Raw genomic sequence first — 144,179 nt, 5'->3', positions numbered from 1 at the left:
GGCTGACCTCTGCATTTCTCAGATGGGAAATAAGGGCTCATTTCACTGCTCAAGGTTTGGGAAGCAGCTCACAGGGCAATGGCTGAGCCACTCACAGAATCACAGGAACATTAAGGTTGGGAAACACCTCCAAGATGATCAAGTCCAACCTTCCATCGAATTCCACAGTGCCCCATAATCCAAATCACAAAGTGCCACATCCACTTGTTTTTTCAACACTTCCAGAGATGGTGACTGCCCCACTTCCCTGGAGAGCCTGTTCCAAAGGTTAACCACCCTTTCAGTGAAGGGACAGTATAATATTCACCTCTCTGATGGCAAACCAGAAGCTTCACCTCCTGCTCCTATGCACATCTTTCATCACCTGGGTCACAAGCTTCTCAAACCAACATTTTGACTCTACTTCCAAAATGCAATTAACTCGGCCCATTCCTGGGGCACATTCATCCATATGATCAAGGGATAACTCTCAGCTGTTCTTGGAATTGACACAGACTGACACCAGGATCTCCAGCTGTTGAGCAAAACCTGTCTGGGAGCAAGGCAAGACAATTCCCCCACCGCTTCCTCATGCTGCCGTACTGTCCTGGGCTGTAAGATATGTGTGTATTCTATTTCCCATCTGTCAGAGGTGGGGCATTCTCTGCTGTTCATTGGGCAGTTTTTCTTTATCCCTCCCACAGCCAATCCTCCCTCCAGGAGATCTCTTCTGTTCATGGCCACTGAGTGTCCCTGCATGGCTGAGAAAATTCCATCATCCCATGGGGAGATGCTGCGCCCAGGGGAGGAGCCAAGCATTCCTACCTGGATACAATCTGACTCCTGCAACAACACCACAGCAGCCTTTGCCCACTGCATTCCCAGAGGAGCAGCTTTCTTCCCCACTGCATTCCCAGAGGAGCAGCTTTCTTCCCCACTGCATTCCCAGAGGAGCAGCTTTCTTCCCCACTGCATTCCCAGAGGAAGCCCAGGCCCATCTCCAGCAGCCCTGGAGCTCCAGAGGAAAACTCCAGCCTTGTGCAGGATCCCTGCTCCAGCAGAAGCACAGCTGGCACTGCAGGAGGGCTGAGCCCCCATGGAATGGGACTGCTGCCACCACCCTGACCCACAGGCTGCCAGGCATGTTCTGACTCTGGCAGTGCTTTTTTTGTTTGTTTGTTTGTTTGTTTGTTTATACTATTGCATATTTATTTTTAATTTTCCTGTTAAAGAACTGTTATTCCTACTCCCATATCTTTGCCTGAGAGCCTTTTAATTTCAAAATTATAATAATTTGGAGGGATTTGCATTGTCCATTTCAAGGGAGGCTCCTGCCTTCCTTAGCGGACACCTGTCTTTTCAAACCAAGGCATGTACATAAGATGCAATTCTAGGGACGACAAGGTTTCCTTTCAAAAAAAAGGACACTGTTCTAAGCCAGTCCCACTGCAACTACCAATTTCCAAAAATTAGATGACAATGAAGTCCTTTTTCTCAAGCAATCCTTTTCCAGCTATAGCAGCAGAGCCTTTGCTGCTGAGATGGGATTTTTTCCCCCTTTAATTGGCCTACCTAGGGGTTGAATAATCTGTCATCTTATACTTCCTGTGCTCAAATTCTGCTGGGGGGAGCAAGCAGCTATTTTACAATGCATTCTGTCTTGCTCCTGGACTTGCTGGGATGTATCTGAAGATCCTCAAGCACACTGGGGAACAGGCTCACCTTGCATGATGACAAAGAAAGAGCAATTATCTCCAACTGAAGCTGCAGGCAGGAGTGAAAAATAAATACAGAATATAGAAAACATGCCAAGGAACCCACAGAGCCCATGGAAAATTTTTTTTTTAAAAGGAGCAGATTGGTTATAGAGCATCATCTCCCTCCAGTGCTAAAGAGAAAGAGAGAGCACAGCTTGAGGTTTGTAATTCCTTTTGGGAAAAACAAACAAACAAACAAACCACCTTTTAATTGAGATACCATAGAATGGCACACTGTGGGTTCCTGCTCTGTGAATGCTGCAGGAGAAATGATGAACAAGTCACCTTCATGCCTGATCCCAGCAGAGCCTTCCCTTGCACACAGACAAGGTGTGGGAATGGGAAAGATGGATTCCATCCTATGGGATGGAAAGCTTCCTGTGGACTGTCTGAGCCAGGGCAGTCTGGGCTTTCCAGAGCTACCAATTCACCTGCTGGAAAGTGACTCTTTACCTCCGAGTAAGGACTTTTGTTATGGTATGGCTGGACACAGCTCCGGGGATGGAGGTTGTTGATTTTTCCATGCTTTTTTCCCATCAGGATCAGATACCAGCAAGTCTCCCAGTGCACAAATGCCCCGGAGTCCCCACAGAGCAGAAGCCTGGTGGGTTCATTTCTTGGCACAGTTGTGTTTCAGCTGGCAATTCTACTGGGAACATGTTCCACCCTGGGGGGAATTGGCTCTCCCACTGGCTCTTCAAACATTTGCCATAAGCAAAGGCCACAGCTCTGAAGAAGCTGAATGTGGTATTAATATTCCTTAAGGAGGGAATTAGAACAGTTCTTTTCCTTGGAAATTGTTTACAAAGCATAGCCAGGTGAGGATTGATCTCTACTCCCAGATAACAAGTAACAGGGTGAGATAGCCTCAAGTTGTGCTATGAGAGATTTAGGTTGGATATTAGGAAAAATTTCTTCCCTGAAAGGGTGATCTGGCATTGAAAGAGGCTGCCCAGGGCAGTGGTGGAGTCAGATGCTCAAAAGCTGTGTGGATGTGGTACTTGGGGACAGGGTTTAGTGGTGAACGTGGTGGTGTTGGGGTAATGGTTGGACTGGTTGATTTTTACGGTCTTCTCCAACCCTAACAATTCTGTGTTTCTGAGATTTTAGGGGCACGAATCCAGCACAGCTGGGACCTCAGGAGCACATTGTCACACAGAAAAATTGCAGTGATATCAGCACAGTCACTTGGTCAGAACATGGTGCTGATATCACCAAGGTCACGGGTTCCATCAGTATATGGGCCCTTCTATGAAGATTTGGACTTGAAGATCCTTTGGGTCCCTTCCAACTCCAAATAATCTGTGAAATCTGTGAAAAATTTGCAGTGAGACTTCTGTGTCCAGGTGCTGGACATCTCTGGTGAGCAAAGTTTAAATGGATGATATGGACAGACCCTGGACTCCCTGACAATGCAAACGTGTTTCATCCACCAATATCCAATACAGAATTAAACCTTCTGAAATGCAACATTTTCTTGCTGTCCCTTCCTTTTTTTTTTTTTTTTTTTTTTATCCCTCAGAAACCAGCAAGGCTGACTGCATTTTCAGGTGAGCCCAGGGCAATATCTCTCTGTCACTATTGGACACGAAATGAGTACACAGAAGTTTGGTAAGTTCAAAAGAGAAAAAGACCCAGTTTTATTCAAACGTCTGGTATTTATAGAATTCCAAAGGTGACCGTGGATTGGAGGATGGAATTAACACCTCTCCAACCACATTGGTCCAAAGATCAATCAATCATTTCTCTCTACCTACAGAGAAATATGTAAACTATTCTATTTCTACATGAAATTGTGTGGGAACTCTGACTCTCAAATATGTAAACATTATCAGAAGGCTAAAGAAGTTTTATGACAACTTTAAAACTTTCAAAAGAACTATGAAAGAAAACTTAACACTTTTAAAAATCAGGGCAACATCTCTCAGTGTCCAGACTTCAGCAAGTGTTTGGATAATGCTATCAGGACGAGATTGTTGTGGTGTCCTGTGCAGGGCCATGAGCTGGACTCAATGATCCTTGTGGGTCCCTTCCAACTCAGGATATCCTGTGCTTCCATGATTTTCTACATCTCTCAACACATCCAGGTTGAACAGAATGGATTCTGCCAAATGAACATGGAAAATTCCCATAATATCCCAGAGACTAACGAGGTGTTTCTGTACCTGCAGCCTCCAGGTGTGCTCTGAGGGCAGCACCCAAGAGCAGCAGGATAAGAACCAGGCTGACTTGGTTCCACGAGGTAGCAGAAGGAGATTGCTTGCCTTGAAGAAGTGTGAAATCACATTTCCTGAGCTGAGTTTCACACCCAGCAAAGTGCAGCACAGATGGCAAGGCCGGTGTCTCAAGGCAGATCTATAAATTATGACCTCTTGGCTCATTAGAACTGCCTGGTAACTCTGCTGCCCTCTTCATCTGTGCCAAGGGAAATAGATGTTAGGGATGTAAAACATGCAAAACATTTTCTCTTTCTGCAATTGCTGAGCAATAAATATTTCATCTGCTAGAGGGGGAAAAAAAAAGGTAGGAAGAAATCTGTGGAATTCCCCTGTTTTGGATGGTTAAGGCTCAGGCTTCTCGTGTTGCTCGTCAGATTTCTGGATACTCACTGTGATCACGTTCTCCTTGTGAGCTCAGACACAGAGAACAGAGGGGGATGAGTTTGTTTGTAGGTGTTCCTTATTTGACAGATGCAGAATGTCTTACATGCTACCTCTGGGCAAGCTTCCCAGATAGCATCAATTAGCCAGACTGGGTGCCACAAAAGAAAATTAAACCTCTTAATTCACTCCATGTTGGCAAAAAAATGGAAGTATGTACATCACTGTGTAATTATTCTGATTTAGTGTCTTTAGGTTCACTATAACCAAGCAGAAAAATGATCAGTTCTCAAAAAGACAGATTTTTTAATATGCTGAAGATGGCCTTTCACTGAAGAAATTTAATTATGGGCTAATCCTTTCCAGCAGCTTGAGGTGGAAAGAGATTCCCATTGGTAAGAAGTTATGGAAGTTCACCAGCATGAAAGGCTGGATGGAGGATGTGGGTCCCCTATAAATAGTGCAGGACGTAGGGCTGAACTTGCCATTTCCTGCAGTGGAAAGAACTTTTCTTTCTCAATGCACCACTGAAAACATTTCAGCCCACTAATTTAATTAGAAGGGAATTTACAGGCAGTTTTAGGTCTAAGATGAAATCCTGGCCCTGGTGAAGTCAATGGGAATTCTGCCACTAATTGCACAAGAATTTTACTCCATGGCTTTGTGCAGAAATGCAGGGAAAGGGAAAAGAGGGAGAGAAAATTAGTGAAGTCTGTGTCAGGCTTTATGGGAATTTAGCTTGGTAACTGAGCCTGAGTGAGCAGGGTGTGATGACAGCTCTTAAACAGGGAGAAATTTCTCCACTGAAAGGCTGGTCAGGCATTGGAACAGGCTGCCCAGGGGGGTGGTGGGGGTCATTATCCCTGGAAGTGTTCAAAAACATGGATGTGGCACTTGGGGACAGGGTTTAGGGGTGAACACAGTGGTGCTAGGTTGGACACAATGGTCTTGGAGGTTTTTTCCAGCCCTAATGATTCCACGCCTCTGTGATTCTAAAGTGTCCCTAAGCCCTCTGCCTGCTCCTCACCATCCCTCCCAGGAGAAAGGAATGTCAGAGACTGCCACAGCCTTTGTTAATATTTAAGTTGAGAGAAAAAAGCCTCCAAAGCTCTAGTGATCAAAGTCTCAGTGTGAGGTAATTTCAGAGGGGCACAGAAGGTCCCACCCTGCCAATGCTGTCTCTCAGGAGACAAAAAATGAGTCTGTCTCTGCAAATTCTGCTCCTGTCACGCAGCACAAACAAAGATTTTATTTTTACTTCCCTGCAGGAATGCTCTGATTTAAATAAATTATAGGTGTACACTAAAAGAAAGAACACCCCCTCCTGTCCTGCACCTACAGAAAATTTGCTTAAATAACAAATCTGAATAAAATTGGGAGATGCTGTCATGCCTGATAGATGATCATGGGACAGCCCAATTGCATTACCAGGAAGACAGTAAACATTCTTGCTCTCCTTTTTAAAATAAATTACGCCCTGTTAATACATGTTTTGCTTCCATAATAATGCCAACAATGAAATTACTGGTCCTGCATCAAAACACGTCAGAGCTAAATGTGCTCATTTTGTCTTGCAGCTGTTGGATGCTCCCAGCTCTTCAAAGACCATTTCTTGGGACTTCTTGAGAGCCTCTTCACAGTGACTCACCAACAATAATCTTGCTTCACTGGAGATGTCTGCTTGAAAGCAGAATTTTGGGGAAGCTGCTGAGCTGAGGGAAGTTTTCACAGCTTCCTCACAGACCTGCTGCTGTTTTTCACCCCAGGCTCTGAAGCAAAGATGCGCCACAAAGACCATGAGAGGATGGGGCCAGCAAAGCCTCTCTGTGCCCTCTGTGAGCTCAAGATAAGCAGATATCGTGGGAAATGAAGTAACTGATGAGTCATAAATTTTAAAGATGCCTTAACCAGTCAAATTCCCTGAGTTTTTTCTGTGTGTGGCCCAAAAACTCCAGGGTGAAGGGGAGCCTGCTGTGTGGAGCCCCTTACAGTGGGAAAACCCAATGGAAGTTGTTTGTGTACCTGCTCTATCTGGTGACCAAAGAGTTATGTGAGGCTACAAAGACCAAAAATCCATTTCACAACTGTTTTAAGGCAATTGAACAGCAATTCTGCAGGCCCAAGAGCTGAGCCTCTGGGATGTTTGAACACTGATGCTGATTATCAGGCAATGCTACAGAAGAATCAAGGCCAAAGAGTGGCCAGAAAAAAATTGTGCAACCACAGATAACAGGTCACTGCTCTTTAGGCTTTGTTCCTGTCAGTGGGGAAGCTCAAAACTACAATCCAGATGTAAAACACAGGATAATAAAAAGTATATGCATTTCTGTGGAGGAGACACTGGGTTTTAAAACTGGAGTTAGCAGCTTTATGGTTGCCCTGGTCTTTTTTTTTTTTTTTCCAGAGAGGACATGAAAACAAAAAGTGACTTCCATGACTGAAGTAATCTCAGGAAAACTGGGAAGGATTTGAAGACTTTTTAACAAATTTGCAGCCACTGCCAAGCCACGGTGTCACTGGGGTTCGTTATCTGCAATATTGGACCACAAATCTAATCACAAATCAAAGATGGCAAAGGCTTACAGAAGAGCAGTCCTATGCAACAAAAAATAATCAATCCTTGGATAAAAAAGCAATCTGGGTCATATTTCTATGATACAGCAAGAGCCTTGGATGCTAAGCAGTAGGAATAAATGAAATAAATAAATAAAAAATGAGAGCTCCAGTCATTTTCTTCTGTCCCACTTTGAATTTGCATTATGAGCAGAGGGAGTGGGGATGAGAGAGATGATGGGATAATTACACAGCTCCTTCCCAATTCTGTGAGCCTCTCCACTCAAGTGACAGTGGGACCACTTGTGGAATTCAACCAGAAGCCATTTGGGTCACAGAGCTGTGTTGTCTCCTGGCACCTCCCAGTTACTGTGGTTCCAGTGGTACATTAATTGTCATGGTCACCAGCAGGGCATTTCTTTCTGACACCTTCCATTGAATATCACTCCAACACTTCCCAATCAATAGGAAATATGATTACAAGATGGTTCTTCGCTCATGAAACATTTGATTTCTTCCCAAATACACAGCAAGGGCAGGTGACACACTTTTGGAGTCTGGGGGTTGGGATGACCCTAAGATTGTAAAAGTTTTTGTTTCTTAGCTCGTGTAGTCAAAGAAGGAGTTGGAATGCGTAGGATCAGCTTCTCAAGGTTGTTTATTTTTCCTTATTTATAACATTCTTTCTCTGACCTGCTAAGTTCTGTCTAGCAAGTCGGCCATGGCATTTTGTCTGCAGTCTCAGGCGGCGTTTACATTTCATATTACAAAACTACATGTACTATGTTTACAGTAATGTGCCAATATCCATCACTTAATGTTAGACAGTGTGTCTCTACATTAAACCAATAGAAAAGTGTCACCATCACAGCAAGACATGGAGGACAACAAGAAGGAAAAGAAGGCTAAGACACGCCCAAGTCCCTCCATCTTGTACCCTTTTAACCCCATTCTAAAAACCCCAAAATTCTACTTTTCCACCCTGCGTTAGTTCAAATATCACACTGCTCAAACCCTTGTGGCTTGTAATTCCTCATACAAAGTTGGCAGTTTTTTCCACGGGCTAAAATGGAAGCCACAGGTGTTTTTGACTTTGTGCCAAAGTCTCTGAGCCCCTGCCAGGGTCTTGAGACAGCCAGGGCAGCCAGAGGGATGTCCTGGGTTCCGACAACACACTGTGCACCATGCCAGTCCAGAGCAGAGGGAAGGAGAAAAGAGGTCATTGCAAGATGGGAGAGGCAATTTCAGGGTGGACAGAGGTGTTGTTTGGGGTTTTTAGCTGCCCCTATGGGTTAATACTTGAAAACCATCATGGTTGCATGTGTTGGCATTTTTGCATCCAATGGGATGATTTACTGGTCTAATTAATTAAGATGTAATCAATAAGATGAGCTTGGAAATTAAGACTAAGTCATATTTCAGATTCAATGGGTGATGCAGCCAGGGGCTCAGATTTGCCATGTGCAGGAGGTGAAGCAGTTTGGAGCTGCAGATACTGGCAGCGGGAAAATTCTGAATCTTTCTCCACAGAATGATTTGGGATCATGAAAAAATAAGTTTAATGGGAAGATAACGCGAAGTCAAGGGCTGTGGGTGGGGAAAAAACCCTGTTTTTTCTGTTATTTCAGTATATTCCAGCATAAAATGATGCCTCAGGTTTGAGCTTTTATATTTTTCAGATTCTGTGCTGCTTCAGTGTGTAGTTCTGAGCTTCATATTATGGGATGGTGAGCTCTCTTCACAGAGCAGGGAGACAAAACAATTCCTTCTCCAGCTGGGCACCAAGGACAAATGATCCAAATCTCAGGCCCAAGAGCACAAACAAGGTGGGCTGGAGAGAGAAAAACAAGCAGGATGGGAGTGCATGGGCTAAAGCTGGAATTGGACAATGAACTCCAATGGAGCAGAGCTGATCCCAGTGAGAGCCCCTGTGAGTGGTCGTGCATTTTGTGACCATTTTAAGTTATACTGCCCAAGGTAAATCTATTAAAGCCTCTTAATAAATCCCTACTTTATTCTTTAACTCTATCTAGTCTCTGTTCTAGGTCAGCCTTCACAAGGCATCAAAAATAACCCCAAAAATTAATTCCTAGGGGAAGCAGTGGCTGGATTGTAACATCCCCTCAGAGGGGACACAGATCTGTGCAGGTATCCCATTTCATGAAGAGCACACAGAGGTGGTGGCAGCTCATTTCCTTCCCCCTGGGCATTCCTGGCTGCATTTTATTGCTGTCTCTCCACCTGAAGCATTTGCAAATGCAAATGAGTGGCTCGGGAAGCTCCAGCCCTGGGGCAGGTGAACCCATTTCACCCTGACATGAGGAAGCAATGAGGATGGTTCTTTCGGAGCACAGGAACAGATTTCTTTCACCAGAAAGACCTCGCCCCTCTAGAGAGAGATGCCTTCATTAGCTGGCTATGCTCAGCTTGACACTCACATTTCTAACAGCCCAGAAAAAGCCAAAAGGACAAGGAGCTTCCAGCTACAGGGTCTCAGCTGGTGTTTGACACTCGAAGCATGTAAGTAATAATCAATCTGTGCTAATTTCCAGCAGCCAAAGAATTGGCCTTAACAAGGCATTTTTAGGTCTATTTGCTGTTTCTCATATGGACAGGACTCTTTGCCTGATGGCCAGGAGCTGCAATTAGGTCTTTTTTGCTTAGAAGTGGTGAGAATTTGGACTGGACATGATGAAATCTTTTTTACTGATTGTTTGAAGCCTCTGCAGAGCTTCAAAGACAGTTTGCAAAAATCCCACCAGGCATCAACAAAAGTTCAGGGCAGCATCTCCCACACAATTTCAAGAGTAGTTCACAGCCTTCCTAGAGTGCTGCAACTTTCTCCACAGGACTGGGGGGAGGTTTATCCCAACAGGAAGGACTTGATGATCTGGGAGGTCTTTGCCAACATAAATGAGCCTATGATTCTATCCTGTGAGTCTAGATACTTAAGCCTGAACTAGTAACAAGAATTTAATTAGTAATTTAAGCACGAAGCAGATCCCTTCTTCCTCCAGGGCAGCTCTTACACTGGCTCACCTCATGGTTCCATTCCCAAATCTGGTCACTGAGGAATGAAGAGCAATGAGCTGATCAGTTTTAAACCCACTAGGTAATAGAGGCTGGTTTTCCACAGCAGAGCCATGTCTGGGGAAATTTAATTTACTCCTGTGGAGCGATGGGTCTGAAGAAGGGCAAGTTTACTTTAGATATTGGGAGGAAATTCTCCCCTGTGAGGGTGGGAACCTGGCACAGGTGCCCAGAGAAGCTGTGGCTGCCCCTGGATCCTTGGAAGTGTCCAAGGCCAGATTGGACAGGGCTTGAAGCAACCTGGGATAGTGGAAGGTGTCCTGCCCATGGCAGGGGTTGGAACTGAATGATCTTTAAGGTCTTTTCCAACCCAAACCATTCTGGGATTCTATAATTCTACGTAAATCGATGTCAGAGTCCAGGGCATCCCTCTGGCTGCCCTGGCTGTCTCAAGACCCTGGCAGGGGGCTTGGAGACCTTGGCATGAAGTCAAAAACACCTGTGGATTCGATTTTAGCCTGTGGAAAAAGCTGCCAAGTTTGTATGAAGAATTACAAGCCACAAGGGTTTGAGTAGTGTGGTAGTTGAATTAACATAGGGTAGAAAAGTAGAAATTTGGGATTTTTAGAATGGGGTTAAAGGGGGTACAAGATGGAGGAATTTGGACATGTCCTGGCCATTTTCTCCTTCTTGTCCTCCATGTCTTGCTGTGATGGTGGCACTTCTCTATTGGTTTAAGGCAGAGATTCACAGTCTAACATGGGTGATAGGAATTGGTAATAAATTGTAAACGTAGTATATGTAACTTTTGATATAAAAGGTAAACACCACCCTGCAGGGCAGGGCAGGTGGCCATGGCTTCCTTTCTGGACAGACCTCAGCAGGTCAGAGAAAGAATGTTTTTAGATAAGAAGAAATAAACAACCTTGAAAGAGCAATTGGACACATTCCAGACCTCTTCTTTGGCGTCGGGCTAGGGGAGAAAAGACTCTTTATGATCTCAGGGTCATTCCAAGCAAGCAAACCCCGACAAATCACTTTGAAAATTAAGTCATGAATTCTACAAGTGAAAAGGGACAGCTCTGGTATCCCAGTATCCAGCACCTGACAATATCCAGCATCTGACAATATCCATTAGAGCTGAGCTGGGCTGCAGGGCCAGCCTGGGAGAACAGCATCAAGGAACAAAATTGATCTTTGTCCTGCCTTACAGCTTTGATAAATCACCTTAGCATTGACTCTTGCTTAACCAGACATGATTAAGAAGGTGTGAATGTCACCTTTGAGGAATGAGGGGATAACTGAGAGTGTTTAAATTGAAAGAGTCAGCCCAGAAATGAGTCGGAGTGCACATTTAAATGTGCTAATCACACCATCCTCAGTGCCTGGCTGTGACGTTTCTCTCTGAATTAGTTTTGTGTTTCAGATGGATCCTTTACTCAATTACAGCAGCACTCCTGATGAGTTTGTTGACATATTTGCTAATTTTCCCGTGGCAGTGTGTTTTGGAGGGTTCACATACATTATTAATGAACTGAAATTGCCTGGTATTCCATCAGTTGTCTTTTACCCGGGTGTTGATACCACACAGAATCACACTCCTTTCCTGAATGGAATTTCCCCTTTGTTTTGCCACTTACTTGTTTCCACTAAATGATCCTGGCATGTTAAAAAAAACATAAATAATTAAAATGTTAAATATAGATAAATAAACCCCCAACCTCCTCTCTAATTTTCACTCTCCAGAGTAGAATTGCCATGGGAAAGATCTTTCTAAGAGTTTTGATCATGATCTATGTACAAGTTAGGCTGATTTCAAGCAGAAATGGTTGATTAAAGTGTATTGGATTGCAGGAGGCAAGAGTTTCACTCCTTCCCCTGCCACTGTCTCCCTGGAAAACCCTGGTCAAGTTGCTTAAAAGATATTTATCTGCCCTAAGTTTAGACTGTGGCTTAAATGATTTTCCCAGGCAATGGAAAGAGGCAGCTTTCTCCAAGCAGAGGTTCAGTTGATGCTAAAACTGGAGGGAGAAGAATTAATCACCCACTGCAAGAGTCTCTCTGCCTCTAATTAACACTCACAACAAATAAAAGAAACAAGACAAACGAGCTGGGTGAGGTAGAACAGGTGGCAGAGCTGCCACCTCACTTGCTCTTCAGTTCCAGAGAATTACAGATGAGTCACACAGTTATGAGTGAAAACCAGATTTGGTCAAGTTTTAACCATGAAATATCCTCATTCTGGGGTTTGATTAGATCCTACTGATAATTTAAAAAAGACAGGCCCAAAAAACAAACTTGGAAAAAACTTTCCAGTGTAAACTGGAGATATTTAAAATACGCTCCCAAAAATCTTTGTTCCCAGCCAGATCCAGTTACAGGCTCTGAAAATAAATCTCACTGTTAGGGGATGCAGAAAGGAAAATTCGGCTGCACGAGCTCTGCAAGAGCAAATAAAGAGAAAAGATGAGATGGGAGGGAAAAGACCTTTGCAGAAAGGTTTTAACAGGAAGATGTGGGAATGTGCAGCTCCCAGTTTAGCACCTATTGTAATCTCAGGCACTGTGGGTGGATCCTGCCCAAATTCAGGAGCCTCTGCTGCTGCTCCTAAATCCTAAATCACCTCTCTGGTAGCCACCCACAGGTCCCTGTGTGGGGTATGTGCCACCAGGCGACTGAGTGCAGCCCTGGAGAGCCCTGGAGCTCATGGAATTCATCTCCTTGAGTTAAATTGGGATTATTTAAGGACTGCCTGAGCATTCTGGGATACCCAGATCTCAACAAACTTCTAGCAAGTTGCAAGAGTCTGTGGGAACATGGGGAGTATTTTAAGCAGGAGAAGGAATTCTCAGTGCCAAAGGCAGAGGGAAGCATCTGGGCCCCAGAGCAGATTGTGAATTTTCACTCCGAGCTGAATCGAGGCTGAGAGTTGTGCAAATCTCACAACATTTTGGTCCAAAGTGATGGAAACAGGCATTGCAAAGCTATCTCTTAATTGGCACACTGATAAACTGTTAAATCTTTCCCTGAGCTCAAACACATCCAAGTGCAGTCCAGGTGGAATAGACCAAATTAGGTCAGAGCCTCGAATCCCCTGCTTCTCTCTGGCACATTTAAGACACCGATCAGACTAAGCCCAGATAAGCCTATCAGCACTAACAGAACTTGGCTAGACATCAGCATTTATCATACTCTCCACAGAGTGACTAATAAAATCAGATTATTCCATTATGGCATTCAAATACATTAATATTCACCAGGTAAATAGAGATCTTGCATGTAGGGCTTGTTGCAACATACTAATTTTCATTCAAGTTAAAAAGCATGAATGCTAAACATTAGGATTTTTCCTAAGGAAAACATTTTTAAATTCCTTTCAGGCTGCACTGGTGCCAGCTATTTCACTCTGACAAAACCCAATGTTATTGTTTGGATTTTGCTATTAGCCAGCAGGAAATGTCAGTGTCAAAGAAAAGCTGTTAATTTATTTTTGGAGTGCTTCATCCAAGAGATACATTTCTGCTGGCTACCAGAGTCCACTGAATCAACATGTTTAACTTGACTGATATTGTCTCAGGCTTAAACCACAAAAATTATGAGTAACAAGGCACCTTCAGCAAAGTGAGCACACTCATCATCACCTCTCAACATCAGCCCATTAACTGTGGGCTTGCAAACAGTTGGGGTGCATTTAAATCGGGGATTTAAACTGCAGTAGGCATTTTTTTTTTTGCTGTCACTTTGCCTTGTGTCGACATTTGGTGCTGGCAGCAAACATTTCCACCTGAGATAGGTGAAATTCAGTTTGTTTGTTTTTTTTTTTTTTATAAGTGGAGCCAAATCCAAATGTGCATACCATGGCACTGGGATGGGCAGCCCACCTGCAGTGTGGGTTCATACCTCCTTTAGGACAAACCAGGGGTTCTCCCTTATAAAAACCTTATTAGAGAGAGGGTTGAACATCTCTGGAAAGGCCACAAAAGAAGACAGAGATCTCCTGTGTCAGGGCCAGATTCCCTTGGAGAAACAACCAGTACCACACAAAATAGACACAATGGCTCTTAAGAGAGCGATGGTCATCATGAGAAACTGGGTTCCATCACCACCTTCCTCTTGTCCAGCTGGATGAAGCTTTTTGGATCCATGGACACAGCAAGATGTGGAGATTGCCTTGACCTCCTCTGGTTTGGTTTGAGAAAGCCCTGAAGCACCTGGGAGCACTGCCAGCACAGGAGTGGCTGTGACAAGGCCTCTGTGACAAACACAACAGGATCCCCAAAGAACTCAGAATTTAGTAGTTTGTATCAGCATCCAGGGGCAGTTCCTAATTCCAAGAGAATTTCTTTCCCTTCTTTCCAACTCTAAACACATTTGTGGTCCCGTTGGAACCCTGGCTGCTGAGAATTTTGGACTTTCTGTGCTGCCAGGCACTGACCCCCAGGAGAACACTGCATTTGACCTGAGGCTGTGGAGAAGCTTCCAAAATGGAATGACAGAACTGGGATTGTGGGTGTGGAGTTTGGATAGAAGTGTGTGATATCACAGGGTGGGAAACTCAGAGTTTAAGGGTTTAGAAAATAGTAATGTATATAGAGCAAGATGGAGGTTTTGGGATGGAGGCTGGTCCTTCTTCTTCACCTCCTTCTCCATGGGTTTGGGTGGTTTTGTGTAATTGGATAAAAAAATCCCCATTGCAGGCACGGGTGGTTGGTTATTGGGTTAAAAGTAAAAATAATTGAGGTGTCATTTCTTAATTGGACAGTTGATCCTTAAAAGGCCTTGCAGAGAGAGAGATGGAGCTCCATTTTTAGTTTGTTGGAGTGAAGTGCTGTAGAACTCAGGGTCTGTGAGACTGTGACAGAGATAAGAACTGATAAATATCTGAGTCCCAACAAGAAATTCCATCTTACACATTTAATCCTGACCCTGGCAGAGAAAAGAAACAAAGGAATTGTCATGTTCCTAGCCAGGTGACATTCTAGACAGGGAGAAGGGGAGTCAACTTTACTCATATTTGCAAATATATCCCAACTCTAATATTAACAGCAGCAGTTTCAGTTTTTAGACCTCCTTCCAGTTCTATCCAAGCTCTGTCATTATGTATTTTTTCAGTGATTTCCTCATTGCAAGCACTTTGAGATGGAACTTACCCACATTTGTGGAGTTTTTACCAGAATCACAACAAGCCATTTTGTTCAAGCTCTTTGATCTTGTGTTGGGTTTCACATCTATAAAATCTGACTGTAACAAATTGACTGGAAGATGCATGTGCAAAGCACAGAATTTCAGAGAGGTCAGAAAGTGAGAAAGGACCCATATGGCATCTTTTTATGCCTCTACAGAGCACAGATTTCAGGCATAATGGGGGTTGGACTAAATTAATCTCTTGGTCAAGTCAGTGGAATAATAATAAGAAAAACAGCAAACAGGATCAAGTCACTTTGGGTGTTAATTCCTGAAGGCCACAGTGGGAGGATCAGAATGTTTGGATGCTCTAACCCCTCAAGACAACACCTTTAATTTTAAGTGCAAAACCCTTCCTTCTCTTGCATCCAACAAAATTCACTTACTGTCAGCTCCCTGAAAACAACCTGCCTTTTCCTCCCAAGTGTGTCCTGCAGGAAAATAGCATTTGTACTCATAGATTTATCATCATGAACCACAGCTGAAGTTCTTTGGCATTTTGTTTTCTTGTCAGGACACACCAGCATCATAAACCTCTTGTGAAAATGAAGAGTTAATTCGTTAACCCCATTAAAAAGGGGTATTTCTTGTGGATGTACCACTGCTCCAGCTCCAGTTGTGTTTTCTTATTCCTTCCTGTCCCAAAGGTGTGTTACCCTGAGATTCCTTAATATCTGTCACATAATTACTACTGCTGGAATAACAAGAAACCAACTCAACATTGCAAAAGGAAGAGAATCTGGGAGAGAAGCAGCTTTTAAAGCACAAGCAAAACACTGTCCAGCATCAAGGGACAAACCTTGATTAGGACAGGTGACCATAAACCAGCACTGAGGGGTGTTATAGGGCACTGCTCAGCTCCCTTCCACAGCCAGTGCTTTCCCTCAGATTTTTGGCACAGAGCAGGTAAGAAAGGGCAGAGCATCAATCTCTGTGTGCAGTGAGAGCTCAGGGAATTTAGCAGCGGCAGTACTGAGAGGAGCAAAAATCAATCCAAGAATCAAAGCAGTTCAGCAGTTCAGCTCCCTGTCGCTGCTCAGATCTTTAAGTTTTCACTTGGATAAGCACAGAGCTGTCTCCTCCTCATCCTCCCTTTTCCCCATGAGTGGAAGGTGATGCCATGCAAATGGACACTTGTATGAGAGCTGGACCAGAGGCACCAGTGAGTTCAGACTTGAATTTAGGAGGTGTTGACCTGCTAAAAGGGATGTGTTGAACTGCTAAAAGGCATCCCTCACCCTCAAGTGGTCCTTATGCAATCCTCTGAAATCCCCTAATGAGGTTTGCTTCAGGATTAAAAGGTATTAGGCATGTAGATTAGAGAGAGGTGTTTGATCCATTTCCTCTTTATCTCCACTTCACTCCTAAAGATTTTTCAGTGCCACTCAGGTTGTCCTAACTCATGTTCGAGCTCGGGTTGTACTGACTGTAATGGAATTGATCTCACTGCAACCTGCAGCCCTGTTCAGCTCATCTTTAGATCTGATCAGCTGAACTGCCAGACCATGGCAGGGGGGTTGGAACTGGATGATCTTTAAGGTACTTTCTGACCCAAAACATTCCATGGTCCTCTGATTCTCTGACACCCTTCCCAGAGTTATTATGGACTGTGGGGCTTGTGCTTGTGCCGTGATGGGAAAAGGCTCTGCTGCAGCCCTGAGGCTGCTGAGATCCCCCTGAAGGGCCAGGGACAGAACAAAGCCCCCAGAGGCTGCTGGGTTTGCTGGTGTGAAGCCAAGCCCAGCACTGTTCTGCCTGCCAATCTCCAACACTGCCTGGAGACAAGGAGAGAGGGCTGTGAGCGAGAGGACAAGGCTGCTGTCTTTGTCTCTGGGAGCTGAGCTTCCACCTGGGATCGAGAACAGCCACGGCCTGGCAAAGAGCTGTTTAAAAACACAGCACAAAACCAATTAAAAAGAAGAGTCCCAGCTGATCAGTCCTTGAAGCACCTCAGCACTGAGTGCTCTGACAGCTTCAAGAACTCTGAATTGCAGCATCCACTGGCAATGGCAGGTGAAGCAGCAGGGTACACAGATGAGATGCTGGATGGGGCTGCTTTTGCACCAGCAGTGACCCCCTGTAATATCTTGATGCCTTTGCTTTGGCAAACAAAGCTCAAGGTTTGATGGAGCCCTGATCAAGGCCAGGTTTCACTGGAGATGCCCTGAGATTTTTCCTGGGCTTTTTGACTAAATGGAATGTGAGGCTTTGTCACGGCTGTGGATTTGTTGATGCTCAGTACAACCAGAAATGCTGGATCTGTCAACAGCAGGTGAGAATTAAACCAAATCCTTCCTGAAAATGTCAGACTTCCCACATTACACGTTGGCCTGCCACAAACACTCCAGCTGACAACAACCCAGTGGATTTAACACACCAGACTCAGAATTAACTCCCAAACCTAACACAGATTTTTGTGTGAGACCCTGGGAGGCTTCACTTCATCTCTGCGTGCCCTCTATCTTAGGGGAAATGCCACCTCTGGTGCCTTGAACCATCTGGAAATAGTTGTCAGCTCTCTGTATTGCCCAGAATATAATTTCCTTAACTGTTAAACACATGTTACTGTAGTGGATTCATAAATAATATTATGAAATAGTCAAACTTCACTAAAAACTTTGGATCCCAAAGTTAAAAGCAGGAAGTCTGGAGTATGTAAGTTATAGTTACATTCATCTGTTTTGGTGTTAGCACTTTCTTTGATTTTTAGCACAAAAAAAAATTTACTAGGATTTCCTTTAGAGATAGGTTTCCAAAAGGTAATGCTAATAAGAATCATGAACTTTCTGTTGAGCTCCAGTTTCTTGCAAACCTGTTGAACAGCCCAGATGTGCTTCAAATTGGATGCAGCTTTCTCAGGAAAGGTCATGAACCTTGGTAATACCTTTATAACCACCCCAGCTTTAGAAAGATTTCTGGGGAAAATTAAGTGCCTAAAGGCTAAACTATATCCTGTCTCAGAGCTCCCATGTTAAGGTCATTTTTAGAGGGTATAAATTAGCTGTCTCTGTTAGTAGCTCTCTGACCTTAAGCCTTCAATGTAAAATCCTGTAGTTTTTGGCTTAAAGTGAATTAGAAAAACACAAAGCAGGTAGTTAAGTGGATAAAATGACAGAGCAGCAACGGCACACAGATGTTGTTATGTTCCTGCAAAGACTGTCCTTTGCACCCTCCAAGCTGTCTTTTCTGCTCATTCTCCAAAATATGCATTATATTTAACATTAAAATGAGAGCTTGTAGCGCCGGGTATCTTTGCCCATCTGTTTCTCCTCTGAAGTGCTCAGTATTTTAGGAAACTAATAAAAATAACAGAGTGGTAAGAGCCAAGTTTTTGCCGAAGGGACTCGTTGTTTTGGAGCTGTGCTGGGAGAACTGGCCCCTTCCCAACAAGGTGCACATAAAAGTCCACCCTGGGCTGGGTTATGACAATGCCCCAGCCTTGCCTGTGAGCTATAGAGGCAATAAAGCTGCTGGATCAGCCTGCAGAGAGCTTGGGGCCAAAGCTGTGTGCAATGAGCTCCTCCTGAACGCTGCTCTTTGAAGTCTTTGCAGATGATGTGTCTCTAAAACTGCCTCTGGGACTGATCCACTGAAATCACTCAGAGCTTTTTCCATTTCCTCCATCCTCTTTTTTAAGCTGTAAACACATGGCCCAGTGTCTTCTTGGGGGATGGAGGGAAGGGCTTGGCCTCTTCTGAGCTGTTACTCTCCTTTTACCACCACACTTGAAGGTGCCTGTGATAGAGGGTTCAGCTGCTGGCTGAGGTTTTTTCTGCTCCAGGTTGAAACCTTGGATGTTCCCAGTTGTGGTTCTTCTCTCTGGCTTCTCCCTGAACTTCTGATCCTGGCTCTGCTGCTTCCCTCCCCTCTCCACTCACCTTCTAAAGCTGTGGTATCGCCCCACTGACTTCTTCCCTGTAGTAGTACACTTCTTTCTCTTTTAGAATTTTTCATAGAGGTACACAGAGAGAAAGAAAGAGAAAACAATTTCTATTTCTACTCCTTCTTTTTCTCATGTGGAATGTGTTTAGAGAATTGTTTACTTGAGGTAATTGCTTAATTAGATTCTAGTGAAGATTGTTTAGGCCTGATTGCCAGTCAGATCTACCTGTGTCTGAACTCTCGAGAACAAAGTCCAAGTTGGGAGCAGTTAGATATGATAGAGAAAGTAGGTTTGTAGTTTTAGTATCTTCTTTTATATAGTATATTAATATATTATAACATAGTTATAATAAAGAAATAATTCAGCCTTCTGAACTGATATTAAACATCATCATTTCTCCCAGTTAGGTTCACCTGCATTTTACAATACTTCCCAACCCTGGCAAACTTGTCCTCTAAGCACCAAGAGGAGGAGAGCAGATGAGGAAGATGGAGGTGATGACAGGATGGCATTAACTGGCTCCCTGGATGCCTGTGAGGAGCAGCAGACACCATCAAGGATGTCCTCCTCACTGTCCTCTTGCAATTCTCTCCAAACCCATGTTTAAGACCTTGATCCTCAGCCCTGTCTGTGATTTCCTCCTGAGGAGGAGGAGGGGCAGGCACTGATCTCTTCTTTCTGGTGACAGTGACAGGACCCAAGGGAATGGCCTGAAGCTGCGTCAGGGGAGTTTTGGGTTGGATATCAGGAAAAGGTTCTTCCCCCAGAGGGTGGTGGGGCACTGAAGAGACTCCCCAGGGAATGGTCACAGCCCCAAGGCTGCCAAAACTCCAGGAGCATTTGGACAATGCCCCCAGGATGCACAGGGCAGGATTATTGGAGTGTCCTGGGCAGGGCCAGGAGCTGGACTCGACCTTCTGGCCCCCTTCCAGCTCAGGATTCCACGATTCTATGCTATCTCCAGCTCAAAAGAGCACAGCCTTTATGCTCCATGACCTGGAGCAGGTTATGTTTGGTGGGTGGAGCTGTTCCCAGTGGCCCTTCAGGGGAGCAGAGGTGGGTGCTCCCCTCAGTGGAGTGGATGCTTCAAATGCCTGATTAACCTGCAGGAATGTAGGACTCAGCCTCAGCACAGTCTCATCCAAAGGTCACCAGAGCCACTGAAAAGTCCGACCTGAACCACAGCTGGGGGACTTTTGCCAGAAGCAAATAAAGATGGCTTATGCTGATTTCTGCCATTCCCATCTTGCTGCTTCCATTAACACCATTTCCTCCCCTCCTTCCTCTCCTCTTTCAGGATAAAAACGAGCCTGCCAGACAATGCATTCACAAGTTAACACAGTGCAACAGACTGTGACTACGTTAAGAGCAGCTCACAGGCAGGTTTTACATCCAGGCTCCGGGGAAGGAGCAATGAAATAGGAGGATGGAGCTTGGCACTGCTGTGAAGCTGAGCAGCTTCAGCTATAAAAAGAAGCCTTTTACACAGATACATAAAATGAAATAGCATCTGAAAGCCTCTCTGCTTTTGGAGGGAAGATGAAGCAGCAGCACACGGGCACCAAGCTGGTGAGAGAGCACCTGGATTGGACATGTGCAGAAGAAAGATGTCCAAAGGCCAGGGCTGCAGTGCTCCACCCCAAACCAGCCCTGCAGAGGGTGCAGTCGGGCTTCATGGAAGTTCATCTGGGCAAAAAGGGGTCCCAGGACTGGCTTGCTCCTTGTGGGCAGGTGCTTCACACATATCTTTCCCCCTCTGTGGCTTTGCAAGCCGTTTCATGATGAAATGTGACCATATAACTGTTTACTGTACTCCTCTAAGCAATTTAATGGCCTGTGGAAACTCTTTGTACAAGCTACAGCTCCAGCACTGGTGACATTGCCCAAAACCACTCATATTGTCTTAGGATCCTGGGCCAGGACTTGAAGTGCAGAGGCTCTGGAAGTGTGAACAGCAGACAGGGCTTGTCACCCATCACCCATCACCCGTCACTTCCGAGCATCTGTCAATTCACTGCTGCCCTGGGTCACAGCCCAGCAGCTCCTGGGAGCAGCATTTCTCACACAGAGTGTCTGGAGTTTGTTTTGAGACTTCTGGAGTTCAGTCCCTCAGCTCTTTGGCTGCAATGATATTTTTTTTTTCTTCTGGGGTAAAAAGCCAGGGGCCTGGCTGCCTGAGTTTTTCTCTGCCATCCAACACTGGATCTTTGTCGCCGCAGGCCCCCGGCCGGGTAATAATCAGCATTGACTCCATGATTGCAGAAGGCTGATCAATTGTTTTATTGTATCATCCTAAACTATATTATACTATACTCATTAAGAAACTCAGTAACCCTTACAGCCAGTCTGATACAGCTTTGGCCTAATTGGTCAATCAATCCAAACACCATCCAGTGTCCAATTAAGAAATCACCCATTGGTAAACAAATCTCCATGATACATTCCACATGTGCACAACAGCAGGTGCAACAAGTGGAGATAAGAATTGTTTCTCATTATTTCCTCTGATCTTCTCACAGCCTTCCCCAGGAAAATGCCTGGGAAAGTCTGTGCCTGCTCTCTGTGGCCAGAGAGCTGCTGCCACAGATCTTGCTATTTTCTGTTAGTTTAAATAACCTCTCAAATACTTTGCTCTTTCTTTTGGAACTTGCAGTCCTGGGTTGCAATCAGGTCACCTCTCAATCATCTCTCTGACAAACTGAAGAGACTGAGCTCATTAAATCACTTACCAAAAGTGCTTTCCCCAGCCTCTAATAATCTTATGTATTGCTTCTCCTCCCTGATTAGTTTATCCATATGCTGACATCAAAAGACATCATGTGGGTCTGACCAGTGCTCCCAATTAAGGGTTTTTTTACCCAACTGCTCCTTTCCCAAAACACCTAAAAGGTCAATCAGACACCTCTCTCCAAGCCACACAAAAAACTCCCAGTCTGTGACTACCAGGGCAGACTGAACTGCTCAGATTTATACCCATAAGATTGTCTTCAGAGTCATTGTCTTCAAAACACTCTCTATTGTCCAAGAATTACCTGCATTCTTGGAGGCAGCAGATTGCATTTGTCTGCAATAAAAAGACCATTTGCACAAGCCTCCCTGACAAGCAGTCAGAATTGCCCCTCTCTAAATGTCTTGTCTTCATTATTATTTATAGGTGCTTCATCATTTTGGCACCCAAAATTTTATAGGCTGTGATTGCATATTTACTTTGGGATCATTAATGACCCTGTTGATAGCACTGGGCTCAGAGCCAATCTCGTAAAGTGCCAGTAAAGCATCTCAAAAAGTCATTTCATTAGCTGCAGGAATGCTGTTGCCCTTGTTCTTAATCATTTGAAAGTGCTTCTATGGATAAGAATATCTATTCACATGATCTATTGCTCATTATTGCCCAAAATATTGCTCAGTATTAATTAAAAGCATTTGAAAGATGCTTTGGAGTATTTATACACAAATCTTTCCAATTTTCCTTGATCAAGTGTCCAACAGATCCATGTTCAATAAAGCCACACTGGCACAAGGCATAATTGCATTGTGCCTTCATTAATCAAATCCCATATCAGCTTTTCCATAATTCTGCCCAGGGCTGGAAATCCAATAAACTGGCATATAGTTAACCAGATTATTTGATACTTAAACTTCTAAAATTAGGTACTTGCTGAGTTCTCAAAAAATGCTGTCATACATCCCATTGAATCCCCAAAAAATGTGACATTTCCAATTGTTTGGGCCAAATCCACTCTCAGAGATGCTCTGACACAGGGGCTCTGTCCAACTGAGCTGCAGTGGAGCTGCTGAGATTGAATAAATAATGAATAATTGACTAAAAGATGCTCCCAGCTCCTCAGCCACTTAAACACCTTAACACAAACCTAGATAAAAAAAAAAAATTATCTACCTGTATAAATCTATAATCTGCTCATCACCATGGCAACCAGAATACAATACCCTCAGAATATCACAAGTAACTGCAGTTGGAAGGAATCTTTCCTCTAGAAATGTCCCTGCTTAGCTTTGCATTAATCCCCATGGCCACTCACTTCACACTAAGGCTGCAAGCTCAAGGAAGCACAAATGTGTGAACTCACAGCCACAGAAGAGGTTTCAAGAAATATCTGATGCTAACAACTTGAATTTATGGATGAGTTAGCCCGCTTCTCTCACTGTGAACAGTTTTGTCTCACAGCTTTAGGGAGCTCTGCTCACAGCCCAGGATTTACACACTCCCTCTCATGAGAGCAGAAACACATCTTGGGAAATTAAAAGTGTTTGTGACCTCCTTTCTTGATTGGGTTTTTGGTTTTTTTTTTTGTGTGTGTGTGTGTTTTTTAACAGAAAAAATTCAGCTCTGTAGATAAAGTCCAGAGCTAGAGACAGTACAAAAAAAAGAGTTATACTTGTATAATTGTATTCCACTCTCCTTAAATCCAGGTGTTTGTAGTGTGCTCTGTTAGGGTCCTGGACTCTATTATTTCATGGCCATTAATGCCAAGATTGTCACAGAATAGTTTGGGTTGAAAGCGACCTGAAAGATCATCCAGTTCCAAACCCCTTCCACGGGGGTTGGTTCACTATCCCAGGTTGCTCCAAGCCCCATCCAACCTGGCCTTGAACAATTCCAGGGATGGGGCAGCCACAGCTTCTCTGGAAAATCTGTGCCAGGGCCTCACCATCCTCTGGGTAAAGAACTTCTTCTTCCTAAAATCCAACCTAAATCTCTCCTCTTTTAGTTTAAAACTGTTCCACCTCATCCTATCACTATCTGCCTCTGTAAAAAGCTGCTCTTCTGCTTTTTTATGAGCCCTTTTTAGGTACTGGAAGGCCAGAATAATCTCTCCCAGGAGTCTTCTCTTCTCCAGGCAGAACAACTCCAACTCTCTGAGCCTCTCCCCAGAGCAGAGGTGCTCCAGCTCTCAGAGCATCACAAGGACTGAGCATCTTCAGAAGCCACTACCCCCCAAAATCCAGATGAAAACCAAGAGTGGCTAAAAGTCAGGACTTAGGAAAAAGGAAAGAAGGGGGGGAAAAAAAATCTTTGGAACGTATTGTTTCTGAACTTCTTGATTCAAACTGCAGTTTTTAATGTGGCCTCTGGCTAATTAGAGAGGAAAGTGCAAAGATCAGCAGATAACCTCTCAGTGACTCTAAAGGGAGGCAGACAGCACACACATCGCTGGAGTCACAACCAGGATGGGAATCCAGGTAAGGCTCATTTAGGCCCTACACTCCTCTCTATCAAATGTTAAGAAGTTAATTTGATCCTACTTAAAGAGGCAGAACTAAAAGTCTTCCTTTCATCTCTCCCCACTCTAGACACAGTTGGCACACCCACATCCACCAGGAGAAGACAAATCCTCAGCTCAGCCAAAACACTGTACCAGGAGTTCTCAGCCAAGGTACTTCATGGTAGAATTTCAATTCCTGACATCTGTAAAATCTGGATGAAGAGCCTTACACACTGTGTGACAAAGCTGTGAGGATTAGGCAAGCTCTGAGCCATGCCCTGCAGACACCATGCCCTTGCTCCAGAGCTCACTGTACATAGCCTTTGATCCTGCTTTCAGTGCCTCTCCAGCAAGCAGTTATATAAATAAATGTCAGGCTTCATGACTGTGTAATTATACAGAGCAGGAAGAAGGCACAAAAGCCCTCAGTAAAAGGAACAGACACTTTAAATGATTTGTATTAGCTGGAGTGCAGTGAAATATTAAACTGGGAGAAAGAGCTTTCAGAAGTTGTAATCTTGCCCTTTGTGTCAGTCCCTGTGAGGACACGCTGTCACCTGGTCTGGATTTTGATTTCTGAGCAAACTGCTGGCTCTTCAACCCAGCCCAGGCCAGTGACCTCCTCTCAAAGGTGGTCCTGGAAACAGCAGGTCTTGGAAAAAGGCAGATCTTTCTGCACTTCAGAAATCCACATTAACAGCTGGCTTAAAGCTTGGTTCATAGAATCACAGAATGGTTTGGGTTGGGGATGACCTTAAAGATCATCTCATTCCAACCCCCCAGACTGAACGTGTGACCCCAACATTGTTTTGTAAAGTTTTGAACAACTGCAAACTTGGCTTAGAGTTCTGAACACTGTAACAATGGCCAAAATGAAACATCCAGCACCATGTGCCATCATTTGGTTAGGAAAGATACTCCAGGTCCTTATTCCTGAGCTTGGAAAGAGAGTTCCACACCTGCCATATTGTGACCTCATTTCTTCCAGCACGTTTTTCCTCAACAACATCTACAATCCTTCCTTGTTACAACAGTTCTACATACAAAGAGCACTACAAAGGGAAATTATGGGAAAATAAGAGAAGTTTAGGGAATAAAGGATTAAAAAGAAGGCTATTAAAGAAGAAGGCTTGCAGGAAGAACTCCAGATGAAATGTGCAGAGAAAACAGAGGGGTAAGGTGAGGACAGGAGGTCAGAGCTGCTATGGGGAGGGGACCAGCTGAGGCCCTGGCTCAAGACCGACTGCTGACATGTGTCAGCATTAACAACCACTTTGTAGAACAAACACCAAAGGGCATCTCCTGGGTTCTGACTTGTTCATTCCCATCAGCAGGGCACTTTTCCTGTCAGTGCTTCTGTCTACAATGGCCAAACCCTCCTGCTTGATTAGTTCCATGCAGCACCACCATGGACAGAGCCACCTGCCCCTCTGGCTGTGGCCCAGCTGGGTGAGAGCTGATTTCACTGCGGGCACATTTCCATGCCAGTGCTGACACCCTCCTCCTAACACTGTTTTCCACCCAGAGGCTGCCAGCTTCCTCTGCCAGTGTCATTCCCACCACCACCAGGCAGAGGGTGATGGCCCCTCTCGCTCCTTTGGGACAGGTGGCCCCATCAGAGCAGCTCTCAATCCCAAAATAACACATCTGAAGGTGATGTGAGCAGCATGGCACAGGAGACAGTTGGTGGCTGTTCTTCAAAGCTGACAGCCACTGTCCACTCCCCCAAACCTGCTCCTGCAGACAGACACCCACCCCTGTCCAAACCAGAGGCCAGGCAGCTCGGGGGCTGTCCCCAACAGTGCCACCGTGTCACACGTGGCTGGGATGGCTGAGCACCTCTTCCCTCTGTAGCAACAGCAGGGTCTATTTTGTGTTTATTTCCTGGCTCAAATCTTTCTGTTTGCTAGGTTTGGCTCAATGCCACGCACAGCTGAAGAGCCAAAAAGCCAAGGGCAGAGGGCTGCTGTTTCACCTTTGATAGATGGGAACTGAAGTTACTCTTGGCAGCTGACTTGAGGCAGCTGTAAAGAAAAATATGGGACCTGGTTGCCACAAGGAAGTGCTCTGCAGGTCCTGGTAGCGGGGTTAATTGGGATTACCTGAGCCTGGCTTTAATCAGCACCAGGAGCATATTGTTTTCAGGATTAATTTGGTGAAGTGTATTTAGAAATGTCGTGGTGGGTTTTGATTATGGTCAGAGCAACTATGGGCTCCATAAATGAGTAAAAAAAAACACTCAAACAACAATGAAACAATCTGATCTCTTCAATGTCATCTCAGATTTGCACTGGAAGTACAGAACTGCACAAAATACACAAGTCTGATGTAAGAAGAGAGTCTGACAGGGATTTTAAATCTTTGGAGTTTTCTTAATTCCAAGAGCTCTAGTCCCCAGAATTGATCAGTCTTTTCCTGCCTTTTGTATAAATTTGAGAAACACAGCAAGTGTTTAAGGTGCACTTGTGATATTCACAAAGAGCAGAGTGAAGTTTTGCAGATGTTCATGCGCTATGAGAAAGAAATTATAAGATAATTTAATTTTTATAAGCTGTCTTTTTATTGGGGGACCTCAAAGACAGCCCTCAAGCAAAGGGCACCATCTTTTGATTTACACAGTGAGAAACTGCAGCACCACTGATTTGTGCAGCATCTCCCACCTTGCTCCTGGAAGAGCCACAAACACAAAGGGTGACTGTGGGTTTGAATTTATTGCTTTAACCATCACCCAACATGGCCCCTCAGACACCTCCTGGCTACAAAACCTGTACTCCAGCCTCTATCAAACCTGATTTGGATCTCAGCTGGTGGAAACAGCTCCCCAAAACCCAGTGGAGCCATATCTAGGTTTGCCAGATGAAGATCAGCTCCTCTATATTTCATGTTAATGTATCCCTGCAATTCACCACGTCTGAGCTAAGTGTTTCTTAATCTTTTATTATTTCTACGTCAAGGACTGAAGAATTTTCTGGCTTTGTATAATTTCTCAGACGTCTGAGAACACCGAAACATTCACTTTTAATTCCTCTTTCTAATGGATAAGTATTTAAACCCATTCCTAATCAGTTAGCCTTACTTTGAGGGCCAATCTCTGAATAAGTAGACTGTGACAGGGATGAGTTCTGCTTATCTAAGTGCCACAGATGCCTCTGGGCAGATTTAGACTTAATGACAGACAAACCCAGCTCCAGCCAAATCCATGGCAGCCTGTTTTCATCTCAGCAGTCAGCAGGAATGAAATCCCACTGGAATCTGGGGTGGGGGTGGGTGGGACTGGATTTTTTCACTCTTGAAGAAGAAAGAGGTGAAAAGTCCAGAATATTGAAGTCACTTGGGAGTTAAGGTCTACCTTCCAGCAGGTATCTTTCTGATCTTTCCCCCACAAGTTCTAGGTCTAAAACTGTTGTGTGGAAGTGGCAGACCCTGGGGCAGGTGGCAGTGACTTGTGTGTCAGTGTGCAGTGGAGATGTGGGGGGAAGAATAAATGATCTTTAGTCCCTCAGATACCTCGTTAATCCTGGAGTCCACATTAATGTTGGAAACGGGCCACTGACCCCAGCAGGCCCTTACATGTTAGAAAATCCTCGTGTGACCCCAACAGCCTGAACTACACAGGCAGCTCTGTCAGAACCTGCTTGCCCACAGCTCCAGACTGTCCATAATTCAAGGCTTTGTTTTCTGTGTTAACTTTTGCAATGGTGTTCTGGTATATTGGCCCAGAGGGTTCATCTAACATCTCCTACATGGATACCCTGAAGGAATCACAGTCCTGAGGGGACACATGCAGGAAACAGGCTTAAAAATGTGATTTTCATGAGGTCCCCATTTCCCCTGCATATAGCAAATTATGCAATATTGCAGGCATTACTCACGTTTCAAAATTCAACAAATTTGATGAATTTTGAAATTGTCAATCTTCTCCCCAGTGCTTTGATTTATGATTAATGGCATTAAAGCCTGTGGTATGGGGGTTAGAACCAGATCCACCCTGGCTAATGAAAGTGTACCAAGATCCACTGGGTTTTAGCATCCTGATTTATTCTCCAGGTTGGTTTGATCACTCCACAAATTCCATGTTCAGTCAAGGCACTGGGCAGCAGTTGCCAGAGGAAGCCTGTGCTTATCAACTCACTCCTCCATGAGCTCAGCAGATATTGTTTACAGCTGGAAAAATCTGGATTGTTTCCAAACCTTTTCCTTCCTGAAATACCAGAAGCACTATAAAAAGTTTACTTTGCCGGGCAAGTTTGGCTTTCTCAGACCTATCAATTTCCCTTCTGTAGGTCTTCCCTCTCTCTCTCTCACAGCACAAGAAAGCTTAACCCACAAAGCAGATTCACCCCAGGCAAGGTGGGCTGTGGGAGCAGCTGTGAGGTGTAGATAAAAAATGATGAGTGGTTCAGGTGTGCACAGTAGAAATGAGCATTGTGATACAGCCAAACAAATAACAGTAATAGTAGAAATTATAACAACAACTACAGCAATAATAATAATAACAATAATGAAATAACTCAATAAATTACTCTTCCTTCTCCCCCAGATGTTTTGCAAACGAGCTTGCCTGTAGCTGGAAGCAATTTCCCTCTATCTCTGATTCCTCATGCCAACATTATATCCAGGTTTTCCGGATATATTGGATTTTTCACCAGCTGTCACAGGACAGCACCAGGATTTTGCCTTGGGCTGCACATGTGTGTTAGGTAAACCCTGCACACCCAGAGAGATGCCAGAGTGATGGAGGAGAAACTGGACCCAGCCCAGCATCAGCTGGGCTGGGTCAAGTTTCTCCTCCATCACTCTGGCATTATTCCTTTGGAGATGGAGATGAACTTCACCTCGCTTCAGCCACCTTTGAACTCACATCCCAGGATTTGACAGCAAATGATGCTCAGGTAAAATGCTGCCTGCTTTGGGAAGGCTGTGGAAAGTTATTATTCCTTTCCACGTGGCACACAACTTCTGGAACGTTGTGTGTGTCCTCCTGCACAAGGAAGATGGTGAGAAGTTTGAGTGAGGGATATGAAGGTGGTTTGGGGTCTACCAGCCTGGAGGATGTGATGCATGAGGAGAGCCTGGAAGAGTTTTTTTCAGCCTGGAGAAGGCCAAGGGGGATCTGAATGATTTTCTTTAACTCTCAAGTCAGGGAAAATAGAGATGAGGAGCCAGACTGCTGAGCAGGGCACAGCAGATGGACATGAAACAGCAGTTCCAGGGTGAAGGGAATCAAACTCCCAGCTGAAAAAATTAAAACTGGCTTTGCCATACAGTGGTGGAGCATGAGAACAGAGCATCTGAGAGGCTGTGAAACCCCACAGACCCACGGATTGGTTGGAATTAGCAGGGATTTCTCAAGACCTTCTAGCCCAAACCCTTTTTTTTTAAAGCAGTGACAACAGGTTGCCCAGGACCACGTCCAGATGGGTTTTGAATATTTCCAAAGATAGAGGCCCCACAACCTCTTGAGCCAACATGTTCTAATGTTCAGCCACAACGTGCAATCCATCACTGGAGATTTTCAGGACTGCACTAAAACCTTGAGCAGCCTTGTCTGGGATAGAAGCCAGCACTGCTCTGGGCAAGATTTTGGGAACAGACACTCTAAGGGTCACTTCCAACCCAAAGAGTTTCATGATTTTCCAAATGATGACCACAGATGTGTGAAGGCTCCAGCTTTATGAATTCAAAAGTCCATTAGGTAAGACAGACTCCAGCTAAAATAAAATAAAGCATTTTTATTGCTATGAAAAAACTACAAAATGCAGGGTTAGGGGGTTCCTCTACCCATTCCTGGCAGCAACAGATAAAGAATTAGCTCAGTTTCCCAAATATCACTCCATCAACTTCCCCATCATCACCTTGATTCTTAACTTTCCATCCTGCGTTTTGAATCAGCTTAAGTTCATGAACTCCAACTTCCCGTGTGCCTTTGAGCCCTAAGTGCACAGTATTATTTTTTTAAAACCAGAAATGGATGAGAAACATGTGCAAAGTAAAAGAATAATGTGGAGCAGACAGCTGGGTCCTGCATCTGACGTGTGTCCCACTGTGAGGAGCCACCTGGAGGGGAACACGACCTTAAGTTTGTGCATGTAACCAGGGCAAGGTTGGGTGAACATCTGGATTCAGAGTCACCACGACCCAAAAGCACTGTAAAATGGGATTGCTGTGAAAGATTATGGTAAGTCTTAACCATGAAAAAGCTTAACTTGCTACTTAAAAGCTCTTAATTTTGTCCCTGCTGCCAGCTGCTCTTGGAGGAGTGGCCCAGGTGACCCACACCTGTCTTGTTTGTGTCAGCACCAGGGCATTTCCCTAGAAACACTGATAGAACCAGTCCTTGAATTATTGACTGCTTCCCTCCAGAACAGTTTGGGTTGGAAGGTTAAAGACTCATTTGTTCCACCCCCTGACACCATCAGGGACACCTCCCACCGTCCCAGGCTGCTCCAAGCCCTGTCCAGCCTGGCCTTGGGCACTTCCAGGCATCCAGGGACAGGCACAGCTTCTCTGGGAAACCTGTGCCAGGGCCTCAGCACCCTCACACTGAGGAATTTCTTCCCAATATCTCATCTAAACCTCTCCTCTTTCAGTTTGAAGCTATTCCCCCTTGTCCCATCACTCCATGCCCTTGTCCCAAGTCTCTCTCCAGCTCTCCTGGAGCCCCTTTAGGCACTGAAAACAGCTCCAAGGGCTCCCTGGAGCCTTCTCTTCTCCAGGCTGAACCACTCCAACTCTCTCATCCTGTCCTTGTAGAAAGGTGGAGCTAATATTCCATTTTTTCTGAGTTATTTTAAAACAAGGACAAGAAATTACACCGACCCCACACATTGTTAGAGCCATGAATGCACTCACTCCCCAAGAATAAGCAATTTTAAAAAGATATATTTAGGTAGCTACTTAGGAAAGAATAGAAATTAAATTCAGAGAAACTCATTATTATATATTGACATTAAGGCAGAATTATACACATCTGCTGAAAACAAAGCCACTGCATTGATTCTTTTTCCATTTTCTAGGTATTTAGCAGCTATTTAACCTTCCTTGCTGAGAGGATGATACCTGGAATTTGCATCATTTCTGTCTCTGTCCAGTACAGTTTGTGGTAGAAGGACTGATTTTTCAGCACCAAGAGCACTGAGGCCTTTAATAAGTGCTTCAACAGCTGCTCTTAGAGCTACTTAAAAATTTCTGTGCAATAAATAGCACATTTCCCTGAAAGCAAAAGCCTCACCATTTCCATGCTCATTCAGCCTGAAGGTTTTCCACCCATGCTGGTCCATTTTACACCCAGCACTAGTGCCCTGAGATACCTGGCAAAACCTCTTTTAAAACAAAAAAGTTGGTAACAACTGATATAATTAAAAAGATACAAAAAAAAAAAAAAAACAAAAAAACCCCCAAAAACAACCAATGCTGTCTGAAGGTCCCCTCCAAAATGTGCAGCAAAATTTAAACACTTCCAGGGAAGGATGAAAATATCCAATAATTCTGTTAATTATGTCAGCATCAGGGGTCCTGCTGAGATGGGGCTTTGTTGCTCAGGTTGCTGTAGCATCCTTTGGAAATGGTGCCAAAAGAAAAGAGTGAAGGAGAGCGAGACGGGGACAGTTATTCTTGTTTTATACTGGGAGACTCAAGGGGCAAAATGATTAAAAGGCTTCTGCAAAGGGTCACCAAAAAAAGTCTTTCAGGCTGAGAACAGAGTCCAGATGTCTTTGGTCTCTTCAGAGCACAGCTACAGGCTGTTTGTCCTTGGAACCAACCTGGAAAAGCTTTTCTTACTCTGTTTTTGCTCAAGTCAGACAGAAAATTCCCTCTTTTACAGCCTGAAGCCTCCATACAACACGTGGAAGTGTCTGAGAGCAGCCACAACACAGCCCCAGCAACATCATCACCCCAGTGCTGCTTCACACACCAGCCACAGCCTCATCTCAAAGTCCTCTGCAGGAGAAAACTGCTTGGCACCCACCCTGTGACCCTCTGAGTTTTTAGGTCTGGGATAGCAGAGGAAGGGTTTGTAACTGATTCGGCGCTAATCCTACCTTTACATGTGAGCTGCAATTGAATTAGTGCTGGTCATTTCCTCTCCTCTTTGTAGTCATTGTTCTCCAGGCAACCTGGAGTTTGATCTTCCAAATTCAATCAGAAATTGGACACCAATTCATACTTGCAAAAGCTACTAGGTTCCCCCTCCTTGGTTTTTTAATGCAACCTGAGAGTTATCTCACCTCACAGCAGCAAAATTGTACTGAAATTTGAGCTATAACAACAAATTTCCTCAGAACCATACTAGAAATCTGATTATTTCTCCCTCATCGGAATGGTTTGAGCTACTGTATTCATAAAAATACCTAACTTGCCCCTCGATGCAAACCCGGGCATTCATTTTCTACATCTACTCAAAAGTGACACAGAAGCCCTAGAGCAGAATGAGGGTTTATGTGGCATTAAGAAAACTTTTTTTGGCCAAATTAACATTTCACTTGACCACATCCCACCATAAAAAGGATTGTTTTAAAGTGATACCACAAGTAGTTCCTATTTATTATGTGACTATGATAATACCCAAACCAAGATATAAAATATTCGGAAAACACACGTTTCTCAAACAGAAATGTCAGACTTGGGGATGAAACAGTTGAAGGAGTTGAAGAAATGAGACATGTTAAGGAGCTTAACCCCAAAAACCCTCAATTTTTAAACCAGTCATTCCTCTCTCTCAAAACACTGTTGAGCACAAATAGCATTGAAAGAAAAACATTCCAGCCAAAGAAAATTGCAGCAAGGGTGATGAAGCCTGATGTTTCAAAACATTAAAAAAACATGATTTCTGTAATTCCTAAGTTCCCAGGTACAAGCTTTTTACGTTTATGACAAAATTGATGGCAGTTATGCCTCAGACAAAAGAAATAATTGAGAGGATGAAACGGTTCCACTCCAAGTGGCTGCTTTCAATGCAGTGCTTGAAAACAAAACGAGATCCATTGAGACAAAGCAGCAAAATTATTACACAGTGATGGAAGAGCATCCAAGTGGTTGTTTGCTGTTAAAAACCCCAGTGCCAACAATGCAATGAAAATATGACATTCTGGGGGAAGCTTTCCACACTCCACAGCAGCGTTCCCACTGCCAGGCCCTTTCCCTGTGTGTGGGTTGAGGTGCTGCTGTTCTGTTTGTTGGGAGGCTGGGATGCACAATGGGTTTTTTTTTTTTGCAGGGAGAACAGCAGGAGGGCACTACAGCTGATGCCTTAGGATTTAGCTTTTCTGTTTTTTAGATCCTGTACTGCTTTAGCGTACAGCTCTAAAACTCCATAGCCTGTCAGGTACTGTTCTCCTGTCTTAGTCAGACAAAACAATTCCTCTCTGGGCCTCAAACTCAAGGACTGTCTCGGGCCCTGAGAGATGTAAACAACAGTGAATTGGGGGAGAAAACTTGGAGTAAATTATGGGGATTTTTGAAGGGGTTTTGAATGAGTTAAAGATGGGACCTCTGAGTTGGTTTTGATGATGGATTATTTTTTCTTATCTTCTACATAGGAAGAAAGAGTGAGTTCGGGTCACATCTTCACTGCATGGTTCAGAAGGTCACAAGACCCTTAGTTACAAGACTTTTTAAGGATTTATTAATCAATAAAACACTGCCAACAAGGATATTTGGGTTTTTGACCCAATCCTTAACTATTTCTCTTTATGGACCCATGCTACAGTGTGAGCTTTCTTAGCCAATCCTGTTATGACACACAAACCTACAGTGCTGCATTCTAATCTCCTTGTTTACCTCTGTAACTACTTTTATTTTTTCTATATCTTAAACTCTAAAACTCTAAACTTTCCTCTTCTTAGCCCAACTTGTCTCTGCTTTAAACTATAAATCCACATTCCCTCTTCTAGCACCTCAGTTTGGAAGCCTTTTCCAAGGTCACAGATCAAATCCTGGGTTTAATTCTAAGCTTTGGCTTACAGCTCCAAAGTTCTGAGAATTCCCTGCATTTCGGATTCCAACAGTAAATAACTTCATTACCTGAAGCTGTAATTGGAGGATTAACCTCTGGTATGTAAATGGACCAAACTTATAATTGTGTGAAAAACCCGTGACCATCGTCCATCCTGGGTGTAGCCCCTCTCAGGACTGCCCAAGGTGAACCTATTGAAGACCTTCAATAAATACTCAGTTTTATTCTCCTAATCCTGTCTAGCCTCTGTTTCAGGTAGCCCCTCCAAGGCATCACAGCCCCCCAAACACCTCTGAGGGCACTGTGGGGCACAACCACCCACTGCAGAGATCACCCACCCTCCCCAAGGGAGCAGCTCAGTCTTGGCACCATGTCCAGCTTGTCACAACCCACCCAAGAATCCCCTCCTGGCAGGCACATCCCAAAGGGCATAACCCAGAGGGACAATTACTCCAGGCCCCACAGCCACCAGTGACAAGGGCAGCGTGGAGATGGGTTATTCTGAGCACACAGAGGCCAGCCCAGGTGGCTGGTTCTTCTCCCACACTTGCACATGGGTGCATTCACACTCCTGTCAGTGTGAAAAGCAGCCTCATTGTCCTAGATTGCAAGGCAAGATGTATTTCCCATCTGTCAGAGGTGGGGCAGTTATATTCTGTTCATTGGGCAGTTTTCTTTATCTCTTCCACAAACCAATCCTCTCTCAGGGGAGACATCTGCTGTTAATGGGCTATTGAGTGTCACTGCATGGCTGATAAAAGTTACAGCATCCCATTGGGAGATGCTCTGCCCAGGGGGAGGAGCCAAGAATTCCCAACTGGATATAATCAGAGTTTTTGGGACACCAGGCTCAGCCTTTCCACTGGATTCCCAGAGGGACAGCTGGGTTTTTTCCACAGGATCTTCAGAGGAAGACTACACCCTTCTACAGGATCACTGCTCTGACAGAACCACATCTGCCACTGCAGGAGGACTGCAGCCACTCCAATTTGGACTGCTACCAACACCCTGACCAACAGGGTGTCAAGTTGTATTCTGACTCTGTCTGTGGTTTTTCTTGTGTTATTTGCATGTGTTTTTCATGTGTTATTGCATGTATTTTGTTTTGTTTTTTTCTCCCTTTTCCTAATAAATTTTATTTCTTACTTAGAACCTCTCACTGGTTTTGCTTTCAAACCAGAACACTTCATGCTATCACTGGAGGGGAACAGCTCTTTTGTGAAGCCTGCCCAGGCTCCCAGAGACTGGAGAGTGCAGAAAACTGATGGGTTTGGGGAAATGGAGACACCCACATTTCCTTTCCCAGGTTGTGCCTGGCTGAGAGCAGAGCAGGGTGGAAGAGGTCAAAAAGTCCCCATGCTAGGGCAGGATGGCAGAGGGAGAAAGAGGCCAACAGGCTGTGCTGGGGTAGCCTGTGACGCTTGCAGCTCCTCAGCAAGACTGACCTTCCAGCATCCTGCCCAAGCTCCAGGGGATGAAATGGGGCAATGTCCATTCCATTCTGCTCCACCAAGCTGCAGAAAAATTAATTTAATAGATTTCTCCTTCTGCACGTGACTTTCCCTCTTTGTTCTCACTGAAAAATTATCACAAGGGCAGGGGAGGGTTATCCACAGAATGATGTTCTCATGCAGCCTTGAGAACTGTTCCACCAGGGAACCTTGTCTCACAATTTCTACTCTACTGTGCCATGCCACAGTTTGAGAGGTGATAAACAAGCACAGATCTCAAGGAGAGAGATTTTGTGCTTAAGTTAGTGCATCTGAGGCTGGTTTATCCTTGCCTTTATTTTTTTCTTTTCAATTGACTCACTTTCCACCTCATCCAGCTCCCCTTGTGCTCTCTGTGCTCAGCTGCCAGCTGCATGGGGCAGGCAATCCCAGTCTGGGCAGTTTTCACACTAAATAACCACACAATCAAGAATAAGAACACAGTTCCTGAGGCACACACAGGTTTTTGTGTCAGGCAGCTCCTGCAGCTTCTCACCAGGGCACAGATTGGAAATTCTCCATTGTCCCAGTCTCAATTATTATAAAAAAAGTAGTAGAGAGAAGGCAAATTCTGATAATGGAGTCAGGAGAGCAGAAAAATTAGCTGCTCTGAGTGATTCATCATCTCAGACCACCGATGTAATCCTTTCCACATTCAATTACAACTAATTAAAAATAATTCTCTCATCTGAGTTGATCACTTGTGGTTCCAAGTTCCAGTTAAATCCTGCTGTAATAGCAAACCATAAAATCAAACACTCTGAGGGAAACTGCAAGGTCTGCTCCTGATGCAACCAGGGTTAAACCATAACACACAGAGCTGGCAGCCTGCAGGCACATGAGCCGCTGGCACAAAGAAAGATGGAATTACAGTCCTGAGCATCCTTTAGCTCTCCCTGTGCCTCCAGCTGAGGTCAGATTGCCTGGGAGAAGCAGCACTCCAGAAACTGCTGCTGCACTTCACACACAACTTCACACGGAATCACATTATCCCATTTGTGAGGTCTGCTCTGCAAAGGGCTTTAAAAGCCAAGAATTCCTCTTCCCTGCATTCAGTAGGATGCTGTTGGAACAGAGGTTGCTGAGAATTTCCGACTTTCTGTGCTGACAGGCACTGAGTCCCAAGAGAACACTGCATTTGACCTCAGACTGTAGAGAAAGCTTCAAAAATTCAATGATAGAACCAAAATTATGGGTGTGTAGTTTGAATGGAAGTGTGTAATATCACATGGTAGGAAACTTAAAGTTTTAAAATATAGTAATATATATAAAACAAAATAAAAATTTTAGAGCAGAAGCTAGTCCTTCTTCACCTTCTTCTTCATGAGTTTAAGTAGTATCCACATTATGAGTCACGAGTAGTTAGTTATTGAGTTAAAAGTAAAAATAACTTGTGTAATTTCTTAATTAAACAGTTTATCCTTAAAAAACTTTGTAAAGAAAGAAATATGACTCCATTTTTATTTATTAATTTTAATTCATTAGAGTGAAGTTCTTTGGAACTCACAGTTTGTGAGCCTGTAATATAAACAAAAACTAACAAACATCTAAACCCGAACAAGAAATACCGTCTCACGCATTTAATCCCAACCTTAAACAAAAGAGAAACAAAGAAGTCACAGGATCAGATCTCACCCAGGAATTAGAGATCCATATTCTGCACAGCAGCTCAGGAAGAAGCTACAAGTTATAAAACACCTTCCTCTGCTCTCTGCCCGTGGCCATAAGCGCTTAACTCCTGGGAGCCTCTATTAGCAGTTCTTTTATTGCATTATGTGGGTAATAAACCAACTACTCACTGGCTTTTACTGACAAGAGCAACTACAGGACTTGCAGCAGCAAAACAAAGCTGTTGTTGGCTTTCAAGGTGCCAAGATCAACACAAGGCAGAACAGCAGTGACAGGAAATATATCATGGAAGGACACGGTTCAGGAGGAAAAACAATATTGTGGTGTTTTCACCCTCAAGCCAAGCAAGACTTGCTAATGACTGACCTTATTAAAATATTGGAAAATGGATGTTTCATCTCATGGGCTTCAGGACAGATGCCACTGATGGTTTTCTTCGTATATCAGGGCACAGAAATGCTTCTTAAAAATGTGATTTTCCCAGGAGGAGTCACTGTTCTCTGACATCCCTTCTTGAAGGGATCAGAATATGCTACTAAGAAGACAACAAGAGTGGATCTCCAATCCAAGCAAATAACACTTCACAGGGGAAATTTCCTCTGGCTGCTGCAGAGAATAATTAAGCCATGTTGCACATGATGTAATTATAAACATTTTTACCACCTTTTGTGTCTTAATCACTATTACAGTATGCTTGGCAAGGCATCACTCAGCAGCTCACAATTGCAGCCTTTGACTGCATCATTTCATTCATTAAATTATGAAAGCAGCCAAGGAAAGCTGCAGACACAGGCTCTGGTTTCTGGTTTCCAAGCACACCCAGCTGACTGGAGGGGCGGGACTCTTTACTCGTTTTAAATGAATTGCCCTCAATTAGGCTGCACAGCATCTTTTTGGCACACTTCTACAACAGCTGAGAAAATGCAAGTAGCAGTCCCTGGGTAGATGCTTTCTTCATTTTTATGGGGTGTTTTTTTTTTTTTTTTTTGGTGTTTTGAGATGAGAAGAGGAGGTTCCTGCCCACTCTCAACATGCTCTGTTGACTTCATCCCAAAGAGAGAAACAGAGTAGTTTGCAAGGTTATATAAAAAAAAAATAGAAATAAAAATATTCATTGTGATTTTTACATGTTCCATCCATGCTGTCCTGCTCCAAGCAAGGCTCAGCTTCGAGTCTCTCTCAGCTCTGTCAGAGCTCTGCTGTCAGGGCATCTGTGGGGTTCTTCTCCCACACAGAATCTCCTGAGGCTGGAAATGGATTTGATCTTCTGCACCCACACTGGGGACAGCACTTCTCACAGATTTTCAGAACTTGGAGGAATGCTAAAGATTTCAGGTCTCTTTCCTGCATCATCTTCCAATTCATGTCATCCTAATAAGGATATTAGGAATTAACAGATAGAAAAAAAAAAAAAAAAAACCAAAAAAAAAACCCAACCCCACAAAAAACAAGACAGATGGAGAAACACTTCTAACAAGGGCATGGAAAAATGGCTTTAAACTGAAGTGGGCAGGTTTAGATTTTGGGAAGAAATTTTTCCCTGTCAGGGTGGGCAGGCTCTGGCACAGGGTGCCCAGAGAATCTGTGGCTGCCCAGTCCCTGAAGTGCCCAAGGCCAGGCTGGACAGGGCTTGGAGCAACCTGGGATAGTGGAAGGTGTCCCTGCCATGGCAGGGGTGGAACTGGGTGAATTTAAGGTCTTTTCCAATCCAAACCATTCTGTGATTAAGAAAACATTCCCAAATTATATTAAAATATTGTTGTATAAATTTAGAATAGAATAGAATAGAATAGAACAGAAGAATAGAATAGAACAGAAGAATAGAATAGAATAGAATAGAATAGAATAGAATAGAATAGAATAGAATAGAATCATTTCAGTTGAAGGTGATTTACAATGATCATCTAATCCAACTGACCAATCCAGGGCTGACCAAAACTCATGTTAAGGTCATTGTCCAAATGCTTCTTAAACTCTGATGGTCTTGGAGCACCAATCATCTCTCTAGGAAGCCTCTCCCAGTGTTTGACAACCCTCTCAGTAAAGAAATGCTTCCTCCTGTTCCCTCTAAGCCTCCCCTGGCATAGCTTTCAACGAGAAATTGTTACTTTTTCACTAAAATAATCATAATTCTCTCAAGCACTTGACAGTCCCTGGCACATAAGGCCAGCTCAGCTTTTCTCCTGGAATCAGACTCATTCCTCCATCTTCACTTTGCTGTCAATTTATTGTGGTGATGAAAAAAAAAGGCAATGGAAAGAAATTCAGTCGATGCCAGTGTGATACATAAAGCATCCAAAAATGAGTCTGAGCCAGAAATATTTTAGTTCTGGAGCACAGCAAAGGAGATGGTGGCACCTGGCTGCATGTTGCCTACAAAGAAGATACAATAATCTTACCAAGAGCCCTGGCAGTGCTGAGGTTAGAGGAGATACAACCAGAATTTGGCAACACATTAAGATTCTATGGCTAAACCTTTCACCAGCTTGATGATATTACAAAAATCAAAAATATCAAAATTATATCTTTTCATGTTTTAGGGAGCAATCCCAGCTGACACCTGATTTGTGACCTAGGAAACAGGAATTTAAAAAGAGCCCACACCTTCTGTAGTAGCTTTTTACACCTCTCCACCATTTTGGTTGTTCAGTAATTTAACCTTTCCCTCTCTTTGCATATTCAACCAGGTAAGTGCAGGTCCTCTCATTTTATGTTGCACCCCAAACCAGCTGCTTCCACTTTCCACATCCTCAAGTCTTCATGGAAAGCTTCCTCTGCTCCTCCCAGAAGATAGTTTCCTAGCAGAAAATCGAGTCACAAAATTATTCCACTCTTGGTTCCAAAGTGTGCTTCAGTATGGTATAAATTCACTTCCCAGTAAACACAGAGGGCACCATCACTGATGTAAACTACAAATGTTTAGACTCAGTTTGATTCTGAGATTGATTGCCAAAACAGAGAGATGCTTGTAAATAAGGAAATTTAACAAATGCTTCTTAATAAATAGTTGGGGGAAAAATATCTGCAGTTACTGGTCTGTTAACACTCTACAAGTGATTGATTATGGACTTGTGATAATGGTAGTTCATTTTAAGATTCTCCACAGGGATGTAAATCAGCTTTAATTAAAAGATGATATGAAAAATCACTTGTTGAAATATGAGTTTGTGAATAAAATTCAGTGATAAATTAAATGGCTGATTTAATTGGAAAGAAAGTGCTCTGCCACACTTAATTCAGCTCTATTTATTTTCACATAAATGTATGCACTGAAAGCATTTTAAGGATAACTCTGGTATGATTTAAGGAAAGAGAAGTCTCAGTCTGTGGCTCAGTAGTGGCACTCAGACAATATGGGGTGAATTACAGGACTCAAAGTGGGGCTGGGGAAACACATCTTAAATACAGCAGCGTGTTCTGAAGAATTCTCACTTTAGCAATGGCACAGAATTTCCAAAAGGCAGCTCTTCTGTTTAAACATTTGGGCTTTAGGAAGTCTGAAAACACCAAGAGGTGTTTTTGGTGGGTTTTTATTGGATTTTTTCCCTTTAATCCTAATCCTCCTTCTGTGCTAAATGCAGGAGCAAACACCAGGGAGCAACCCCAGGGTCCCAGAGAAGCCCCTGGAGAATGGACAGCTGAAAACTCTCCCAGTAAAGAAATGCTTCCTCCTGTTCCATCTAAGCCTCCCCTGGCACAGCTTTCCACAAGAAATTGTTACTTTTCCATTAAAAAAAAATCATAATTCTTTCAAACACTTGACAGTCCTTGGCACATATGGCCAGAGTAGCTTTTCTCCTGGAATCATTTTGAAATGTAAATTGGAGGACACATGATACAGAGATCTGTCTCTACTGATTGCAGAAATCCTGGAATGAACCAAAGTCTTCACTCCCAAAGGAGCTGATTTTTGTCTCTGCTAGAGGGCCTGGGAATTAAGCAGCATGGTCAATAACAGATCAGAGAAAGCAGGGAGCAAAGTTGGTTAACAGGGCAGACTTGTCCTTCATTAGTGTGGCGGACTCTGGAGTGATTTTTTTTACAAAAAAGTAAATAAGACCATCAGGGTTTGAGTGGCCCTGTTGTAACAGAAAGGATTCTTGTTTTTTGAAATACCTATTTTCTGCAAGTCAATCCTCCTGGGATAACTGGGCATCTAGGAGCTGTCATTTTGCCATCCATATATTTCATACTAAACACGATTTTTCGGTTCGTTCTGTTCTGAGTCTGATACCCCAAAAATATTCCTGAGAAAGTATGCAGTCCAATAATGTGGGTAAATAAATCTTTACATGTTTGGGCAGGACTGTTTTTGTGCTTGATTTCTATTGCCATAGCAATTTGCAGTGGGATGGTTGGTACTGAAAAAACCACTGGCTCAGCAGAGGAGCCACCACAGTAAATAGCAACAAAAGAGCTGCAGTGTCAGTATCTGAAAGTAAAAACATATCAGCACCTTGCATCAAAGTGGTCACAGCCTGACAGAGTTCAAGGAGTGTTTGGGAAATGCTCTCAGGCACAGGCTGGGATTGTTGGGGTGTCTGTGCAGGGACAGGAGTTGGGCTTGATGATTCCGATGGATCCCTTCCAACTCAGCTTATTCTCTGATTCTGTGATTCTTATTTCTGCAACAAGCTTTGGGTCTTCCTTTAGGTTCTCCAGAGAAGCTGTGGCTGTCCCTGGATCCCTGGAAGTGTCCAAGGCCAGGCTGGACAGGGTTTGGAGCAACCTGGGATAGTGGAAGTTGTCCCTGCCCATGGCAGGGGGTTGGAATTATGATCTTTCACATCCCTTGCAACTCAAACCATTACAGGATTCTATGATTTATTTTACTTGCTGTGGAAATATTTGCATCTGCGCCTTTATGCTCAAAAAGCAAAAAAGGGCATTTGGAGTTCAACTTTTGGAGGTAAATCCATTATTTGGAGTGCCAAGAGGATAAAATCTTGATGTTTTTTAGACTAGATCCATCCAGTTGTGGTCTAGCCAAAGGTGTCCCTACCCATGGCAGAGGGAGGAAGGAGATGCTCTTCATGGTCCCTTCCAACCCAAACCATTCTGGGATTCCTTCACCTTTCAGTGGAATACCCTGTTTACTTGTTTGATTGGTCTGACCAAAGATGGGTAAGAAAACTCAGATGTGAGCCAAGAAGGTTCAATTTCATTAATTTTCACGCCTAGCTGGACAGCAAGCTCCAGCTGCTCAGTTAGCACAGTGTATCTCATTGGATCCCAACTATTCGTCCAGGCTTCCAATTCCAGGAAATGGGGAGACTGGCACCTCCAGGAGGTGCCTCATCCCACCTTTTTGAGGTCCTACCCTGGAACAGATGGCACAAATCCCTCACCAGATCCCACCTTCCTCCTGCACTGGCAAGGCAACCTAGCTCAGCCCCCCAGAAATTCAGCACCTTGTTCCAAGTCAGATGATTCCTGTTGCAGGAAGAAATTCACCCAGCCCCCTAAGCCACCTGATGAATTTGTGATGTCCTCAACATGTCAGAGTCCAGGACATCCCTCTGGCTGCCCTGGCTGTCTCAAGACCCTTGCAGGGGTCTCAGAGACTTTGGCAAGAAGTCAAAAACACCTGTGGCTTCGATTTTAGCCCGTGGAAAAAAACTGCCAACTTTGTATGAGGAATTACAAGCCACAAGGGTTTGAGTGGTGTGATATTTGAATTAACACAGGGTGTAAAAGTAGAAATTTTGGGTTTTTTAGAATATAATTCAGGCGGTCAAGATGGAGGAATTTGGGCGTGTCCTGGCCTTCTTTTCCTTCTTCTTGTCCTCCATGTCTTGGTGTGATGGTGGCACTTTTATATTGGTTTAAAGTAGAGATTCACAGTCTAACATGGGTGATAGGAATTGGCACAAAACTGTAAAGATACAACACATAGCTTTGAGTATATAATGTGGGAGCGGCCCAAGGCTCGCAGCAGACTGCCATGGTTTCCTTTCTGGACAGACCTCAGCAGGTCAGAGAAAGAATGTTTTTAGATAAGAAAAAAATAAGCAACCTTGAAAATGCAATCGGATGCATTCCAGGCTCCTTCTTTGGCTGCGTCGGGCTGGGAAAAGGACTTCCACACTGTTGGGGTCCCGACAAGAGGGCCCTGACATCAACCCACTGGATTCACTTTGCAGGGAGAGTGCAGCACCCACACAGTTTTTAAATCTTGCCTTCAGGGTCGCTTGGAATAAAAGCCCTCTTGATTTGGTTTTGGTACAGATCTCGTGGACATGCAGGAAAGCTCATTCTTAGATCTCCCAGCATGCCTGTGGAAAAGGGATTCTGAAGTGACTGAACACAATAAAATTATAACTCTGATAAACCCACCTGGCTCCAGGATCCCTTCTGATGTGTGGAAAGCAGTGCTAAAGACAGTAAGACATTGAGCTGGGGGCTGATTTCATTGCAAGGGGAGTAAAATGCCACGTGTAGGGAGTAACTGGGACCCCTCACTTGCACATCAGGAAGGGACAGAGAAGCCAAAACCCTGCTGTTTGATTTACACAGCCATTTTGACATTTTACAGTTGTGAGGATAGTCAGAAAAATGCTTGAGCAGAATGTAACAATGGCAAGAGACAAATTTCCTATAATTCTGTATTTTACTATTTTGTTTTCCAATAAATGCACTTATTCTAGAGTATCCTACTGTTTAGAGAGCCCAAAAATGCTGCCAGTCAAAATGAAAGAGGACAGAGTGAATCAAATTCAACCCAGGGTCGATACTGCTGGAACAAGAAGTTGTTTTGAATGACTAGAAGTGGAGAGAAAAATAGAAAAAAAACCCCAAGAAGTTGGTTGGAAATTGAACTCAGCTTTCTGATAAAGGGCTGATCAAGGTCTTTAAATCATTATTGTGGATCTCCTTACTTGTGTCCTCTCACTTGTCCTACACTTCTCTGGGTACTGAGGGGTTTTATGTTCCGAGCATCTCCAGTTTCCTGTGCTGCTTCCCCAGAGCTGTCTAGGCCAGAATCTAAACTGATTCTTCCCCAGTGCCCAGCTGAATTTCAGGGAACTGTAGTCCAGCTAAACTGTATTTTTCAGGCATTATTCAAACACTTCCAGCGAGACTTTCCTTTTCAAGACCTGATTTAAATCAAGAAATCTTTGTTTTCAGCAGTGCTGCATCATAAAATCAGACAATTACTCTTGTAAATCTGTCAGGGCTCTAAGTAATTATCTAATTTAGAGCAGTTAAAATAAGAAAGGCAGGAAAATTCTGATCTCTGGGGTGTGTTGCTTAGAGGAATTAACCTGGGGGACAGGGATGTGCTGATGAAATCTGTTCCATGGGGTGAGTTGGGTCAGCAGGGAAACATCCGTCAATATATGGCCAACTTGCAATGAGTGATCCTTTGGCTGCAGTCATCCTCCTTTCCTGTCCCAATTGCACCAAATTAGAAAGATTATTGCAAGGAATGAAATTCCTGCCTTCAGCTGTCTAGACAAAAGTTATGGGGAAGACAAAACCAGACTAAAAGGACAAGAGGCAATGGACACAAACTGCACCAAGGGGAATTTGGGGGAGGAATAAGCAACAGCTTTTCTCAATGTGAGTCTGGTGCAGCACTGGGACAGGTGCCTGGAATGTCTGTGGAATCCCTGTCCTTGAGGATTTTCAGCACTCAGCTAATAAAATCCTCAGGCCACATGATCTGACTGGAAAGTGTATCCTGCTGGAAACCAAGGTTGGACCAGGGAGCTCCAGAGATCCCTTCCAACCTAAATGGCTTTGTCATTCCAACAAGCAGAGACTCAGCTCTGCAATTCTGTAATTCTGTAATTCTGTACTTCTTACAACCTTGTGAAGCAGAGGTGAGGTTGATCCAAGCAAGACCCTTCACTGTGTCACGCTGAAACCACAGGAACAGGATCTCTCCTACTGGGACTGTGGAAATCCTTCAGCATCTGAAGTTGACATTGAACCAGAATTTATCCAAATCATGGGTAGAGCAGGTCTTCAGTGACATTTTCAGAGAATCACAGAATGGTTTGGGTTGGAAGGGACCTGAAAGACCACACACCTCCCACTATCCCAGGTGCTCCAACCTGGTCTTGGATACATCCAGGGATGGGGCAGCCACAGCTTCTCTGGGCACCCTGTGCCAGGGCCTCATCACTCTAACAGGGAAGAATTTCTTCCTACTATCTCTTCCTAATATTTCTTCCTAATATCTCTAAATAATATCCTCATCTAACCCTACACTCCTTCAGCTTAAAGCCATTCCCTCTTGTCCTGTCTCTACATGCCCCTGTGAAATTTTAGGCTTTAGTAGCATGCTTTCAAATAGCTGGGAAATAAGGAAAAGTAGCTACAAACATTTTAGACCAAGGTGCAAATGCAAACACCCTTCTCCTTATCCCCCCTCTATGGGGTGTTCAGTCAACAACTCCTGGGCTCAAATCTTGCTGCAAAACCAGCATCTGACATCACTGAGAGTTTGTCTTGGACAGCAAAGCTGCTGCTGCTGCAGGAAGCTGCCTTCTCCCCATCCATCAGGGCAGCACCAGCCCTATGGCTCCACACTGGCAGCCACACGTATTCCAAATCATCCCTATTTTTCACAAAGCAGATGCACAGATTCCCAGCCAGCTCTACTTGAGAGAGTCCCTATAACTCCCTCCATCTGCTCCCTACACAGGCAACAAACTGTGCAGCCTTGTATGAGGAGCTTGGCTCGGTGCCTCCACCAAAAAGAGAAAAAAGAAAAAAAGGGGGAAAAAAAACCAACAACAACAACAAAAAAAACCCCCTCCTTCACTTCAGCTTTTAGTATCTATAATTAGTTTCCCTCAATAAAACATGAACATAAGACCGTAGATATTTTTGATAAAGCTTGAGTGATGATCCTAAAGACAGCCCAGGAATATCGTAGAGCCACAAATGTTTCAAAGCTTCCTTCTGGACGTTTGTAATTTATAACAGGCTTCTAATATGGAAGGCATGCCTTCAGTAGGAAGGGAAACAGGACGAGAAATGCTCGCTAGGGCTGCTGGAAAGGCAGGACACAATTTCCATTGGAATTTTACCTTTCCATTCCCCCCAGTGAAAAATTTTAATGTTTCTCCAGAAGAGCAAATTCCAATACCTTTGATGGTTGGGCAGACCTTAAGGTCTTCATTCAAATGAGATGAACATGTGAAGTAGGAACAGCCCTCAGGCATAATACATTTTAAATCCAAATTTTAAATACCTCTGAATTTTGAAAGAGGTTCAAGGTCCAGGGACAGTCTGTTACAGGAGGGAAGAACAAAATTGACATTGGAGACAACACAAGTTTGATATCATTGAGGATGAATGCTTTTATCGGCCAATTAACATTTTAATTGTAGGTTAACTGTAGGGGAAACATTTGGCCTTGCTTCTTCTCCAGAATCTCCATTAAAAATAATTTTTACTTTCCCCTGCAATTTCACTGTACCTAATTTCAATTGAATGTTCCTGTTGCAATCAATCCCTGCTCCATTTCCCAATCCACTCCCGTGAATGTTTTCACTGAACAATCCCGTACCACAAACAAAACCTCTCCACACATCTGGAAGGGGGAAGCAGAGGCTCTAACAATTAGACATTATCATTAAACAACACCACGCTAATGAGAGCAGTTGTTCAAAAAAAGGAAGAGCATTGTTAGAGGGGAATAAACACCCCGGGAAACAGAGCAATCAAAAGAAGCGACACTCATGTTAGCAACAACTGTGACCTTTCAGTCACACTGGAGTAAATAGAGATTTGCTCATGCATAAACATTAGGAGGGAAACGTGCCTCAATAAATAAAGGATTAAACTTTGAGAACACCCACAAACAATAGGAGAAGACAAAGAGGCCACAGGCACCTCTTTGGAAGCACGTGAGCAGTGTTGTTCTCCAGCTCCTGGGAAGCCTCTGTCACTGGGAGCTTCAGCTCCATGAGGATTTCTCCGACTTAAAATGTGGGGAAAGTGACTGGTGAAATGCTAACGTCCAAACCAGGTACCTCTCCTTGAGGCTCACCTGTGCAGCAAAACCTGCCTGACCCAGGCTGGTGCAGGAGAGATGGGGATGAACTGTAAGTTCTACTCCAGCTCAAGTAATGTGCCCTTCATGGGTCTCATTAAACTCATTCCTTACTCAAATTCTCTGAGTCTTTGTTTTTAAGGCATGGATGGAGGTCCTCACCACCAGAACTGTTGTTAAGAAGAGAGCATCCAATGGAAATGAGGTGTGCTGGGTGCCATTAAAATTTGAGAAGATAATCAAGGTTTAGCCAGGCCTGTGCACTGCAGATTTGCTTGCTCCTTCTTTTGAAATATCCAATACCACAGAAACATAGAATCACAGAATGGTTTGGGTTGGAAGGGACATTAAAAATTACCTAGTTCCAATTCCACTGCCAAGGGCAGGGACACCTGTCACTGGACCAGACCTGGGTAGATCTAGTCTAAACCCCAAGATTTTATTCTCTTGGTACTCCAAAACATGGAATTAAGTTCAAAAGTTGAACTTCACACCTGCAATAAGGTCTAGGTCAGTTAATCTAATTGTGAATTAAATATATTTTAGTGGACCATGTGGGAACTTGCCATTCTCCAGGGCTGGGGTGCAAATACAGAGTAAAATTGCCTTGTTTTTGATGGCAGCAATGCTGAGGGCTGAAAAAAATGGCCAGGACAGCAACCACAAAATGTTTTTTTCTTAAAAACATCTACATACACATGACCACATACACAAGGCCTGCACATTTATGTCTGACTTCAGCCTTATTTCTCAATCCAAACATTAACCATTGCCAATTATTTTGTAGTTCTGCTGCTCTCAATAAACTGAATTTGTCACACAGCCTGGGTACCAAACCCAAACAAGTTTGAAAACTTGTTGTAAATTTATTTGTAAACTGCTGGGCTGGAAATCATTCAAATTACTGTGTAACAAAAGAATGGGATTCCTGCAGGAGCCTGGGACAGATAGACTTTAGCTTGGCTCTCAGCAAACATCCAGGCATTCCTTTTTTTAGCAGAAGTACTCATAAGAAATTAGTTTGGAGTTCTCAGGGGTGCATATTTGAGGCTCCAGAGAGGATCTGTACACACACAAGAATGTGATTCATGCCAGAGCTGCTCATCCAATCAAGGAACGGAAATGCTGCTACTGCTTGTGGTTCATTTACCCAAACGGTCCCAAATACCACAGAGGAAATTTAGAATAGTTGGGACCACTGCGACAGGGAAGATATTCCAAAAATGCATTATCAAAATTCTAATATTGCAGTAAAACCCCTGTGCTATTCTCAGAGTGGAATAAAACAAAAAAAGTTGTGTTAAGTGGGTTCCCAACACCTGCAACTGTTACTGGTAAGAAAAAAAAAATTGGATAAGCAGTAGATGAAGATCTGTAAAATCAGTATTTTGTTAATTCACTACTGAGAAAATTGTTAATTCTTGTATTAAATTACATTTCAACTTTAACTAGCCACAAATTTGCTGTGATATGGAGTAAAAGGTAATATTCTGCTAAAAGTTTCTCTTTTATTTACTGTTATGAGAGCATGAGGAGGCTCAGCTCTCCAAAAAAGTCTCCGGAAAAATGAAACCATGAATCAGGAGCTCTCCCTAGTGTTTCAATATCAGACTGCAGTGAGGAGCTAAAAAATCCTTCATATTTTACTTGGTGTTTTCATAAATCATATTTCTGTGCACCTTGTCTGCATAAAAGCCAAAAAAAATCCTTGCCTAAGCTCTGATTTCTTTCCATTAGTATTTAACAAAAGCTTCCTTATCTGGGTCTCCCATTTTACAACAAAATGGGCACACTCCAGTGTTTTGATGCACATTTTGGTGTCAATTAATTAATATCAAATCAGTAAATTACAGTTTATTTTGCAGGCTCCAAGGACAGCAGCATTTACCATGGACAATCCTTAGCAAATTGTTAGTGAGGATTTTAATCTAAGACACAAGACAGAAGAAATGAGAGGGGGGAAAAGCAACAGCTAAAAATCTGAAACATTTCATGTGGAATTGAGACAAAAAAATCTCAATTAATTCATGACCTGGTTTTTAGAAATGAATCCATTTACATAAATACAGCCTATATGCAGCTGTCTTTCTAATTTTTCCTCCTCTTTGTGCCTTTTAAATATTAATTCCCAATAAAACAACATATTTTAGGCAGACAGGTCAAAGCCAGGGCATGTAGGGACTAAAAAAGGGGGAATGACTTTAAGCTGAAGGAGGGCAGGATTAGATTGGATATTAGGGAAGGGTGGTGAAGCCCTGGCACAGGTTCCCAGAGAAGCTGTGGCTGCCCCTGGATCCTGGGAAGTGTCCAAGGCCAGGTTGGATGGGGCTTGGTGCAGCCTGGGACAGTGGGAGGTGTCCCTGCCATGGTAGGGGGTGGGATGGGATGAGATTTAAAGTTTCTTCCAAGCCAAGCCAAGCCAAGTCAACCCAATCCAACCCAATCCAATCCAATCCAACCCAACCCAACCCAACCCAACCCAACCCAACCCGACTCATCCCAACCCAATCCAATCTAACCCAACTCATCTTAACCCAATCCAACCCAACCCAGCCTAAACCAACTCAACCTAAACCCACCCTGACCCAACCCAACCCAACCGAACTCATCCCAACCCAACCCAACCCAACCCAAGCATTCTGTCATTCTGGGATTCCATGATCATGCAGACCAGCCTAGAGGGGAAAAAAAAATGGTTTTTACACAGCCTGTCCCCTGTAAATTGGCAAAGTGACCTTCTTCAGGAAGAGGACAGAAAGCACCATGAGGAGTGAGACAGCAAACACTTAAATTCCAACAGAAGTATGCACTGGGCTGCAAATCTTGAGAGAAAAGGAAAAAAAAAGGATGGTCAAAAAGACAACTTTGAAAAAGACAACTTTTTTAAGGACAGATGCAAAATCTTCTGCAGTTTGCTTATTGCTGAGAGGAAAAAAAACAAAAAAGGCAATTCACCACAGCAGGTGAATTCTTTAATAGTCAGAAAATGGTTGGATATTCTAGGGGAAGAAAAGAGTGTCTTGAGACATGCAGAGCACTGAAGAGCTACCCTGCAGAGATGGTGGGGGAACATTGGCATTTACCTGAGATAAAACGCCCCAAAGATGCAGGAAATCTGTACTTTTCCTTAGAAAAGAGACAACAGGACGGCACCAGGAAGAAAAACATTCAGTGTGCCAATGCCTCGGTGTTACTGTGTATAAACCAAACAGAGCAACAACAACTTGGCATAATGATGAAAATTCATACCTGAGTTCAAAACCCACAGGAGGAGGAAAAGCTTGAGATGAACTCAGAAATTTGAGGGCAAAACTTTGGGAAGTAGAGGCTTTTGGTTCATTGTTAACAGTGTTTTGATGCACCTTTTGGTGCCAATTAATTAATATCAAATCAATAAATTACAGTTTATTTTGCAGGCTCCAAGGACAGCAGCATTTACCATGGACAATCCTTAGCAAATTGTTAATGAGGATTTTACTCTGTAGCTTAAGACACAAGAAAGAAGAAAGGAAAGGGAAGAAAAGCAACAGCTAAAAGTCTAAAGCATTTATTTCATGTGGGATTTATAGGAAAGTCTCAATTCATGCATGACCTCAGACTAAGGTAGGTGTTTGCTCCATCTCCTTCTTAAAAACCTCTCTGAAAGGAGAAACAAAAAAACCAAAACAAACAAACAAAACAACAACAACAACAACAACAACAACAACAACAAAAAAAAGGACCTAAATCTCAGATCAAAATTTCTTATTTCTATCACAGTTAGAACAACTGGACACTGTAAGAAGTGATGTTCAGGGATAAAGGTTTACAGAGGAGATGTAAGAGTAAGGCTAGTCCAGTGTGGGGGCCTGACAGATCCCCTCAAAGCCAGCAGAAGTATGATGAGGACAAGGAAACATCTTATTCTGCTGACAGTGATATGCACAGAAAAAGAAAACATCTCCTGTGATTCACATTCTTGTATTAAACATATCTTGTATCTTGAGGGAAAAAACCTTAAAAGAGAAAAAGGATGTTTGAAATCCAACTTGACAGCCAGAGCGGGTGTTCTGTCCCTCTAATTTATTCTGCATTTTGTTTATTTCTCAGTCTATGTGCCAAAAGATGTTATGGTTCACTGCTGGATTGGAGTTAATTATTTTCCTGACAACAGCACCAGTTCCTATTTAAATACCAAAATACACTCTTGATTTTCCATGCAGCCACGTTGTCTGGTACTGGAGATAATTCAGAAGCAGTGAAATCTTCCCACAAAGTTTCTGTGGGTCTTTGAGGGGCAGAATGTTATAAAAAAAGAAAATTATGTGAGCCACCAAACTCAGAGTGCTTCTGCTGAGGTCTGTAAGAAGTTGGGGCACTGGGTTGAGGTTTGGCCAGATGAACAGACCATGAAAAACTACTGGACACAACATCAGAATCTGCTGAATAAAAACAACAGTGAAAAAGTGGAGAAATAGGACTGTGAGGGATGGTTGGATTTCCCTGAGAGCCTCAGCAGACATCAGGACAGTCCCCCATAAGACAGGATGGAATAAAACCAGGGAGAATACAAAAAACCCCAGGCTGTCAGCTACCAGGAAAGGGTTGCACAAAGAAAGAGCAGCAAGTCCTGCTCTTTGCAGGTGCTGTGGGAATGCTCCAAGCACAGCCCCACTGTGCAGCTGCATTGATTCCATATTTCCTGCAGGATCATGGCCAACATTTGTTCTTAACTATTTTCCAAGCATTAAGGTGAAACAACAGTCTCTGCCTCCTGCTCCCTAACACCTTGCATGAGCAAACTGAGATCCAAAACCCCAGAGATTTTGACTAAATTAGCTTTTAACTATTTAAAATGCAGTGTTCACGGGGATATGACAACCTGATATTAGGAAACTAATAACAGCATTGTACCTAAAAGACACACTTGTCATTACACACAGGCTATAGTTAACAGTGATTCAGGATTCCAGCAGTTCCTTAACAACAGGGCTCAGGAAGAACAAGGCATCCATCATATTCCTACTTGAAATACTACAACAATATTATAAATTACACAGCTGCTTCCTCTCAAGGCCTTGGTTGCAATTATAAAACTCAGTGGTGGGCAAGTACATATTGTTTGCTTTCATTTCTTCTAAGAAATTTAATTTTTACCTGTGTTTCATAACTTTTCTGTAATAGAAAGCTGAGATTCCCATTAAACCAGTCCTCCTTCACCAGAGGAGCGAGACAAAAAGATGGATGAAGCTCCAGATTGAAACAATGCCACAGCTCACAGTTTATATAAAGGATGGTGATGCTGTATTTCAAACTGTGGCTGGCACTTCTGTGATTACCTGCTTGCTGTTTGTTATTCTGAAATACTCAGAACTGCACAGAGATGCAGCCAAGGCTACCAGGCAGTGCAAAAATGAAGGGTTTTTGAAGGCCTTTGTTCCCAATCCTCCTTAAACTGATGGGGAGGGAAGAATGGTGGGAAAAAAAAAAAAAAAAAAGCCTGGTGCCATGCCTTTTCCTTTTTACAGAATGAAACAGCTTTCTAATCCAGCATCAAAACAGTTCTTAAGGAAATTATTAGCCAAAGCATACTGAAGAAATCCAAACCAACATGACAGTTATCAAAACAGGTCTTTGGATTTGTTTTAGTAATAGGGTCTAAAAAAACCAGGGGCTATAATAATAATAATAATAACAGCTTTAAACTGAACTTGCTGGGAGAGGGAAGCCTCAATCCATCCCATTCCTCACATCCAACTGACGATGCTCAGTGTCTGGAGAGGGGCTCCAGTCAGCAGGGGAGCACCTGAAGAGCAGGACAATGGAATTCCAGCCACTCCAGACAGTGAGGCTTCATCAGGGGTCCTGCTTAGCTGTGACTGCCCCATCCCTGGAGTGTCCAAGGCCAGGCTGGTGGGGCTTGGAGCAGCCTGGGACACTGGGACGTGTCCTTGCCCAAGGCAGGGGATGGCACTGGATGAGCTTTAAGGTCCCTTCCAACCCAAACCATTCTGTGATTCTGTGATTCAACACTGACTAAACAATACACAACAAGATAAACTGAAACCATGCGTGGCCCAGGCAGATCCTGCTGGTTTCAGTCAGCACAGCAGCAGAAAATCATCTTGATATTGAAGCATCCAGAGAGTGGCAGGTATTTTAGTATTTTTTTCCTCAAGAATGCTTTCTTCACGTCTCACTGTGACAGGCTAATTTTTGCAGCACTGATTCACAGCAGCATTCCTGAGCAGGAAAGCAGTGTAACAGCTTTCAAGAGTCAGCTTAACATCTCAGCCTTGAAAAGCTTTATGTAATTTCTTGCCGTTATTGTTTTACTCCTCCAGTCATTTCTCCCTTTGATTTTCAACACTTAAATGAAGGTAGGTCTGATAAACACAGGCAACAAGATGATTCTTGGAAAATCTTGGAAATGAAATGACAGATTCTCTGGAGGGAGATGCCAGAGCAGGCCCTCAGGGCTGGGGCTGCAGCAGCCTCAAACAGGCAAATTGTGCTCTGCTTGAATTACTAGAGAATTATATATGTTTGCAGTGTAACAGCATGAAAGTGTTACAGGAAAAGTGTGGAAGAAGCCTTGAGGCAAGGAATCCCAGAATCTAATTCCAGTTTAGCACTGGAACTAGGTCCCTATCAGGACAATGACAGTGAAACGCTGAGCACAGAAAGGGCGAATTTTGGACTGAGAGCAGTTAAATCACCTATACCCAAAATAGGTCTGCAGTTCTTCAGAATGAGATGCAACCCCAAAACTTCTCAAAGAATCTATACAGGAATCCATAGAAAAGATGCTACTTTGGATTTAGATTCAAGTGGTGCTTGGAAAACAGTTCAAGTGGAATCACTGGAAAAGCTGTTTTCCAGTGGTGCTCACAACAAAATTGGGTTGCTGTAGAAAAGAGCTGAAAAAAAAGCACAAGATAAAAAAAAGTGAAGAAATGAAACAGTGTAGAAACAAAGCTATTAGACAGGAAAATGATGAGAAGAACAGCTCCTGAAGCAGGAACTGTCACATCTACAAACATGCTAAAGACTACACAGAATACTGGGTTAGAAGGCCAGATAAAACACAGACCAAAGGGGAAAAAAGGAATAAAGAAAATTCAATTAATTTTTGCTTGGCTCAACAGGGAGTTCAGGAGGCTGAAGGAAAAGGTCAGAATTTAAAGAAGTGGAAAACTTGCTCACATGCAGAGAGCAGAAAAGCACAAAACATGGCAGGTCAAAGCGAAACAAGAAATGAAGAGGATGGAAATTAATTTGAACAGCCCCTTACAGTGGGCACTCAACTGCATGGTAAGAAGTTCTTGAAAAGCTTTAAAGCAGGAGGCCAGCTAAGGAATCACCAGGAATGCTTGATGGAGAAAATGTAGCAAAAACACCCAGTGAATTTCTTTATTGTGCTCTTGTGACACAGACCTTGGGGAGATTCCCACATTTCTGACATACTTTGTAGTAAATTAAAAATATTGGAGCAAACCAAAGCTGTCAATAAACCCCCAGAACTGATTCTCATTCTCTGCAATATGAAGGTGCAAAGCTGTTAGCAAGGGTAGGTGACCCACCCCAAAAACAACTTCCCTCTTTTAATTCTTTTTTTTTTTTTCACTGTATCAAAAACATTTCTTGTATTCCTGTTCACAGTCAGCACAAACTACTGTCCATTTAAAATAAAATATACAGTTGCAAAACTGAAATGGATTTTTTTTTCTAATCCATACCAGCACTAACAAGCCAAGTTCAAGTTAAATGCATCATTTTGCTCAAACCCAAATTCTGTAAATTGAAGGGGGTGTCACAGCCTTCAGGAGATTAAGCACCACTTTAAAAGACTCTGTCAATTATTTAATAGATTCTTCGCTAGTACAATGTTGCCAATCTATGTCTCACATCTAAGGTTAATTTAAGGCTTGAAATGGAGCATTTCAAGTAGCTTTGCATTAAATAATAAAGAACAAGGAGAAAATTATTCATGTGAATAAAGGACATGAATCACAGAGGAGAGAAAATTGTATCTATAAAATGCAGACATGCAAAGATCAATCCTTTATATGAGGTGACACGAAGGAAATTTAAATTGAGGGTGAAACTATAGCTACAGACAATAATTTAGATTTTTTTAAGCAGCAAAGAATCTGGCTTACCACAGATTCTGGTCCAGTCAGTCAAGATGCTACCAAGCAATCCAGAAAACCTCTGTAAAAAACTCAGGTGCATCTTTACTGTCAATACACTGAGAATCACAGAATCCCCTGAGTTGGAAGGGACCCACAAAGACTGTCAAAGCCCAGCTCCCAGTCCTTCCTTCCAAAGACCTCAAATGACCGAGAACACACACAAAGAACACACACAAGCTCACAAACACTGCCAGGTTCCACAGGAGAACCCACCTCTGTGACAATTAGACAAGGGAAGGTCAGTCCCAGTTCCAGGGAACGTAGGCATTGCAGAATCATGGAATGGTTTGGGTAAGAAGGGACCTTTAAAACTCATTTAATCCAACACCCTTGACATGATCAGGGACATCTTCAACCACATCAAGCTGATCTTGTTCAACTTGACCTCAAATGTTTCCAGGGATGGGGCATCCATTGCTGACTGGGCAATCTGTTCCAGCTTCTCCCATGAGGCCTGAAAGGGCAGTTTCACTCTCTTTCCAAAGACATTTCAGAAAGTGGCCAATGAAACCACTTATCTGCCCACATTAGTGCTGATCAGGACTCCAAATCACTTCAGAGCTCCTGCCTTGGGGTCTGGAAGCAGAGCCAGATGACAAAGAACCACCTCCCTGTCCAGGGAGAATTGCTGCTTCCCCTGGCCTTGGATCAGGGATGTTGAGAAGAAGCTGCCAGGGTCATCCAGCCCTTGGGCACTTGCTGCTCCTTCACATGGGTCAAGGGAGACCACGAGAACATCAACACAAGAGGCCTGAATGACTGGAGCTCTGTGATAGATTGCAGGGTGCAACGGAGAAATTTAGAAATGCTGCCAAGGCACGTGGAGCTGGTGTCAGAAAAGCCAGAGCTCACCCACACTTCAAGTTTGTAGAAGATTTTAAGGGCTCAGAGAAGTGCTGCTTCTCTCACACCCATGACTGGGGTCCTGGCAAGGCTGCTGTCCAGGATCTTTCAAGAGTTGTGGGCATCCAGGGAGGTCCTCAGTCACTGATGAAAGACAAATGTTTCAGCTGCTTCAAAAAGAGGCCAAAAGTTCTACCCAGGGCCCCACAAACTGCTCAGCTTCCCATCAGTTTGTGGGGAAATGATGAAATGAGTCCTCCCAGAACAGATTTCTGCATGAAGGAAATAGTGGTGATTGGGAATAGTCTGTGGGAAAGGACGTGGAGGTCTTAGCAGTCAGCAAGTGATGTGTCCTGGCAGCAAAGGCAGCTGGCAGCATCCAAAAGAAGCATGGCTTGTGAATTGAGGAAAAACTCCTGAGGGGAATTATTCACCCCCTTGGCTCTGAGGGGTTAAATCACACTGGGTCACACCCCCATGATCCGTGCAGGGGAAATGTCACACACATTTTTGGTACCCTGGTACAAGGAAAAGAGAAAGGTCAGGGGTTAGAAGGGGCTGGTTGTGTGTGGCCAGGGCTGTCTGTCTTTGTGCCCCAGGCCAGTGCAGCCTGTCCTGTGCCCTCTTGGAGCTTTATTTCCAATTACTGTCCCAGGTAAGTTTCTATTCTATGGCCCTGTGTATATTCAGAGGTCTGGCTCATCTGCTTCTTTCTCGTGCTTTTAACTCCCCCCAACTCCTCTGAACAAGCTAAGGGGTGAAGAAAAGAGATAGGCAATAGAAAAAGAAACAACTGTGGAAAAAAAAAAAATGTTTTGGCAAAAAGGTTTCACAAAACCACCCAAACCCATGGAGAAGAAGGTGAAGAAGGAGCAGCCTCCACCCTAAAACCTCCATCTTGCTCTAAATAAGGGTATTCTAAACCCTTAAACTCTGAGTTTCCCACCCTGTGATGTCACACACTTCTATCCAAACTCCACCCCCACAATCCCAGTTCTGTCATTCCATTTTGGAAGCTTCTCCATGGCCTCAGGTCAATGCAGTGTTCTCTTGGGGGTCAGTGCCTGTCAGCACAGAAAGTCTCAAATTCTCAGCAGCCAGGGTTCCAACACAAGGTGATCAACCAACTCTCTTGTTCATCACCACAAATACCAGCCAATTCTTTTCCTGTAGAAATCAGCCACTCTCCAACCCTACTATTTACAAAAATACCTTTTGTTCACAAAAAGTTGCTGGATTTGACATTTAAATTTCTTTTAATACCTTTCACTTTCCGCTGGTACATACAATGAAGTGTTCTGCATTTCTACAAAAAACCACAGGAACATTACCTAGACAAATAAAGATCACCTTAAAGAGAGCATAAAACATCAAGCTTAAGTGCAATTATGTTCTCCAAAGCACAGAGCAGAGAACAAAGGAGTCGACAAACTGCAGCACACACCTAGCTGTGTACAATTATACAAGCTATACATAATTACTTTTGCTCTAATTACTTTGCATTAGTATCAGGCTTTATTGTATTCTAAATTCTCTACCAAAAAGTTGTCAGCCAACTACAGGTGCCTCTTAAAAGCCAGAGCTATTACACTCATTGAGTGTTACCCACTCTGGAAAATAATGGTATTTACCACAATGCTCAAAGAAAACTTTAAGGAGTCTTTCCAGACCTCCCATTTGCTGGATTGCTGGAACTGTCAAATTTCTGGAAGCACCTCCCTTAGCCCCTAACCCGAAGAATGTTTTTAGACTGCATATGAACAGCAGCTGGTGATGCTGAACCAGCCAAATTGTCCTACAGCTGCAGCTGCTGAGTGACAGGAGGTGAGCTCCACGTGCCTGCCATGACTGCCACCCACCCTGGAGCAGGGACAGGGACACTTGTGAGCTCCAGGATTGATTAAAAGCAGAAACCCACAAGGCAGCCCCAGTTCCTGTTGATTTTCAGACTTGCACAGACAGCAGTGCCACGTCCCCAGAGTGTGCCTGCTCAGCAGCCCTTTGCTCAGACAGAGATTAGGATATGAGGGAAATGTGCCTCAGGAAACCTTCTGCAGCACCTGGAAAACTGGAGCAGGTGGGATGCAGGTGGTGGGTTAAGAAAAAAAGTGATTTTTTTTCTCAGTGAAACCTGTTTTCTTGTCTGTGGATTACAGAGCATCGTGCTGCCAAATTGGGCTTGCTGCACTGGAGGGGTTGTCACTGACATGAAGGAGAATAATCAAATCTTAGCACCACAGGGATGAGGTGGGCAGGCACCTCTGTGCCCCAAGAGCATCAAACCTCGGCAGATGCTGCTACCCAATGCAAGCAAAAATCATCCTGAAGGCCTTGGAGAAAGGGAATCTCAGAGAATGTGAATCTCACCTCCAAAAAGTCATGCAGGTGGTTAACACCAAAGCCTGTAGTCCACCACAGCAGCTCTGCAGAAAATTGAACCCCTCAGACTCAGCTTAACTTGCCAGAAGACTCAGCTCTGATGACCATCTGCACATCCTGGCCTCCAGAAGGTCTTTCCCAGGGCTGGAGGCTGTAAGAAGCCATGGGCCACAGCTCTGAGATAAATGAAACAACACTGGGAACACCTACTGTATTCCAAAACTTAAGTAAGAAAAGTAATTGAGCTTAACAACACACCTGGAATTATTTAGGGAACTCTGAAGGGACACAGCGAGCCAGGTCAGGTACACTGCAGTGAGAGCTCCAGCCTGTACCTGACATGATGCTGGAGCAGCAACCGCTATAAAACCTCAAACTCTGCCTGATCCTCTGTTCATCAGAGGGATTTGGATGGAGTCTGTGCATCATGGAGTGAAAGAAGTGGAATAAAAGACTTGGGAAGGCTTTATAGGCTGTGTGCAGCTATTGGCTGTGGGGGAAGTAAAACACAGAGTAAAACACAGATTCATGTCAGAGGGGTGAGACAGAAGAGCCAGGAGCCACAGCAAGGGAAATTTTAAGCAGATGGGGAAAATTACGCACACAAAACCAGCCAGATTTTGGAAGAGGTTGGCAAGGCTGTGGAATCTCAACAGCCAGGGGCTGTTTAATCAGGGGTACCTTAATCAGCTCCCCAGGCCGAAAAGTGGCACCACAATCTCAGCCTTGATCACATTATATTACTGCCTAATGCAGGTACAACCTACAGGGAAAGGCTGAGCTGATCAATCTCCCACTCCAGACACTGCCAGTGTGAGAAATTCAGCTTTACTTAGCAGCTGCAATTTTTGTTCTTTGCTTTTTTGCAAGTTGTTTTTGGTTTATACAGTTTTACTCAGAGAGCGCTGCTTTAGTAAAGGTACACACATGGTTAAAAGATGAATTAGCACAGGAGGATTGACTGCAGGTAACTATGTACACTTCTTAAAAATAAAGAAAGAAATCATCATAAATCCACTCCCTATCTCAGAGCTGAACATTCCTTAATTAAATATTATTTTTATTATTATTTTTATTAATATAACATAACACAATATAATATAATAAATAGCATAATATACTATAATGATATAATTTGTCAGAAACACAGCTCACTATTTAAATTTTTTTATAGAAGGTTATTAAGGGATAAAAGGGATAAAATCCAGTGCTGGGGTGCTTGGCTATTTGCCAAAAGCACACCATGAACTTAAATTCTGTTCTCTGTATACAGTTACATTATATGTACATGCATATTCATAAGAGTTTATACATATTCAAAAAATCCTTTGAATTTAGATGTTGTTTTGCTTGGTTTTATATTTTATATTTTTATATTTTTATAAAATATATATTTTATATTTTTATATTTTATTATAAACTTTTATACTTTTATATTTTAATTCTTTTTGTGGTTCCATCCTGTTGTATTTTCACTCCCTGACAATGAAGGTCAATAAATCCTCATTTTTTTGGTGCTCTGGTTTTTGTTTCCATTATCTTGTCTTTAGATAAGATAAGATAGTCCCCGAATGTGGGAAATCACTTAATTATTTTACACCGTTTTCTGAGTTACTTACATGAAAAAGCATTTCAACATTTCACAGTCTCTATTATGCTGTGGTCTAAATTAGTATCTATTACACTGCTATTTATAAAAGCTGTATGGTGAATACATAAACTGACAGATTATTCTATATCAAAATGTGAAAAACACGTTCACTCTGCTGTGAAAATTTAAAAAGTTTAATAAAGCACAATAGGAGACAAGGACTGTAAAGGTTATTAGGGCTGGGGGCATCTTGGCACTCAGTCAAGACCACCCTGTTATCTTTGGGGATACCTTTTAAATATTTTTTATTACATCAGCCTGTTGCATATTTATAGACCTTTATGTATGGTAAACTTTTCCCCAAACTAGTTTACATGTTCTAAGAATTGTTTAACAGATCTCTTCTTTGGATCCTCTCTTCCAGAACATGTGTATTCTTTGGTTGTGGTTTTAGTCCAGTCTTATCATTTTCAGTTTTTTAGGATTTGGTTCTACACCAAAGTCAGTGAGTGCTGATGGTTGGCAGATCTGTACAGGTGTCCTCATCCTGTGTTCGTTGGGTGTTATCCCATCCCAGCAGGCATTTCAACACAAGCACAGCTGTTTAACTACTATGTCTAACTTTAATTAACAACAGAAATAAAAAATATATCTTTAAAACAGTTACATTATCACTACACAAATAAAATCAATTTTAATGTTTGCAAAAAGCCAATATTACAATATGTGTCTATAACGAAAAGCAGTAATTACAACTTATTGTTTGTAATAATTATAATTTTCTATATAAATAAATTATATTTTATTATTTGTAATAATAAAATTAAACTAAATAATAATAAACAAAAAAAATATCCTAACTATATTAGTATTTTTTTCATCAATAATGTGAAAAATGGCCAGATAATATTGGATTTCACATTTATGTAGTGCTTATAAGTATTTAGAAATAGTACCAATTATAAATCTTTTTGGCTGCATGTTAGTATAATATAATCTATCAGTTTAGGTATGCACTGTATTGCTCATAGAAATAGTGTAGTGAATATAATATCTGTGTATCACTTATGGAAACAATAGTGTGATGAATGTACTGTGTTACAGACTTTAGGGAAACACGAGATGTGAAAAAGGCTTTTGTGTAACTGAAACCAGTGTGAGGCCATGCACTGACCAACCTGTCCAGGTGATAACCCTGACACAAAGCAGAGCACAATTAGAGAATAGCACGTTAAAATTCAGGAGGACACACGAAAATCTTATCAGAGGATGTGAAACACCAGGATGGAGACACGAGAAGAAATAAAATATATTGACCTGACACCCAGGATCTCAGGCAGATAAGCTGGAGAGTGAAAAAGTGAAACAAAGGGGTTCCCAAAACAGCAGAAAGTTTGAAAGAATGCTTGAATAATGCATGAAACATGTGAATATGCTTGTATCTTGGTGATGTAACAGTAGAAAGATAACATTGTCTGTGTACACCAGTGTGTGCTTTGGCTGTTGGCCAGGAGCACCCCAGCACTGGAAATAGTGTCCTTTTTTTATCCTATTACCATTACTATATTACTATTATTATTATTATTATTATTATTATTATTATTATTATTTATTTATTATTTTATTATTTGTTTATTATTATTATTACACTTTTTAAAACTCTAAGCAGTGAATCCTGTTTTTCACAATTATAACTTGCAGAACAAAAGTTAATACATAAATGCGAAAGCCAATACCTATGTGAAAAACGCCAATCACTTGGTTTTTAAAATTTTTAAAGTTTAATAATAATAAAATGGTTATAAAAAATAGTAATACAATTAGAGTAATAAAAATTTAGAGTCAGGACAATTACAAGACAATAAAAAGCAAAGAATTACGGACATCCGGATGCTCTCGGGCACTTAAGCCACGACAAGCATGCCTTGTGAACAAAGGAATCACCTTAAAAGCAACAGCCTGTTGCAGATACAAAACACTTCATGATTATGCATATATTTTATTTAAAACAAGAACTTCGTCTGGTACTTGTCAAAAAGTTTGTTAATTCCCAGGTGCCTTTGAGTCTAAGTCAGGCTTGAAGAAGTTCGTTTCTGTTGATAAGGAAAGCCATAAATTCCTCTCCTCTGGAAAATTTAGGGGTTTCTGTAATAGTTATCTTTGTGCGAAGAATTCCTTGATTATCCCATCTCTTTCTTGAGCTAGTTAAAAAGTATCTTACATAGTATAGTTTCTATTTTAACATTGTGTTATAACCTAAAAATACATTCAAAACACTGCTTGGGAGAATTAATACAGCATAACTTTCCAACATCACACATATAATATTCATTGTAACATTTGCGAAAAGCCAATCATAAAATATGCATTTTTCACACCTATATTTGTTCTTTACCACATAATTCATAATTTAATTCTTTTATTTGAAGTTTATTTTAAGTTTTGCTTTTTTTTTTTTTTTTTTTTTTTTTTTTTTTTTTTTTTTTTTTTCGTTCTCTACAACTTCCCTCCATCCCAAATTTCTGTCCGGCTTCCTTCCTTCCTTCCTCTCTGCATCCCTCCCTCCCCAGGGGGAGGAGTTGTCCCGGTTTCCGATGACATGGTACCCACGGCGACATCCCTGCGGGCTCCGTCCCATCACCGCGGGCAGCGGCGATGCCGCGGGGCTGCCCTGGCCTGAGCAGCATCCCCGCACCCCAAATCCGCTTTTTTGGGGGGCTGAAACATGGACAACGCCTTCGTGGAAGAAGTGGCCGCATCACTGGTGAGAGAGTTTCTCAGTAGAAAGGTAAACTTGTGTGAGTTTCCTCGCAGCTGAGCCGCGCTGGGGATGGCGCCGGGGATGGAAGGGCTGGGGGATTCAGGGATGCCGGGGGATTTATCCGGACCGAAAGCAGCTGGGTGGGAATGGGGGGAGGCTCGGGGGTGAGCAGCTGGACTACATCTCCCACAGTGCCCTTTTATTCCCGGCGACGGAGCTGCTTCCTCCTGCTCAGGGCAAGCCCATGCTTACCCACACACGCCTGCGAGACTGGAAATTAAATCAAGAAACGCACTTTCAGTTTGGTTTTTCTTGTTGTTTGCAGGTTTATTTATTTTATTTTTTTTTTAATTTTAACTTTTTTTTTCTTTTATTCCTTCACGAATTGCGTGTTTTGTTGTTGTCCTTCTGTTTGCAAGAGGCATACAAAGCCTAATTTAATTTTTTAAATAAAGGCAAAAGGTAACAGTTTTAGATAAACTGGTAATATGCATTTCCCCCCCACCTCCAGTTTTCAGTAATAACTCAACAGAAACCCCATTATTTTGGCCGGGGGAAAGGAATTGAGGTAAGGGGAGAAACGAGGCTATTGTACCTGTCAGAAGTTTAATACTATAAAGCGAATTTTGGACTACACAGACATGCAGGGAGTGTGGGATTGAGCAGACTGGAAACCACCTTCACATTTCTATGTAGCAGCACTTGTTACTTTGTATTTATGTTCAATCCTTAGGAAATATTGCTGATGTTGGACCCCCTGTGTCAGGAATGAGTTAGATCAGAAATTAAGCGGCCACTGCCTCATTGAGTGTTACACAAACCTCAGTCTCATGTTCTGCATCCCATCTCCAAATTTACATTTTCAAAACGAGGGACACTGATAATCAATCCTTTGTGCTTCTGCTTCCCCCAGATCTTTCATATACATCAAAGCCTACAGGGATAAGGATCTTTTATTTACCACAATTTGCCCTTAATTTCATAAATCCGAGCCAGACACTCTGTCAGCAGAAAAAAAAATCCTTTGTTGTGACAATAACCCTCCACAGAAGGAATCAGGGCTTTCTCTCTCAAAACAGTAGCCTGGTGTTGTACCACTTACATTATTTTGGGATCCAGCTCACAATAAATCAGTGTGTCCCCCCAGAGAGTGAGATGCCCATGGGTTTTGTCTCTGAGGTGCCCATGGGTGCTGACCACAGACTGAAAATTGAAGTTGGAAGACCCCAAACCAGCTGATGCCATGGAAATCTGACTGATTTCCAGCCTGAGGCTGCCTGGAATAACTTCAGCTCAGGGCCTTTCATACAGACCATCAGTCTTAGGAGGCTGTTTAGCAGCTGAAGTCAGCTGCATAGAGGTTTTTGTTTTTCTCAGTTCAGCAATTTCCATCTCATGTAGCCACCTTAATTATTTTCACCTCCATGGGCTGCTATAATTCAAGGCTGTACATTACAGCACAGGTTCTGAGGATTTCCTGCTTGCAAACTGCTGCCACCCACAAGTTTCATGTCCCACCCAACAAAACCCAGAGTAAAAGCTTTGGGGTCTGACACTTTTCCTTCTCAGGGCTTGAAGAAAACCATCAGCACCATGGACCAGGAGCTTCCCCGCTCTGCACTCAGCATCAGCAACAGGAATGAGCTCAGGAATGTCCTGCACCTGCACTCCCTGTACAAACAGAACAAGGTGAGGAACACCTGGCACCACGTGGAAGTATCCTTGCATGCCCATTTCCATTTGCAGCTTTATATGTGGCACAGCAGATGGAAATTACTCTTGTAGCATTTATTATCTGTTGCCCTGATTTTTAAGTGTTTTCTTTTACAGTTCTTTTGGAAGTTTTAAAGTTCTCATAAAACTTCTTTAGCCTTCTGATAATGTTTACGTATTTGAGAGTCAGAGTTCCCACACAATTTCATGTAGAAATAGAATAGTTTACATATTTCTCTGTGGGTGGAGAGAAATGATTGATTGATCTTTGGACCAGTGTGGTTGGAGGGGTGGTAATTCCATCCTCCAATCCATGGTCACCTTTGGAATTCTATAAATACCAGATGTTTGAATAAAACTGGATCTTTTTCTCTTTTGAACTTACCAAACTTCTGTGTTACTCATTTTGTGTCCAATAGCAACAATGATCCTTGGAAATGCAATATAAACACTTCACTCATAACTTGAGGCACCACAATACTTTTGGTATCTTCACGTAAGTCTATAAATGCCACGTCAAAAAACCCTCTCCCAGTGTAGAAAAGGTGTATTCTAGCACAGTTTCCACACTTTGGAATATTTAGCTGAAATGAGAGTCAGAAATCTCCGTGACAGGTTGCTTTTTTGTGTCATGCTTCTTTCACTTAACACAGCAGCACCTTTGAGCTCTTGACATTCTCTAGCTGCCATCTTCCATTTCCCTGGATTGTTTGTACAGTCACTCCTGGGATACACCCTCAGGTAACTCTAGGAAAGAGTTAAAATGTTCAGCTGTACACTGCAAAAATCATGCCCTGCAGCCAGACTAACGCAGCATTTCAACAGCCACCAAGAATTTTATTTCTCTTTTTGGCCAGGCAAAAGAGAACCCACTGAAAACACTGCTGGAAATTATTACTAATTACTTCCTGGAGCACCGTGGGACTTCCAGGAGCTCTGGTTCCAGCTCTGCTCTGGCAACTCCTCAGAGTAAGAGCTCAGCATCCCACCCACCCGACCTCCTGGATGAGGATCATGGGAATGCCAGTGCTCTGGATGAGAGCAAAACTCAGGCCTCCAGGTACTGATTTATTTCTCTTTGCCCTGTGTATTCACTTAGTTTTTCTTAATGAAGGGAAAGAGTGTTAAATGTTTTATATCATGAGCTCAACTTTCTTTTGTTAGTTTTCTTCATAACACAAAGCTTAATTTTCCAGATTATTAAAATTTCCTGTGCAAGCCACCCTTCAAAAATGATCTTTTATGTTCCCTGCCAATTATGAAGACTGATAACCTCAATTGCGTCTTTCAGTCACTGAAGCACATCAAAATAGGAGATTTCATGCCTTTTACATTGGGAATACTCAAACTGAAGCAGGTTTGGAGGTAAAACAAACCACCTGTGCTCAAACTACAGGTATATTCATGCCTTACATAGGAAAGAGCAAGTTTTGCTGTCTTAAATTCAGTGTGGTTACAAATAATGTAGGTTTAGACCTTGCAGAGTACCTGAAAACAACATATAACCAAGTTTTTCATTTATTGGTGCCTCAAAGAGGATTAACAGTCCTGTACTTCCATAGAGAGCTTTTAAAATGGGCACAGAAGTGTATTTCAGCTTCCCAGCCTCCACCTTCAGGGAATTAATCAGGTTTTGTCCTTCATCCTAAATGCAACATGCCCAAAGCAGCCAAAACAGTGCATGAAAAAAACCTCATGAAGTCATTTCTTATAGGGGAAGAAAGCCAAGATGTTTTAAGTTGAGCTCAGAAGCAGCACTTGAAAAAGAGGCAGTGCAAAGGCTTTCTTCCCCTTTTCTATTTTTCTTCCTCTTTTTTTATTTTTAATCCCTTTTTCTTTCCCTTTCATGGATCTCTCCCACAGGGGAGTCCCTGACACTGCTCTGGGAGGGAACAGCAGTGCCCAGTGGTGTTAATGTGGGAAGGAACCTTAAAGATCATCTCATTCCATCCCATTCCTCTATCCCAGCTTGCTCCAAGCCCCATCCAACCTGGCCTTGGACACTTCCAGGAATCCAGGGGCAGCCACAGCTGCTCTGGGCAACCTGTGTCAGCCTCACCATCCTCACAGGGAAGGATTTCTTCCCAATATCCCATCTAACCCTGCCCTCTGCCCTGAGGCTCATCCTCACCATTGCCATCCCCTTTGGGCAAGGGAAGACCAGGGACTGCCAAGGTCAGCCAGCCAGTGCCTGAAATCCATTTTATTTTCAACTACTGTAACTTTTAACAATGCTTTCAGGGGTGGAGACTTGAATCAGACAGGACTCTGCACTGGTTCCTTATTAATGACTCTGCTTTGCTTTTAACTTTGCTCTTGGAGGTTGCTGTAACTTAAAACAGTCTCTGAGCCAGCGCCCTTGGCAGTGAGGGGTGATGTGGGGCTGGGTTGGGAGTAGCAGTCCTTACTTTTCCTGATGATTCCAGAGGCAGATCAGGCTCCCTTCAGTTTACATACAGGATACCTCAGGTTTCAGCTTTTATATTTTCAGATTCTGTGCTGCTTTAGTGTGTAGTTCTGAGCTTCATATGAGGGGATGGTGAGCTCTGTGCACAGAGCAGGGAGACAAAACAATTCCTGCTCCAGCTGGGCACCAAGGACAAATGATCCAAATCTCAGGCCCAAGAGCACAAACACCGTGGGCTGGAGAGAGAAAAACAAGCAGGATGGGAGTGCCTGGGCTAAAGCTGGAATGGGACAATGAACTGCAAGGTGCAAATGGAGCAGAGCTGATCCCAGTGAGAGCCCCCGGGAGCGCTCGTGCATTTTGGGACCATTTTGGTTGATCTTGAGTGCAGCCCTGGCTGGGCTCTGGTGCTGCCCAAGGTGGATCCATGGAGGAGATCCTTTGAATAAATCCCTGCTTTATTCTTTAGCTCTGTCCAGCCTCTCTTCTAGGGCAGCCTTCACAAGGCATCATACACATCATACTCAGCGTGTCCTCACCACACGAGACACACTCCTGGAAAAATGGGTTAAATCAGAGGAACAGTTTTGTGGTACAAGATGTTTCAACTTACTTTACAATGAATCAGGATGGAGGAAAGCATCTCAGAGGGATAAACAAGTTCAGGGATTTGTTTCCTTGTGTTAAGGAGGGCGAGTGTTTTTGAGTTACACAGAATTTATAAATTTATAAACGGACATGGAGCTGGGGACTACTCAGTAAAATAATTTCCATCACAAAAGTGCTTTTGTTTGTGGACTAAAGTAAGTGTTCTACAGCTGAACAAAGAGTGAGAAGCGTCAGTAGAGTCAGTCTAAGTTACAGGAGAACAGAGGATGTGAGCAAAAGTGTTAACAAATTTTCAAGCAGATGGAGAAGGACCGGGAGCTGCTGGTGGTAGCTTAGGGCCTGTCTGATATAACAAATCAATTGCACTTTCTGCTATGATGTACAATCATACAATCACAGAATGGACTGGGCTGCAAGGGAGCTAAAAGCTCATCTCATTCCACCCCCTGCCATGGGCAGGGACACCTTCCACTGTCCCAGGTTGCTCCAAGCCCCATCCAGCCTGGCCTTGGGCACTTCCAGGGATCCAGAGGCAGCCACAGCTTCTCTGGGAACCTGTGCCAGGGCCTCAGCATCCTCACCGGGAAGAATTTTTTCCCAATATCTAATTTAAATTTCCCTTTTCTCAGTTTGAACCCCTTTTACAACAAAATAAGTAATTATGGGATTGTGTTACCCATGTTATAACCAGTTGTGTCACATAATAATGATGAAATAATGTTCTGAAGTCCTACATCCAGATGTTCAGGTGAAAAGTGCCTGCATTTGATTACCATTTCAAGATAAAATGTAACTTTAGTTGACAACAGTGCTCTAATTAGCTGGTTTTATTAATTTACTTGTGCATTACTTTGCTCTTTCAAGCTTTTCCTCTTTCTTCCCTCTAGGTATGATGCTGAGAATCCACTGGATAAAATCCCTCCACCCAGAAAACATCAGCACAGAAGTGAAAAATGCCACACAGGGACAACCCACAGCAGTAACTTACCCTGTGCTTGGGACAAGAAGTTAAAAGACAGTCGAGAGGATTTAAAAGCAGCTGTGATTTCTGAGGAGCTGAAATCCACAGGGAAGGAGAAGTCAAGGCCCAGGGCTGGTCTCATTGCCAGAGGAATGATGGCTGGACCAGTGGCAAGTCCGCCAGAGGTGATTCCCAGCACTTTTCAAAATGTTTGGCTTGCCCATGGATTTTATATCCAGCCTGCTGGGATAAAAAAGTCACTTGCAAATAATGTTCAAATGGCTTCTGCATTAGCTCTGCAGGCTGAAAAGAAGTGCTAAGTTAGGGAAATCGTCGTGCTTCATTCAGAATTTCAGATATAACCACTGCAGGCAACTACCCCCTGCATGTCTGTGTTCTCAGGTCACTGAGAACACACTTTATAAATCACTTTATAAATCTTCCCCATTCCTGAAACCTCTTCACAGATTTAGTTTTCCATTTTCCTATGAAAATTGCTTTGTTACCTTCACAGTATTTGTTTCACTCTGGTTTTTCCAAGACCCCACGTTTAATCAGGAGCATTTGGAACTGAAAATTGCTTTCAGTTGAAAATAAGTTTCTGAATGGATCAGATCAGACCATATTCCATCAAGAAGTGCTTTCAAAGCACAGTTTAAAATTTCTTGCCTACTTTTTTTTTTTTTTTTTTTTTCTTTATGCTTCTTTTATATAACAACAGGAACTTTTCCAATGTAAAATTAAGCTTGTGATAATGAGAAATTAAAATACTTAACTATGACTTTTAGGTAGTACTGAAGAGCATATGGGAATTCAATTAATTAGCTGGATATTTGTAAATATCTCTGATTTAGAAGTAAAGACTAGATACCCATAGTGGTAGATACTAATAAAATATCTTTAGATGTCTTGATGTCCTGAGCTGGATACAGCCCCAAAATTAAGCTCTTAGGAGGTAATTTGTTGTTTTTCTTGGTAAAACCATGGAAAACATGTTTTAATGGTAGGTAGCATCCTTAATACTGCTCAAATTTTAAGTGAAAGTGTTTGCTTATTTTATTACTGATTTTTTTTTAAATAATGATTTTTTTTTAATTATGATTAATTTATAAAAATTAATGATTTACTCTGGAAGCTGATTCCTAAAAATGAATGAATAGCTTAGCTCAGAAATCAGTGCTAGAGCTTTCCTTTGCTTTTTGCGTTTATTTAAAGATGCTAAAATTTTAATCTGTGCCTTTCATGGCTCTTCCTTCCAGGATCCCCAAAAAAGGAGGCTTTCCAAAAGATCCACGAGCATCAGCAGCACAGCCCAGCCCAGGGGTGAGGAGCATGAAGAGCATGACCTGAGTGTCCCAAGCCCTGATTTGCAGGAAAGCAAAGCATCTCCACCAAAATCCCACGTGGAATTTGCATCGAAGGCTCTGCTAAGCTCACACACCAGTTCTGCCTCTGAAAAACCAAGGAACAGCCCCAAAGATCCAGAGGACTTTTTTTCCAAGCTGCTGTCTGAGAGAGAGAGGGCCAAGACAGAAGAAAGGAAATCTCTTCCAAGCTCTGGTGCAGACAGCAGTGAAAAAAACCTTAAAGTGAGTGCCCCTCACAGACATTCAGGGGCTGGGAGAGAAAAGAAGGAAAGATCCCTCAGGAAAACTGAGAGTCGGTTGTCAGGCCACAGGTGAGAGTATTTCTGGGGATATTGTGCTGAAACAGAGTTTTTATTATTTTTCTGCACTATTTCATGATATAAAAGTTTTAGAAGTGAACTCCAAATATATATTTTTGGCTTTTCTCTCTCTTATGTTCTTAATTGATGGTTTTTTGTTGTTGTTTTTTTTTGGGTTTTTTTGTTTGTTTTTTTTTTTTTCTGGAAAAAATGTAAGAGTGGGAGGCGTAGCATTTTTTTTAATTTATACACTAACACTGATTTCTTAAAGTTATTATTGCTATTTTGTTTTCCAGTTTAATTTCTTATGGAGATAGCATATGTGGAGACCCTATTGAGAAGGAAGCAATTATACATTAGGTATAAATACATTTATAATGTAGGGGCTGTGGGAATTATCAAACTGGGGATCTGCTGGAGCTGCAGATGGGCCAGGAGTGGCACTTGCTTCCTATCTGGAACCAAAAATTTACTGAAAAGAGCTGCCAGCATTCCACATTCATATAATTTGTAAAAGATTAACATGCAATAGGCCAAAGTACCACAGTCTAAAGTCTTAAAACTCGGGTTTCTTGCAGCTTGACTGATCCTATAAGGTAGTGCTGATCCCAAAAGGCAGTGCTGCCCCATCACTTCATCCTTTCCACTCTCAGGATGATTTTTTCCTCACACTCAGCATTAATTGAGGTAGAGAAGAAAGCTTCAGTGGCCTTTGGCAGCTCCCCAGCAAAGCTGAGAATATTGAGTGTATTCCTGATACTGGCTAATTAATGAATGAACAGCTCATTATGGATGAGCCTCAGAGGTGTGGTGGGCTGGATGGAATTCCCTGGGAAGAGTGTTGCTAAAAACCAGTGAAAAGTCTGATACAAAACCTCACTGGTTAGCAGCTGGGTCCTACATGGGGGTCACAACAATCCCAGCCAGCCCCACACTTTTGGGAAGAGTGGCTGGAAAAGCTGCCCAGTGGGAAGGGACCTGGGGGGTGCTGGTGACAGTGGCTGAACTCAGCCAGGAGTGCCCAGGTGGGCAAGGAGGCCAATGGCACCTGGCCTGGGTCAGCAATGTGGCAGCAGGGCCAGGGCAGGGATTGTCCCCTCTACTCAGCACTGGAGAGGCCACACCTGTAGTCACTTTTAGGCCCCTCATGACAAGGAGGACACTGAGGTGCTGGAGTGTGTCCAGAGAAGGGAACAGAGCTGGGGAAGGGTCTGGAGCATAAGGAGAGGCTGAGGGAGCTGGGAAAGGGGCTCAGCCTGGAGAAAAGGAGGCTCTGGGGGGACTTTGTGGCTCTGCACAGCTCCTGACAGGAGGGGACAGCCGGGGGGTCAGGCTCTGCTCCCAGGGAACAGGAGGAAAAGAAATGGGCTCTAGCTGTATCAGGGGAGATTTAGTTTGGATATTAGGGAAGATTTCTTCACTGAAGTGATGGTCAGGCATTGGAACAGGCTGCCCAGGGCAGTGGTGGAGCCACCATCCCTGGAAGTGCTCAGAAGCTGTGTGGATGTGGCCCTTGGGGGACAGGGTTTGGTGGTGGACACGGCAGTGCTGGGGTAATGGTTGGACTCGATGATCTGAGAGATCTTTTCCAGCCTAAACAACTCTGTAATTCTGTGGTTCACTCTGATGTGTTGGGACAAGCTGACACTTCCCAACCTTTGGAGAAGCTGGGCTGGAAGGGGGGTGACCCACAGGATGTGCTGCCATCCTGTCTGTGCTCCATCCCTGCAGGGAGGGAGGGATTTGGGAACAGTTCCCTTTCCTCACAGAGCTGCTTTGGTCTCAGTAGGAGCAGGAGAGGGAGCCCTTTCCTAAGCAGAGCCCTTTCCAGAGTTCATTCCTGCCGGGCAGTGTGAGCTGCAGCCAGCAGAGCATTTGCATCCCTGCTGAGCTCCGGGCTCCTGGAAGCACCCACAGAACCCAGCAGGGCTGCTGGGACTCCTGGAGGTCAGAGGGAGGAACAGAGATTCCAGATAAACACCCACAATATCAGGCCTGGCTCTGGCAAAACTTTTATTTCCCTTCAGCCAAATCCTGTTGTGTTTGGGAGCCCTGCAGGTTCTGGTCAAAGTGATTGAGCATTTTAAAGAATGAAAAATTCCTGTGGTAATGCAGTGAAAAATTACAGTGTAAATCCAGCAGGTATTTGTCTAGATCCTCTTCCATTCTCTGTTACAAAATCCTAATGTAAGTATTTAGGTGAGCAGCTGAGAACCTCTATAGGATTAACCACAGCTGGTTCATTCACAGCATCTGCAATTCTGGTTTTGTCTCCCATAGAAAACTAAAGACGAATCTTATTTTTCCTTCCATTTACATTACTTTTTGAGTCTCTTTTCTTGTTTTTCATGTGCTGTAAAAACACGCAAACTGAAGGCATCCTGTGCAAATATATGAGAAAAAACTGGAAGTAAAACTACTGCCAAGCTTTAAAAGAATACCTGGCCATAAAATATCCTAGGGAAATGCAGATGCACAGCATTTTGACTCACACCTTTTAATGAAAGAAATTACAGGGGTCAATGATGGTTCTTTATTGCCATGATTATATTTTTTGCCAAGTCATGAAGGGTTATTTAATAAAAAAATACAACATGCTGTAGAGGTTGCATACCTACCCAGATTCTACAGGTGGGGTTTATTTTAGAATTTCTGTTTCAATTAATCCACGAGAAAAGCAATATATAGGTGGCAGCAAATCTTCATTTTTCCTCAGCTGTAAGCAGACAGCAGCCAGTAGAATTTCTCAATTCACAGAATCCCACAACGCCAGGTTGGAAGGGACCTCAAGGCTCACCTGGTCCAACCTTCCTTGGCAAAAGCACAGTCTAGACAAGGTGACCCAGCACCCTGTCCAGCCAAATCTTAAAAGTGCCCAGGCTTTGGCAATTCAGCACTTTTCCCTGGGGGAAATGGTTCCAATGGCTGATTGTTCTCTTGAAAAATGTTTCCTCTTGTGTCCAATTGGAATGTCCCCAGGAGTAATTTGTACCCATGGCCGCTTGTCTTTTCCATGTGATTCCTTGGAAAAAGGGAGTTTCCATCTTATTTGGAGCCAAGCTTTAAATGCTGGGACGTGGTGATATTGTGCAAGCAGTGCACACACATTTATACAGAAATATGTCAGTAATTCCTCCACGCTCCTTCTCAGCAATTTTGTTTAACTTAACAAATTAAAAATGACATTTATGTCTCAGTGCTACTTCAGTGGAGAATTTAAAACCCCTTTCAGGTCATTTTGATGCTCTTGTTTATTGTTCATCTTCAAAGGAGTATTCCCCTTTTTTTTTTGTTGAGTCCCTGTTCCCCTCAGTTGTGTGTAAGGCCAAGTAAAATGTGGATTATTTATTTTTTAAGAGATTTTGAAGGGAATAAAAACCTAAATTTAAAAGTACCCAGTCCAAGTGACTGATCCAAGATTCCACCTAAAAAATGCTGTATTTGTGGTTTCATAAGATTTGTAGGAACTTGGGAGAGATGATGTTGAGGGAACATAACTCAGGTCACCACGAGCAAATTAATAAAGACTTTCCTGAGTCTTTTATCCTGGGTAGAGCCTTGGATGGCAGCAAGGAAAGGTTCTCTGCTTCCTTCAATATCTTGAGGTGGGGTTAGGCCAGGTGACCTCGAAATCATCCTGTGATTCTCCTTGGTGCTGAACCCCCTATTGGAGGCAAATATTTAACATTAATCTCAGCACACAGAATAAAGAATGAGTGGAATGGAATTCATGATCTTTAGAAATGGTAAAGAAATAAATGGGTGTTGAAGTTGATGACTGTCATTGCATTCAAGACTTTCTATTGCTTTTCTGGAAAAAAAAAACACGATGAATAATGACTTTTTGGGAAGGTTACATGGGGTTAAAAGGTCAAGATTTGCCCATTTCACAGCTTGAGCAAACAAAATTGGTTAAAGGCAAGAAAAACCCACTTCAAAACAGTTGAGAAACAGTTCTTTTGTCTTGACTACAGAGGTGTGCTGCAGTTGTTGCTCCTGAAGTGTTTTCCTAATTTTCCATTAAGTCTATCAGTGCAAAGCGTGGTGGTGCTGTGGGAAAAACCCTCCAGTTGTCAGCTGAGTAATTTTTGGATGAGTAAATCCGAGCTGGCAGTTCTGCAGTGGGGTGCAACCACCTCTTGCTGAGTTAGATGGGCAGGTTTGGACTGTACAGCTCCATTTCTCTTCTGGTAGTTACAAAGAAGAACACGTGATGCCTGAAATTCTGGTTTTCACATCCACAGCCAACCAACTTCCCTCCCTTAGTTCCAAGGAAAACAGCATAAAATTAAAATCAGAGCACTGAATTCAGAAAAAAAGGGTAAAACTGGACCAAGGGAACAAAAGGACCTGAAGTTGAGGATATTTCCTAGGATCTTCAAGGGAATGGCTCAGAATCAGAAAGGCACAAAGAACTGGGAGTATCATGACGTCAAAATAAAAATTTCCTGCTGCCATTGGTGAGCAGAGGGATGCAGCAGTGAATCCCATTGTCCAGAGGCAGAGATGTGTGCAGTTCCAGGAGCAGGGAGGATAATTGATTCTGCACTCATCCTTCCATTGTGAACAATCCCCTGGATTGCACTTACCTGATCGTGCCTGGCCACCAGTGCTGGCTGCAGCCTGGCTGTGCTGCTGCCCTCCTGCCAGCATTCTGCCAGGGCAGAGGGGTATTCCAGGCACCAGGAACTGCTTTATGGCTGTGGAAGTTGGATTCAGGTGCCTTTTCTGATGCCTCAGGTTTGAGCTTTTATATTTTTCACATTCTGTGCTGCTTTAGTGTGTGGGTCTGAGCTTCACATGAGGGGATGCTGAGCTCTCTGCACAGAGCAGGGAGACAAAACAATTCCTGCTCCAGCTGGGGACCAAGGACAAATGATCCAAATCTCAGGCCCAAGAGCACAAACAACGTGGGCTGGAGAGAGAAAAACAAGCAGGATGGGAGTGCCTGGGCTAAAGCTGGAATGGGACAATGAACTGCAAGGTGCAAATGGAGCAGAGCTGATCCCAGTGAGAGCCCCCGGGAGCGCTCGTGCATTTTGGGACCATTTTGGTTCCTCTTGGGTGCAGCCCTGGCTGGGCTCTGGTGCTGCCCAAGGTGGATCCATGGAGGAGATCCTTTGAATAAATCCCTGCTTTATTCTTTAGCTCTGTCCAGTCTCTGTTCAAGGTATCATTTCCAACCCAAAGCTGAGCCCCTCCCATGCACTGTGGCTCCACCACCAGGAAGGTGCCCATGAGCTCAGAGCCAGTTCTTCTCCTCCTGCCACAGTCTCTCTGCTGAGTTCACCACAGCTGGGCACTTTTCAGTGCTTCCCATTCCCAAAATATCCCTCCTTGTTTGGTGAGAAGCCCTTTTCTGGCAGTGTCCTGTGTTTTAACACAGATGGGGTTGGGTTAGGGAAGTGCCACAGACACCAAGTGGAACATTGCTCATATTTCATAGAATCTTAGAAATTATGGATGGAAAAGAACTCTTAGGGTCATTTTTTTCTATGGCAGATTAATCACTGTTATATATATTTATATTTGCTGTAATACTTTTTCCAAATTTTTTCTGCTCCAGTCTTAAATGACTCAGGTGACACCTCTCCCCTGATAAGACATTCCACTTTCTAGCAGTTCCTATTATAAGGATTTTTTTTTTTGTTGTGTTCACTTTCCATTTGCTATGTTGTGCCCTGTTATCCATAACTGGAGTTGATTTTTTGACTGGTGTTTCTGTTCTTTGCTACATATTCACCTCTGTTAAAATACTTTAAATATTTTTCATGTTCTTTTAGGTATTTTTTGTCTGAAGCTTATACTGCCTGCAAAATATTTTTATCTTTCCTGCTCTGAACTTTTGCTGTTGTTTTTCTGTTAGGTTTTACTGATTTATTTTATATTTCCCCCATGTGTTTAGGGGTGTCTCTAACATTGTCACACTGTGACTCTCAGATAACAGGGCAAGAACTGTCACCTTCTGCTCCTGGCCCGGTCCTCAGCATTATAAAATCACAATACAGGTGAACCCATTGTGTTAGTGAAAATTCTGCTTTTTTCTCTTTCATATGTTCCAAAAAAAAAAAAAAAAAAAAAAAAAAAAAAAAAAAAAAAAAAAAAAAGGAAAAAAAAATACAAATCTTTAAACAAATTCCTTCAATCCTTTAAAAATATATTCAGGGTTATTTTGTTTTTTTATTCTTTTACATATCTGACACTTTCAAAATATTATTGTATAAATATTGTAAGGACCATTATGTTTCAAAATATTATTTTGAAAGTGTTATGGTCCTTAAAGGATTGATGTTCATGCTCTCTGTTATTAACAGGAATAAAAAAGCTTATTTTCCATGTGAAGACTGAGCCAATACCTGTCAGGTATAGATCTTTGAGTGCCTAAAACTGTAAATATCCTCTCCTATCTTTTTATCCTGCATCATCCCCAGCCACAGTCTGGCCTGATCTGCATTAGGAGACTGGCAGAGAACACTGGCCATGAGGTTTTGAGCAAGTCCTGAGCAGGATTTGGTGTTCCCTCAGTCAGTGTAAGCAACAGAGCAGAGCACAAGCAACTCAGGAGGTTTCTGGACTGCACTGATAATTTCTTGACATAGTGAATCAGAATTCAATGCCTGTTGAAGGTTAATATGTGAATGTCTCATTTCGTAAGGAATACTAATTAACGTTCCAGTTTTAATGCTGTTTTTTTAAAATAAAATTGAATTTCCAACTGAAAGGAAAAATAGTTTCAGCAAAGTTACGTAATGTACATTATTTACCCAGCAGATTTGCTTGGCTTCAGTCTTTCCTACTGTGCATTTTGGTGTAAAAGTAGGTTTTCTAGGAATATTCTGTATTGTTTGATTGGTGGGCTGCAATATTTCAGTGTTACGCACAAAACCGGTGTGTGGGATGGGCTGGCACTGTAAAATAATACCTGGCAATTTGGTGAGTAATGAAGTTTTGATCCTGGGAGGTGTTGAGCAGTTCCTAAAAGTCCTCAGCACGTGGATAGCCTGTTCTGTGGAATGAGGGCTGAGCTCCCACAGCCGGGTCATTTTGGACTTGATCTCATTTAAAACCAGCCAGAAACCCCAGATTATTCCAGGATTCTCAGTGTGTGTGTGAGCAATGCCTGAGGAATCAATTCAGTTTTTCCCACTGTGAGAGGAAGAGGATGCCTTGGGCTGGGGTGGCGTTTCTAGAAAGTAGGGGTTGAGTCAGAGTTCCAGACGAAAGAGCGGAAAGGAACGCGGGGCTGGAGCAGCCTGGGAGTAAATTACATTGGTAATTTCCTTCCACCTTTATCTACGTTGTCCTTCAGCCACGCTCTGCATCATCTCCAGTCCTTTGGAGTGGGTTTGGAGGCAGGAAACATGGTGAGAACAGTGTTGGAGCAGCCCAGGAGTAAGTTAGGTTGGCACATTTCCTTCCACCTTTGTCTGGGATCTCTGCATTGTCCTTCAGCCACGCTCTGCATCATCTCCAGCTTCTCCCAATCCTTTGGAGTGGGTTTGGAGGCAGGAAACATGGTGAGAGCAGTGCTGGAGCATCCCAGGAGTAAATCATGTTGGCACATTTCCTTCCACCTTTGTCTGGAATCTCTGTGTTGTCCTTCAGCCACGCTCTGCATCATCTCCAGTGCTCTGGAGTGGGTTTGGAGGCAGGAAACATGGTGAGAACAGTGTTGGAGCAGCCCAGGAGTAAGTTAGGTTGGCACATTTCCTTCCAGCTTTGTCCTTCAGCCATGCTCTGCATCATCTCCAGCTTCTCCCAATCCTTTGGAGTGAGTTTGGAGGTAGGAAACACGGTGAGAGCAGTGCAGCCACACCTTCCTGAAGAGAGGAACCAAACCCTCCTGGAGGGGTTCTGATCCCTTGCTCCAGGGGGTCAGCCTGGCTTTGACTCTTCCAACTGGCAGCAGAGGAATGTCTGTCAAGCAAAACGGGCTCGTCCGTGGGGAACATGGACTTAACTCGCCCATGGATGAAAAGAGAGCTGCTCGTGGTTGCCAGATCAGGAGTGAAAACCTTCAAGTGCCCAGAGTTGCGTAACACCTTTTCTAACATAATGCTTGGACCGGAAAAAAGGGCCTAAAATAAAAGTTATAAACTATTGTGACTTCTGTGTGGTGCCAGTGGATTTATGGCAGCAGAGCCCACGGTGTAACATCTGTGGGAATGCCATTTGCCCTTCTAGTATTTTTCCAGCGCTCCATAGGAAGAGGCACTTTGCAATTACTGGAAATGACAAATGGCTTCGGTATCATTTCTTTATTTTTGGAAAGGAGGTAAATCTGGAGTGGTCCAGCCTGTTGCCTGAAATGCACTCAGTCAGTTGAGAATTTGCATTAGAGGATTGTGGAGGTGTGCTCCAACTCAAACTGTTCCATGTCTCTGTGGAATTACTTGCTCCTTAAAAAAATCTGTTGTGTGCAGGTAGCACAAGGAATTCTTTTTACCCCTATTTACCCCTAAGATTACTTTACAAGGAGGTAAAATCTCTGTGGTCTCACCTGTAACCTGTGTTTTGAATTCACCTTTTTTTTAATAATCATATGAGATAAGAGAATACCCCATCTTCAGTGTATCTTTAACAGTTGATACTAGTTTTGAGGAAGATTATTTATATTGCTGATACCTGTCAGGTTGCAGTGGTTTGGACTGTTAAAAATCTGAGGTTTCTGACAGGAAATGGAAGACCACAAATATTCCACATCCTTAAAAATTAAATGGCCTAAGGGTTGAAGGCCAAAACCAGACTGAGTGGGTACTTTATGGATGGTGAACAGAGAAAAGGGTTGGATTTATCTCCAGGAATGTGAATTGATTGAGTGCCAAAATCTAGGAACCCTTTCCTGTGCTTTATGTAGTGTCTTGTGGGTGCTGTGCATTTTTATTTAGTGGAATTTTATCTCCTTTAAAAAAAAAAAAAAATTACTGATTCTTGTTTATTTTGCTGACAGCAGTTTAGAGCTGCTGAACATAATGTGAGTTCACACAGGTGGTACTGAGCTCCTTGGAGATTCCAGTGGGAATTTCACACTCCAAAATCTCTGGTGGAGAACAGTAGGAACAAAGCTGCATTTTTATTATAATTCTGATTTTGTAGCTGGAGATAAATATTCTTTCATAGCTTCTGAATGAGCTTTGTGTTCATTGTGTTCATTTGTGAGCCCAACTTATTCGGCACCTCAAACCATCTTGTAGCTCAACCTGTGATTATAGTAATTCTTTTTTTATATACAAACCTTCCCAACAAAGATTTCACATTGTCACAGTTAGTAAAATTCAGCAGGACAAATGCAGACTCATGTGTGAGGGAATCTATCAGAAGTGACCACTTCTATTAAAATTTACCCAACTTTCTCATTTACCTCTTTTATATCTGTCAGTTTTCACAAATCTATCTGTCCTGTTCACCAGTTAATGTTTCATATTGCAAGTGTTCAAATCAAATCAGATGCAGGTCTTTACTAAAAAGGAAATTAGGGGAAATTAAGTGCATGAGCCTCTGTTACCTTTGTCAACCAGTGTTGCCAACATGATAGAATTTATATTAAGTTCTCATGACAAGACCTTTTTCCTGTAGAAATGTATTGCCTGGCCTTGATTGTGATCATGTCCATTGCATCTTTGCAATTTCTTTTAGTAATTCTGATTTTGTAATTGTGCCCCAAAGCAGTGACAAGCTGCACCACACAGAATGGCCCTTTTTACTCTTTTGCAAACAGCAATAGAGGCTAGTTTTTAATTATCTACTCTGCAGATTTTACTCACTATTCCAAGACTGTTGGATATGCCTGCCTATTCTACGTCCAGTAGAAAAGCTGTTGTAATCTGGCACTGAAAATGGGTTTTACCACCACAGTCACCTTAAAGCCACTGATGTTTAATTTTTAAGCCCCTTGGTTTATCTGACCTCTTGTGAGTGTTGGTGTAAATAGGAAATTATGGAATGCACATCCATTATTGTGCCAAGGAGCTCCCTCTCTTGTGAGTTCAGCTCTTCTCTGTAAATCCATTTTCCTACAATGCTTGGAGGCCAGAGAGGAATGTTCAAATATTTAGAGAAAGTGCTGTACAATATATTTAGAATGAAACATATTTTCTTCCTGCCCCGTTTTCCTGCCATGATGGATGACTTCCCCCTTCCCTAAGTGTTCCAACCAATTGGTTTTACACCTCCAATAAATTTTCCTGGAACAGCAGCCCTCTGCTGAAATGGAAATTGCAGTAAATGTCCTGGCTGTTTTGAGAAACACAAGTTCCCCTCAAGGAGGGGAACCTCCACCTGCAAAAATACCCCACTTAAGCAGAAAACACCCAACATTAATCTTGGATGTCAGCGCTTTCCTCAGCTTGATGGGAATTCTCAGCCTGGAGAATTCCGAGCGCTTTGCATCCCGGGCTTGGTTCTTCCTGGAATTTGTGTAGAACCAACATCTTTTAGACTTTCCAGAGAGAATTAACACTACAAAAACTGGTGCCATGAGAGCTATATGTGAATTGTACCATGGGTGGCTGTATTTTCATTTAGAAATGGAAACTGTAGAGCTGCGTTAAGTGTCAGAATCACAGAATCACAGAATCACAAAGTCACAGAATGGTTTTGTTGGAAAGGATCTTAAAGATCATCTTGGCATGTGCAGGGACACCTCCCACTAGACCATCTTGCTCCAAGCCCTGTCCAACCTGGCCTTGGAAGGTGTTAAAATCTTGCAAAATTAGATAGGAAGGGATTTACTGGGAAGAAGCACTAGAAGAGAAGAGAGAATAATGTGCAATCTCAAACAAACCAAAAATGTGGCTTTTGGTTATGCCTGAGTGACATGACTTGGCTGAAAAGTATTTTATTGGTGAATTTATTGTCATTAAGACCCTTTCTTTGACCAGGAGAGAGGAAAATAGTAGCAAGCAGCTATGGGAAGGGAATCTCAGCTGAAATTCATGTCAGGAAACACCAAGGGGAGATCTGAGTGTGTTGTGAAATATACCACAGTCAACTCTATTCAATTCTATATCACATAAATATACAGTAATACTCAGTGGGAGCTCAGTGCTGCTTATGCCACTACACAAATTTGCTCTCAGTCCTCTTATTTTTATTGACCTGCTGGGCCTCCCATTTATTTTTACCTGAAGTTCCTAGAATGTGGGTGATTCATTTCCATTCTGTCTGGCCTGAATCAGGACCACCCACATTTCATTGCCTCAGTCCTTTAACTTATTTATAGCTAAAAAGAGAAGTGTTTCTGTTCTTATAGTATCAAATACTATCTGTGAGAAAGCTGCCAAAATGCCTTTAAACTGGGCAAATCCTGAGTGTGATATGTCTGTGTTCTGGTTTTATTATTTCATACTCTGAAAAGGAAATTAAGCTCATGGAAAATATGTGACATGACAGCAGTTGTTGCTGTAATATCGTGCATACAAAGAATGTTGCTGAGGAAACTATTCCATTCTATTTTTGAAAGGATTGTCAGTGCAATTCCTTTTTTTCCAAAGCAAAAGTCAATGATACAGTATTGCTTTTTTTGTGAAAAAGAAAAAAAAAAAAGTCAATTTTTGCTATTTTTAGAAATAGTTATTCAAGTTTTCCTTGATTCTGAATTCATTTTGGTGTGATTTCAACAGGAAGAATAAAACCCATTTCATTTCCCATAATCTAACATTTTATTTCAGCTCTGACTCCACAGCCAAGCTTAAATACTTAGTCCTTTTAGCAGTTATTCATAAGAATTTTAAGCTATTAATTGTGCACTATACAATTAAATCACAAGAGAAGTTGAACAACTGATCCCTCTTAATGGATTAAAAATATACCCTGGTAAAGGAGCCAGTCTAAGACCTACTCCCACTTTTATTGTTTGGATATTTCAAGTAGTTTAATGACTAATTTGAATCTTACCCTGATCCCTGTCAGGGATTTAAATTTTATTTTATGATCTGATCTGCTATATCATGCAGGTGATGAGATTGATGCTGGAACAGGACTGAAATCCCAAATGAAACACAGGGCATTGCTCTGTGCTAGCTGCTTTTCCTGATGAACTCCTGGAGTGCAGCTTTCTTCCACTGAAAAAGGCTTTTCTCTAAGACCATTTATTTCTTAGACCATATATTTATTAAATAAATAAATAAACAAATTAATTAAATAATTAATTAATTAATGTATATGCACGCACACATGAGAGAGTTATATCCTTGTGTGGGAATGCTCCCTATTTCTTGTTGTTGATTCAAACACCTTTTCTCATTTAAAACGAACATTTTGTCATTCATTTCTTGATTAATTTTCATGTAGGAAGTCCCCAACATCCACTGGCTGTAAAGATGACCAGATGAAAGAAGTCCTAGATTTGGGTAAGTTATGTCAAGTCTCAGTTTGGCTTTTGCTATGTTTTGTATTGTTCAGAGCAGCTGTGGCCAAATAAATACATAGGAGTGGCTTCTTTTGTAACTCTTAGTTGATGTAGAGCAATTGCATTTGCTATAAATTTCTAAATAGACAAATCAGTAAGAAATAATCAGACAAAGGCTGGCTGGTGTACTTTTATCTGCCCTTTCTGGCTAAAACTGTATTTTCCTTTTTATAAAGACAGTAAATATTCATTTTCATGTTGATGAGCCCCTAGCACTGAGTGTGCTGGGGAGAACAATTCTTTCCATCCAAGACCTGATTTTTCTTTTTCTTTCAGTCGATATTGAGGATGAAGAGACAACTGGAGAAGTTAATAAGACCCCAGATCTTTCAACACTCTATATGCTTCAAATAGTATCAAAAGCAATTGATATTTCTCTTGCAAAAGTAAGACCAATTATGATAAATACAAATAGATTTGTGAGGTTGTTATTTGAGTTTCCTTAGCTGAAGCTGCAGTGGGTGCTCTGTGTTGTACTTTTGAACATGTGCTGTATTCCTGAGTCTATTCCTTGTCCAGTTGACAAAGTAATTTAGGGATGCCTAAATTCAGAAAAATACCTTTGTGCATCAGCCCACTTGAAGCACAGATGATAGCTTTAATTAATTAAGCTTGTATTATTTCCTTAATGCCCCTAGTCAGTTATTCATGTGCTTATTCTCCAGTCCTTTCAATTAACAGTGGTTCATTATTCCCCTCTCACTGTTTCTGCCTTGCTTATCTCCCCTATTTTGAGCAGAGATGAAATTATTAAATATTTTTCTTTCCCATTCAGACAGAGGAGAAAAAAACCCAGACCAAATAATGAGGGTGGGTGTCTTCCAATTTATTTCTAGATCAATGAGCTTGGAGTAACTCTACCAGCCCTGAGTAGTTTTTTTTATTTCCTGAACTCTGCTTTAGCATGAATGCAATTTATTCAGTGTAGCTATTGCTGGCCACAGTCTGCAGTTGTTCAAGGCCAACAGGTGGATTTGTGCCACCTGAAATACAGAAATCAAACATTTAACTAGCATTTATCTTGTAGAGGGTCCTTTTCTCCCTCATGTCACCATTGGTTGCTCTTTCAGCTGTTAAATTTCAGGCAGTGTACTGGGATGCTTGCATGGGAAACTCTGCCCCAGACATTAGACATAAATATTTTCCAGTGCTGAGCAGCTCCCAGCATTATGAGTGGAAGGAATATGGCAGGAAAAGGAAAATATTGCTCCTTTTCATTGGGGTGTTGCTATTTACAGTATGGATAAAACAGAAGAGGATGGTTGTACAGTTAGTCATTATCCTTCCACACTCCTCCTTTCTTTTCTACAAATTACAGTGTTTTGGATTTGTTTTTAAAAGGAGATTTTTTTTTCTTTCTTTTATAGGAATTAAAAAATCTTCTGTTTGGCTCTAGTCTTTGTTGCTTCAGTGAAGAATGGAAAATCCAGAGTTTTACATTTAACAATATCCCACAGCTTAAATATGGCATTGTGCAGAAAAAGGTACTGTAAATTCTTTCCTAACAGTGATCTTTGCTTTTTACACTGACTTTACAAAGGCTGTGTGTCAGCAGTGAAAAAAATTAGTTTTCTAAAGACTTCTTTTCCTTTAAACTCTGGTTACCAGTGGATGTTGTCACCTTGTCAAGTTGTGATGGGAGACTTGAGATGGATGGAGGAAAATGTGAAAAAGCTGCAGAAAGTGTGCAAATGTTTGTGTGTGTGAGATGGGGGATTATTCACAGGGAGGAGGAGGAGCCACTGCAGCTGAAAGCTAGTGGTGGTAAAAGAATAAAAGAGCATAAATCAAGGGTGGAGTGTAAGAGAAAAATTATCTGTGGGGCCAAACAAATTAAAGATGCAGCTTGATCTGACTCAAAATGAGAGGTAGCAAGTGTTGCCTGGAAAATCACATGGAGATTTTTACTTCCTGAGGATGCTGGGGTCAGGTGATGGGGTTCATTCCTAAAATAAAAGGAACAAACACCTTGCAGGCACCCTGGGACACTGGCACTGCTGGTGGGCTCACCTCTCCTGCAGCCACAAGATCCCAGCTCCTCCCTACAGCGAGGTTTTCATCAATTCTCTGGCAACATCCAGCAGGGGGATGGATCTGGAATGTCCAGAAGGGGGACATCTGGAATGTCCAGCAGGTGGACACATCTGGAATGTCCAGCAGGTGGACACATCTGGAATGTTCAGCAGGTGGACACATCTGGAATGTCCATCAGGTCCCCATGGTGGCCACAGCTGGTAAAACCACCCAGCCATGACTTGGGCCAGCCTGGCCAGCACGTGCCCAATTGTGCTGGTTTTGCATCACACGATATTAAAAAGAAAGACTTCTTTCCCTAAGTGAACTAAAAAAAGACTCTTCTAGAATTGTTAAACTGACTGAAAATTTTAAGTTTTATCTCTTTACATTGTCAGTAAGAAAGAAGAAGTTGTAGAGGGAGGAGAAGTGTCCTAAAAAGTTTAGTTCTGATTCTTATTACTCTATCTTTTAGTTACTGTTAATAAATTTTTCTTTATACCATTTTAAAGTTTTGAGCCTGCTTTGCCTTTCTCCTAATCCTACCTCACAGCAGGAAATGAGTATTTCTAGTTCATTCTAGTACATTCTAGTGAGTGCACTGGTGCTTGGCCAGCACTGACCCCACCACACTCATTGGTGCATTGGCCAGGAAATCTCAAATTGGCAAACCAAAACCACTACACCAATCCAGAGAGATTTTTGGTGCTCTCTGATCCAGGGCATCCAGCGACTTCTCTGAGCTCTCCCTTTCAGCCCTGCCTGAGCACCAGGCTCCCAGACAGTGCTTCACCCCTCTCTGCTCTGTGTTGTTCACCTTGGTTTCACAGGCTCAGCTCAGGGACCACCCTCGTGCCACAGGGTCATGGAGCTGCCCCCAAAATCCACCAGATCCCTTGGAAAAATGGGTCCTCCCCAGCTGCTTGATGCTTTTGTGCCAGCCCTGGGGCAACATCCAGCAACATCCAGCAGGGGGACATAGCTGGAATGTCCGGCAAGGGGACACATCTGGAATGTCCAGCAGGTCCCCTGATGACCACAGCTGGTAAAACCACCCAGCCATGACTTGGGCCAGCCTGGCCAGCACATGCCCAATCCAGAGAGATTTTTGGTGCTCTCTGATCCAGGGCATCCAGTGACTTCTCTGAGCTCTCCCTTTCAGCCCTGCCTGAGCACCAGGCTCCCAGACAGTGCTTCACCCCTCTCTGCTCTGTGTTGCTCACCTTGGTTTCACAGGCTCAGCCCAGGGTCATGGAGCTGCCCCCAAAATCTGTCCTGGTTGAGATGGTCATGGTTGAGATGGAGACAATACAAAAAACCCATTCCAATTTCAGAAGGCTTCAAGCACTTTTCATTATTGCGTGCATGCTCCTTATACATTCTTAAAAAACTCCTAAGTTTACACGTTACTCATTGGTCAGAAGAGACAAACAAAGTGCTCATTGCAGGTTTCTCTTATTTGTCCTTCTCTCTTTCCTGGTTTCCATGTCAATGACCTTGGCAGGAAACTCTTTCAGGGGTTAACATGGATCCTCCCATCAAACTTCTCTCTGGCTCACAGAAGCCCCTGCAAAACCTCCTCCACAAAAATCCACCAGATCCCTTGGAAGAACGGATCCTCCCCAGCTTTGTGATGCCTTTGTGCCACCCTGGGGCTGTGCACCTGCTCCTGAGGTGTCCACACAAGGTCTCTCCCCTCAGGAGCAGGGATCTGAGGAATTCAGTAAATACTTGTAGGCTCCTCTTTCCAAAACACTCATTAAAGCCTCTGTGCTGATGCAGAAAATCTTTATCTGGCCTGAGAGAAGTAGACCATTATACAAAAATGAGAGGAAGAGAGGCTTTGAGGCAAGGACAATGGCTAATAAACATGTCATTAAGATGTTTAATTAACTTACCTCATCTAGTTTAATATTTCATTAGGCTGGTGATCTCCGCAGAAAGCTGCTTATTTCACAAAGCCTAGCGGAAAAAGAAGATATTAAATCTTATTTTAAACTCCAAAAGGAACCGTGGCAGTGCTGGTCATTGGCCCACAGTAAAAGTCACTTTGGTGTTTCCAGCCTGCAGAAAGGATATCTCATCACTTCCAGCCACTCACTGGCCATTAAATTCCCCACCATGAATTCCAGTGCAGGAATGGTGTTTTACTGAAATTGTGCCTGTTTCAGCTTGTTAATATATTTCCTCCTTACTTCCAAAATTCAATTCAGCTCAACAACTGTTCATTTCTTTCTTATGTTAAGCTTTTGTGGTGCTATAAGTGGATATTTAGAATAAATCCTGTTATTTCTTTTTGCACTGAGAGGCCTGATGGACTGACACAAACCTTGCTGTTTTCCTTGATATATTTCAGATTATTCACTCTTCAGTTACTTAAATAAATCTAGGGAAGCGGAGTATGTATAATACAAATGAGAAATGAGAAGGTGTCAATATCTAAGCTATTCTAATTTCCATACTGCGTTTACCTGCAGGTTCCCTTCCCTTGGTGCTGCATTTTAGGACAATCAGAGAATTAAACTGATCCTTTAATCACATTGCTGTGTGAAAACTGCAGTGTTGCCCTGATTTTTAAAAGTGCTAAGTTTTCGTTTATAGCTCTTTTGAAAGTTTTAAAGTTCTCATAAAACTTCTTTAACCTTCTGATAATATTTACATATTTCTACTGGAGCTCTCACGCACTGTTATGTAAATAATGATTGTTTTGCATTCTTCTTTGTGAGAGAATTGATGGACTGTTGGTTTAACCAGTGTGGTTAGAGAAGTAGTAATTCCATCCTCCAATCCACAGTCACCTTTGGAATTCTATAAAAAACAGATATTCGAATAAAACACTCTCTTTTTCCCTTTTGAACTTACCAAGCTTCTGTGTAATCATTTTGTGTCCAATAGTGACACTGCAGGGCTGGCTGCCCTTCCCCTTCTCCTGCAGGGTTTGAGAGGAGTTTGATGGGTGGTATTGTGGTGTCTGTGATGTCAGCCTTCTGTCCTGCATGTTGCCCAAAACCAGCTCTGAATCCATAAAATTTAAACTTAATATGGCATTTCTTGGTATTGTGATTTATTTCCTCTGAGACTGATAATTTGAAGGATTCAGGCATTCCTGGTTTTCTGTCTCTTCCCCAGTGAGAGGGAGAGAGGGAGGATCTGAGGTGCACAGGGCTGTCCTGAAACCTGAAATCTTTGTTTAGTGATGCAGGTGGGAGCTGGAGGTTGCTGAGAGGAGGTACAAGAGCAAGGCTTGTTTTCAGTCCTTGGAAAACACTCAGATTTGATTTCTCTCTGAAAATTAAACTGCAGCTCAGTAGGGATCAGGAGGTTTTTAGTTCATATATCCCAGATTTCAGTAAAACCCCACATTTCTTTTAACATTATAGATGTCTTGGTCTATTCAGGAAAAATGGGCAGGAACCACAAAAACACTTAAAAACCTTGATTTTCATTGGCTTGCACAAAACCCCAGAGCCACAGAGAGAGCACTGTAAAGTCCTGGCTGCAAAGAGAGGGATGAAAGGATGGCTTTGGGCTGGGTGGGGGCTCACAGAGGTTTTCCCCAGCATCCATCAGTTTTTTGCTCATGGAGTGTCCCATTTTCCCCCAGGGTGGCCCATGTGGGGTTCTGGCTGCTGTCCAAGCCTGTGTCCTGCAGCAGCTGATCTTTGCAGACAGCAACAGGAACAAAGACACCCGGTAAGGCAGTGAAATTTCAGGAATTTTGCCTACAGAAGTAAAAAAAAAAAAAAAAAAAATAATTTTATTGTTATTAATTTTATTTCTCTGCTGCAGCCATTCAGGAGCCTTTTGAGTTTGAACTTACTGAACTTCTTTTTGTTTCAGAGAGAGAGAGAGAAAGAAAGCAGCTTCTAATTTACTTGTATTTACTTCCTGTGGAACTGTAGGAATGTAGAAGTTGGTGTCTTATTTGTGTAATTGCTTGTGATTAACCCAAGAACCTCTACAAAAAAGCAAACAGCTTGAATTGAGGCCAATGTAAATTATTTAGCCTCGAGGTCCTCATGGAAATTGGATTTCAAACAAAAAAGTAATCAAGGTTTGAAAGACCATGAAGTTCATCCAGTGTTTTGACACTAAGAATCTCAACAGGGTTGAAAAATTAAAGTTATAATGATTTTTTTTCTTGTAACTGCTTTTGATCGTTCCTGTTTAAACTCCTTAATGGAATTTGAATTTATATTCTGTGTATTTTCTACTTGCTTTAAAGGAATTTTGTTAGGTGTTGCTGCTGACAAGGAAATTGCTTGGACTGCTATAATAATGATGCACTTGTCACGTTGCTAAAGGAGCATGGGTTACTGAATTAAATTCTGGAAAATAATGCCTCAAAAATTACTTTGTTACCAGTTTTCATGTATTTGCCTTTTGTTTTCAATAAGACTTTAAGTCCTTTACAAAAGACAATTTCCACAAAGCCTCCCTGTGCCTTAAAGGAACAGAATGTTTAATAGGGAAAATTATTTTACTGGTTTGTGCTGCCATCACCTTCTTTTATTTGTGACCTCCATTAGTCTGACCTCAATTTAGAATGAAGAGAAGCTTCATGCTGAGATCCTTCATTACCTTACAATATAAAAATGTTCCTCTTGTATTAAATTTTGGCCTTAAATACCCATTTTTCTGGTTGGAACTGTGTAGGAAAATTCTGTGGTCTCTGTTGGTATTCCTCAGTGCTGTCTGCCTGACCCTTAATGTAAATTCATTGTTTGGGCTGTTTTTATCAATATTGGAAAGAAACAGGTACCCGTAGAGCATCCAGGATGGGAAGTGACAGAAATTATCCTGCAAAACTTTAAGATTCTAATTCAGATTATAATGAGGGCAGACTTTTCAAGGTTCTTGTCTACATAAAAGAAAAACCTCAGAAACTTTCTTGCAGGAAACTCAGTGCATTCTTAGATTTTATGACCAGGAATCTCCACAGAAGAATTATTTCTGGCCGTGAAAACCAAGAATTTCTTTCAGCTTTGAGGACAGCCTTTGATCATCTGCTCCTTGGTCCCTTTGTGGCTCAGGTCATCCTTGGTGAAAACAGAGATGATAATTTCCCTCTTGCAGCATGGTTCAGAGATCATAAATGAAATAAAATTATGTGGCACCCAAATAAGTGGATGGAGGCCAGGTTTTTTAAACTGGCTGTCCCAACTCGAGCCATCTCCAACAAATCCTGTTTACTTGGCAGAATTTGCCTCTCCTGTTTTACCCCTCTTGTTATCCACATGGTTTGGAAAGATTTTTGGTTTTTATTCATGAGATAAACATACTTTTCTTATGCTGTGTTTGCCATGGGCAGAACCTTTCAGCAGGCAGAAGGGAAGGGAAGCCTCAGAGCTTCAAATGAGAGGATGGATATTCCTTCCTAACTCTAACCTGGATTTTCAAATTATCAACCACTTCACAGGAAGTGTTTGATTTCAGGCTTTGACATTCAAGAAAGAATTATCATGTCTCCTTCTTCCTCTGCTGCCTCTCTCAGACACAGAAATTACTTGTGATTCCCATGAATTTCTGGCTATCTGTATTAGAACACAGGCAGAGATAAGAGAAAGCTGTGATTATAATTTTTTTTTTTCACTTGAAAACTCTCATCAGTTATTTCCCATATCTCACATCCTTCAGAGAGGGAAACATTCTCTAAATTAACATTATTTTCAAGGCAGACATTGAACTTGAAAGTCTGTTTAATTGTTTTGATGTTTGGTGTTTCTTGTTTAGTCTTTTGAATTATTAGATCTTTTACTCAAACAATGGGAACAGGTTTTGCCCTCATCTCCCATGCTGGTAGCACTCTAAAACTGATAAAATCTGAATTTCAAAGACTGCCATTCTTGGAGCCACTAGAGAAAACTCCAGTTATGTTCTTCTAGGGGTATGGGATCTTTTGGCCACTTTTTCAGTCTCATGGATATTGGGTTTATTCCCAAATCTGCCAGTTCTCCACTTTGTGACTTTCAGTCCCTTGGTCCTGTAATGTTTTAGGTCCTGACTTTGGGGCACACCTTATCTTAAAAAAATGCAAGCAGCATTTAGTGCAGATAGTACTCTGGAGAAAGTTTAGTTGTGGGTAAAAACATCATAGTGTAGATTTGTTTAAAAGGGTTAAGTAAAAACGTCAGAAAAAAATTAAGTATGAATGCATTTAGAAACTAAAAATCATAATTAAAACATAAGACAATCCTGTTTGAGAATATTGAAAGCTTTATTACAGATTTAAAGATGAGGTAGCTTCTCTTGTCCATTATTTGCCAATATAGTACTGTTCCCTGAAGCATTTACCTTCTTTTTTGTCCAAACAATTAAAAATATCTTCTTTGGAAGAGGAACTCTTTCTTTTAGATGAAGAATCCTTTCTTTTCTTTCAGGGTGTGGTAACAGATCTGTGCTTAACCAGTTCCTGTTGTTGATCATACCTTATTTACTCTTCTCTTGATTTTCATCCATTGCTTTTAATGATAAAACCAGTTTTATTTTAATCATTCCTTTAATCATTTTAATCAGACACCACCATAAGTAATGGTCTCCTAGAAGTGAAGACTGTGAATTTCATCACTTAAATTCACCTGTGTGACAGGAGCAGTGTCAGAGCACAGAGAGATACCAAGTTCACAATTATTATTTATAACCTTCACTACGAGCAACATAAACTCATAGAGGTCCCCCAAAAAAGCAGCACAGAGCTGTTAACACTTGACTTTGGTGAATTAATGTCCTTCCAATGCCTGTTTTCCTTCTGACTTGAGAAGAAACCCACCCAGTGTGCCCAGTTTGTTCTGCAGCAATCTAAAGAGAATTTTTCTCCCTACAGTTCCTTTCATGGGTCTGATTATCTTCAAGGTCCAAAGTACCTTCTTAAATGCCTGAAGTGAGGTTTCTCCTCAGGGAATGGTTCCAAAAAGCCCAGTGGTGACATCAATGGCATCTCCCTCTGCAGGTGCTGAGCAGTCTCAGCACGGGGTGTGCCCTGGGTGCTCTCGTGGCCTCTCGTCCTGCTGTTCATTCCCAGAGAAAGGTGGGGTTCAGCTCTACCTTTACCCCTGGAATGTCTCCCCAGTGACAATACCAGCTGCCTCTCCAACTCACAGCATTTTTGGCTGTCCAGGTTGTCTCTTTCTCAGCTGTAGAAGAACTGAGGTACCTAAATAATGACTTTTTGACGCAGCTCATTGGAGCCTTGTTATAAACCATTTTAAAACTCTCTCTGAAGATGCTTTTGTTCTTTTAGGGAAAAACCTGCCCTGAATCTGTTTGCCCTCACATTTTGCTGCTTGTCTCTCTCCTTTATTTCCTGGACTGCAGTTGTCTCCAGCCCTCAGAAGCTCACAGGACCAAGTGCCTCTCCCTGGCTCTCGCTGACATTCTGTGGCGTGCGGGGGGCCACGAGAAAGCCCTGGTGGCACTGTGAGTAGGAGAAGCACTTTCATTCTCTGTACACACCTCTTGTACCTCTACCTGTCCCAAATCTACATAATCTACAATAGAAATGCTTTGTAAGCTGCATTTATGCCACCTAAAGCAGCCTGAGGAGCAAAGCAAAATGTAATTTCTGCTGTCCCAGTAGCTGGGACAGAATAGACAAAACACTTTGAAGTTGCTGTGAAAGATCCTGGATCTTTATTTAATTGATGGATCGGATTTAATTGATTGTAGGGATCCTCCAAAATCTTCTTATTAAGAGTTATTTTTCCAGGTGCAGCATTCTGCTCCTGTGTTGCAGGATATTCCATTATGGCAGGAATGAAGCTCCTTTTGCTGTATTTGCCAGCTTAGTTTATGCAATGCAATTGGGCTGCTGGTACACAAAACGTCCAACTTTTAGATCCCCAGCTTTGGCTGCACTGGAACCTAAATGACATTTTTAAGTGAGTCAGGTTTTGTGATCATAATTAATTTCCTTTATTAGATCAGCTAAAATAGCTGCAAAATAACAGAGAGGCTTTGGGGCACAGAAATCCTTCGTAAACCTGAAATAGAGGCAGCAAATTCAAAGACATTTCAAATGATATTTCACATGTTTTACATCTCAAACCTGCTTCCTCTGTGATATTTTACATATGTTCTTCTGCTTGTTTGAATGTCATTACTCTAAAATATTTTTCAATAAAAACTGTCGTTAACATCTTGTATTTATCCTCTTTCTGTAAGGAGCAACTTGTAATTCATGTAAGACTGAGAGAGCAGAGCACAGATAAAGTGCTTGTTTCACTGACAGAAGTTTGATTTGCAATATAAACTTACTTACAAGAAATCTTTTTTTAAAAAGTCATTAAAAATAATAATAATGCAAATCTTTGGCACATCATTCAGCTCATATAACATGTTGATTTCTCCTTAATGCCATTTTCTTCCTTTTAACATGAGTTTTGTCTGAATATCCCCTTCAGGCCATCAGGAAGACAGCAGTTCACTCCCACAGGGAAATACAAGGCAGATGGAATCCTAGAAACTGTAAGGCTCTGTGTGACTCCCATTCTCCAGATCCTCTTTCTTGCTTTCCCTATTTCAGTTCAATGAATCTGATTTCTGTTGCTCTCCTAACATTTTAAAATCAAATTAGTAATGATCCAAAACCCAATAGGAAATAAAATCCCATAGCCTGCCTGGCTCTGAGTTGTCCCAGTAGCTGTGGGCAGTTGGGCTCTCTGAAATCCTCTTTTTTTTTTTTTTTTAATTTATTAACCTTACAAACCTAAAAACTCTGCCTGCTTTTAATGACACACAGTGAAAATGAACATGGGCCCCTCCAATTGACCATGAGCATGAAAAGGCACTATTTTCTTCTTGTCTTACACAGAATTCTTTGCCTTTTTCCCCCCTCCAGAAGCTCCAAATGGCAGAACGCTTTCCAGTTATGCCTTGTTTCCATCTGAGGCTTTCTGATGGCTTTGCAAGCAGTGGTGCCTTCAGCCAGGCTTTAGTTGCAGGAAATGTTTTTGGCCTCATAAAAGAGGGAAGGGATGTCTCAAAAAATCTGAAGATGGAAAAACAGGCAAAGAATATTGAAGTGAGGGCCTGGATCTGTGAGCTCTCCTGGATTTCATGTTAAATAGGAATACTCATTTCTCTGAGTGTGGTAAATGCCTCACCCCTGAGCTTCTTGCCCATCCTGTGTCTTCTAAAGCTGCAGTAGTCCTCTGTTCTAGGAATTGTTTTTCATTCCATAGATAATGCTTAAAATTGAATCAAAGTGTCTGAGAAACTTAAAAATCATCAAAGAGCAGCTTTAAAAAATTCAGAATATATCAGGTGCTGAGATGTAATTCAATGCCAAATGACAACAGAAAGAGGTAGATTTCATTAGATTTTTATTTCTTTTTTGTTAGTTCAGATCTTTCCAGGCAATTTGAAATTTTTGGCTCCTTCATTCCAGCTTTCAGGTTATAAAAATGAGCTGCTGTTTTTTAAGTCACCTTTTTTCCTTCTTGCATTTCTTCCCAGCTGATACTTCACAGTGCCACGAGATATGAGGACCTGATTCTGTTTCTACAGCAGAATATTCACCAGGTACTGTGCTTAATTATATATTAATTAAATTATGGTTCAGCTGCCAGCCTTTGTGTCTATTAGTCTCACACAATGTGTTCTGAACACTGTTTCTACAACTCTATGGACATGTTTTGCATTTTAACAAACACAGCAACAAATCCAGCTTTAGCATAAATCACAGCAATTCCTTCTGCCTTCAGTGCCATTTGCATTTCTGGAGAACTGGGCAAAAAAAATTTGTACACAACAAACAACACCAAAATCCTAGACAAACAAACAAACAAACAAAATAACACCAAATTAACACCTTTTCTTTTTCAGTTTGAAATTGGTCCCTATGGCTGCATCCTCCTGACTGTGTCTGTCATCTTGTCAAGATCCATCAACCTGTGAGTGCCTCTCTAGCCTTGTTTCATAAACTGCACAGCAAAGTGAGCTGGGAAAAACAGGGAGAAATCCATGGTGTGCTTCAATCTCTGACCTTTTTAATCTGTCCTGGTGTTTGCTCTGATAAATAAGGGGGAGTTGTGCAGATTTACCCACCTAACCCTGGCTTTTCTTGTTGCATACACACACTTGTGTGTGTGTATAATTATATATATATATATATTTATATCTATTGTTGTGATCAGTCCACCACATCTGATATCAAATGCTCCATCTAAACATTAGGGATCATGTCTGAGGTTGTTTTTTGTTCTCTCTACCTTGGCAGTTTAAGCAAGACTTGTTTAAAGGTTATATATTTCACACACTTCAGGTATCACTGTGATGACTTCCCCAGTCTCTCTGTCAATGATAAGGAAATAAAATGGGTGAGGCAGCTCATTTTTAGGTAGCTGTAAGTAATGCATGACAAATCTGCTCTCAGTTTATTGCTGTGATGAATATTCTGAGCTCTAGCTCGTGGGAAGTCATCATGACCTCTTTTAAAAACTCCCTGAGGCTTGCCCAGGCACAGTGGCACTCAGCTGAGTTTTTATAGAGACTGGTGGTGTTTCTGTGGTGCTGTGAGTGTCAGTGGGTCAGAAGATAAAGGTTTCCTTCGTGCAGTCAAGTTTTCACTGCTGTGAAAATCCCCAGGAGCAAGGGGAAGCTGCTCCCTGCCAGTTTGCAATAAACAAGTGACACGGAGAGAGCAGCTGCGCTTGAAAGCAGCACGAGGCTGATTTATGGAAGCTTTTATTTCTTACAGCTCTGCATTGTCTTGACAAGAAACATCAACTTAGTCCAAATTTGAGATCCACAATCAGTTCTCACCTGCTGGGATCCCAGCAAGGATTTGCAGATTGAGTTGTTTTTTTTGGTTTTATTGTAATTTCTTTTCTTTTGCTTATAGTAACACTACTGCCCTTGGCTTGACTCCACTTTTGTAGTCTAACACAAATGATGTGATAATTTCAGGGCACATGCCATTTATTCTCATTTTTCTGAGCTGGTTACAACAGAGAGGTTCAGATTAGTAAAGTTACTTGTGCAAGTAATGATCTGTAGGTTCATAATTGCTGCTGTCTGCACTGCTTTGCTTGCTATAAAATGATAAATATTCTTTAATCATATATATTCTCCCTCATCACCTCCCAGTTCCTGCCAGATGGATTATGACAAGGCAAATCAATCATCTGTGTTTTTATTTGTGGGAGCTGTGTCTAAAGTGAACATGACAATTCCTTTTGGTGCCTGTTTGAATTTTAAACTATCTAAATATTTTTACAGATCTGATGCACAATGTCAGAATAGTTTATGAAGTGCAGTTCTGTTTTGAGGAATTGCTATGATTTTTTCACAACTTCATTTTAAAGTACTGTTTCTCTTCTAGCTTGTACTGTGTAAGACACTGCATTGGTACCTTTTTTTTACAAGAAATGGGAATTTTTCTGTTTTTAAACACAATGGAAAGTGGTTTTAGACCCTTGCACAATTTTTTTAAGAAGTGCAAACTGTTTATGTAATCTTCAGCAATCAATTTAGCTGCCTATGTCACCTTGCTTCTCTTAGGATATTAAAAATATCAAGACAAATAACTCAGTGCTGATATCCTCAAGAAATATGAACTAATTCAGAGAGTGTTACCAGCATGATAAGCAATTATTTACATAACTGGCATAGTTCTGGATGAACAGCTGAAGACAAACAAGAGTTGGTTTAGATGATGGAATTTTAGCCAGTAATAGATCCCCCTGGGACTGTTCTGCCCCGGTTTTGGGTTGTTTTTTAACAGAAAAATCAGCAGGTTTTTACAACAGAAAACTTCATGGAAGTTTCAGTTTTCCAGATTTTTGTGTGCATATTGCACTGAAAAAAAAAAATTAATTTTAGTTGAGGAGTTGACAGCACTTAGATTCTTCCTATTTTGAGTGTTATTATCTATCGTAATGATCTTTATTGCCCAGAGAAGTTGTGGACTCCCCATTCCTGGAAGTGTCCAAAGCCAGGCTGGAGCAGCCTGGGACAGTGGAAGGTGTCCCTGCCATGGCAGGGGTGGCACTGGATGGGCTTTAAGGTCCCTCCCAGCCCAAACCATTGCAGCATTCAGTGAATTATTTACTTTCTGTGCATTATTTGCATTTAGGCCTTTAAACTCAAAAGAAGAGGAAAAAAAAACCAACCCCATGATTAATTTCATTTATTTTAGATGTCTGTCTTAGAATGACATAAATAATCTCCTGAAGTGCTTGGCTATCTCCCCCAAAAAGTGAGAAAATCTAAATAACCTACTCATAAAGAAATTTTACACTGTAGATATCAAGTTGTGTAATGAAATCTGGTTTTTAGTGACAGGTCAATGAAAAATGGGAGATTAAACGTTAATAATGCAGAGCATTATACATTAAAAAAAAAACACTCTTACAACTGTACTCACCTAGTGATGGGCTTTAAATAAGCTGTTATAAAAAAAGGAGCGAAATTCTGGCACCACCACTGGAAATTTAATTATCTGAACACATCAGTTCAATTTTCTGTGATAGACAGGAGATAAATCATGTGTTGAGAGTTGAAACAGAATAAAAACACATTAATGACTTCATATAAATGTATGATCTTCCAATTTCATTTTGCATGTAGTCCTGTCTCCCTAGGCCAGTAAAGTCACATTAGTACTGGAACAAAGTGGAAGACAAAAACAAAGTTTCCCTTTAATTTGCACAGATAAAACCAAATCTTTTTTCTTCACCAATAAAGAGGAATAACTTGGAAGTAATAAAAAATCAGGCACTCATGACAAGGTTGAATACATTATTCCTCAGAGTCCAAGAGCTTGGGTGCTCTCAGGGAAGCACTCAGGCTTTGATGTTAAAACAAGCATAATTCTAATTTTTTTTCCACAGCATAAACAACTTTCAGTACTGGGAGATGAGGAGGCCAAAAGTATCAAGAGGTTCAAATAAATTTCGAGCAGTTAATGAAAGGTGCAGGCTCCAGCATCCCTAAACCCCCTGGCCTTGATGTTGTCTCCATGTCCCCCATTTTTGTGTTCTGCCTTGATGTTTGCTGCTGCTTTTGCTGCTTTTTTTGGTCCAGCTCCATAATTTTTACATTGTTACAGATCTTCCCTTGCAAATGGAAATTCCAGCTTTCAGCCAGGTCTGCTGGGCAGTTGTTCTAGGATCACGGGCAGTCTGAAGCATTTTTATTTCAGGGGGACGCATGCCAGGAAATGCAGGAGTTTGTGCCTCTTTGTAGATTTTGGGTAATGAGTTTTTCATGCTCCAAGCACTAATGATCATCACTGCCTGAGCTGATAACAAATGGCCAGAGAGGAGTGAGAATTCCTGAGGAAGTTGCTGAGAACGCGTTGTTGCTTCTGGTACAGGAAGGAATTCTGGTTCCTAACAATTGTTACCTGTTTTTTTATTTTAATATGGTTTGTTTTTTTTTTTTAACAACCAGCAAATTTTTTTTTTTAAAAAAAGTCATATTATAGCAGCTCAAGGGACTAATCTTTCTGAGTGTGCAAGATGTGTGCTGGGATCTTGACGTCGATGAGAGCTACAGGATATTTTCCATGCATGGGAGAGAGAATGAGCTCAAAAGTTGGGCTGCAAGCCCCCACTGAGCCTCACCACTGAGTGCAGGAAGGTTGTGAATATTCAGGAGTGGTTTTAGTGAGGACTCAAGTGATCCCCACAATCTGACTGAATTTCCAGCCTGCAGTGGGACTGCAGCACAGCTTTCCCTGCTGGGTTCTGCCTCATCCTCTCCCAACCCTTGGTCCCTTCCTTGCTGTGCCTTACTCATGCAAAGCCATTCCTGGAGTGGGATGTGGCTCCTTTGGCTGCACCCAGTGCATCCTCAGCTTTCTTTAAATTCCAGCTCCTCACCAATCCTGTTCCCACATTTTTTCCTAATCACTGCAATAACTTGTTGTGGATGAGACAATTGCAGTTGAGATGGAGACGATACAAAGCAGCACACTCCATCTTCAGAAGGCTTCAAACTGGTTTTATTCTAGCATGCACACTTTTTATACATTCTTACAAAACTCATAAATTTACACTTTACTCATTGGTCACCAGAGACAAAGTGCTCATTGGAACAGGCAGTTGCAGGTTTCTCTTATTTATCCTTCTTTCTTCCTTGGTTTCTGTGTCAACGACCTTGGTAGGAAATTCTTTCAGGGGTTAACATGGATCCTCTTATCAAACTTCTCTCTGGCTCACAGAACCCACTGTAAAACCTCCTCCACAATAACTTACTGCATAAAATCATCCTTACAAGAACCCAGGAGAGCAAAGAACACGTGGAACAAGAAAACTCCTGGGTGGAATCCCTTTGTGGAAAACCAGCGTATTGCCATTTTCAGGCTACATGGAGACAATGCACAGAGCCTGATCTGAAACACGGGCTCACTGTGCTGCTCACAACTCAAAATGCCACTGTTTGCATCGCTTTTGTGACCTGGGGATTCTTTATCACTTACTGATAGCAGGTCACGTGTCGCTCTCCAGTCAGGAGTGGTCACTGGGTGGCTTTTCCATGTTTTCTCTCAGGTGTTGCTGTGAGAATAAGTAAAACAATGGCTTAAGCTGTGGGAAAAATAAAAAAAGGAGACTGATTTTGCAAGTCAGGAGGAGGCTGTGTACATCATTAAGGTTGGCTGCTCGTAAACCTTGGAAAATACACGTCAACATCTTCTTCCTTGTTGTGATCCCACAGCTCTGTTAACTGCACTTCTCTAGTCCTTACTGCTCCAGAGCAGGGTGTTCAGACCTGTTTCAAAATTATCTGTGCTGTTCCCGTTTTGGTGTTGGGGAATTTTGGTTGTTTGGAGTTGGTTGCTTTGTGTGTTTCTTTATTTAATTTATTTATTTCAAAAGCCAGCGTGTATTTCAAAAGTCTGTTGGTTTTAAGTTGAGTAGATCACATTATGACTCTTTATCAGTGTAGGATTTCTCACACCCAATAACTCTGTCCTTGATTATTACCAATTCACCTCATTCTCTGAAATCTATTAATGAACAGTTTTTCACTTGAGGGAATCAAATTATTAAAATTATGTTGTTCTGTGCACTTACTCTTCATTCCTGTGGTACATTTTACTTAACTGGACAAGTTAAATCTTCTTAATATGCCATTCTGCTCCATCTTTGAAATAAAAACATGCAGAAGCACCAAATCATGTTAAATGCTGCCCATTATTATGCCCTGGTCATACCATGGTCAAATGTATCTGTTTTTCATCTTGGGTTTACTTCTGCAATCATTTGTCTGGTTTCAAACAATCCTATAAGAATCTTCCTCTTCTGGTCCATTGGCAAACTATTTTTACTTTTTTTCTTTTTTGTAATTTTGACAGTTCTGTCTGCCTTTACTCATCAAGGGAAGTTTTTTATTCTATTAGTTTTTATTCTATTTTATTTCTATTCTATTTATTATTTTTAGTAGCAGGAAATGATCATTACTGCAGTAATCTTTTTTTTTTTTTTTTTAATCCTTTCCTAACTTCCTTTCTGTATCATTTACTGTAAAATAACCCCAATTCTGACACGTTACTGGATTTTAAATCTCTTTCAGTCATGCAGGACTTTGAAAAAGGAAAGTGATGCTCTGCTGGCTCATGAGCTGTGGGTGGAACAAAGGGTCCCCCACCCTCAATCCACTTTCCTTTGCTGACACCTTTTCTTGTCCCAGAGCCAATCTCTAATTTGGAGTTCCCCTGAAATTCACCTTCCCTCCTGATGCTGTTTGGTTGCTGGAGAAAGGCTTTTTGTGAAATATCCATTTGGCTGGGCCAGGGGAAAATTCCAATTCCAGCGTCTCATGAAGGATCCGGTCACTTGGGGCACTCTCAGCTCTTGATGGAAGTAGATTTTTCTGCCATCTAGTTTTCTGAGAAAACCTTTTTAAAGGTAGTTTCCCCTCCACTTGAGAGTGCCTGGGAGAGCAGCAACAGGGGGAAGTTGTGTCTGGGAGCAGTTTGCACTCAGGGCTTGCAGTTATGTAATATAAATAGATGTCATCGTGGTTTTTTTACAGCTTTTGGTGTTTGAAAAACACAGGGAAGCTGTTGGTTTTGAGGGGAAACAGCTGTCAATTATGTTACAGTGCTAAAAAACAAGGAGCTGGACACAATTGAAAGAAAGAAAATATATATATGTTTGAGAATCTCAGAGCTGTCCAAGAGCCATTTGTGATTTTGCAGCTTGAGGGAGGCAGGTCAGATTTACCAGGAACAGGGGGAGGAGCAAATAGGAGACATTTTGTGGGATCCAGACCTTGGTGGGGAAGAATTTAGCCCTTTTTTGTTGGGGTGAGTGAACTTCTTTGCCTCCTGCTCGATGGGTTGCGTGCAATTCCTAATTTTCAGGATCTTCCCTGCCTTTGAGGTTCTGTAGTGGAAATTGGGCAGAGGCTCTTGTAAAGCAAAGTGTTCACTGGGCAGGAGCTGCTTGGAACATTACTCAATTAATAAATGCAGAATAATGAATGCAGCTGTTAAAAGGTAATAAAGAAGGGAGTTTGCTTGAAAGAATTTAATGTTTTTCCTTCAGAAAAAGGCAAGAATAGAGGGATAATCAGTGACAGCTTTAGCAATAATTGTGGGAGGATGTGAGACCAAGATTTGAAGCTGTGTGCTTTCAAAAGGGGATAGGCAGTGGAATATATTGATGTGTGAAATGTCACTTTCTAATGCTTGAGAGAGAGGGGACCCAGGGACAAAAGGTGGTGGGAAAAGGGGGTTTGGAAGACAAGACACAGCAAAGGAGAGTAGAGTCTCACTCTAGGGAAATATGTAGGATTTGCCAAATTAAATCTGAATATAAGGCAGCTTTTTAATATTTTAGGTAAGGAATGTGACCCAAGTGGAAATGTGACCACAAAGGCAAAGAAGAGGAAAGGTTGAATTAGGTTTGAGGGTGTTTGCTGTGCTGGAGGACAGGGAACAAAAGTTAGTGGTAAAGAAAAATGAGTAAATGAGACCCAACTCAGAAAAAAAAGGCAGAATCAAGAAGACAAAGATGTTTTTATGCTGCTTCTGTTTGTTATCTTGATAGGTAAGGGATTGGGGAACCGGGAAACAATGCCAAAAATAATAAATGGAGGGAAACGTGGAGTTTGCCCAGGTAATTGAGACATGTGACTCTTGTTCCTCTGGTAAGGAAATTCAGGAATTTCAGCTGTGTCACCAGCTGGGTTCACAGAACAGAAGTGGAGGACTAGAGGCTGAGTGACAGCAAATTTGGTGTGGATGTACAGCAGGAAGGTCGCTTGTGGGAATAAAAACAGATTGCTCCAACAGACACATCCAGCTCCTTGTGGAACAGATGAGGATAAATCAAGAAGCTGAGGAGCTGAAGAAAGGGAAGATTATTAGCTCATCCTCTGGGGAGTTTTCAGACTTCTTAAAATAGTGCAGAGGAATGAAAAAAGTGTGGTGAGCAACAACCTTCTCTGTCATCAGTGATCTGAGTCCTGGTGTTGGAAAATGGAGAGAAAACGTGGTTCAGATGAGGTCAGACGTGAGAAAATGAAACAACGAGTGATTTCCTTATCATATTAATACAGAGCTATCAGGAAAAGATGTGAGGTTTCTGTAGAGTGGAGGTGGCTGATATCAGGAATAATGGAAAGAATGCTCCAAGTCTAAATTAATATTCTGCCTCTCAGTAAGGAGAGCAACACGGTGCAAAGTCAGCATGGCTGATTGGAATTCATGCATAATAACTGATTCAATTTTGTGGGAGGTGGAATTTAACCTGAAAAAGTGGTGATGGCTACACAAAGGGAAGGAAAAAATAAAGCAGGTATCTTTGTGCCTACACCTCATTCCTAAATTTATTCAGCACTTTCAAGCTTTCTCTTTCTCAGACTTTATGAATGGACCTGATCCTAAAAGCTTACCTTTGTCATGCCTTATTGAAATCTAGAGTAACTTGAGTTGCAGTTGTAGGAGCAAATGGAGAATTGTTAGTTAAACTAAAAAAAAAAAAAAAAAAAAAAGATAATAAAATTAGTTAATGGGGATCTAATAAGAGGTTTTTAATTGATATGTCAAATGAAAAATCATTTACTAATGTGAAAATAACACATCTTCTAAGAATTCTAAAGGTGATGAGGAAAGAGACTCAGAAAGGTGTTGTTAGCGTGAGCAAGGTAACTGATGGAGTTTGTCAATGATTAGTCTGGGATTAAAAATGTTTTATTCCCTAAAATAATGCTGGGAAAAGGGAGTGGTATGCTGATGAAGTGACCTGATGACTGAAAAGCTGAAAGGCCCTGTCAATACAGAGAACAAATTGTGCTGTAAAAAAGAATTGGCTCAGCCTCCTGACGAGGGCAATAAAAAAGGAATTTATTTTCACTACAGAAAGTGCAAGGTCTTGTAAACAGAGACTGCTCTACTACTGTACTGGGGGGTTCATCAGCTGTAAGAGGCAGGATGAGGAGCAGCAGAGCACACAGTGACTCTGAGCCAGCATTAAAAAAAATAGCCTTGGATCTGCTCTGAGGGTGTATCAGCAGAAATAGTTCCAGGTGGTGAAGAAATGTTAATGGATTGTGCAAGGCTCTGATGTGTCCTTTGAGAAACACCATGGCAGGCTGGGTTCACACATTAAATCTGGGGGAAGTATAGGAAAAGCACAGACCAGGGTAAGAATGAATCTGTTTTGTCAGAGAAGAATTCTAAAAGAACAAAAGTTTTTATGTTTTCTAGCCTTAAAAAAAGGAAATTTTGAGGTGGAACATAACTATTTTTTAAAAACTGGGGTGGTGGTGGTTGTAAATAAACAAGAAAGGCAGAGAAAGTGATTTAATTTAAAGATGAGTGTACAGAGAGAAGGGCATCAGTAAACCTCATCAAAGCATGAGCAGATTCCAGGATCCTGAGCTACCACTGAGAAAAGTATGGAAAGCTGAGAAAACAACCAGGAATTGTGGATTTCTGTGAAAGAGAGTAACTAGGATGGCTGGGTTTTACCTGCCACATGCAGAGAACATCATCTTCTCCTCTCCCTCTCCACAACTCTGCTTTATCCCAGCGTGGGATGTGGCTGTAATCCACACCAGGGCTGATATCAACATGGAATATTCTCCTGGGGAGAACCTGAGATTTGGGGGTTTAACTGCCCCTTGTTTCCATAGGACTGCCCCTATAGGATCAAGGGAAGGTTCTGCAAGCCTGTTAGCCTGTGTTTGATAGGGAAAAGACAAGAAACTCTCTAAGAAATGCAGTGAAGGATCATTCTGCTGAAATATTCTCCATGTTCCCAGAAGTAATTCCAGGATTTCCCAAGCTGCCAGTTGTGCCCAGCTCACTGGGTTTATTAGTCTTTGATGAAACCTGTCCTCCACAAATTTCTCTAAACCCTTTAATCCTTTTGCCCTCCACAAACTCTTGGCAATGAGCTCCCCACTGCAGAAATATGTTTTGTGAAAGAGTTTTTCATTTTTTTTTCCTTGAATTGCCCAGTGAGTTTAAGGAGTGGCGTGGAATTGAAGTTTTGAAAAGTAGTGAGAAAATATTCTTTAATCATCTCCTTGCCTTGGAGTCCACCAGTTGTGTCCTGCTGTAGTGAAATGATCCTGGTCTCTGCAGCCCCTTCCCACAGGAAAACTGCTCCAGTTTTTAACTGTGTTTTCTTCTGACCATCAGAAATTCCTCTGATCCTACAATATCCAAATGCTCAGTTTCTGTTGAGCTAAAATCTGTAGTAAGTTAACTTAAAGAAATTGAACTTTTAATTGGTTTGTCCAAATGAGGAGTCTTCTTTAAAGAATGGCTACAGGGTGTTTTTATCTCTAGATCAAACTTATCTCTCACTTCTCAGCTTTTAATCTAAAAAAAAAAATTAAAAATAGATTCAGTCTGTCTTCAGTGCCAGAATATTTGTGATTTATCCCTCCAGTCCTTGGTATTTCGAAATTTGATGGCCGTGGCCAGGTTGTGGCAGGCTCCTTTCACTGTGTGTTCATCAGATGGAGAAAAGGAATTTTCCTGAAGTTTCTTCCTCTACTCTGTAAATTACCTGAGCAAGGTCACCTAAATTGCCTTCAGGATGTAGCAGTTTCTCTCCATGAATACAAATCTAAAGAATTCCAGAGTGATTGCCTGTTTATGTGTTCATCTTTTGATTTCAGGGAAATAAAGTATATTGATTAAAAGACTGCAAGGTGTGGAAGAATAAGTGTGATTCTACTGCAAAATGGTGCAGTAACAAATAAATTGTCGGATTTTGGCTGAATTTCAGCAGGTTACTTTCACACATTCAGATTATTTAGCTATTTGCTGAAGGGGTCAATGTGGTGAGATAAATACAGATTCAATATCTTTGCTTGTTCTGTTGAGTTCAAGAGGACATTGCATTCAGTCAGAAAGATAATTTCTTTTAAAAAATTAAATAGTGAGTTGAATATGCCAATAGATTAATCATTTTTCCCATCAGATCTATCCCTGTGAAATATAAATACATATTTTCTCAGAACCATGGAGCAGCAGAGCTGATGCATTAACCTGCAGGAGTACCTCAGACCATTTTAAGGACTTTGTGAAATTAGCAGGTATGTGGCAAAAATGATAAATAAAGAATGAAGCCACTTCCTTGCTTCTCCTGGTCTGAATCCCAAACAATATTTTATTTTTTTTTTAGGGAGGCTCTTCCCTTCTTCTTTGAACATTCATTTGAAACCTTTGCCATGTGCCAGTATTAAACAAAAAAGAAATATTCTGGAACATTTACACAATAAGGCAGTCACCCATCCTGTCATTTTCCATATCCCCATTGTAATTATTTGAAATCCTTATGCTTGAAGATGAGTTTTTGCTCCCTCCCTGCCCCAAATCTATTTTGGGAGTAGACTTGTAATTGTGTGTTTGTTAATGTGACTGTCTGTTGCCATGAACAAAGTGAGGTCACCAATTTTCTGTGGCAGCTTTGCCTCAGAGTTCAGGACTGTAAACCAACCAGCACTTACTGAAATGCACTCTTTTTCCTTTTATATTATTTTATTATTTTGTATTATTTTATTATTTTATATTATTTTTTTCTATTATTTCATTTTGTTCTGTTATCAAGCCCAGTGATACCTATGGCATGAACTGACTCACATTGTGATACCCTGGGATTATTCCTATTGCAGTTTGCATTGGGACTTTTGTATTCAATATTTAATTATTCTCCATTGAAGACTTGTCAAGAATTTTCCTGGAAGTAAATTGAGAGAAAATGTATGTGAAGCATTTGAAAAACATTTATTTCACTTAGTTTTTGGTAAGGAGAAGTTCATCTGATTGCAGGTTATGTTATATTGGCGATTCCAATGCTCAAAAAATTTATATTTTGGAGTTGTATTTATGCACTTTTAAAACTTTATTGAGTCCAAGCAGATCACTGAAGTGTATTTTATCAATGCACCATCAGTGCTAAGGTTTAAAATGACATTACAGTTTCTTCTATCAAGTGTGGTTTGGTCCATCTGTTTTTAGCTTTTAATTTTTTAATTTTTTTTTTTTAATATCCCAGAATGGATTGATTTCTTGGCAGATTTCTAGTAACTGCCTGGAAGTCAGCAAAAGGTGTCAGTATGGCTGTGACAATTCAGAGCAGTCAAAGGTTTGGCTCAGAACATCTGTCCACCTTCAGTACTTAACATCCTTTATAAATACATTTTTTATAATTTGAAACAAACAGTTACAACCAGGCTGAAGATAAACACAGATTCACCAACAGGAGCATGGAGAGAAAGTGAATTTATAATATATAAAGATACTTTTTGGAACTACTTTCAGGCATCCCTGCTTTAAACCCAGCATCATTAAAAACCATTAAAATACAGGTAGAATTCACACCAGCTGTATTTTGGTGATTTCTGTCATGAGGAGATTTCTCCAGTTGCTATAAATTAAGTTTTTACTCTGAAGCCACCTTACGCATCTTTTGGTTTCACCACATGATGATGCTCGTTTTGTGTGATAATAATTTGAGAAAAAAATGTTTGCTTGCATGAGGACTGAAAGGACAGTTAAGCCTCAGGATAAGGGCTCAAAATTGCTCTTTTTTTTGGGGGGGGGAAAGGCTTTATTAGAAATCTTTTCTAAAAGAACAGCTCAGAGTGAGTAAACCATGTGGAGCTGAGTTTTGCCATGTTATTTAAGTTCTGTGAGCATATTAAAACACAACCACATTCTGTACGTATTTTAGAATCCAAACTCTGTCTTCCCTGGTTTCGTGCAGGCATAAAGCACATCACACACATTACAACTAAAACTGAAAACCAAACTGGGAGATCTTACAAGTGACCTGAAATTTAGCAAAGTCTCATTGTCAACTTTTGGATTCATATCATCACAGGGAATGATTTCTGCTGAAAACTGCACATGGAGCACATGCTTGATTTAAAATCTTTATCCAGGAGATTTTAAAAATCAATATCTTGCTTTCTGCCTAAATAATTTTTTAAACACTTTTTATTTCTAAACACTTTATAGGCTTTCTTTTAAAGACTTTATAATATTACCAGGAGAGGCAACCCCACTGTTCTGCTCTAGGAGCCAACATTTTCCTACCCCACTCTCCAGCTGGGATATGAGCTATCACAACACTGGAAAATAGTGATAATACAGCACAAGAAAGGAATATTTACCATTAACACTGTTGATTTTTAGTGTCTGTTTACTGATCTGTGATTCTGTTACAACAGCACATGGAGTGTTGAACTGTAAATTAAAAAGGGACTCAGGGAGTCAAGCCTTAAATCATTGTCTGATGATTCACTGGGATACTTAAAAGACTCCTGGCTTCAAATTAATGGGTTTTCTTTCTGTCCTAAAGTGATTTAAAAATTATAAATGGAAAATTCCATGCTAGGGGAGTCATATTAGTGGTAGTGATTTATAGATTATGTCTGCATTGACATCTGCTAGCCAGGACAGCAGAATGAGAAGACACTTCAGATTTGCCTATCCGCAATGAACATCTCCACACCCCCGGCAGAAACCACCCACAGAATTGTGACTGTCTGATATTTTTACAAAGCATGAGGTGCACTTGCACCTGAAACACAGCAAACACACCTGCAGAGAGGCTGGGGAGCCTTTGGCAGGTGGGAAGAGGAGCCCCAGGCACGTTGAGCGGAGGTGTAAATCCCGCGTTGAGCGGAGGTGTAAATCCCGCGGCCGCGTGCCTGACGTCGGTTTCCTCAGCAGCGGGGCTGATTGCAAAGGCAGATGTTGTCCTTCTTCTGCAAGAGCCGAGATCCACCTCCAGACTCCCAGATTGTTTGTGCCTACAGATGGAATTAGAGCTTCCTGCCATTGTGTGTGCCGTATGTCCCCTCGTCCCCGACTGACGCATGTTGGACATTCTGCCCGCGGCGCTGGCGAGATGAGGCCGTTGCTAAAACTGAAAAATGGCCAAAATCCAGAGATTTTTATCATCCCATCCATGCTTTGCAGTGGTGCACGAGGGAGTTTTCCGTGTCACGGGCACACTTTCCCCAGCCTTTCCTTTGATTTCACACGGGCAAGAGACGTCAGTGGCACTTTGTTATGTCTGACACTGACTTGTAAGTTGTCTTTAAAATAAGTGTTTTTAAAAGGGATGAAATACGTTTTTACAAAAGGGATAAAATGCAATTTTCAAAAAGGGAATAGTCATTCCACAACTATGACTTTTTTCTTAATTATTTTAAATACTTTTAGAGCTGTAAACCTCAAAATTATACATTACATTCAAAGAAATCCTATGAGAAAATAATTATCTAAAGTTTGGGAATTGTGATTCCACGACTATGACTTTTTTTGAATTATTTCAAATACTTTTAGGGCTGTAAACCTTGAAATTATATGTTACATTCTGATTTTGGCATTCAAAGAAAACCTATGAAAAACAGTTATCTAAAGTTTGGGATGAAGACAGAAAACATTCTGGCTTTTTATTTAATAAATACATTTTTAATGGAGCATGTGTGTCAATGTTAAGGGGAAATTTCCAGCTAGCTTTACCGTGACCACATCAATTAAACTCCTGCTTTGTCAGAAACAAAATATTTTCCTTTTAAAACAAAATTAATTGTGCCAATTGTCAAGAAACATGGATATTTGTATGCATAGGTTTGGCAAGTCAAATGAGAATGAAGAGCCTGAATGTGTGTAGAATAACTAAGTTTTAATTGATCGTTATTCAGGCATTCCTTTTACCTCAGTGGCAATATCAAAATAAGGATGGAGTCAAAACAATTGAGATCAGCATATTTTATACTGAAGGAAAATAGCATTTTTATGACCCATAGAATTAATCAGTGGGTTTTATTGCCACAGCTCTCCCAGAACATAGTACATTGATTTTCCTCAAACCCAAATTAAACATTCATTCATGTATAAAATAATGTTTGCAATTCCATTATATCTGCAGGATAATAAATGATCACAGTTACAACCTTTATGGTTTAGGCCATCAACCAATCACTAATTCAGTAATTCCTGGAGTGATGAGATAGTGAACTTAGTCTGGGGACACATTACTCCATAATTATGGGCAATGCAGTTTCACAGACTTTTCTCTTTGGTGTCACACATATGATTAGGGGCCACACAGCACCATTATAAATGTGTACACCTAGTGGGTTTTTTTTTTTTTTCCTTCTTTTTTCATGGACAGTGTAGTGTATAGATTGTACAGATATATTACAAGTAGTTATGGTAGGAAATAGCAAATAGCAGATCTTATCTGAGTACTGGAATACTCAGGCACTTTGTGGAGTCTGTCTCCTTAGAGAGATTCAGAAACCATCCAGATGTGGACCTGGGAAATTTGCTTCAGGTACCAGAGGTGGGGTGGACAAAGGGACCTCCAGAGGTCCCTTCCAACCTCACCCATTCTGTGATTCTGTCACACAAATAGTGCAGCAATTCTAATTTCTAAAATTCTAACTAGTGGTGACAATGACTTCTTTTCTCCTCAACAGTTGTTTCCTTCAAGCTCTACCAAACTTCTGCTTCCCACAGGTTTAGTTGAGAGTTTAATTTTGTTTTTTTTTGCCACGTAAAAAATCACCTTGAAGGGACTAAGAAAATGCAGGGCTGTATTTATGGTTGGGAAACAGTTTGGTTTTGTTTTTCATTAAGATTTAGAGATGAAAAGAATGAAAAGAAGCAATTGTATTGACGTTTGATTGGTTTTAAATTTGTGCTTTCCTTTTCAGGGTGCGCAATGACTTCGATGTGCTCACAAACCGCCTGATTGGCAGCCACGGCTACTGCACCCAGGTGAGCTAAAGGCCCAGTTTTGGGCATGTCCTGTGCCTCTGCTGTGAACTGACCTCTGGGAAGAGATGGATTTCTTATTTTTGAGTCAGAAAGTCATGGAATCACAGAGTGGTTTGGGTTGGAAGGGACCTAAAAGCTCATCTTGTTCCAACCCTTCCAACCTTCCACTATCCCAGCTTGTTCTAGGCTCCATCCAGCCTGTTCTTGAACATCTCCAGGGATGGGGATCCCCATCCTCTCAGGGCCACCTGTGCCAGGGCCTCACCACCCTCACAGTAAAGAATTTCCTCCTAATACCAGCTAAACCTGCACTCCTTCAGCTGAAGGCCATTCCCCCTTGTCCCATCACTCCATGCCCTTGTGAAAAGTCCCTCTCCAGCTCTTTTGCAGCCCCTTTAGGTATGGAAATGCTGCAATAAAATCTCCACCAATTCCCTTTTGTTTTTTCCCTTATTCCCATATCCTCAAGCACCTTCATCCTTTATTGTTTTTCCTCGTGTTTTGGCACATTGTTGTCTTTGCTTTCAGAGGTTCTGCTTTGCAGGCTGGTTTTTTGGCCTGCATGTGCCTGTACCTGTGTGTCCATGTCCTCACACTCCTCTCATCTGCCTCTTTGGTACTCCTTGGTTGATTTCAGTGCTAAAATATTGCTGTGTTCCCTCCCTGCCCTCTCAGAAAGGTGCCTGAGGTTCCATGTCTGATCCTACAGCTCCTCAGTGATTCCAGGATCCCATCTTTTCCAGGACCCCTTCTGGCTGCCCAAGACAAGCTTCATGTTCCTCTCTTGTTGCTAGAGGACTTTTGCACTGTGACCACACAATGGTTCCTCAGGAAGGTGGTAGAACATCAGTGATGGTGAATAAAAGTGCTAAAAATATCAGTAAAGACCTATAAAGTCTGGGGAATCCTTCAGGAGAAACACAGGGCTGTAATTGTGTGCAGTATTTTTAAAACCAGTTCCAAACTGGCCATACCAGAGTTATTCATGTGTTTGGGCATGGTCATTTGCAGTATTTTTTTCTGGAAACTTTCTCTTTGTTATTTCCCCTCCTGGTTTTAGCCATATGTTATTTATTAATAGTGAGCTGGTTCACTGCTGCAGCACAGTCTGCTGTTAGCTCTGCTTTCATCTATCCCAGCTGGCCCTGGTGGGATGTTAGCTGAGAAAAATATCCCATATTCAAGTTCTTGAACTTCAGGCACTCTCACATGTGCAAATGGCACCCACCCTCTCACAGGTATTTAGCCTCTGACACACCCCTACTTCAGCTGGAGAGGAAATCATCAGTAATCATCTCTAGGAAATATCAATATCTCAGTGATCAGGGTTCATATGGGTAAATGTCTTACTGAAGGAGACTTCATCCAGAAATAATCAGTGAAAAGAATCATAATGTAACAAATCTTGTCCAACATACAAAATACATCACTAAGCACACACAGAAATGCCATGTAGTACCAGACAGGCTTTGAGTTTATATCATTCCATGCTGTACTTTTCATGGTAGAGAAGAGGGGACATCAAAATGTTTTCATTAAAAAAAAAAAAAAAACCAAAACAACACTTAAATGAGATGTTTGAGAGCTGGATGTTAGACTAAATAAATTATCACCAGTTTTCCTCCAGAGGGATGGAAACTGAAAACATCTCTAATATTTGGAGTTCAGCAAAACTTTCAATACTGTCTCTCACAGCATCCTGATGCCTTGTGCAGGCTGACCTGGAACAGAGACTAGATGGAGTTAAAGAATAAAGCAGGGATTTATTAAAAGGCCTCCATGGATCCACCTTGGGCAGCACCAGAGCCCAGCCAGGGCTGCACCCAAGATCAACCAAAATGGTCCCAAAATGCACGAGCGCTCCCGGGGGCTCTCACTGGGATCAGCTCTGCTCCATTTGCACCTTGCAGTTCATTGTCCCATTCCAGCTTTAGCCCAGGCACTCCCATCCTGCTTGTTTTTCTCTCTCCAGCCCACCTTGTTTGTGCTCCTGGGCCTGAGATTTGGATCATTTGTCCTTGGTGCCCAGCTGGAGCAGGAATTGTTTTGTCTCCCTGCTCTGTGCAGAGAGCTCACCATCCTCTGATGTGAAGCCCAGACCCACACACTAAAGCAGCACAGAATCTGAAAAACATAAAAGCTCAAACCTGAGGCATCAATTCTTTTGGACAAAAAGTCCAACCAACAGCTGGGAAAGGTTCTTCCCCCAGAGGGTGCTGGCACTGCCCAGGCTCCCCAGGGAATGGTCACAGCCCCAAGGCTGCCAGAGCTCCAGGAGGATTTAGACAATGCTGTCAGGCACAGGGTGGGGTTGTTGGGGTGTCTGTGCAGGACCAGGAGGAGCTGGGCTGGATGATCCCTGTGGGTCCCTTCCAACACAGGATAGTCTGTGATTTTATCATTTCCTCATTTTACTTTGGGAGACTTTGACCAATATATCTGGAATCTTTTTATAATCAATTTTAATCCTAACCATAAACCTAAATCCACTCCATAAATTGGGGGTCATGTACATGTGTAACTTCATCAACCCTGAATCAGTCTTGTGCTGATCAACTACTGTTTGGTTTTTGTTTTCTTTTTTTTTTTTTTTTTTTTTTTTTTATTTCAAAAATGTCCCAAACAGGAATTGGTGAACTTGCTTTTGACTGGCAAAGCTGTTTCCAATGTTTTCAACAATGTGATTGAGCTGGACTCTGGGAATGGCAATATCACCATTTTGAAAGGCATCACGAGTCGCAGTGATATTGGTTTGCTGTCCCTGTTTGAGCACTATGATGTCTGTCAGGTATGCTTTCCATTAAAAACATAATTAAAAAGAAAACAATTACTTTTAAAATCAGCTTGGAGTAAGTAAAGCTGCAAAGAAATTACTGGCTTGGTTCAGTTTGTCTTTTCTGTGCTGTAGTGGTGGTTCTATTACCAGTAAAAAAAATTAAAGACAATTAAAATAGATGTTAATGCAGTGGGATTGTTCCCTTTAATTGCTTTTGATAGTCATATTTTAATTGTAGTCATCATGAAAATTAAAAGATAGATTAAAACTTTCCTGAGGTATTAATTTACCTCAGGAAAAACCTGTGTAATGATTTCACTAGTTTTCCATCAACAGGAGATGGAGGATGGCAGGGTGGACATCTTTCCTAAAGACAAGTTCTGTCCCAAATAGCCAATCTTGTGTTTGTTCCAGGAATATTATTTGAAATTCTCTTGCTTTTGTTAGATACTTGTAGCAGTCCCACCTGCATTTGCAGCAGCAGCACCTCTATAAAAGTTTGAAAGTGATTACCAAAGGATTTGCTTTTACTGATCTGATATAAATGTGTGACTGAAAACAAAGCTTGATTTTAACTCTTTTCCATGTGGCTGAAGTCAGTTACATTCTCCTGCTGCTGGCAAAATACAAATTCTGTTATTTTTAATTAACACAATCATTTACATTATTCACAGGATTACAAAAGGCTTGAATTCAGTCAAGGCATCTTATCAGTGTACCCAAATCAGATTAATTCAGAACACAGTGGACTAAAAATAAGTAAGCTACTGCATCTAGTTCACACTTCTTTTTCTTTTCTATAAACATTGTGACATTTAAACCCTCAAAAAATGGTTATGCACCACTCCAGCATTTTTTTTCCATTCTCCAGTGAGGAAAATGACTCGGGAGTAGCAAAATGGTAAATGAGGTCAGGGCAGGTAAGAGCTATTTCTTACCCACCTGCCCTCTAAAAATAAAATAAGTTACCCAGAGATTCAGACACCATTTTCCACTTATTCTGCAAATTATATGGTAGAGGAGATCTCTTTCCACTGCTGGGCTCTTGCAGGGGAGCTGGACTCATGAACAGGGATCTGCTTTTCCAAACCAGTGACTTAATCAGTTACAGAAACTCCAGTAGACACAGTCTCCTTTCTGTATTTTTAAGAGTCTACATTAGTTGGGCATCTGCTGCAGATTGTCCTGGCTTTTATTAAGAACATCTGGGTGTTCTCTGCATTTCAGTTCCGAGGCAATGTCTGCTTAGGACTGGGACAAAAGTCAGATTCTGGTGGATTTTGGCCCAAAACTGGGGAGTCTCCACTGTGGCTTCTGTGTGAGGGGCCAGATTCTGCTTCCTGTTATAAAATTTAGAGCAGTTCAGGAAAAAGAAATGTCAGTGGCAGTTTGAATAGGTGGAACTGAGAATAGAATTTGTCTTTCAAAGTGACTCTTTTATTCCTCTCAGCATCCAATTACAGTGTGGCTCTGAGGCTGGTAGCTGAAGCCAGCCATGGAAAAGGACTGTCATTTTTGGTTGGGTTTATTTTTTGTTTCCAGGAGTAAGAAAATCCTGAGTGTGCTATATGGTGAATCATAGACACTGGAGTCAGAAAACTCCCTTTAGGTCACATCCAGCCAATCTCTCAGGGGATAACTCAGGATATTTTTGTGTCCTGTTATATAGCAGGGTTTCTTTTAAAAAAATCTGTATCCATGAAGTTCCTATCTTTTTGTTTAGATGGCCATTTTTTCATTGATGTTGGTGCACATAACTGTGATCTTACAGTTCTTCTCATCCATCTCTACTCTAAAACATGAATAAATGCAAATAAAGATTTGCAGGTCCTTGTGAATTTGGAGGTTTTCATATCTACTACACAGCCTGTGTTTGGAAATACTATTAATGAATCAGACTCTTCATTTACCTAGTTTCCTCTAATTATAATTTTGCTCATAGTCCAACCTGCCCCCTAAACAATTGATCCCCATCCGCTGGGCATTTGCAGCTGATGTAACAGTGCCTCCCTTTTTTATCAGCACATCCTGTCCAAAGCTTGTTTGTATTTCCCTGCTCTAGGCTTGTTCCAACTTACCAACACATTTAGGATGGGATGTTCAAGATTCCAGGCTAGATGCAGTAAATCCACATGGAAGCAGACTTCTCTAGCATTTTATCTCATTTTTCTGATATGTGGAACATTTGTGTGTAATCCACAGTTCCCTTGGCATGGCTTCTGACTTGCAGATACTGTGAGGGCACGTGAATTAATCCTCAAACTCCAACAGTGGCAAATCCAAAGAAAATGACCCATCCCTTTCCTTCCAGTGATGGCCTGGAGAATCCCTCTGTTCCCATCTCCTCCAGTGGATCCTGTGTTATCTTTGCTGATGAGAAAAATGTGTGCCCCGAGTAATTTGTCTGGAATTGTTCATGTTCAGTCATCACTCTCAGTCCTGACAGATCACCAAACTCTGTGGAGTTTTTGCAGTGTAATTACTTGCTGTAAATTGTTTCACAATGACAGATGGATCCATTCCATCTGTTTCATGTGCAAACGTTTAGTTCCACAGTGAGATTCTGGATTTTAATGGGGGAGAAAAGCTAAAAGTCCCATTTTCAGCAGGCAAGTTACACATCTTGGTGTTTCTTTTCTTTGTGCTAAGCAATATCAATTCCATGTGATCTTACACATTTAACTTAGAAGCCCAAGTTGAAATTTTGTGTTTCCTGGGATTTATTTTAGAGCATGTCAAGCAATAGAAACATTTCCATGTGAAACTGCTGGGGGTTTGCTCTGTCTGCTGGGCTGCAGCATGCAGCAGTTCAGTCTCAGGGAAAATGAGTGGTTCCTCAGCAGGGACAAGACCTTGGAGAAGGGCATGAAGCACAGGAGTGGGGAGGATCAATTTTAGCACTCCTGGGTGAGAAAATCCCTGTGTTTGGGTCAGAGCCTTTGGCCTAAATGCCACATTAAAATTGCAGGTGAAAAGACCTAGAATGATGAAATTCTTCCTTTCAAAATGTTTTGAGATGTTAAAAGTAGGGAGAGATGAAAGAAGAGGCTCCTCATGTTGATGCCAGGTCATTAAATTACAGTGAAAAAAAGTAAAAATAAGCTGCATTCTCAGGTAATAATTTAACAGATTATTATCATTATTATCATTCATAACTTGCTAGTTCTTTAATAATATTAATAACCAATTAACAAACACCACAGTGCTAATTATCCTGAATAATGATAATGATAATAATAACAATAATATATAGCATTTACATGCCATTTCCTATTAGCAGATCTCTGCTTTGCAAGAGTGGCAAGTGTCATTTCCACTTTACACAGAGCGCAAATAGGTGAATAAAAGTCAAAGTGCTCATCCCAGTGAGTCACCCAGTAAGCTCCTGGCTGAACTGGGATTGAGTACAGGTCTGAATCTCTCATTTTAAAGGCAGTGTGGTGCTGGCTGATGAATTTCACCATCCTTCTGAAATGTTTTTTGAAAACACTTTAGGTATGTGCTGTTGTATGTGAAGAAATGGAAATATTCGAAGTTATTTGTCTCTTTTGAGCCTTCTCTGTGATTTGTCTTTGTTTTCACCAATTCTCTCCTGCTTTAAGCTGTCCTGTCAGTTGAACCTCCTGTTGTCTGACCTCCCAGATTCACCCTACTCTGATTCCTGACTGTCCCAGCACTTCAAGGGACCTGGTGCTTTTTAGTTTTTGCTTCTCTGAAAACGGGGAGGACATTGACAAAGAAGCTACACACATTTTCCCTATTTCTTTTCAAAAAGACAGAGCAAAGCAACAGAAACAAACAGGATTTATTCATTAAAATTCCACAGATGGGAAATATTAGCTTTGATTCTTTTGAAGAAACCACTCTGTGCTATGACAGGGCATGAATGATGAAATTCAGCACACATGCTCTGTCTCCTGGCACCTCACCCGTGGAATGTCTCCCCTGTAACCTTCTTCCCAAGGAAATGTGTCCCCTAAACAATCCCTTTTCCCCATCAGATGGGCTGGGTTCAAGCCAGGCCATTGGTGGGTTGTGGAGGGGAAAGTTTGGAAAGAGGGTTTTAACCACCTCCTCTGAGAAACCAACCACAAAAACACACAAGTGCAAAATGGAAACTGATGGTTGGCTTCAATTTTCCATTTATTTTTCAGGAATAGGGGTAAATGTTGTGCCCTGTAGGTGCAGCAAAGGAAGCTGCTATTTATGTAAGAATTTAGTGAGCACCACTGTGGGCAAAAACATGGAGTACATTCAAATTTGACTGAAACAAGGCTGACAAAGCACTGGCCTTTGAGAAAATATGTTCTTCATTCTTGTTCTTACATCTCCCTTTCTAGCCTGGAACTGAAATTTTCTTTAATGAAGTCCTATTGTCCTCTGAGTTGTGGCCAGTTATTTTCCCAGAGGCCAGTCACTGTTGCTGGGGTATTGGCATTGCTTCCCTGTCAACCTCCTTCCAAATGAAACAGAATCACAGAGTTTTTATTTAAGGATAACAAAGCCCACATGTTCACAGGAGCTCTGCATGCTTTGCAAACAGGTAAAGCAGCAAATGATAAGACACATATTTCCCACATGGCTCTCTCAATTACAAACACCTGCATTTGGATCTAGATTTATCTCATCTCACTGTAGGTGCTTTTTGGGCTGAAAATGCTTCAGGTAAGAGTTCAGCCAACTCCCTGCATCACTGGTGAAAGGGAGGGTCTAAATTTCTGACAATACCCATCTCTTGCTTATTTGATTTTACAGCCAAAGCCCAAGGGCTAAGCTGCATTAGAGGGCCTAGCAATAAATGCAGAAGTGTTCTGCGGGCTGAATCCTACCCTGTCCTTGTCACTGCAGTGGTGTAACTCCCTGAAGTGGGCTATAAACTTTCTGTGTCATGAGGAAATGGCAAAACACTGAAATCTGAGGGTCTGAATCTCCCTCAAAATTTCTTCATTTTTTGGGACATTCCAGAAGAGCAGCTGGGTGGGACAGGGATAAAGAGAAGATCTTGAGGCTGCCTGGCACCCTGAGGTCTGTATTCCTTTTCCTTTCCACATCTGCTGCCTTTTACACCATGGCAGTGTAAGGGAACTTCAATCAGAAGCCAGTGCTTTCCAGGAGTCTCTTCTTTGCTTTGTGAGTCCTAGGGTTTAACACACATCTCTTTCTGTTCTTCTTCAGTCATGTCCTTTTTTTTCCCCCAGTTCATTATCAGAAAGATTTTCTTTTCTACAAAAAATAAAAAAAAAAGAAAATAAATACAGGATCCAAAGCTGCAGAGAAATTACCTAAGGCTCCAGAGTAGCAGTAGTGTTTGCTATTATTTTATATGACTAAAAATATTTTTATGGCTATTATTATTTTATATGGCTAAAAACTCTTCAATTTCTGTCTCACTTGGCACAGTTCATACTCTGAATGTCAGATCTCATAAGCATTAATTTTATTTTTCTCAATCTGATTGAAATCAAGTATTTGGCGATGGCAATAACTTCACCCTCACAGTGTCCCTCAATTATTTGCAAATACAGCAGTGATGTGGCTGAGCTGGTGTTTCAGGGGTGACCTGGGTCAGTGAGGTCACTGCTCCCCCAAGGGCTGCTGAAAAGGTGTCTGATTTTACACCACTGACACTTCACTCCTAACACCCCTGGAACATTGTTCAATATTCATTCAGAAAAGGTCATTGCAGCTGTGGGGAATAAAACACTGACAGAGCAAACAATGGGCTGTTGCCTGTAACTCTGAAGGCTTGGTGTAATTATCCTTTTGCCTGTCAGTCCTACCAGAAAATCCTCAGTTTGGCAGAACCCAGCCCTCTGTGGAACCATTACACTCTGTGATTACTTCTCAAAAAAACATCTCTAGCAGCTGTATTCAGGTAAAGAAACATAAAGCAAGGAATGATTGATTATAACTAGAAAATGAATGGTAAAGCCCTACAAGCAAGGAGGTGAAATTATGTCAAGTGATAAAACTCCTGGAGAAAAATGCCATCAGATTGGCCATATCCAGTAATCCTGCTTGGTTTGGGTATCACATTCTCTTGTTTGTTTCTTTTGGAATACAAATGACAAAAGTTGGCCTTGTTCAAGGGGCAAATTAGGGCTGAATGGTGAGGTACCATCCACTCACTCTGGTAGATCTCTTGGGATGATTCTCCAGCAATAAACACTTGTCTGTAGGTTGAATTTCACCATCGTGTGAATACACAGAGATATCAGATGGGAGAATGTGCCCGTTGAAGGTGCTTGCTTTTGAAAAGTTGGTGCTTCCCAAAGATCAGAACGATGTCCCTGAAATTTATGAGCGTTCTTGAGAGCTTTGTACAGGAGAGGACCAGGGTTAGGGGAGTCTCCATAGGAACTGAAGAAATGCAGCACAAAAGGACACCTCATTCATTCTCCCCTTACTTTCCTTTTGCCTGAAAATGAGTAATGAGCCTGCTGGAAAACCAACACTTGAATAGTGGTAAAAACACAGCCATTGAGCTCTTATTAAGAAAAATACTTCATAAAAAGGATGCAAGTCACATATCCCTGATTTGCCTTTGGAATTCAGCACTGCAGATGTAGGGAGACACTGGAAAGAAGGGGTCTCAGTCAGCCCTGTTCTCTGTCAGGGTTCTCTTGTTGGATGACACAGACACTGCTGAGTTTGAGGGGTTTCCTGAGGAGTCAGAACACAACAAACAGGGTGTTCGTGCCTGTTCTTCCCTGTCCTGTTTCCAGGTATTGTTCCAGGTTTTATTCCAGGTTTTATCCAGCATTACTGCCACCAGCCAGGCTGGTCAGGCAGCTGAGGAAGCACTCAGGTGTCACCAGCTGGAGCAGATAAATGAGGGCATAATTCTGTGTGTGGGGAAGGGTCTGGAGAGTCAGTCCTATGAGGAGCTGCTGAGGGAGCTGGGGGTGTTGAGCCTGGAGAAAAGGAGGCTCAGGGATGACCTTATTGCTCTCTACAGCTCCCTGGCAGGAGGAGTGGTGAGATGGGGATCAGCCTCTTGTCCCAGGCAACAAGTGACAAGATGAGAGGAAACGGCCTCAGGCTGCACCAGGGGAGGGTCAGGCAGGACATCAGCAGGAATTTTGTCACTGGAAGTGTGGTCAGATGTTGGAATGGGCTGCCCAGGGAGGTGGTGGAGTCCTCATTCCTGGGAGTATTGAAGAAGCCACTGGATGTGGCACTCGGTGCTCTGGTCTGGTTGTCGAGGTGATGTTCAGTCAGAGGCTGGGCTCGATGGTCCTGGAGGTCTTTTCCAACCCAGATGACCCAGTGATTCTTCTCCACACAACAACTGATGCTTGAAGAAGCAGCCAAAGGAATCCTCACAGTGAGGGCTGTCTTTTCCTTGTCAGCAGCATGGTTCCACATTGTATTTTGTACAAAATATGTTTTGCATCTTGGTGTCAAAGGCAGCAGCTAATCCTCAGCTGGTTAAATTGATGTGACCAAAACAAAGACTTCTCCCTTCTTCTGGGAGAGGAGGATTTGAGCTACAATATTTTTAGACTCTCTGAGTTGTCTCAAAGTTCATGCCCTCGCTGCCTTCTGCAAAGATTGTAATTGAAAACTACAGATTTTGGGAGAATGTTCCTGCAGCCCTCAATCATCTGAACAGTTTGTCCTGGCTTCAGGGGGATGGTTCGTGTGAGTGAGAGCTGGAGTGGACGTGGCTTTGAAAGTTCTGCATCTCTCTAATCTTTGTCAAATGTTGTTTGATGAAGCTGGGAAGTTGCTTTTGCAGACAAACGTAGGAAGAGCACATTTTTAGGAGGAGACTGGCTGTTCTTTTTGGCTTTGACTTATCTGCATATTCAAATATGCATGTTTGTGAGACTGAATCTTTTCATCTGTGTCCCTCTAATTTGCCATCTTTTGTTGAAACTGCGTATTTTCTTTTTTGATAACTCCTGTTATGAGTATTATTGGAAGCTTGTAAAAAATTCTTTGCTTCTAAGCCAAGAATTTACATAAAAAACAAAACTGTTGTATAAAAGGGCTGTTTTAAATAGATATTAGCAAAGTAATGAGTCAGGGAACAGTTACTTAATTAGCTGGAGACTTGTTATCTAACATCAGAAGAAATTCTCATTGTGGAAGGCATCTGCACTTGTAACACTTCAGATATAAATTCTAAATGTCCATCAAGATGAAAACACAAACTGCTAATCACTTAGGGTGCTGGCTAGAGTTTTGATTACAACAGAATTAATGTTGGCTTCTGCCTTTTGGCTTTTGCCATTTGCCCCTGTGCCCAGGGTAAAGAACTGAGGGCTGCACTGTAGGAGCTGCATCCACAAATCTATATCTAGAAATCATGTATGAGAATTTTTCTGTTAAATTTCCTCAGTTTCCACTAGGGCTTTTTCAGTGAAAAGCAAAATGACTGAAAGCAAAATGATTTCACTGAAAGCAAAATGTTTAATTTCAGATTTCAGTTTCCCTAAGCAATTTCTCAAAGGTAGAAAACCCAGCTGCAGTGCTGCTGGTATCCCCTTCCTCCATCCCTTATAGATTAAATCTCTTGACTATTCTAGTTTAAAACATCTGTGAATGAGTATGAAAGTTTTATGCACTTTCTTAGAGAATATTCAGGTTATTTATAAATATACTTTTTAAAAGAAGGACAAAAGCTTAGAAAAGGCTTTGGTTAAAGTTTTATTTTCCCATGAACATATTTCATTTTTAAGAATAATGAAGCAAAACAAATGCTTCTGTGATTGCTTTCTTCTGTAGCTGAAAATACATGTTTGGACTGTGAACTAGAAGGTGATAAAGTGAAGGGAATACATTGCTTTCTGTACTCAGGAGAAGATTTTGGGCTCAGTTGAGTCACCCAGGCAGGGATGTCTCAGGGCACTTGAGATCCTGTGAGTCTCTTACCTGGTTTCCAGCCATTTCTGAGTGACAGCAGAGCCTCCCATTTATCCAATGTTGTATTCCTGTGGTTTTACAGCTGTTGCAGAGGACATACTTCTGTTGGTTCAGCTCATCTGGAATCTGATCTTTTAGCTGTACGGGCACTACAACTGCATTTCATTACCTGCCACAGCTTTGCTAATATTTGCTTTATATGCTCCATGATTTACCAGAGCTGTACTGGTCTGCTTCATCAACAGTCTCTAATGAGCCTTCATTAGTGTTTGTAGACTAGAATAAATAAATGATCTTAGGAATGTTATGTTTTCCACAACAAATTGTTTCTCCCCCCAACCCCAGTGCTGGTCTGCTATTTTGTATTTTAATTCTAGGTCGGTTGTTACTTGAAGACCCCCAAGTACCCAATTTGGCTGGTCTGCAGTGAAAGCCACTTCAGTGTGCTTTTCTGTTTGGAAAAGGATTTGCTCAGCGACTGGAAGACAGGACGGAGGTTTGATCTCTATTACTACGATGGCTTGGCCAACCAGGATGAAGAGATACGGTTGACAGTGGGTATGAGCAGCTCCCTGACTCTGCATTTCACCTCTAGGCGGGGCAGAAAGGAGGATCTAGTAATACAAACAGTGATGGCTGCAGGCAGTGAACGTTGATTTGTGTGATGTTGCCTAATTTCCATAATTAGTTTTGGTGATTAATTGCATTTCGCAAGGAAGTTTTGAGGATAAGCTCTTGGAAGGGTTAACAGTGAGCATGTGTCACTTTATACACACTGGCAAAAATCCCAGTGGCACTGATTCCCAAGGAGCAGGTTGTGATCTCTGGCTTATTCATATTACCAGAACTATAAAATACATTTCACTACTCCCATTCTCTTTCACATCATCTCACATCATTTCTACAGGCAGAAAGTGCAGGTCTCCAGTTCCTCACCCTAAATGCCTGTGTGAAAATGAGCAGAGAGGGTGAGGAAACATGAAATCCTTGCCTCCGAGGCAAGAAGATGCCAGTACTCTGCTAAAAAAGTTTAGTCTCTTACCTGCCTGGAAGCACAAGCCTGCGAAAGATCTTCCAACTTGTTACGCTCCTTCTTTCAGGAAGCCATGCCAAATTACACAGCTGCTTTTACAGTAAATATTCTTCAACTGGAAGGCACTTGGATGAGTATTCTGATCCTTAGACAGCACCTACTTCAATACATTCTCCACCACTAAATCCCAGTTTGCTAATAATATCCTACTCACCTTTTGTTTTCTTTCCTTTGGTACATTTGTACAATCTTGCCTGTGATACTTTGATAACCAAATTCCTTCTCAATCTTAAGGAGCCACTCTACTGCAGTCTGCCCTTCAGAAATAAGTTGTCTCTATTCCTTATTTGCACCAACATCCAGGGTTTTGCACAGCATGGGTGTTGTATGTTCTTCTTGAGTCCATGTGGCAAAGTTGTTTTTATGCTGGGAGTGCTGGGGGTTTGAGCCCCTCATGAGCTTTGGTAGTGAGCTCAATCATCTTTCTGCCTGTTATTTATCCTCTTATTTTAAAGAAAATCCCTGTCATTCTATTGCAGGGGTCACATGATATATTAGCTCCAAAAATGATCAGTTCTCACAGGACTGTGGTTGCCAGCTGGTTCCCACATCCCAGATAAAAGTGACATGGATGATACAGCTCAGCACAGGACTAGAGACACATTTTTTCTATTGTGTTGTATCACATAACATCTGGTCCAAAACAGGTATCCTAATGTGTCTTTCCATCACCAGGAATGTTTCCAAAAGCAAGAGCTGCCAAGCCCTCTAAGATCCCTGGATGAGAAATTCCCCAGAGCACATATAAATTTTTTCCTTTGCTGCCCAACCTGTCATGGCATTCCTTTGTGCTTCTCCTCAAAGCCAAAATGTACATGGAGTTGTAGATATCTCTTTGTTGTGGCCATAGCCCCTTCCAGGGATGTGTCCCAGTAAATCCTTTGTTATCTGTGAAATTCTGCAAAAGGCAGTAAAAATGCAAATACTTTCATCATTCCACAAAAACGCTGGCTTAGTTCTGGCTGTGCAGTAATCCCTTGCTAGGTCTGGAGAAAACTGTAATTACTTTACATCCAAAAAGGTAACACTGGCCAAAAATCTAAACCCAGCACACAGGAGTAGATGGAAATAGCAGAATGCTAAATATTGCTGGTATTTCCCTTGTGGAAATCCCAACGAGAGGTGATGTTTAGGCAGCGTCACCTGGAGATGCAGCATGAGGAGCTGGGTGCTGCCCCAGCCCCATCTCCCTGCTGCTGGGTAGCAAAGTTGTTTGCTTTATTTGAGCAAATAGTTGATTTCCTTGAAATGGGAATCTTGATTATAATTAGGTAAAATTACCATCAAGGTCACATTTCAGGAAATATTGAAGAAATTGCACTGGGCAAGAAAAGCAAAAAAGACAGAAGAGTATAATTATATTTTGGGAGTAGCAGCAATAGCTGCTTTATATTGAGAATTTGCTCTGCTTCTCATACTTAACCATTTACCAAAATGTAGACAAGAAACATAAAGTTCCTTCATAAAAGCAGGTTAATGACATCATAAAGAGAGGAAAATAATAATAAATCTTTCCATTGGGGTAGAAATTTTGGATAGGCAGAGAAGAGCTCTAACAGGGCTGGCACTCAGTTTCTCACTAATTAAGGGTAGAATATATATATTCATTTTCTTTTGCTCTTAGATACACCTTTATGATACTTTTTTTCCTGTTTCTTTGAATGGAAACACTCCATTCCAACCTTTTGATTGGAAGAATTCAAGTCTAAAAATAACAAAATTCATCAAAGTTTGCCATGAGTGGGAAAGGCAGCCCCACCAAGTGCCTGTCCTGCTACCAGGGCTATGGTCAGGACAATGTTTTAGGTTGCACCTGGAGAGGTTTAGAGAAAAATTACTTCACAGAAGGGGTTGTCAAGCACTGGAACAGGTTGCCCAGGGAAGTGGTGGAGTCAACATTCCTGGAAGTGTTCAAAAAACTGTAGTTGTGGCACCTGGGGACATGGTTTAATCGTGAACATGGTGGTGGTGCTGAATTTATGGTTAGACTTGATGATCTTAGAGGTTTTAACTTTTATTATTCTAAAATTCTGTGTTACAAACTCTTCAAAATTATGATTTTAAAAAGGCTCTTTTAAACTTAAAAGATCTCTGTGTGCCTCCAAGTTCCTGGGGATCTAGAGGAAAACCACCAGTGTTTTACGTACTTCTAAATATTGTCCATTTCCCTCCGCTCCAACCCTTGCAGTCATCCAGAGTTTTCTGCATGTGTTTGTACCCATCAGATCAACACACAAAGGAGAGCCAGGTCCTTTTTGTGACATGAGAGAGCCAGATAGATCTGAGACTGGCAGCTGTGAATGGTCAGGACAATCCCCTCCCATCCTGTCTCCATCAGTCTCACTGAAGCAGACCCAAATCCCGCACCCTGCCTTGGCATCGTGCGCCGCTCGCAGCCAGCCCATTGAAAAGAAGAAAGAAAAAAAGAAAAAAAACAACCTGGTCTTCTGCAGTTTAAATGTTAGACTCCAAAACAGGAAACAGCTGAGCAGCCTGACATCCAAGCTGGTGGCAGGATGTTTTGTCCCTGGGACATTCAGCTCTACTTTCACTGTTGACAGATGCCGTGCCTGAGACAGTGACCGCTCTGTTTTCCCCGGAACACTGCGATGGCCTCTCCATCCCCAAGGAATGCTCACAGCCTGGGGAGGCTCCCTGGTGTCCCACACAGCATCTTCTTCTCCTGTCTGTGCATGGCTTGCTGAGCAGTAAAGGGACAATCTTCTTTTCCAGGGTGGAATAGTCCTAACCCAGTTCAAACTGGACTTGGGGTTTCCTGTTCAAGTGTTGTAGCACCACCATTGTCCTTAGCGTTTGAGTAACAAAATTACTCAGTAATTACAACATCAATTGCAAAACAAAAGCCTCATGACAGCCCCGCAGCACATGATTTCATTTTCTGATCTGTGGTTTTCCTTGAAACCATCTCTGTATGAGCAATCTGACCTGGCTCAGGCACAGTGGTCAGTGGTGGATGTGGCAGTGGCTGGACTCAAACCATCTGAGAGGTCTTTTCTGTGGGGTTCTGTAGGAAGAAAAGGTTCCCCAGGCACTAACAATGTCTATTTTATCTCTGCAGATACAACTCAGGTGTGCCCTGAAAATAAAGAAAATGATCTTACTCCTCCACTTGAGCACTGTATTAGGACAAAGTAAGTGAAACTACAGTTTTTAATACAGATACATTCAGTTGTTGACACAAGTAATATATGTGAGGCTGGAGTGTCAAAAAAAAAGTTTCAGCGAGTAAAGCTGAAAAATTAATGCTTAAAAATCAGAAAGGGTCTGAATGGGCCAGGCTGTGATAATATGTTTTACACATTTAATTCTGTACTATTGTAATTAACATTGAACTGTCCAAGGTGTTCATTCTTAGAGGAACCTTCACTTACATCACCAAGAACTGACTGAGCCAAATTCAGCCTGAGAGCACAGCTTGGTTGCAACTAAATCTAATCTAAATCAAAATCTAAATCTAAATCTAAATCTAAATCTAAATCTAAATCTAAATCTAAATCTAAATCTAAATCTAAATCTAAATCTAATTCCCAAAAGTGCTTGATTACAGAGGTATAATGAGAAAAGGAGACCATTTAATCCATTTTCATCAGTCTTTTCTGAAGAACAAAAAGGGGGACCTGGGTGTTATTTTCAGTGCATGAAGCCCTATTGAACTGTTTCAGTTTTCTGTGGAGAGCACAGGGTTTGCCAGGACCACAAAAAATCAGGTTTTGTGCAGTCGTTCCTGACAGGCCTTAGCTCATATTCTCTCCTTACAGACAAGGCTAATTCCTCTTGTGTTGGGATTTTCATGGCCATTTTGAGGCCAATATAAGCAATTCATCCAAATCATACTGAAGTTAATGGGAACATTTTCAGCTCAGTGAGACATGAAAGAAGCAAAATGGAGAAGTTTAACTGGGCAGAAAATTCAGCTTTATATCAATTCCAGCATGGCTTTGGAAGTTACTATCTGAATATCTCTGGAGCAAGAAGTGAAAGCCTCATTGTCAGAGAGCATAACATTTGTTAAATCAGCAAGCCAGGCAGCTTCAGGTTTCTCTTGCAGCTTCCCTCCTGTCCTTGCTACAATTTGCGCTGAAAAAAAAAAAACCAACCCAAAAAAAAAAACCAAACCAACCCAAAAAAACACTAAAAAAAAAAAAAAAAACCAAAAACAGACCCAGCAGAAAATAAATAAATAAGAACAGTGGCTGCCAGTGTGTTGATCAGAAAATCACTGAAAGATAGAAGAGGCATCCTCCAAGGTGACAGCAGTGCCATCAGTCCAGCCTTCCTGCACATACAGATTTTATTGATTCCTCATTTCCAGTGACACATCAGCATGACTGCAAACTGAAATAAATAATGCATAACCTCAGAAAGCCCCACGGGGAGAATAATGCATGCAACTACTTAAAATCTTAGAATATCTTCCATTCCTGGCATTGTGTCAGAGTTATACAGTGTTGGTGCTGCTGCTGTTTGTATATTTTAAGTTCCCTGCTTTAATCTGCTTGAAATGTAAATTACCAGCAAATTCCAGTGTCAATTCATTTTGTTTGTAGCATTCTCAGCACTGTCTGATTTACCCTGGGCAGGCTGGCTCTTTGTTTTCAGTTTTCTCCCTTTGCTTTGAGGGTATTTATTTAAGCGTGGCCTTGCTGCAAAAGGTTTTTCATGTTAAATTTTTTCCTTTTTGTTTTAAAAACTTTTTCTTCCAACTACAGAACAGCATATAAGGAAAAGTAAGAACCAACCCAGATAAACTAATTTTTAGCAGTTTAGGGAATAAAAAAATGAATGTTTTTTTATGATACAACTGTGGAAAATTCACCTAAACTAATTTTTAATAAAGCAAAGAGCTGTTACTTGTTTTGAAGAAGAATTCATGGTGAAGACTTCTCTCTTCAAAAAATGCAGGATAATTTCTCAGGCAGAATGGAGAATTCCACAGGCAGAGCTGAGACAATAAACTATCATTAATTGGTGTTATTGTTAATTGAGAGTTTTCCTTTCATTTAAATGCCTCAGTTTTGGTTTAATCCATGACAATGGATTAAATTAAATAGATTAATTTAATTAATGTAAGCCTGTTGCTTAACCCAATACCTGAGCACCACCATCCTGTAACACACTGAGTTCTGTGCTTCATGTCTGCCTGCTCTTCGTTCTCTTACCCTCTCCTAAAGGGAAAGCTGCACTGGTAATAGACTGGTTTTGCATTTAGTTTTTAATAATAATAATTACTATTATTATTATTATTATTATTATTATTATCAGAAGAGAAGTGTTGTTTTGCTTCTGCAGGAGGAGGAGGCTCCTGTTTTCAGTCCCTGTTGTGTAAAATATCAGAAGAGTTCAGTTCTGAGTTTAGAGCAGGGAACCCTTCAGCTGGCTCTGGAATGACCAGTCACCACCAGGTATCAGCGTAACCTGCAGGCCCCCAGAAAAAGGAGAAGTAAAAGGGTTTTTCTTGTGGCTCTCAGCCCCAGACATCTGTGGCAGCAGTCGGGTTCTGCCCAGGGATGTGTGGAATGTGCATCCCTGCCTTGTTTTGGAGATGCCGTGCAGACAACTTATCCTGTTCTTCCCGGAGGAATACTCTTCTGTCACAGTCCTGATCCTCAGCACTGGAGGAAATAACATCTGTTAGCTCTGCCTGAGGGGGACCAAACTCTCATCTGCTATTAGAACCTGAATTTAGCAGTATTTTTTCTTAACCCTCTGTGGTAGTGGGGCTGTGGGATCCATGAGTTCACCTGTTGGTTGTGAAGGGAAACACCCAAAGGGAATTTGGTGGATGAGAGAAGAGCAGAGCCTGGGCATTTCACCCTGAATTACTGATGTGCTCCAAAACAATACCAAATTGTCAGCACAGGAGATGCTGAGTGCTATTCCAGACTGAGCATTGTTCAGGGCCTGACCTGTTCCTCTTCAGTTCCCGTTAACTGCATGACCCTTGGGTGAGGTTGTACTTGAGGCAGGTGGGTCAAATGTAGTTTTCCTTTTGCTAATCTGATAAATTATAATTGAATCAGCAGCTAGAAAATGCCTCGTGTTGCAATCACACTGTGGCAGCATAGTTTGGGGAAGTGATCACCTGCATTGTCTGGCAAGTTTTGTATCTGTGTGTAAATAAAATACTATTTCAGTATGTGAGTGAGATTCCTCACTCTTTGACACCTTTTCTTGTGCAGATGCAAGAGTGGAAAAAAAGTTTTGGACCTGTCTCATAGAAGCAAACAGCCAAAGGCTGCTTTTTGGTCTAAGAAATGGTTTGAAAATAAGCCCAGGAGATGAGGCTTGTTCTGAAAGTAACCTTCAGTCCTGCTTCAAAAATTATGTTCTGTTTAAGCTCTTTATGGAAAGCCAGTTTTAAAAAAGGCCAGTTCCTCACTGCACAGTGATTAATAACTTTACCAACAGCAGAAATGGTGTCAGCAAGGTGAGTAATCCCACAGGGCACAGTGCGGGCTCCTCTGGTGGTTTTTGGCCTCTGTGGATCCCTCTCAAAGCTTTAATCACCTGTGAGACAGAAAGTTGCACCTTGGGAAGATTGTACTCAAAGACAAGGGATGGTTTGATGGCATTACCTGACAAATCCAGTGGAGACAGAAGGTGGCAGTTGTTTTTTTCCATTTGGTTGTTTAAGGGTGAGATTCTGAACCTCTGATCGGGACAGCTCTCACCTCTGGCAAATGCCAGGCTTAGGTTGAATAACCCCAGGTGAAACAAATTCTGCTTTTAATTTAAGATGTGGGGCATCTCTGCTGTGTATTCCTGGCATCGAGACAATCCTTCTGCAATTTTTGATTTTAATTTTCTCAGCAAAGTATAAAACAGAATGAAAAAATTCACAACAGCCCTCAGATGGTCACTTCCTTTGAGACATTGCCCTGAAGACTGCAAGAATTCAGCTTTTGGTTTTGCTTTACACTTAATTGGCTTGCTCAGCTCAAGGACTGAGCTGCCATACCCTTGCTGACACATCCTGTCCTCGGTGACTGAAAGAATGTGGCACTGGCAACTCACTGTTCCCTCCACCCCCTCCCCAATGTCTTACTACTCTGAGAGAGATTTTCAAAACAGATATAAATCCTCAGCACTGGGAATGCAACAGTTTAGTTCCCAGATAATGTGGACCATGACCTTGCAGATGAGAAAAGCCACGGCCAAGGGTGAATCCACACCATGAGGGGTGAGTTCACTCACTTCAGGGAGGTGACTGGAGAGCATCATCCTGCTTTCAGCAGGTTTTGGGTCAGAGCTCTGTCTTTTGCCATGGTTTGAAGACACGTTTTGTGGCAGATTTTGCCACGTTTTGTGGCAGATTCAGGACTGATGCCTCCTTTGCATTTGGTCACATTCCTGAGGTGAGCAGCTGAGCTGTGGCAGCCAGTGCAGAGCCAGGAATGAGAAACGTGGAAGGTTCCAGAATAATTTTGTTCTCAGTGTACATCTTCAGGGTCATTCTGAAGGAGGAATAAGGGCAGAGAAAAGCAGAACCTCAGCACAAGGAAAGCAAAACATCACCACTAAAGTGAGCCATGGAATGCTTGGAGGAGCCGAGGTCAGGAGCAAAGATAGGTGCTCAGTGAAGTGATCCAGGCACAGGATCTCAGAGTAAGAGAGTTCCTAATCAGAGCTAAACAAAAATAACAAAATAAGCAAATTGCCTACTGACAGCTGAGAGTGAGTATTTTGGTTATATAGGGTTAATTCTTGTACCCACCTTGGACATTCCCTAATTATTCTGTCCAACATGAAGGTCTCTGCTGTGAATCAGCTGCTGCTCTGTTGCCCAGAGAGGCTGGAAAAAGGGTCAGAACAGAGATCTCCAACCTTGGCACCTAAAGTCAGGGGGTACAATTCCCTCACTTCTGCTCCATTCCCTTTGGGATGGGATTAGTTACCCCAAACACGTCCATCCCAATCTCTCTGAGCTTGCTTGGGTGGTCCAGGGGTGTGGGATTGCCTTTCCAGTGATGAACTGATGGATGTGAATGATTTCATTTCTAGGTGGCAAGGAGCTGTCATCGACTGGAACGGCACAGAACCCATCTTGTGACTGATCTGACCTGCACTTCATTTGGGAAGACCAAAAGGAAATGACTGTATGAGCACATTCCTATTCCCACCAATACAGGAAATGGGGCAGTTTGAGATGAGGAAGAATGACAAGGTTTACAGGCTGGCAGGGTTTCACCTCAGTCACCTCATGCTTCAGATATTTTGCTTTTAATATAAACAACACTGACGTAAATTCCTTGTCACTGCCCTCAGCATAAAGCTCCTGAGGGCAGGCTGGGTTCCCACCACCAAATCAAGGTTACAGATGAAGCACTGAAGTCGTCAACGTCCCCTTGAGGTCTCCTTCTGGATCCACTCTGTATCCTGCAATTGTTTGGAAGCATCTGATGGGAGATGCTGAACCCAGATTTCTCTCACTTCACAGCCTTCTCTGCCCTGCCTTGTTCTTCTTTGAAAAAACTCCAGTGCCACTATAAAACATCATCCAAGGAACATGTATTCACCTAGTTACCTGGTGTTAGCAAGCCTAAATAGGTTGGTGACCATCTGGGCTTTTTGGGGAAAGCCTGGCCTATACCAAGTCCTTGTTGTGTCACAAATTTGCAGTAAGGATTGTGGTTGTGTTTTACCAAAATAATCCCGTTAGTTCTCTCCTAGTGCTGGGTGCAGCTGGTGTGTAACAGTGCCTCGTGCTGATAGAGCTCATTTTTCTTTCTGGTAAGAGGCAGCTGTATCAGTATCTTTACATTTGTGCCCTTATTTCTACACAAGGGTTTATTCACACCCAAGTGGCAGATCAGATCTGGGATTTGCTTCTTCATAGCCACAAGAAAACAGAAGAGTTGTTAGCTTTGAAATTCAAACAGTGCCTATCTGTGATAGGTACCAGTTTCCATGGTTAAATAAAATGCATGTGCTGGAGTGAGGTACTGTGGACATAGATACTGAGGTACTGAAGCCACAGTTTGTACTCTGATTAATTCTGATTTAGCAACACTTTACCAAAATTGGGGCAAGTTACTGTACAGAAGGTTGGAAAAAATGGCTCAGGGAAAAAGGCAGATAAATGGTGTTTCTAGAGGTATTCCTCTCTTGAGAGTGAATATTTCATGAGAGTTCAATAAAGGACTTTTACTTCCTGATGTTTATTGTAGCACCTTCTTCCTAGTCAGTGAGGAAACTCCTCTGGGTCCTGAAAAATGAGTGCAAAATCAATTTCCAGCAGAAATTCAATGTTGTTCTGGGTGTAGGGTGCAAACTGACTGTGCAAATGGAGATCTCAGGGAATTAGTGCTGGAGTTAGATCTGAAAACCAACCTGAATATAAGTTACAAAGGAGTGCCAGAAAGGTTTAGATGGCCTTTGGATGAAGATCTGCCTCCCCCTTTGCTTCTCATTCACGTGAAACTGTCACAGAATCACAGAATGGTTTGGGTGGGAAGTGAAATTAGAAATCATCTTGTTCCACCCCCTGCCATGGCAGGGACACCTTCCACTGTCCCAGGCTGCTCCAAGCCCCGTCCAATCTGGCCTTGGGCACTTCCAGGGATCCAGGGGCAGCCACAGCTTCTCTGGGCACTCTGTGCCAGGGCCTCCCCACCCTCACAGGGAACAATTCTTTCCCAATATCCAATCTAAACCTGCCCTCTTTCAGTTTAAAGCCATTATATGCAGTAAAACATCTCAGGGTTGCAGTTATTTTAATTTTCTTTATTTCAGTGTAATAAAAGCTGTTTGGTTTAGATCAGACAGATAAACTTAAAGCTTTGTGAGATGCAGATCTCCCAAAGAGATTCAGCCTCTGAGACATCATCAGCACCAGATCCATGGCATTCCTGACTGCTGGCTCTGCCATCCCTGTGTATTTAGGGATGTGTTTGTGCTGTCAGCTCCAGGTGGATTCAATAATGTCTTTAAGATACCTCAGCTTGAGCTTCAGTGTTTCTGGGAAGTCCCAAACAGCCAAAGTTCCCAGAGATAAAACCTTTTTTCTCCCTTCAAAATTTCTTTATTCTATAGTCCACTTTGTCTCATGAAACAAATACAGTTTGATCTTCCCAGCTGCCTCGCAGGGTATCTGTAATTTAACATTTTGAGGGGTGCATTTGGGCAGAAAATACTGTGGAGATGACAAATGTCGGAAGATTTTTGGAACCAAAAAAAAACTCCTTTCTGGTTTTTCCAGTCTAGTAAACCCACACCATTTATTTCAAAGCTTTAAACTGTGTCAGGTTGGAGATAACCTCCCACTCCCTGACAGCAGAGCAGCACAGATAAGGGCTGGTCTGGGGCAGGAGGAGCTGCTGTGGGACAGGCAGATTTGATCTGACTGAAATCTGGATGTCTGCAGCACAGGGGTGTTCAGGGGATCTGTTCTCTGTCCAGAGGAGGGGAGATTACCAGGGTGTGGTGGAGCTTGGTTTTAGGATGAGAGGGTTGTTCCTACAAAGGGATCCCAAGAGGATTGTCTCCAGTGCATCACACCCATGAAGATGTAAAGATTTTTAGGGTATGAGAAAGAGGATAGACTGGCTGGAAAATGTGGTTTTTGGGTTCTTGTGGAGGGTAAACAAAGACGAGGACAGGCCCTGAACTCTGTCCCTCTTTCTAAAACAGGCTCCAAAGAATTTTGAGGCTCCTTCATCGCTGGTTGTGAGAATATTTTTTGTTAAAACAGATTTTTCTTACCTATTACTTGTCATTGTGTCCTTGCCTATTTGTTTGCAAAGTCCACTGCCCACCTGACAGTGAATTAACTCCAGATTCACCCAGGCCCTCGCTCACAAAGGAGGAAAAAATGAACCTGAAGCACCTCCCCAAGCCACCAGCTGGGCAGGGCACCTCAGCACTGCTGAGCTCCCTCCACCAGCCTTGCTCCTGGAACCTGAGAGCAGCAGGTTCCTCCTCCAGGGCCCAGTGTCCTTACCAGGCAAAAAGGGATGGCTCCTTGGAAGGAATCTGCAACCAGAACACTAATTTAGATCAAAATACTCTCAAAAGGTAATGCCAGAACATTGCCTGGTCACTGCCTGCATCAAGACTTGTATATTTTTATTCAATATAAAGTTATTTCCCTTAAGGCATTGCAGAGCTTTTTGTGTCAATCCCACGAGGCAATGCAAAACGTGGTGTGGCAGAGCAAAAACCTTTGCACAGATCTGTGTAAAAACACGTCCTGTGCACAACGTGCATCCAATCTTTCTAAATTATATTTTCCTCTTCGTTGTTTCTCTTTTTTATTTTTTTCATTTCCCAAATGATGTGACTTCCTGAAGTGAACAAAGCAGTGATCATTTGATAATTGAGCTTTAAAAGGCACCAGTGATGTTGGCACTTAGGTCTGCATGGTGTCTTCATTTCATTCTCTTTTCTTCTGTGGAATAAAAAAAGTGCACCCTGTGCTGAAAATTGACCCCTTAACTAATAAAAAACGTGGCTTATTGTGTATGGAGATGAATATGGAAGCAGAGTTACTATTTTGGCATATCTACCACTTTTTACAAAATGTTTATTTAGCTTTGTCTCGTACAGAGTGTGCCATACAAATAAAACACTTAAAGCAATGGTCAGGCAAAACCCCCAGATTTCCTCCTCATTTTTTAATAATTGATTTGCTAGTGAAAATTAATCTAGGGGATTGAGTTATCAATGTTTCATGGGCCTCACCAGCTCAGTGGAAAAATAATGGCAAGAATGAAAAAGGATGGTTGTGGGTAAAAAAATCACAATTTGATAGACCTTCTGATGTTTGTTTTCTACATGCCTGTCCTTATTCTGGTTAAATCTGGAAAATATTTAAGATATAATGACTGATCCCTTGAATGAATCCCTGCAGTCACTGTGGGTTTGGTTCCCAGGTAAACTAAAAATGACAACTTGAATCTCTTGCTTTCAAGTTTTCACTTTCCTGGGGCAGATTTCTATTTGTTTGTGTTTGCAATGTATCTGATGGGCTAATTTGAAATGGCAGGAAATGGTCACTTCAGTAATCAAGGAAAGCTGAAGAGCTTGGAAGAATGACACCACTATTAGCCAAGTTTTTCATCAGGGAGAAGTGATTTAGGGGCTCTGAGGGTTCAGTTGCTGAAAGTAAAGTACTGGGAGAAGGCAGGATTTTTTCTGGTGCTGGTTGGGAGCTGCGTTAACAAACCAAAGACATCAAACCACTGGTTTTTCCTGAAAATACTTGCACCAATCTTTTGAAGCAGTAAAATAGTTTTTCAGAAGGCCTGCATGATTTGGGGTATGATTGCAAAAACATAATGTAGTAAAAAATATGGATTTCAATTCTTTTGGTAACTCTGCTTTATTTTCCTGTCCCAGGGTAAGTTTACTATGAAGGGAACTGCCCTGAATTTCACATTGTCAATACGTGGGATATGCACAGTTATGTTTTAGATGACAAAAACTTAACCCTCACCCAAGTTTGTCCTGTGATAATTTGTCTCTTCAGTTTGTGTTTTCAGAAATGTCAAAATTAAGAATCAAGCATCAAAGCCTTAATGTGCATAGTTTTATTTTATTTTTTCATCAAAAAGATCATTTAGAAACAGAGTTTTTTGGGTTTTTTTTTAATGGAATGAAAATGGTTGCTCCTGCATCTCTGTATGATCCCATCTGCTGCACCTCCTAAGGAAAAGTCACTCCATTAGGGACACTTTGTGTACACTCACACTCTTCACTGATTTGTTTTCTTTGGCTATAAAATAATAAATTCAACACCAGCTCTGAAATAAGGAAGCAGTTCCTCCTTAGCAGCCTTGTTTATAAAACTAGAAAAGGAAAAAGGGCTTAATCAGGTGTTTAATTTGTCATTTCAAACAGAGTGGGGAGGGATTGTTGGTATAGTGGAAAACAACCAGAGTCTGTGACATCCCTCACTAATAGTTGCTGACTATATCAGCAAAGAATCAAGCAAAGATTTTACAAGGAAAATGTTGGGGTTTTTTCTAAGAGAAATAATTATGACATATAATAACTTCAACATTTTTTGTTTCATCTGCTGTAAGGCTTTTTCTTAAATTTCTTTTTTTTTTTTTTTTTTTTTTTTTTTTTTTTTTCTGAAGGAATTATGGATAACTCCAGCTGTTGATCCTTCAGGAAGTTGTGCTTACAGGCACAACTCAAATATCCATGCAATGATGGCACTGAGACTCTTCCAGACCCTCACATTAAAACACTTTCTCTGATCTTTGTCTCTTGGCCTCACAGTGAGTTTCAGGTGGCGTTTCAGTGTTTTCCATGTGCACATCCCATACATTCCACATCCTTGCTCAACACTGATTAAAATGTCCTATAGCAATCCCTGGATCTGGGTGCCTCGATTTTCAAGGGCAATTTATGAAAAAACAGAGCACAGTGAGTTGGCTGTGGACACCTTCAGCTGAGATGGAATCTTGCAGAGACACTCAGAGGTGATAAATCTGCAGGGTGACTTTAATATGGCTCTGAAGCTGAATTCCAGCTGAGCTGGAGCAAGTCCATGAGGATGGTTAGAAGAATAAAACACTTTTTCTTTAAGGAAAAGCCGAAAGATTTGGAGTTGTTCAGCCAGGAAAAGAGAAGTCTTAAAGAAAAGAGAGCTCAGAGCCCCTTCCAGTGCCTAAACGGGCTCCAGGAGAGCTGGAGAGGGACTTTGGACAAGGGCATGGGATGACAGGACACAGGGAATGGCTTCCCACTGCCAGAGGGCAGGGATGGATGAGACATTGGGAAGAAATTCTTCCCTGTGAGTATGGTGAGGCCCTGGCACAGGTTATCCAGAGAAGCTGTGGCTGCCCCATCCCTGGAAATGTCATCATTATCATCAAAATATCTCCTCACAAATGTTTGCAGGGTGGATATCTCCATCTAAACCAGTGACCCAGGGATATCTTGAAAGCCACTGGTGAGAAACAGGCACTGGTGGAGTTCAGCCACCTGGTCTGGTTTGAGTGCTACAGAAGGAATTGCATTTTTCTCTTCCCTGCTTGCTGCTCTCTGGATCTCCACAGGTTGTACTGATTATTAGAGGAGTCCAGGATGAGTGATTCAAATGAATCCCACTGTGTGTGAATGACAAAGCCTGAAAAGAAGGCAGCTGTGTTTCTGGAGCTTGGCAGAACAAGTGAATGAGCTGATGGGTCAGAGACTCCTCCTGCACCATCCTCACCTCTGTCTTCACAGCTTTCACCTGTGAGACAGAGAATCACCTCTGTGGAAGAAAGAACAGGGTTGAGTAGCAGGAATTTGGCAGCTTTTGGAAAAGGAGCTGCTGATAAATCAGGTTATTCACGTGGTCACACAGGAGCCATATCAGAGGTGGGACCTGGAAGGTGTCCTGGACGTGAGAATTTGTAAGCACAGATTTCTTGTAGAACAGCACTGGGGCTGTGTCACAGCCCTAAATCCTGATAAAATCCTGATAAAACACCCAAGATAACTGTACCTTGTGTGGGTGTTCTGCTTACTTCCTTATCATCATCTTATCTTTTGGCAAGGCCTTCTGAATTAATCTAAGAAATATTCTGGGCATTCGTAAAAATACTCCGTGCACTGGAATTCAGCAAATATTTATTAATTGACAGAACACCGGTGAAGAATGTGTAACCAAAAAAAGAATAAAAGTGTTCAGCTCCTCTCCTCTGTAAAATACACAAAGGACAGGAGGTTAAAAGTTACATTCCACAAACATACCTTTTGCTGAGCTGTACTTGGTTTGGTGAGTGGTGTGGATGGGAGCCAAGGTTGCCAGACCCTGAGTTCTGAATCACTGCTGCAGGGAGAGTGGAAAAATGTCCCTTGTGGCTGAGGGAAGGGAGCAGTCCAGGGTCTCCACCTGTGCAGGTCTGTGGGGTCAGTTCCCCTGAGGATGGATGGGTTTCTGCAGGACTGCTTCCCAAGAGATGTGAAAATCCAAGGTGAAGATCACAGGTAGGGAGCAGCCACTCGGTTGTGGATGAGCTGTGAACATGTCATGGGTCACACTAGTGGGGTTTTGGTAGGTATTAAATCCCAAACATTATAAAAGCATCGTCATGGGGTGGGGGGTGGAAGGTGCAACAGTAAACTAATTTTAGTATCTCAAGAAAGAAAGAAAAATCCACCTTAAATGTTGTAAAATGCAGGTGAACTTAATGGGAAGAATGCTGATGTCTGACTCTAGAAGGCTGAATGATTTTTTTATTATAACTATGTTATAATACATTAATATACTATTTAAAGGAGGATACTAAAAACTACATGCTACTTTCTTTAACTACTATATCTAACTCACAACTTGTGACCTTGTTCGCCAGAGTCTAGACACAGGTGGATCCAATTGGCCACTAGACTCAAACAATCCTCACCAGAATCTAATTAAGCAATCACCCCAGGTAAACAATTCTCTAAGTACATTCCACATGAGAAAAACAAGGAACAGAAATAGAAATTGTTTTCTCTTTCTTTCTCTCTGTATGCTTCTATAAAAAATCCCGAGAGAAAGAGAAATGTGCTTACCACACTTAAACATTGAGCATGGAAGATGATACAAATTGTTTTACTCTGAGGTACAGGATATCACCAATCACTGTCTTCTGTGTTACTCAGATTATTTTTAATTTGTGATGCAGTTTTAGGCCTGTGCTTCATTTGCTTTATTGACCATTAAAGTCAGGAGAAAAACATCCTTAGGGCCAAACTCATTCCAAGTGTAGATCTGGAGATATTCCAGAACTGTCTGGACACAATCCTGTGCCATGAGCTCTGGCATGACCCTGCTGGAGCTGGAGCTGGAGGTTGGACCAGGTGATCCACTGTGCTCCCTTCCAATCTGACCCATTTCTGTTGAAGTCAGCTAAACACTGTGTTCAGTGGGCTCCACATTTTTCTCCTTCTGATGGAAGATCACTCCCTTGCATGCTGTGACATCTTGGCTGAGAAAAACCTTCATGGTCCGTGCCTTTATGTTTTATTGTCAGTGACACATGGGCATGTTCCTGTTTTGAAGTGGCTGCAGCACGCGGCCGATGCCACCTCAGATCTGCTATCGTGAATTGTTTACATTTGGTCAATGGAAGCAAAAGGGGAAAAATATCACAATGGCAAATTGCAGCTGGTAAATGTCACTCCCAGGCAGGGTGACAAATGAGGAATGAGTGCTCTGCCATGGCGTGTGAAGAAAACCGGTCTTTTACGAGCACTTCAATGCAGAGCAGTTTTATTATGACTGACATCCTTCTCAGGGCTGAATTCCTATCACCATATCCTTCCTGAGTCTCTCTTGCTCAGGTCAGTCCTGTGAAACAATCCAGCATTTCTCAAATTGTTATTCCAGTTCACAAACCTGGCAAACACAGCAGTAGAATCTGCTCAGGGTTCGTTGGGGTTGGTTTTCGGTCAGTAGCAGAGGAATATAATAAGTGAAAATCTGAAAATTAGGTTTTTGATTTTTTTTTTTTTTCAGTAAGCTATGTAGCTCTGGATATGCAACTGTTGAGTCATCTGAGAGAGCAAATAGGTTTTCAATAGGTGTATTTAAGAAATGCATAAAATCACAGAATCACAGAATCTCCTGAGCTGGAAGGGACCCATAAGGATCAAGTCCAGCTCCTGGCCCTGAACAAGACACCCCAAAAATCACACCATGTGTCTGTGTGCATGAGGAGCAGGGGCCACAGAAAGGGGAATTACAACTATAATTATTATATTTATTTTCATTTTTAGTAGAATCTATATAAGCATTCAATAAAGCAATTGTGCTAAGGCACCCAGAAATTAATTTTTAACAGAACAGCGAGTGAAAACATGGGGAAATATCATGATGAGTGAGAGGCTATATTGAGAGCTATGAGGAAAGGCTAAAATAATTGGGATTATTCAGCCAGGAGAAGTGAGTGACTTAATTGCAGCCTTCCAGTACCTGAAGGGAGCCTGCAAGGAAGATGGAGAGAGAGGATTTACAAAGGTGTAGAGTGACAGGACAAGGGAGAACGGCTTCACCCTGAAAGAGGGCAGGTTTCAACTGGATATTAGGAAGAAATCCATCCCTGTGAAGATGGTGGGGCCCTGGTACAAGATGCCCAGAGAAGCTGTGGCTGCCCCTGGATCCCTGGAAGTGTCCAAGGCCAGGCTGGATGGGGCTTGGAGCAGCCTGGGGTAGTGGAAAGTGTCCCTGCCCAGGGCAGAGAGCTGGAACTGAATAATCTTGAAGGTCCCTTCAAACCCAAACCGCTCTATGATTCTGTTAGAGCCTTCCCTAATGGCACCAGCCTGGATTTAAATTCTGGTAACAACTGGTGCTCTCTAAATATACATTGCCTCTGTGCCTCCTCCTTTTGAGTTTTCTCAGCTGCTAAGAGCAAAGAAAGGCACTTTGTAACTTGAAGTTTAAAAGCAGCATTAATTTTTACTATCTCCTTGTCTTTTTCCACTTCACATATTCTGTGTTTAATGTGTAACTGGGATAAGAAGCTTCTTTATTTTGTGGACAGCAAAATGTAAGTATGGTCTGCAGGGAGAAAGGTGATTTATGAGGTTTCCAGGATGCAGAGAACAGGTGACTTTTGCTTAAAGGAAAAGAAAATCATGTTCCTGGCTTAAAAAAATAATCAAGTAAAAGTAAAGCCATAGAGAGAATATATGTTATCTACAATCGTTCCAGAAAGCATTTCCTACAGAACAACAATTACAAGTCATTGTGAGTCCCTTGGGAACAGCAGTCAAAAACATCAGCAGTTAATTACTAGAACTTCCTAAATCAACCTTCTTTGGCATGACATGAAGTGAATGAGAGCAATAAAAGCAAGGAAGTGCATTGTGCTTTGTCCTGTCCAACTCCTGTTCGGACAGGCGTAGGTCACAAGCACAAATGTAACCAGGCATGAATTGTTGGGGTTTTTTGGGTTTTTTAAATATTTTAATTCTTGGCCTTGGGTTAAATTAAACCAGCGTGCTGGAAAGGCCAAGGTAAAATGCCAGGGCCAGGTCTTGAGGCTGCGTAAATCCTCTGAGCTGTGCCATGGCCACACCTTCAGAGCAGAGTCCCTGCTCCAGTAAAGCATCAAAGAGTATGGAAAAAATATGTCCTAGAGTGGCTGGTGAAGTAAAGGGAAAATGGAACAATCTGTTCTTAGTGGGGTTTTCAAGGCTGCATATTGGGGTGCTGCTAAATTTTCTGATGTGCAGCTCAGGCAGGTGGAGCTTTTTCTTTGCCTCCTGTGGTTCTGTGGCTGCTGGGGTGAGTCTGGAAGGAAGAGATACGCTTAGCTATAGAAAAGCAAAAATATTTCACGTGGGCCCTGCTTCAAAATTGATTTATTTGCTTTAAAACCAGCCTGGAAGATCTAGAATATTTCTCTGATAAAGCAGTTGCTGCTGGTTTTCACCAATCTCCTTATTCCTGCCCTTCTAGCTCACAGTGGGGTAGAGAAAATGTTTCACCAGCTGATTTGGTGAGTCTTCCCTGGAAAAGGAGCTTTGAGGAGGGATGTGAATGGGCCACAGCTGTCACATGTCTTTGGCTCAGAGTGAATGAGAAGGAAACTCAGAAATAAAAGTCGTGGCTTAATTGGAGGGAGGGAGCTGCAGGGAAAGGCACACACCAACAAATGGAACAGAAGCTGTTTATCAGGAAGAGGTTTATAGGATCTCAAATCTTCACAAATGTGGGTAAGGAGAAGCTGCTGATTGATATAGGGTGGCTGAAAGGAAGAGAGCACAAGATGTTCACCAGACAGGGCTCCCCAGACCTTGGGATTTTTTTTTTTTTTTTTTTTTTTTTTTTTTTTTTTTTTTTTATTAGCAGTTGTGCAAGTCATGCTTGGTGCCATGGAAGGGCTGGCCAGAGAGAGCAATAAACCCAGCAGAATGTTTCCCTAAGCCATTAGCATTGGTGATTAACAGCTAATCACCATAAACCCAAAGGCTCATCAAGGACTTGAGGAACTACAATTAGGTGGAGGAAACCCCAATAATGTGATTGGTGCCAATGGGATTTTCTGTCTCAGTCACACTGGGGCTGGTGAGCAGCTGAGCCCCACTAAGATGTCTTGGCTTGGCCAAAGAAATGCTCCCAGAGGGGATCCTGGCAGCTGTGGGGTTTACTGCCCTCACAGGAACAGGGATGCAAGGGAGGAGCATTTGGAGATTACATAAAACTCACAGTGAGATGATTTTACAGGAGCTGTGAGAGTGTGTGAAAGTTATTGTAGGATATTCAGAGAAGGACCAATCAATGTGGCTTAGGGAGGAGCAAGTGTGGGAAAAACAGAGAGATAAGGGGATAAAAGCTGTAGAACATGCAAAAAACCTGGGCTGGCCTCTGCTCTTGCTTGGCTCAATCTGCCCTGTCTCCTTATTAAACTCCATTTCCATGCATTTTCCTGGGCAAGGGGCCCCAACAGGTTTGTGTGGGGTCTTAGGGCCAGCAGCTGGAGAAGGGGCCGTGGCTCACAGGGCTGGGGTGGTCCAGCCCTGGAGAGAGGAGGCTGTGAGTGTTCCCTGAGGAACTGCACTCCTGCACACGTGGATGTGCCTGGTTTGTTGAGAGAACTTCAGCCCAGCTGGAGTCAAGGGGAGAGGACTGTGAGCTGGGCCTGGCAGAGACCATGGCCCTGGGACAGATACTGCAGGGGCCAGAGGGTGGCAAGTTGGCTACCAGAGGGTCTGAAGGTCTCAAGCAGCTTCTGGGAAGGTTGTGGGGACACACACATGACCTCACAGCAAGCAGGGCTGAGGGATGTGGAGCTGTGGCCACCTCACATCCACTGGGATCTCAGATCCAAATGCCTCTGACATCCATCATCCTGACCCATGGTCCCCATCATCCTCCCTCTCATCCTCACTGAACCTTGGTGCTTGTGGTGATTTATTTTCAGTCATGGTGTGAGTCCCCAAGGGAGAGACCAAGCTTTTGGGTACCTACTTCAAGCTCTTCTTAAAAAGGGAAATCAATTTCATGTTAATACTTTTGTAAGGTTTTAACAGCTCTAATGGACAGCTCCAACGCCCTGAGGACTCCCTGTGCTCTGAATCTCTGGGATGGGAACCTGTTGCTCCATCAACAAATGTTCCTGAAAGGACTTTGGATGTTCCTGCAGGACATTGTGTGCTGACTTCAGCAACTCAGGGAAATCTCCTTTGCTCCTTCATTCCACTGCAGACATACATCAAAGTCACATCACCACCACTCTTGGTTGGGGGCAGCTTCAAATTTCCTCTTCCATGAGATCATCCCTGTCTTTTTGCTTGCCAAACAATCCAGATTTTTTTTTTTCTCCCACGTTTCTACAGATCTGGAAGTGTTTCAGGCCAGGCTGGACAGGGCTTGGAGCAATCTGGTCTGGTGGAAAGTGTCCCTGCCATGGCAGAGGTTGGAACTGGATGGGCTTTAAAATCCTTTCCAACCCAGCTGTTCTGGAATTATGTGTGATTCTGTGGCCAGTGGGTTTCTGATTTAATATTTCCTCTCATATTTTCCATTATAAAGGTGAACAGGTATGAAATCCCAAACCAGTGTGTTGTGCCTCACATCCAATCCAGTCACATCACATCCAATCACAAATCCAAGATTAAATCCCAGGTGTCTGAACCAGAGTTTTGTTACTGATTTTTACCTCCACAGCACCCCAGTGAAACTCTAATACCAGATTCTTCTTTGCTGTGAGTTTTAGTGGCAATTAGTATAAAAATATTCTCATTATCAAAAAAATATTCAACATCTAGACAGATACAAGCAAAGAGAATTTATATTATAGATAACTTTGATCTGTGATGAAAATCCAAAGGCAAACCACTGCCAGAGCCTTACAGAAAATGCAGACCTACTCTCTTCTTCTGTTCTTTATCTTCAGAAATATTTTATGCTTAGGTGTGCTTACCTGCTCTTCACCACTGCATGACCTTTATTTTCATCTGTGGTTTGTGCTTTTCAGTTTATTGCTAAGGATTTTAAAAAATAAAGGACTTTTTAAAATGAGTAAGCTCATTAACTTATCTCAGTCAGGGTTTCCTGGGAAAACTCATGGCTAATTGTGCCTTTTGTGCTATTAAAGCTTGCAAATCATACACAAATTTTAAGTGTTAAAAGAGAGAACTGGAGGAAAAAAAACTGTTCAGATTGGGATGGTGATTATCCAGGAGATTTTGTCTGGGTTTAAGTCAAAATCTTAGCTTACTTATTTCTTGTAATCACTTTTATGTTCAAAAACAAATGTTCCTTCCAGCTGAAACAAAGTTGCATTTTGTTTACTGCAGCACGGGTCTGCTTTCCATTTTATACCAAAAATGGGGCAAAACGAGGGGAAGAGCTTTACTTTTCAGGGTTTCCTGGGAAAACTCATGGCTAATTGTGCCTTTTGTGCTATTAAAGCTTGCAAATCATACACAAATTTTAAGTGTTAAAAGAGAGAACTGGAGG

General features: G+C 42.1%; 1 protein-coding gene and 1 long non-coding RNA gene across 4 annotated transcripts; one reads left to right on the top strand and one right to left on the bottom strand.

Moving 5' to 3' along the window:
* Positions 1–38,432: 38,432 nt before the first annotated feature.
* On the bottom strand, positions 38,433–55,603 carry LOC128785162 (uncharacterized). Its single transcript, XR_008429781.1, has 3 exons — positions 55,436–55,603; positions 39,890–40,083; positions 38,433–38,656 (listed from the first exon to the last, which is right to left on the bottom strand). It is a non-coding gene; the product is annotated as an uncharacterized LOC128785162 (long non-coding RNA).
* A 7,285-nt stretch (positions 55,604–62,888) lies between these two features.
* MINDY4 (MINDY lysine 48 deubiquitinase 4) lies at positions 62,889–131,940 on the top strand. Of its 3 annotated transcripts, none has more exons than XM_053937377.1 (18): positions 62,889–63,045; positions 64,612–64,731; positions 65,613–65,815; positions 68,659–68,917; positions 69,992–70,410; positions 82,690–82,748; positions 83,084–83,193; positions 84,175–84,291; positions 88,425–88,513; positions 92,135–92,236; positions 93,220–93,283; positions 94,274–94,339; positions 94,643–94,710; positions 109,964–110,027; positions 112,654–112,815; positions 122,052–122,232; positions 125,847–125,919; positions 130,790–131,940. In XM_053937377.1, the coding sequence occupies exons 1-18, from the start codon at positions 63,007–63,009 to the stop codon at positions 130,836–130,838; spliced, it is 2,244 nt and encodes a 747-aa protein (XP_053793352.1). In that variant the 5' UTR covers positions 62,889–63,006; the 3' UTR covers positions 130,839–131,940. The 3 variants fall into 3 exon arrangements, with proteins under 3 accessions (XP_053793352.1, XP_053793344.1, XP_053793361.1); XM_053937369.1 differs by having other exon boundaries at positions 62,889–63,069; XM_053937386.1 differs by lacking the exon at positions 122,052–122,232 and having other exon boundaries at positions 62,889–63,069.
* Positions 131,941–144,179: the final 12,239 nt, after the last annotated feature.

This window comes from Vidua chalybeata, chromosome 1 (genome assembly GCF_026979565.1).
Source record: "Vidua chalybeata isolate OUT-0048 chromosome 1, bVidCha1 merged haplotype, whole genome shotgun sequence".
NCBI lineage: Eukaryota > Metazoa > Chordata > Aves > Passeriformes > Viduidae > Vidua > Vidua chalybeata.
This window is presented reverse-complemented; position numbering and strand designations above follow the sequence as displayed.

What these genes read in the sequence shown, in the direction of transcription:
- MINDY4 (XM_053937369.1), top strand. Translation starts at nt 63,007, where the DNA reads ATGGACAACGCCTTCGTGGAAGAAGTGGCCGCATCACTGGTGAGAGAG. An exon ending in AACAGGAACAAAGACACCCG is followed by an intron (nt 88,514 to 92,134) that starts GTAAGGCAGTGA and finishes CCTGGACTGCAG; the next exon opens with TTGTCTCCAGCCCTCAGAAG. An exon ending in TTGTCAAGATCCATCAACCT is followed by an intron (nt 94,711 to 109,963) that starts GTGAGTGCCTCT and finishes TTTCCTTTTCAG; the next exon opens with GGTGCGCAATGACTTCGATG.